A 144,179-nucleotide genomic window follows, 5' to 3' on the forward strand; every position below is an offset into this window, starting at 1 on the left:
TGCAGAGGTTGGGCTTGACAGGGAGCTGGGAGGGGCAGTGCACTGTCCCTGGAGATGGCACAGTTTGGTTCTAATTTTGGAAATGGCCATCCAGGGTTTCCAAACTGGCAGGCAGGCTGGCAGCAAAGGGCTCTGAATAGTAGAGAGAACCATCTGGAGGCACGTGGCCACTCAGTGTTATGGAGGGGTATGATGCAGAATCAGCAACACCTAGACAGTAGGGCTTAATTTCTAACGGGGGGAAGAGGCAGAAGGGAAGTAAGGACTGAGCCAGAGAACTCAGTCCTTCTAAAGGAGCAGAGAAGTGAAAATCAGTGAGTCAAGGAACACTGGGGCACAGAGGTTCCAAGGCTCCCAGGTTCACTTAGTGTGATTGGCTACTGGGCAACCCCAGGAACACTGCCAGAGCTCAACCAATGGGACCTCCAGGACTTCTAGTCTGGGAGTCTGGAGCAGAGCCCGATTCTATATGCTTTCCCCTTGAGAAGAGGGGTACCTTAGTCTAAGTGAAACAGGGGGTCATCAGAGATTACTCTGGAAGCAGGGCCCCTTAATGTACCCAGAGAAAATGGCTATAGAGCTATTGTTCCTTGAATCAGGGTCAGAGGGGAGTGAAGTGAAGTGATCTCAATTTTCAGGGAGAAAGCTAGAGACAGGAACCACCCAGCAGGCTTTGCATGGGGCAGATGTTTAAATAAACTCCTCTAGCCAGAAACTGCCCTGATAGGCAGAAGGGTGTGTCTCTCTGGGAGGGGACCAAAGACCCTGACCTGGAGACATTGTGATGACTGAGCAGAGATAAAAGAGGAGGACACTGAGCAGCTGTACCTCTACAGTCATTTGAGGCTGCTGCAGGGGCTGGTGACCTCTGGCTGGAGAGCACAGTGGAGAGCTCTAGGCTTCCCCTGGGACTATCTCCAAGGTCCAGGATCAACCACAACTTCTCAGGTTACCTGACAGCAGAGTAGGGCCAGGGCACCAGCAAAGGAAAAAGAGCTTAGCTAGCCAACCTGAAGAAGAGAGAGGTCATCAGGGACTACTAGATCCTGGCAGTAGCAATCACCTGGATCCTGGCACACTAAAAGATTTCCAGCAACTGTAAGTGACCCCGATGAGAGTGAGTTCTCAGGGCATGCCAGGAGGGATGGTGTAGGGACTTTGGATAACGTTGTCAAAGAGATCGTTTTTGTTGTTTTTGTCCTATTACATTGTAAACAGGGAATTTGTAGATTAGGGTAACCAAGATTTTTTTCCAAGACAATTTATTGCCTAGGTGAAAGTTTGCTGTTTCCCATTCATGGTGTATTAGTGATCCAAAATCTAGGGATAATTAATGTTTTAAGAGCCTCAAAAATGTTTCAAAACTGATTAAAATTAATATTTAATTGAAAGGCTATATAATTTAACAGTAAGCCAACTAGTGAACTGCAACTCAACCCTTAACTCTTCACATGGTGATAGAACAAAAATAACAAAAATCATGTTTCTTATAGTAGACCCCACAGATTACCCAAAGGACCAAAGCATTAAATACATGAATACATATTTAATTTGAAACAAGAGTATCCTGAAATATTTGACATAATGTGGCTGGGGACATGAAAATGAAGGTGCCAGAGAAGGACGTAAAGGACACAAAAATGATCCTGTTCTCAAGATTCTGGGTGGGCCCTATCTCAGTTTTCTGGGAATGACTTTTTTGAATAAAAAGTACATCAAACTTGCTGGCTCTTTCTTGCTATAGTCATCACTACACAAAGGTTGTAGGTACTTAATTCTAGAATTCTAAAATTTTTTGCATCCTTAATTAGAATCATATAATGCAAAAGTACTAGAAAACTAGGAATTCACATGCAAGGTGAAAAGCCAGAGACCCAAGAAAGAAATGGAGGTATGGGAAAAGGAAATGAAGTTACGTGTAAATAACTCACAAGTTATTAAAGAGTTTTAGTGTTTTCTTCCAAATAAAAGACCTAAAATTTATAACAGTGAAAAATAATTAGCAACCAAGTTGTTCTTTTCTTTCCACATAAATTCCAAAAAATAAATGTTATGTCAAATATTTGTCTGGTCACAAGTGTTAGTTTATGGAAGCCTGAGTTTGGCTCCCTTGAAGAAAATTTAAGACGGAAAGGGATAATGGCTAGAAAACTTATGAGGAAGCCAGCTCACCAGGAGAGAAGAGCTTGGTGGACATTGGGAAGGTTGGGTATGAGCAATATGTCCAGGGAAGCACAGAGTACTTCACTTGGGATTCATGAAATATATCATGTTTACCAAAAAGTTTAGTACCACTTTCTTGACTCTAAACAGAATAATGAATTTGGGAATTATTTGCTACTGCATGCTTTAGTTTTTGTTTTTGTTTTTTTTTTAAGATTTTATTTATTTATTTGTCAGAGAAAACAAGCAGGGGGAGCAGCAAGCAGAGGGAGAAGCAGGTTTCCCACTGAGCAAGGAGCCTGATGCAGGACTTGATCCCAGGACCTGGGGATCATGATCTGAGCCAAAGGCAGATGCTTAACCAAATGAGCTGCTCAGGTGTCCCTGCTTAGTTTTTTGATAGCTAGAACTAGAAAATAATAGTACAAAACAGGTGGTGGTATGGAAGGCAGTGGTGAGTCTATTGTGTGTACCCAGTCACGAAATGGGAGCATTTGTGATTTTAACTTAGAAAAGAAAAATAAAATGCTGTAGTCACTAAAATACCAAAGTGGGACATAGGGTTGGCTCTTCAGATGAGCCTCATAGGGTTAGGTCAAGAAGATCCAAAGTCTAGTCCTCATCTGTGCTCATGACACTCAGAGAAAAAAATCAAATTCTTCTGATTTTTACTAGCTGCCAACCTATTAATTACAATGAGTAGAACTTCCGAGTCATCCACTGAGGAGTGTGAATGGTTTTCTACAGAAAACTAGCATTGGACAGAAAAATGAGTATCAAAAGTTTCTTGGTGTCTAAGAAGTTAGAACACCTTGCATTGCCTTGAGCAATGCAAACCTGATAAATGACTAGTGGAAGTACACTATGCACAATACCAGTGATAAAGCTGTTACTTATTTATAGATTTACAAAAATCACTTATGGCAGTAATAAACCATAGCCTACAATAGTTTAGTTTTCTAGTAGATATCTAGTAAGTTCGAAATCAAATCAACAAAGGTAGTTCTTTAGGGGATTGGTATAATAGCACCAAGCTTTAATCCAAGCTTATTGACCACTGAGTCATCTTTTACTTTGCCAAACCATAACAGTTTTATTAGCATTAGTTATAAGCCATATTCACTCTTACTCTTTACTATTACTTTATCAGTGGATAAAGTCACCAAAAAAAGAATGGCATGTCCCAACACTGCAGAGAGAGCAAGCCTAGGGAAAGGACTCTATGAAAATACCCTGAGGAGCTATTTGACATTCTTGTGGTGGAACCACCTCCAACCAGAGCCCAGTTAAGTGTCAAAGGTCACCCAAGTACCACTCATTCCTTAATTCCCAGTTGAAAATCTACTTCAAAGATTTATTATAATGATTGCTTGAGTGTATTACATGTATCAGTGCCTAACAATGACTGATCATTGTTAGTGATATAATTTAAGGGGTTGAAAGAGCTAAAAGGCCTGGGCAGAAATTTTACACAATTTTCAGTGTTTCTGTCACATAACATAAAGTTAACACAGACCTACAATTAGTACGGCAAATAATTTAACTGTTCTTTGTGTTTGGAGAACACGAAATTTTGCACTAATATTTGCTTTCCCCACTCACAAGTCCCTAGCACACTAATGCTCACTTCCACTTTTGCTTTTTAACCCTTGACTAAAGTAATTTTGAACTTTATGGTTATGCTGATCTTACCTTTTTTTTTTTTTTCTGATACTCTTTGGCGCTGGTTATATCCCTCGCATGTTTTGTGTGTTACATCGTGAATAACACAAAGTAGTATTAATTTGAAGTGAAGGAGATCTGCTTTCCTGGTATTCAAACTCCATTCACCCTTGAATGAGTTACTTACTATTTCTGATCCTCAGCTCCTTTATCTGTAAGATGGTAATCATTTCTACCATGAAACTGTGAAGTTGCTGAGGATTTTAAAAGATCATCCAAGTCTGTGCTTACAGTGCTCCATACATAGTAAAATAGTATTTTTCTTCCACCTCCCCTTTTCTTGGAAAAGCAGGTAAACAGTGGATTGATGAGCAGTTTTTAAAAAGTTAAAGGAACTGGGGGGGGGGCTGTCTTTAAATGTTATTCGTGCCTGCACTGTCCCTCAAAACTCTTCAAATGAGTGCATTCTCGGCAGCTAGAGCAAGTTTTCTCTCACGAGTGCTGAAACAATGTTCTGTTCGCGGTCACCTTTCTTCGACCTCCATGAGGAAGTCTCCTCATGTCTTAAGACGTTTGCTTAGATACAGCATTATTTACCGACGTTTAGTCATGGGATGCCACCTGTTCTGCGTTTTGCAAGCAAGCCCAGTCGCCTTTAGGCGGACCCCTTCCTTCCTAGGCCTGAGACTTCCACGGCAGGCTCATCTCCAACCAAAAACCGTTCCACTGTGGCATTTCATTTGCCGACCTGGAGTTGTCTTTATTTCTCCCTGAAGACTGTATATTGCTGTTTTCGTGTTCGCACTTCACATAGTTATGAGCTCGCAACAGGAGCTCGGTAAAAGTTGCACCTTGGTTTTCCAGTCTGGTACAGCACCAAGGAAATCATACCGAGAAACGGTTGCCGCCTATGGCACCTACGTCTATCCACTTAAGAGGCGTTATCAGCAGGCTTTTAGGCAAGGAAAGTTTTACGTTGGGTCGAAGGGAGGTCCCGCAAGACGAGGGAACTCCTGGTCCCCTCCACGGTTGCCAGTGCTTCGGGCGCGCAAAGCCGAGGGCCCACAGCCTGGCGCAAGCCGCGGCGGTCGCGGCTGCGGCGGCAGCTTCCAAAACCCGGCGGTGGATCCGGGCCGGCCCGGAAGTGCCCGGCGCGTGAGGGAGGGAGGAAGAACCTTGCGAGTCCACGCCGCCGCCGCGCGCACGCGCCCTCGCTGCCTGGGGCTGGGGCTGGAGTCGCAACTCGGAAGCCGGAGCCCGGACGGGCCCGGGGCAGGGAAGTGGGGGCTGCGCGGGGGCGGGAGCAGCGGAGGCGGCCGCCCCTGGCGGCGGGTTTGTTTATCCCGGGGAAGAAGTTTAGGAGCGGGAGATAGGGAAGGAAGGCGGGCGGGGGAGGAGGGATGCGGCTCGGTGGAGGCGGCCGCCACAGGGACTCGCCGCCATCACCTCCGCCGCCGCGGCCGCCGCAGCCGCCGCCTCAGCGGGAGAGGAGTCGCTGCCGGGACTGCCCGCCGCCGCCCCGCACGCCCGGGTAGGTGCCCCTCCCCCTCCGGGGTCCCCGCTGCACCTTGGTTGCTTGCTCTTCCAACTCCCAGCCCTTCCAGCTCGCTTGCGCTGGAGCGGGGCGCCCTCCTCCTAACCCACTGCACCCCCATTCTTCCTGGCTCCGGACCCCTGTTCTTGCGGCGTGCCTTCCCTTTCTCAGGAGTGCTTCCCCCCCCGCCCCTCAGCCCCACCCTCTGCACACCGGGCAGGCCTTCCCTTCGCCAGTCTTGGCTTACCCCTGGCGACCCCCCCATCGATTTCCCAGTTTCCGCCTACCAGGATCCCTGAGACTTTCCTCCACGAACCTCGCCCCTTTTCCTTCTCCAGTCTCGCTCCTTTATACCTGTGTATCTCCACGCCCGCCCCTTTATACCTGGTCTGTTTTCTTCCCCTCTTGGAGTAGTGCCCAAAGAGGGAAGCCTCTTTGCCCCCCTTCTCCCCCCGCTCCCCAGCGTCCCCATCACCTCTCATCCCAAACGGATGAAGTTATCCCTATAAGCCCATTTTAGCGTGAATTCTCTGCTCTCCAGCTAGACCACTCCGTGTTTACTACGGTGTTCAGGCCCTCAACCTACTTCCCTTACCTCCAAGCACATCTTGCCCTCTCACAAATTCTCTGTCACGTTCGCAGGGTAACATCAAACTAGCTCTGAGGTTCAGGGTTCAAATGTTCACTTTCCCCTTTTATTCCCTTGTGCTATCTTTTCCCCTAACTCCTCTTTCTTTGGAGTCCATGTGTACTGAGTAAAGGGGAGAGGATGGTCGAGTTTTCTTCCTCAGAGCAGTGGATCCAGTAGAAATAAGATTTACCTTTTGCTTATCTCAACTTTTGACCTCTTTTTCTGTGAATTGTGTCATTCAACCATACTTTTGAGGCTGTTGATGCTTTGTCTATACTTGAATGATACTGGGCCTAGATTATTCCATTATAATACTTGTCTTCGCAGTTTTTCCTTATAGCTGAATCCACTGTTTCTTAGGAAATTTAAGTAATAAAAGGTTTATACCTTGGAAAATTACATCTCTGCTGCCATAATGGGAAAGCTGGAATATTTCAAATTATCGTCCTGTTATTCTTAGGAGAAATGGTGCCTAGTGGTTAAGAACTCCGATGTAGCTGAACTGCCAGGATCTAAACCCCTGCTTTGCCATCTACCAGCTCTGGCCTTGGGCAAGTTATTTAATCTCTATGCCTCAGTATTCTTATACCTCTAAAAGGGGATAGTGGTATTCTTGATAAGATGGTGGTGATAATTGTGTAACTTATTGCAGGTAAAATACAACAGTTCCAGGCACCTGGTAAGCATTCAGTAAATGTTCTTTATCATCATCTCTTAGCTTGACTTCTCTTGTCTATTGGTAGGTTAATTTTGAGGAGGGAAGGTGGGAATGGAAGGCTGCTTTTTGCTCTTTTTCATTTAACACCTTTTTTGATGTAGTTATGATTTATATTTTGTTACTGTATAAATTAATTCCTTCTGGTGTGAAAAGCTAAAAGAGTTTTAGCTTCCTCTTTAAGGGTCAGGTACTAGGCTACAAGCAAGTCAGTCCCAGCTTCAGGTGTCCTTAAAATGTTATATTTGTTTTGAGAATAGATGAAATACGTAGCAAATTTATCATAGTGGAAAATGACGGTTTCTGATTGTTCACACTTACCAGTGCTTTATGTTGAATTGGTACTCAAGAACTTGGCTTCAGTCAAAAGACTGGTGGCTTTTCTCTCTTAACATATTATGTTTATTTATTTATTTATTTATTTATTTATTTTCGAAAGATTTTATTTATTTACCTGACAGATCACAAGTAGGCAGAGAGGCAGGAAGGGGGTGGGGGGGGAAAGCAGGCTCCTTGCTGAGCAGAGAGCCCGATGTGGGGCTGGATCCCAGGACCCTGACATCATGACCCCAGCCGAAGGCAGAGGCTTTAACCCACTGAGCCATCCAGGTGCCCCAACATATCATGTTTATTAATACATCCATGCCTTGATGTTTCCCAGATTTTACTCACTCTTTAAAACCCTGACAGTTTTTGTCATATTTGCTTACATCCTGTGCATTATTTTCTTGATTTTTTTTATAATAACTCAGTTAAAACCCAAGTAGGTACTGTTGGTATTGTTATAAATAGTGCCATAGGCGCTATGAAAATAAAGATGTTGCCCATGTATAGCTTAAAATCATATTTTATGTCACCAGAGGAATGTACTCCAAACTTTGAGTGACAGTGACTTTGTCTATGCTATTGTCTCACCTAAAATAACCTCTGCTCTTTTCCCCACATACCCAGATTCTACCTATCTTTCACATAGTTTCTGCCAACACTGCTTTCTTTGTCTCTTGGTTTTCCTGCTGTCTGTATGCTACATTTTTTGGCTTGGAGTAATATAAGCCCTGGTTCAAGAAAAATGACTCCCTTAGAATAAGACTTCAGAAGTTTATAGGAACTTTGAAGGGATGGAATGAAATGGACACTTAGCATCTACTTTGTGCTAAGCACTCTTGCTTTGGTTTTGTACATATTCATCCTTTCTAAAAATATTTAATGAGCACTTACTTCATGCCAGGCATTGAGAATATGCAAGAGCAGTCCTTCTGAACCAAGAGTTCTAGTGAGTATCAAGCCCTAATGCACTAGGGCATCCAGGGTGTGTAATGAATTAACTCCTCTCCTATGTATCTAAAATGGTACCAGCTATGTACCTTGAGAGAGAGAACTGAGGAAATAATCACCTAACTCGGTTTCTGTAGGGCATAATTCTTACAGAACCCTGGCTGAGAAAAGCCCCATCAGAGAATAATAATGGACTCTGCTTTTTTGTAAGTTATTTTAATGTGGCACTGACAGAAAATAAGCAAGAAGGCAGATAAAATTACTTTATAAGAGACTGGTAATATTGAAGATGACAATAATCACTAACATTTATAAAACATTGTGCCAGGCACTGTTTAAAATAATTTAATATCTTCTTTAACCCTTATAACAGTTCTTTGAAGACTTTATTGTATCTCAGTTTCACAGATAAGGAAACTAAGAAATTATTTAACAGCCACAAAATCAGACAGCTTTGTAAGCAGTGGAACCAGACGATGTTGTTGTAGTCTATTACCTTTTGTTGCCTCTCAGATCTTTTAGTGCCTTGTTGGTTACTTTAGACAAAGTTCTTCACCTTTTGGGGGAAGAAAGAAAAAGTAATTTTTGACAGTGAGGTTTCCCTGTCTTTTTAGGTGGTTTAGGGAAGTAAAGGAGATGTAACTTTTGTAAAGCAAGAGGTGCATAGACTTATCCAAGTCTTATCCATGACTAGATACTGAAGGCATTTGCATTTTTGTGGTCCTGCTCACCATTATGTTTCCTGACATAGGTTTATTCACTTACCAAAAATTTACTGAATGATGGATAATGTGCCAGGCACTGTGCTAGGCTCTGGTGATGTATGTTAATGGAAGGAATGTACCTGTATTAATGGAGGCAAAAGCTATTGGAATAAAGAAGCTAAACAGCTAATTACAAAAATAATAATTACAATTATGATTACTGCCACAAAGGAAAATTATTTTAAGCGTTGAAAGCCCACTAATGTAACAGGGAATGCTTCTCTGAAGAAATGACTTTTAGGCTAAATCTGAAGGATTAACTGAAGTTACCCAAGTGTTGTTGGCAGTTTCAGCTTTCTAGAACTGAAAATCCTGTCGGTGCTGGACCTTAGCACATGAAGCTGGTTGACGCAAAATGACACCAGAGCAGATCACAATGGTCAATCATTGTTAAACATTTTGTGCTTAAATTCTGGCATTGGGAAGCCACTGGATAATGTTAAAAACCTGAATAAGTTACTTAAATTTTTACTTTAAAAATATCACTTGACTGCTCTGCAGAGGACACACTGGAGAAAGGCAAGTATAAAGGCAGGGAGACCAGTTAGGCCAGTCCTTCTCAAACTTAATGTGGAGAAGGACCAGTTTTGGTTGGTTTGGTTTGGTTTGGTTTCTGATCTGTACTGCTACTTTAGTGACACAATAAAATGGATGTTGTGGCAGTTGTCAGATTGGTGTAAAAATTTCTAAATACTTCTTTCAGTTTCTGTATTTACTTTGTCTCAGACCAATAACAGTAGTTCATGGATGACTCTTGGTCTACAGAACACACCTTTGAGTAGAACTGAGTTCAGCTATTATAGTAGGTTAGGCAGGAGATGATGGAATCCTAATCCAGGATGGCAGTAATAGAAAGTAGCTGGATTGGGGGAAAAGTTAAATTGATAGGATTTAGAGTTAGAGTAGGGGGTCTAGAGAGAGGAGAAGGCAGATTTCCAGGGTTGGTGGTTCTTGTTGGTAACACAGGGAATAATACTAGGGAGAGGAGCAGTTTTTTGCTTGTTAGTTTTTGGGAAGTGAAGAGAGTATTGATCATAATTCAGCTCAAAATCCTCAGTATATGGCTTACAGTTGATATCTTACCGTGGGAGCTTGTGAATGTGATTTCCCAGAGAGAGATGGTAAAGGGATATAATAATCCCCTGTGAATTGTCAGCATTTAAACATTGGGAAAAAGAAATGAAGCAAAGGAGACTGAGAAGGTGTAGCCAGAGTTGGGAAGAAATTTTCCTTGACATCACGGAAGCCAAGGCAATAGACTATTTGAAAAAGGAGTGGGTAATCAACTATTTCAACTATGTTGAATGAAGCTGAGAACTCAATTTAGTTGGCAACTAAAAAGTACTCTTTGGATTGAGCAACATGAAGGGAATTCACTTTTATTATTTATTTATTTATGGGGGAGGGGCAGAAGGAGACAATTTTTTTTTTTTTTTAAGATTTTATTTATTTGATAGAGACACAGTGAGAGAGGAAACACAAGCAGGGGGAGTGGGAGAGGGAGAAGCAGACGTCCCATCAAGCGGGGAGCCTGACGTGGGGCTCGATCTCAGGACTCTGAGATCATGACCTGAGCCGAAGGCAGAGGCTTAACCCACTGAGCCACCCAGGCGCCCCTCAAACAGTGTTTTTTAAGTACTGTTTATCAGGGGTTGAATACTAAACTTGTAGAAATGTGATTATACTTGAGACTAGGAGCATTGGACAGTTAAGAATTGTTACAGTGTAATTAGTGCTGTCACTGCAGCTTATTCAGGTTGCCTTGGAAGCACAGATAAGGCATTAGGGAAGACTTTTGAGTAGTGTCTGAGAGGTGGAGAGGGCAGTCCAGTGTAGTTAGTGGTAGAGGAGTTTAAAGAAATGATAAAGAAAGGCTACTAAAGAGATGATGCAAAATGCAGGTATTTTGAAAGCATGCAAAGGCAAGGAATTGGAACACTAGCATGTGCATGATAGTTTGGAGAGGTTAGTGTGCCATTCAGAAGTTTTTCTCTTCAACTTACGTACCTCTTTCTGTTTGCTGTTTTGATTAATATCACTACCCATGTAAAAGCACCAAGCTTGGAGACACCTGCTGAATATTTTCAAAAGTTAAAGATAACTTTGTTGTAGCATTTATTGTTCAAGGTGATAATTTATTTTTGTTGGTTAGCTTTATATTTCATATATTAACACCCATACTTAAAGAATCATTAAGTAATTTATAGCATAATTTAAAAATATTGGTTATGCCTTGGGTTTTTTTTTTAAGATTTTATTTTATTTATTTGCTAGAGAGAGAAAGAGCACAAGCAGGGGAGTAACAGGCAGAGGGAGAAAGAAGCAGTCTCCCCACTGGGCAAGGAACCAAATGTGGGACTCATCCCAGGTCCCTGGGATCATGACCTGAACTGAAGGCAGATGTTTAACCAACTGAGCCACCCAGGTGTCCCTGCTTTGGTGATTTTTTAACGGGAGAAATTTAATACATAAACTCTTTTCAAACTTGGAGAGTTGAAAATGAAGGCCTTGGTAAGGATTGCTAAGAGTTTACTACTAAACCTCAGGTATATGGTTAATGATGGTGTTTTTGGACAATGAAGAATAAGAACAGGCCCCTGATACCGTAAACACTATTTTAGATAGTTGTCTAAATGTCCCTAGATTTACCCTCTTGCACCGTAGTAGAACTCAGTTCATCTGCTGGGATTACTCTCTGAAGAATACTGTAGTTGGCAAAACCTTATTGGCACAATCAAAGGCTCATAGAAAATAGTGTATTAAAAGGGAAAATGAAGTTAAATGTATTTTAAACTTTTAAAACAGTAAAAGTTCTAAAATTGATCTGCTTTAAAATAAAGGAGGAATGGGTTTTACCAAAATTTGCTTCTGAGTTCAGTGAGCTACTGTGGAAATGTTATTCTGATCTGCTAAGGTAGTCTCCCTTAAATTTTGTACTAGAAAATTGTAACTCTTAATTGTTTTTTTAATATCTTTTGCTTTTGCCTTCTCCCTGGGTTTTAGTTCCTTAAATCTTGCTGAATTCTTGTGTAACAACTGTATATTTTTCATATGTTACCATGGTTCTTAGAGGCATACTTTTTCAGGCCTCTTTTTTATATACATATGTAGAGCTCTGATGTTTTCAGACTTGCCTACATGTTCTAAAGGAGGACAGAATAATTACTAGCATTATATTTTGAATTGTGCTCTATAACTACTATATATGAAACAGAACTTTACATAGATAAAAGATAGCAGACTAAAAAAAATTATCAACAAATATAAAATTGTGTTACCTCAAACCATGATTGGGATAGGTTGTTTATACACTGAGAACAAACGTATGATGGAAATAATACATTTATATAATATGAACATGCTTACAGAATACTCCTTTGAACTTGTATTTGCTTTCATTCTTTTTTTTTTTTTTTAAGATTTTATTTATTTATTTGACAGACAGAGATCACAAGTAGGCAGAGAAGCAGGCAGAGAGAGAGGAGGAAGTAGGCTCCCTGTTGAGCAGAGAACCCGATATGGGACTCGATCCCAGGACCCTGGGATCACGACCTGAGCCGAAAGCAGAGGCTTTAACCCATTGAGCCACCCAGGTTCCCTGCTTTCATTCTTAATTGGATATGAGAATAAATAAAATTAGGAATGACAATTTAAAAAGAGGTACTTTACACTCCTATTAAGTAATGCAAGATCTCAAGGGTTGTAGTATGATGCTTTTAAAATACTACTTGAGATTTATTAGCAAAGAAGAAACCATTGTTTCCTGTCTGGATATGTTTTTTGAAGCAAATTTAACAATTTTTTTATTGTGTATAAATGCATTTGTACTTCTCCCACCACCCTGTTCCCCCAAGGTAATTTAAGTGACTTTAAGGTAAAGAGTGCAGTTGATACAAGGTGTTTTTTTCCGTTGTAATTTGGATACGATTTTTGGTGTTTTAGTGGGAAATTCCCCTAAAGGTAAATAGTTTTCATCCTAGAAAATCGAAAACAAACACACCAAAAAACATTGAATATAAATTCATTCTGAAATCATCAAGGCATATGTCAACACAAGATGCTACCAAATACTTAAATTAATTGAATTTGTTTTAGTTAAAATTGTTGGTGGCAATTCTTAGGACCAGTTTAAACCTTTTTTAGTTACTCAGCATGGAGGTTGAGCTTCAAGTTTAATATGTCCAGTTTTGTTAGAGCTCGAGTGGGCACACACCTAAGCAGATTGGTCATTTCTGATTGCATTCAAAGTGTATTTTTTATTATGATGATCATTATTATTTATTTATTTATAGAGAGCAGGAGCTGGGGAGAGAGAAAGAGAGTCTTAAGCAGGCTCCATGCCCAATGTGGAGCATGTCGCAGGGCTCGCTCAATCTCATGACCCTGAGGTCATGACCTGAGCCAGAATTGAGTCAGACACTTAACCTACTGAGCCACCCAGATGCCCCTAAACTGTATTTTTAAAACTTGAAAATATTTTTTTTATGTGAGCATTTTATCTGTGGCATTTGAGAACTGGCTTGAAGCAAGTGGTATTTGGGAGTATCCTAATTTATGCTTCATTCTTGATGATTTTAATTTTCTCAAATGTCTTATTTTCACTGTTGTTTTGTCTGTCTTCTCCCCCCCATAGCATATCCCTTATCAAAGAAAATTTCCTCATCAAGTTATATAATGAAACCAGTATTTCTTTCTCACAAAGGATATAACATGGTCTTTCTACAGGTATATAACATTTGTACATGGTCTGAGAAACTGACAGTACTGTAAAGGTATTTTCATAGAATTTTCTTATAGATCATTATGGTTTAAAGGGAAGAACTGCCCTTTAAAACACTTGTACCATATTTTTTATATTTTACTGCATTAGGTATAGATAATAGAATAATTTTTTGAAATGTACTTGCCTTCAATTACTGGATGCATCATTATACATGTATCCCAAAGAGAGAAAACAATATCAGTTACAAATATAAGATGCCATCAGTTTTAACCCATTTTTTTAACCCACTGAGACACCCAGGTGCCCCTAAAATGCCATCAATTTTAGAAATGTTAAAATATGAGAGAAAATGGGCATCTTAGAATTAATGAAATGCGGCATTAATGCTACCTCATTTTATGGTTATCACCCAAATTCCTCAAAATAACTAACCTCCCAACATGAAGTGAAATTTTATCCTGCTTTACCTTAGAGCTTTCTGAAGTCTAAAATTCTGCTTTACTTCAGAGCTCTTTAAGCAGCATAGCACAGAAATTAAGAGCATGTAACCAGACTGCTATTTAATAGCTTTGTGAATTTAATCAGTTAGCATCTTTGTCTCAACATTCTCATCTGTGAAATGGAAGTGGTAATAGTACTTACCTTGAAAGAGTTTGTTTTATAAGAACGAAATGAATTATATTTACATTTAGAGTTGTGCTTTATACATAATTAAATGTTTTGTGTAAATGTTGGTTGATTAAGGACAATATTATTTCTGATTTAGGATATATAAGTAAATGATGTGTTTAAAAGGGAGGGACAAGGGGCCTTATCAAATGGGACATTGGTATTTTAGGCACCCAGTGAGGATTAAAGTATTTTGTTGATTTACCTTCTTTTTTTTTTTTCTGTGTCTTTTAAAACTAATGTTAGATTGCAGTCTTGACAACTTTGATATCAAAGTTGCGTTTTTATTTTCATGAAAATAATACTATATAAAGATTAAGCTGAAATTTGCTTTTCTTTCATCTGTATTATGATATAGTTAGAATTTGACGTGCTATGACGGATGTCTTGAAAATAACTTGTGATATACTTATGATTCCTGTTAACCTCATAAGGAATTCATTCGGATATTTTTAAAGAGTTTCAAATTAAAGAACAATGTTTTAATTTTAGTTTAAAACATCCTACTTTGACATTGTGAAATATATGTGGGAAAATAATGAGGCAGTTTTTGTTTATTTTGATGGTATATTTTATATGTTCATGATTTTGTTGGTTCATTGGAGATTTAAAATATTGTCATATGCTTTATTTATTTATTTTTAAAGATTTTATTTATTTATTTGACAGATTACAAGTAGACAGAGAGACAGGCAGAGAGAGGAAGGGAAGCAGGCTCCCTGCTGAGCAGAGAACCCGATGCGGGGCTCGATCTCAGGACCCTGGGATCATGACCTGAGCCGAAGGCAGAGTCTTTAACCCACTGAGCCACCCAGGCGCCCCTGTCATATGCTTTAATAGTAAAAGTAGATTAAGACCTTCCTTTGTACTTCCGGATTTTTTCCTCATTCTCACTTTTGCTTTGTTTTCATTTTTTCTGTTCTATTTTGAGCTCACATCATTCATTTATTCCATAAGTGGTTATTGACCCAACTACTAAAGATCAGGTTCTGTGTTTACACTGATGTATTGGAAATAGCCCTTGACCTGAAAGCCTCATTATTTGGGATATAATACTGTCTAGTCATTTGAGTGCTTAAGCACAGTGCTGCAAATTATATATGCACTCTTTGTTTTAATCCTTATAACTACCCTGCTAGGGTAGGTTATTACTTGTCAAGTGTTTCTTCTAAATGATTGGCAGAAGAGTGAACTCTTTGCTGATGGAAGGAAGGTGAAGGTCTGAATGGTCAAGGTCATGGTGGAGGGGAGAGCTTTAGTGGTAAAATTTTTTTTTCAAAGATTTTTAGTGTTTTCTTCTGGAAAGGATTTGGCTCTTGCATTCTATAACCTTAATACAGCCTTCTTTGTTTTCATATAAAAATGGTTTTAAATTAGCATGAGAGAAGATTCCAAAAAGTGTTCTGTCCCAGTTTTAGACTGGAAGGAGCATGGCACTGGGAACAGGATCTTATTACAGACATCTAGGCATCAAGCTGCTTATTTATTTATTAAATATTTTTTTAGGTAAATTTTTTATTGACATTTAATATACATTTAAAGACATGCATACTACCTCATATAGCATATACACCCTTTTGTCTGGCTTCTTACACAAAACATTTCTATTTTTTCTTATTTATTTATTTGTTTGTTTACTTATTTATTTTTGAGAGAGAGAGAAAGTGTGGGTGTATGTGCAGGGGATGGTGGGGAGAGGGAAAGAGAATCTTAAGCAGGCCTCACGCCCAGTGTGAAGCCAGATGCAGGACTCAGTCCCACTGCCCTGAGATCGTGACCTGAACCGAAATCAAGACTCAGATGCTTAACCAACTGAGCCACCCAAGTGCCCCCTAAAACATTTATTTTTATATGATCCATTCATGTTGTGTGTAGCAGCAGCTTATTCATTCTCACTGTTCTGTAGTATTGTTTCACTGTTAGCTATATACCATAAATTATCCACTCTACTGTTAATGAACATTTAGGTTGTTTCCAGTTTTGAGCTACAGCGAATAGTACTCCTGTAGAATATTCTTGTGTATGTAGTATACATTTTTGTAGTATATGTTCCTTGTAGTGCAACTGTTGGGTCATGATATGTGCTTGTATTCCGTTTTAGTATGTATTACTCAGTGTTTTCCAAAGTGGTTGTATCAGTTCATACTTTCATCAGTAGTGAATGAGAATTCCATTTGTCCCACAGACTCTGCAACATTTGCTTGATATTGTCTTGTTTATTTAGCCATTCTGGTGGGTGTAAAGTGGTACTGCATTGTGGATAGGCTAGGTTTTCAAAATAAACATGATTTCCTTCCCCACTAATACCCACCCACATACCCTCCCACATATGCACCAAGGAAAAGTGGAATAGAGACATGTTTATTTTCACAAAACCCATCAGATGATTCTGGCTGCATTATCAGTTGATAAGATGCAGGAATATAAAGCAAATTTAAGTATAATTTAGGGAAAATGAGCAAAATGAGCATGTCATGAAAATGATAGTTTCATTGTATAGTTCACTGACTTTCTGACAGATGGTGCATTTCTGCTTAACTGTTGCTAAACGTGGGAAGGTTTTAAGATTTTGCAAGCTGGTGAAAAGTTTTGTGGGCTAGTTTATTGAGTGTGTCTGCGACATTGGCTCAAAGCTTTCATTACACAATGCTGGAATGCACTTGCTCTTACTTGATTTCTTCCCAGACTGCAGGTTGTGTAGGTTCATTTCTTTTGTGAGGTTCTGCTACCTCTTAAATAAGGGAAACACTGTCTACGCAGCAGGATTTACTCAGTTTTCAGATCTTGAATGTTGAGAAAATTTTACCGTATGCCCACAGCATGTTGTGTGCTGTTTTGTATTTAATTTCTTGTTATATATGGAGTTTTTTATTGTGTCAACAGAAGGTAGTGTTGCTAATACATTTTTTGTCATCAGATTGTATAGTGAAAACCAGGGAATGCAAAAAATGTCCCTACCTGTGAATCCTTTTCAGTGTTAGGATTGTGGTTATTCCTTATTCTTCAGTGAATGTAGACCTTAGAATTGATGTAGGGAAGTGCCATTCCTGTACCTTTTATTCTTAATTAGTTGTTGACTTCTGCTATTAAAACACACATATGAATTCATAACTGCAGATAAGATAGTTTTACCTTTTTAACATTCTCATATGCCTTTTCATAGCTAATATTTTTATGTCTGACTTCATTTCTTCTGCAAAATACTGTTCCTGGGTAGAGCAGCTGTTTGATAAATACTTATACTGTACATATTCTTAAATTGTTACTGATTATTGCTAGTCATAAGAATCTTGGAATTATTAGCTCGTGAGAAGAGCTGAGATGGCATTCATGTCCTTTAAAGTGTTCCCATGAGGTATTAAAACGATTCAGTTTATTTTGCAAAGCATTTCCTTATGAGAGAGGTAGGGCTGGTAGGTAGATGGCAGTAACCTCCTTTTATTAAGTCCAGTTCGACGATGTGCTACATCCCTTCAGAAAAGACTGGCTTAAAATTTAGGATCTCCTAATTGTTCTTCATGGATCATTTTGCTTTATTTCTTTCTGTCTCCCTTTTGATTTATTTTTCTTTTCTTTTTTTCCTGTAAACTAAGCAGCTATGTGAAATGTTCTTTTTCAAGAAAATATTTTTAAGGAAAATAAAGTCATTTTAATGGTGATGTACATGCAGGGTGTAGTGATGTAGACATATGGATCCCTACTACCCTTTATCCTAAAGCATACTATTTTGCCAGTTTTTTCCCAGAGATTTTAATAACTCAAAGGTCCAGTAAGTGTAGTTTCTCTTATCTTTTTCAAGGATGATGGTTTTATCCTGCTTTTACTTAAGATAGTACTAATTTTAATTTACGTCCTGTGTCCCAGCATCCTGGTCTTATTCAGCATTTGTAATGTTTAATTTTTAATAAAATACTATTAATAATTGAATTAAAATAAGCCTGGGTTGGTTTGGCAGATTTTTACTTCCAGCTGCTGCCACAGTCTAGTGTAGTGGTATGTGAGATACATGTGTAGTAATGAGTTCTGTCTTTAACAGGTGGTAAAATCTGGAATCTATTAAGTATACCTCTTTTTCTGACCCTTATAAGATACAATGCAACCAACACCTTCCTTTAATGACAATATCAGGATGGGGATTTCATGATTAGAAGTGGGCTGGGATGCAGATGACTAGGAGCAACAAACCCCTTTTGGTCCCAGGTGATGGTAAGAGATAGGTGTGATGCCAGTGCCCTTATTGACTGCTTTACGAACCAGCTTGTTCCGTGTCGGGTGCTATAGCTTGAAGTCACAAGGAGGACAATAGATAGTGGGAAATTCCAGGTCATGTGAGCCAATATAGTGACTGAGTAGTCCTACAATAGAGTGTGTAGAGCAGCAGTATTTAATAAAGTTTTGTGCAATGGTGGCAGTGTTCTATAATCTCCACTTTCCATTGTGGTAGCCACTAGCTGCTTGTGTCTGTAGAACACTTAAAATGAGTCTAGTACAACTGGGGAGCTGAACTTCTAATTTAATTTAATTTGTTTTATTATTTGGTAAGATTTATTTTGCAACAAACCCTTTTGACAATAGTTTAAAATAGAAATATGTACTTAATGAAAGCATCCACTTAAGAAACTACTCTTCAGCTTATAAAGATTTTTTACATGCTCAGAAACCTAAATAAAGGAGCAGACCTTGGGTGGTTAGATTGACAAGGAGTAGAGGGTTTACAGAATGGTTGTAGTAGAAGAGAAAGGAAATGAAATGTGAAGCATGCTTGCTAGAGAGTGTTTGAAGTGAGGCATTGTGGGTTTTGAGTTTGATAAAGAAGGAAATGAGCCCAGAATGGGCATAATGACTTAAGAATAGAGAGGGCTCAATGAAGTATTGTGAATAAGTATTGGGGGATTAAATTGGTGACAGATGGGAATAAGTTCTCTTATGAAAATGATATACTGAGGTTTAACTTTCATAGTTGGCTTAAGCTATTTTGGGTAATAAGTTCCAAGTCAGGATCTTTGAAAAAGATTGCTAAAATTTCAAGTGGGTGAGATCATTCAGGAAGGTGAAGGAGTTCTGATGCTGGTAGATTGGAAATCAACAGGAGTGCAGCCATCCAGTGTGATGGCAGGAACTGCGAAGAAGACATGGAGACAAGTGTTGAAGTCCTCCACTGTAAAGGAGCCTAACTGGAAGAAAGGTGAGAAGATGAGAGAAGGGAGAAGAGGGTAAGAGAATATAATATTGGAGTCATGCAGTTGTCATACAGTTTTGGCAGAAGATTAGAAAAGTGGTCTGGAAGCAACTCTGGTTGGAAGCAAAAGTGGTTGGAAGAGGGGCGCCTGGGTGACTCAGTCGGGTAAGTGGCTGCCTGCCTTTGGCTCAGGCCATGATCCCAGGGTCCTGGGATCGAGCCCCGCATTGGGCTCTCTGCTCAGCAGGGACCCTGCTTCCACCTCTCTCTCTCTCTGCCTACTTGTGATCTCTGCCTGTCAAATAAATAATAAATTTTAAAAAAATCTAAAAAAAAAAAGGGAACTGAAACTGTTAGAAATAGCGATGTGAAAGCAACAGAGTTAATAGTTGATATAATGTTTATTGGAGAGCCAGGTGATAAAGGTTGAAAAAACAAAAATAGAGCCTGAAAATACACATTTAGGGAAGTTTCACTCTGCTCTTCTTAATAGTCCATGAGATTATTACTGTTTTGTAAACTACTATCTTTGAGTTTCATTTCGCTATTCATATACATTAAGCTAATTTATTGAGTGCTTTCTATGTACCAGACACTATTCTAGCTGTTTTCTATATAATCCCACTCAACACAGCAGTCATTTGAGGTAATTACCATTTATTATTCCATTTGTTGAGGTATTACCATTTATTATTACTATTATTACTACTACTATTATACAAACAAGAAAACTGAGGCTGAGAGCCCTCACACAGTTTTAGGATTTGAACTGAAGTCTAATATCAGAAACCAAATTTTTAACCCTGATGGTAGTCCCTGGATCATTCTGTAGTACTAAATTATATTTGGTACTTTGCTTTTTAGGAGGCAATAAATTATACGCTGCCTAGGAAATATATAATACTTTTCAAGTAACTAACTTCAGATCCAGTCAGTATGTCTTTGCTTACTGTCTGCTGCCTTGTATATGAGGCAATGGTTACATAAATGTGAAAGTATAGTACTTAACATATTTGATTAATTAGAAAAATTGTATTATCAACTAAAACTCTTGGATATAATTTTTGACTAATGGGAGTTTTTTGTTGTTGTTTCTTCACTATATGACCTTAGAGCACATTACTTCTGTGTTTCAATTTCCCTAACTGTAAAATAGAAGTAAATATTTCACAGGGTTGTTTAGATGGTCCCATGAGATATACATGTAAGAGTAAAGTTCTAAAGTGTGAAGTAAAATCTTACAGATAATTGTACTAATAACTACAATAAATTTGATTGATTATTTGAGAGAGAGCGTGCAAGCACAAGCAGAGGGAGAGCCAGAGGGAGAGGGAAAAACAGGCTTCCCCCTGAGCAGGGAACTTGACATGGGGCACCATCCCAGCACCCCGGGATGATGACCTGAGCTGAGGGCAGATGCTTAACCCACTGAGCCACCTACACGCCCCTAAATTTGATTAATTCTGTGCAAGAGGCATTGGTTATAAAAGTACTTGAGTGGCTAGGGAATAATTCATTTTACTGAAAAAAATGGTATAGGGTTATAGATTGGTTAGTAAAAGTTTTACGAAAGAGGTGGCACTTAAGATGGGCAGATTAAAAGGTGTTGGTGCTTAAGGGTTAATACTAAATTATCATTTGTTAATTAAGATAATTTACTACTCTGAGTTGGGTAAAAGAGTGTGGTATGGTACTGTAACTAACAAATTAAGGCTTGAAATAAATAAATTAACTTTACATTTTTTAAATTGTATCAAAAGTTTATAACATTGTATATAGTGCCATGCTGTCACACATGTTTTAAATAAATTATGCATTGGTAATTTCTGATTAATTGTCTTGTTAGGACCTTTAAGCCATTGTTAAAATTTTCAAAATTTAAGCTAATATCTAAGTAAACTTGCTTTTAGAGACTAGTGAACTCAGAGGTACTGCTTTGGTATTAAGAGTATCTGGATGATCTTGTTCCCTTAATCATGTTTGTGCGGCTCAAAAATATTACAGGGACACCTGGGTGGCTCAGTTGGTTAAGCGTCTGACTTTCGATCTCGGCTCAGGTCTTGATCTCAGGATCATGATGGGTTCAAGCTCTGTGTTGGGCTCCACACCCCTACTTTAAAAAGAAAAAAAAAAAGACACACACACATTTGGGTAACAACATTTAGTTTTAGTTTTCTGAAATTTTTACCAAAAAAGACATGATTAAGTTTTTACTTTGTTCTCTTAAGCACATTTGAAATTATTGATTTTCCCTGGGAGACCTACAAGATCTAGTTCAAATGATGAGGTCAGGGACTATCTGTCATCCTTCCTTGTTTCCACAGGCTCTAAGTGTACGTTCTCCAGTGGGTTAGTACATAAGAGAGAATGACTAAAGGAAGGAAGGAATGATTTAAAAAAAAAAAAAAGATATTTTGTAATTTGGCCATATTGAATGAGTAGTCTCCTGACTGCTGGCCTCACCCCTTTTTAGTTTACCACAGTTCATATATTATTACAATTTAAAATCTTACCTTATGAGGTTATTAACCATACTTTAAAAAACTGTCATGTTAACTGAGGCTGATTTTTGAAAACCCCACATCTTTATGAGATTTCTGGAAATAATCTCCTTTTAAAAAGTGAAATATTTATTTGTAGATAGACTTCTGTTTTTCTTATTGTGCCTTGTATATGATGTATCACATAAAAGTAATAAGAAAACAATTGAACTTGCAGCAATTAACAGGACATATAATTATAGTTGTTTGCAAATGGTGATTTTTTAAAAGTGGCTTCCAAGGAGCCAGAGTGTCCTTATTATTTAATGCTGTAGGAAAAGCAATCAGGTTCTGAAATGATCTATAGTTTATTTTTTTTAAAAGACATACATTGCAATTTGAGGAAGTTAATGTGATGATACCAAGTAAGTCTTAGTCTTAGTCTAGGGTATGATGATTCTTGATTCTTGCCTCAAACTCTTTGTGTAGCTAAAAGCACAGTGCTGTGCAAGAGGGCATGTGGCCTGAAATCTAAAATGGCTAGGAATAGAATCCAGATCTCTCAACACATGGCCCTTCAGAGGTTCCCCACCCACCCACCCATTTTTACCATTCTTTTTTTTTTTTTTTAAAGATTTTATTTATTTATTTGACAAGCAGAGATCACAAGTAGGCAGAGGCAGGCAGAGAGAGAGGGAGGAGGAAGCAGGCTCCCTGCTGAGCAGAGAGCCCGATGTGGGGTTCGATTCCAGGACCCTGGGATCATGACCTGAGCCTAAGGCAGAGGCTTTAACCCACTGAGCCACCCAGGCGCCCCCATTTTTACCATTCTTAAGGAAAATGATATACCTATCTCTAGACATGCTGTTAAATGACTTCTTACTTTTAGTCTTTTCTTTGAAATTACAATAAAGCAACAGAAATGGAGTGATTTTGGTGGAGTTACAGTGTATGTACCCAGGGGTTGTGTAGTTTGTTCTTGGTTTTTGTTTTAAGGGAGAACTTTGGTGTTGAATGACAAGGCAGCAGTAAGCAGAGGCTTTAAATCTCTGTAGAAACCTTCACCAGCATGTATTAATGGCCTTTAGGAATTACCAAATAGAAAAAGAGTTGGCATTAAATGTCTATAAGTATTTTGCCTATTCTTGTAAAGTTTCTGTGAATGTCTGCAATTAAAATTACCTGCTTACTTTCAGTGTTTGATGTTGAGGATTTCAAAAGAGATTCCATAACATTGGAATAAGACCCTGGAACAAAAAAATTGAAAGCTAGCCCAACTCCACAGGATAACGCTTAGATAAAATGGAAGATTCAGTCAGAGCTGAAAGGACACGTGGATGGTCAGGCAGTGATGATGAGATTCTTGTATTTACGGTATTAAAAGCTTTCTGGTCTAACCCTCAGACTAGATCAGTGGTTCTCAAGGTGAGATCCCTAGATCAGCAGCATCAACACCAACTGAGATTTTTGTTAGAAATGCACATGCTAGGGGCGCCTGGGTGTCTCAGTGGGTTAAGCCTCTGCCTTTGGCTCAGGTCAGGATCTCAGGGTCCTGGGATCGAGTCCTACATCGGGCTCTCTGCTCAGCAGAGAGCCTGCTTCCCCCTCTCTCTCTGCCTGCCTCTCTGCCTACTTGTGATCTCTGTCAAGTGAATAAATAAAATCTTTAAAAAAAAAAAAAAAGAAAGAAAGAAAAAAAGAAATGCACATGCTAGGGCCCAGTTCAGGCACACTAAATCATTAACTCTGGGTTTAGGGCCTTAGCGTTCTGGCTTAACGAGCCTTCCAGGTGATTCTAATGCACACTTAAATTTGAGAATCACTGCCCTAGAGAACAATAACCTGTAAGTACCATTTGTCATCCCTTAGAGACTGAGACTATTAAAGTGGACCATATAAAATATTCTGCTTTTGACTTATAAGAAGTTCAAAGTGTAAGACCCATTGTTTTACTTAGGTCTCTCAATAGTCAAAATAGGAAAGAATTAAGAGCCTAGGTAAGTAGACTATAAGGTAAACAAAGGTATTGACTCAACCCCATTCATTTTTTTTTTTTTTTCTTTTTTAAGACTAAGGCCCTGTGTAATTTCATCAGCAGCAGCCATGGCTCCTGGGTGCCGGTGTACATCTCCTACTCCCTGCAGCTCTTTTGGTTTTCCCCTTATAGTCAGGAAGGATTGATCTTCCCATCCTTAGCCAATTTATTTCTTGAGGGTTTTTCATCACCACCTGTTCCTTACCCCTAAGATTCTTCTCAGTAGCACCTGTGTCTAGAAATACTGCCACTGGGACGCCTGGGTGGCTCAGTTGGTTAAACAGCTGCCTTCAGCTCGGGTAGTGATCCCAGCTTCCTGGGATTGAGTCCCACATCGGGCTCCTTGCTCGGCAGGGAGCCTGCTTCTCCCTCTGCCTCTGCCTGCCACTCTGTCTGCCTGTGCTCACTCTCTTTGACAAATAAATAAATAAAATCTTTAAAAAAAAATAGAAATACTGCCACTGAGTCAAATTATTATACTGAGTCATAGCTGTTTCTGTTTGGAAGAAGAGACTTTCTTGCATGGTATACACATTTTAGTGAACTTTAGATTTCTAAGCAATGGCAACTACAAGATGACTTTTCTGTTTTCGTGTACATATATTATAGCTATAATTAGCTATTCCATTAATCCCTTAGACCTTGTAATTAATCCTCCTTCTTTAAACACTAAGGCTTTGCACTATAGAAATAGATAAAACACAAAAAACCTTCAAAAGAGATCATAGTAGACTAAGTAGTAAAATGCACTAAATGAAAGGGGTGATGGAGGTGATAGAGTAGTAGGAGTGTTTAATGTGAGCTCACTATGTCAGTGAGTAAACAATTTCAGTTTTCTAAATGGGCATACTAAAAAATAGTAATAAAATAAATGGGCATACTGTGTTATATACCGCTCCCCACTCCTGACTAATAATACTTTTCAAAAATAGAAGTCCTAATTGTGTTGAGGTTCATGTTATGTGAGAGTGAAAAAGATAAAGGATAAGATAGGGCTTCCCTCTTTCCCCTCCCAGTTCCACTTTTCACTATAAATGGTGCCTGCTTTTATTTCTGTTAGTGGTTTTTATTGATAATGTTATTTTTTATTTATTAGCTCTAGACAGTAGTACCTTCAGGAATGTTAGTCTTGGTCCTCTCCTTACGCTGCCCCCCCCTCCGATCTCCCAATTATTCATTGTTAATTTTATATCTACATTTTGTTTTGTAACTAAAATTCTTTTTTGCTTTACTTACAGATCAGTTCTAAAAACTTTAAACCTTGAAATATGTACAATGTGATTATATAACTTACTGTAGAACAAAGTAGAATGGTCTTAGAACAAAATGTTATTGTATGTACATTAAAACTTTACAATTGAAAATTTTCCAAATGTCAAATTCTGGTGGATTCACCTTAAGTTTTTTTCAATTTCCTTCTTTTCTTCTGAGACCTGTTCAGTTCATTTGTTTCTTCAGTTCCATGTTTTTTCCCCCTTGGATTTCTTTTTCATGTGGTTTAGAGCTGTGGTCTTCAAAATGAGGCATCCATCCACATTAAAGAGGGTACACAGAATAATTTTGGGGGGTGTTGGAATATACTTGAAGTTATGTGTTTTATCTGATGATTATTTTTTTTAAAGGTTTTATTTATTTATTTGACAGAGATCACAAGCAGGCAGAGAGGCAGGCAGAGAGAGAGAGGAGGAAGCAGGCTCCCTGCTGAGCAGAGAGCCCGATGTGGGGCTGGATCCCAAGACCCTGGGATCATGACCTGAGCTGAAGGCAGAGGCTTTAACCCACTGAGGCACCCAGGCGCCCCTATCTGATTATTTTTTAATTTTTATTTTAATGCGCTTTATAATACACAAACATACTAGTATAATGGTATGTTAATTTATAAATATAAAATATTGAAAAATATTTATAAATATTGAGAGCATATGTTCAGATGGTTTTTACTCATAAAGGTGTGTCATAAACAAAAACATTCGGATTTCTTTGGGTTCAGAATACCTCATTGAGTAATTATCAATATAGACTGGCACACTTTTCAAGTATTTGCTGCCTGAAAATATCCTGTATTTGGCTTGCATTCATGAATACATTTAAGTATGGAATTCTAAGTTTACATTTTTTCTCCTTATAAATCTTAAAAACATTAGTTCTGTGTCTTAACAGCATTTAGATTTCAATGTGACTTGTTTCTTTGTGGATAACATGGTGAAACGGAACACTTTTACTAAGATGTGTCTGTGTATAGATATAGTTTTCACTAAGCATTTTGGTACTTGGTGAGCCCTGTCTATGAACTTGTGTCTTCCTTCAGATCATGGTAATAGCTTTGCTTTTTTTTTCTTTTTATATGTCCCTATTTTTTCCTGTTTTTATCCCCTTCAGGAAGCATCTATTAGCCATGTTGTATCTCTTCAACCTGACCTTCAGGTCCCTAATTTTTCTTATTTCCAATATTCTTTGTGTTTTAGTCTGTCTCGTCAAAAATAGTCTTCAACTTTTATTTTGCACTCATGTATCCGTTATGGCCATTTACAAGAATTATAAGAATTTTTTCTGACCACTTTTTCAAAGCAGCTTATTCTTGTTTTATTCAGGTGTACTTTATGAGAAATTTCTTTGAGTGTGCCATTCTGCCCCCCTATGGTCTCCATTTCTATCAGTTGTTTTTTTTGTTTTCAGTTTTGGATCTTTTCCCAAATGTCTGTTGTCCTTGGTTTTCCATTAATATTTTGGGATGAAGAGCTAGGTTATTAAATAATGGTGTCTGGTTGGCATGGTTTTCCCTGAGGTTGCATAGGTCTCTTCCCCATCAGCCTTCTTCCCTGAATGGGAAGGCTGTGAACGAATTCAGTGTCAGTGGACATAGTGTTTCAACATTACCTGCTTCTCTGTAGATTGTGTGGGTAGGTTGGGGACTACCCCCTTCCCTGTTCCCATACATTTCAAAATAAAGAGGACTTTATTTCATGTAGTAGAGTATTTAATTTCTGTTAGGAATTATCTCTTGTCCCATTCCTAATGTCTTTTATTATATTCAGAGTTTGTCCAGTCTGTGTCCTGTTTGTCTCTTAAGCACTGATAACTCTTACAAGGAATGTATCCAGACAGGTGGCCAACTTCCCTTAGGGAGCAGTTCTTGGGCTTTGGCATGATGGTAAAACCCACAACAGCGAGCCCTGGGAAAGGGGAGGTCCCAGCTGTCTCAGCTAGCCCAAATACTGTTTCTAAAATAATTAACCTTATTATTGCCACTTGGCCTTTTCCTGCTTTTTGTATTTGGTGAAAGGTTGGTTCTTCTTTGAAAGAACTGTGGATACTTCTACTATCTTGGATTGTGATTTTTCTCCTTTAATTTTTCCATAATTTTCCCATATGATTGATGTCTTTGCTAACTTACTCCCATTTATGTGCCTTGAATTTTTCAGAATTTCTGATCCACCATTATCACCCTTATTTTCCAATCCTACTAATGTCTTTATTCTTTTGTGAAAAACTTGTCATCTCATTGATAATGTTGGAAAGTAAGAGACAGATAAATGTGCTCAGTCCTCTGCCTATAGCTATGTTCTGTTTTTGAAGTTCCATCCTAAGTGCAGTATTTGATCTAGGTATTTAGAAATTAGAAAATTGATAGAAGGCTCTATATCTTTCACATGAGTTTGGAAGAGGGTATGAATCTCCTTTGTTCTGTTTGGGTTTTTTTTTTTTTAAGTATTTTTATTTATTTTTGCAAGAGAAAGAGAGAATGAGCAGAGGAGGGGGGTAGACAGATAGAGAAGCAGGCTCTCTGATGAGCAGGGAGCCTGATGTGGAACTCTATTCCAAGACCCTGGGAACATGACCTGAGCCAAAGGCAGATGCTTAACCCACTGAGCCAGCCAGGTGCCCCATGTTCTGGGTTTTTTAAATCAGGCTTAAAATTACTTGAAAAAGCATAACTTACCAAAACTGACACACAATATGAAAGGGAAAATCATAAGCAGTCCTATTTTGATTAAAATTGAATTCATTATTACAAACACCCCCACAGTGAAAACTTACACAGATGGCTTCACTGCATAAGCTGTTCTGCAGAATAGGAGACAGAAACAAACTTCACAGTATGTTTGATGAAACCAGTGTTAACTTTTATAGCAAAACCAGTCAAGCACGGTCATAAGGAAGGAAGGTAAGGAAAATCTCTCATGAGCACATATGTAAGAACCTTGAATAAACTAACAGCAAATCAAACCTAGCACTGCATAAAAAGTATTACAATTTCATAGGGGGCGCCTGGGTGACTCAGTGGGTTAAAGCCTCTGCCTTCAGCTCTGGTCATCATCCCAGGGTCCTGGGATCGAGCCCCGCATTGGGCTCTCTGCTCCGCAGGGACCCTGCTTCCTCTTCTCTCTCTGCCTGCTTCTCTGCCTATTTGTGATCTCTGTCTGTCAAATAAATAAATAAAATCTTTAAAAAAAAAAAGTATTATAATTTCATGACCAATGGGATTTTATTTGAGGAATGCAAGGGCGATTAATATTAGAATCTATTAATGTAATAGATTCTGTTAACGAAGAAAAATAGATCACCTTGATACATCCAGAAAAAGCGTTTGATGGAATTAAGTGCCCTTTCAGAACAAAAAAATCTTTACAACTAGGAATAAAAAAAAAAAAAAACTTCCTTAATTTTACAAGTGTCTTAAAATACACACCAGCACCCCTACAGGGAGTTTCCACTGAGATGAGATAAGGGACCATTATCACTGTTTTCATTCAATACTGTACTGGAATTCTAGCCTTAAGGCAAGAAAAATAAAAGGCATAAGAATTGAAAAAGAAAAGAAAATAATCAGCACTCATAGATAACATGATTGTATACAAAATAATGAAATTAACAAGCAGTTTTGTTCATGATGTTGCACATAAGGTCAACATACAAAAATCCATTTTATTCCTATAAGTTAGCAACAAATAACCAGAAAATAAAAATGTTAAAAAGATGCCATTTATATATAGCACAGTTTAAAAACCAACTTCTAGAAATAAATCTAGTTAAGGATGCCCACAGATCTCTACACAGAAAACTACAAAATGCTGTAAGAGAGCAAAGTTAAGGGTCATACTCTGAATGATTTCAATGACCTGAAATTTGTTTGCAAGGCTTTCTTTATCATGCAAGAATATGATTAGTTTTGGTAAATGTTTTCTGTGTAGTTGAGATGACTTTATTCTTTTGCTGTTGGGTGTTGTGTTCTGTCTTTGTATATGTATGTATATATGTCATTAAGGTTGCTTTTCACTTGAGGAAATTAGTCTCCTGCTATAATTTTTAGAAGCAGTCCTATTGTATGCAGACATATTTAGAATTATGTTCTTGTGTGGCTCAATGAGTTGAGCGTTCAACTCTTAGTTTCCAGTTTAGGTTTTGATTTCAGGGTGTTAAGATTGACCTGGATAGGTTCTGTGCTTAGGGCAGAGTCTGCTTGGAATTCTTTCTCTCTTTCTCACTTCCTCTTTACCTCTTCCCCATGCACGTGCATGTTCTCTCTCTCTCTCTCTCTCAAATAAATCTTAAAAAAAAAAAAAATATGTTCTTGTGATTGACCTTTTTTCTCTTTTTTTACTTTTCTTTTTATCTTTCCTTATGTTTCTTGCTTTAAAGTCTGTTCTGTCTGATCCTAGTGTAGCTATACCTGCTTTGTTTTGCATAGGATTTGTAAAAAAGTATACATTTCCCATCCTTTTAATTAAAAACTTTCTTACCCTTATATTTGTGTCTTCTGCAAACAACAAATAGTGGCAATTTATTCTTTCCTCACATAGCTTCCTATCATGTTGACACCATATTAAGTTCCATGTTAAATAGCGATTAAATGTAAATGCTTTGTTATTATTGAATAAAACAACAACATTAAATTAAAAAAAAGAAAGAAATTACCGTTTGTATAACATACGGTTAACTAACTGTAGACTTGAATCAGATTTTTGCCAGTATTCCCACTACTGCCTTTTTACCATTCCAGGATCTGACATTGAACTTAGTAGTTATGTCTTTGGGTATATTTAATCCAGTCTGATAATTGGCATAGGTAACATATTTATATATAAATGTAGTTATTTATATCATCTACCATCTTGCTATTTCAGTTTTATATTTTTCCTCTTTTGTTGTTTATCACATATTTTTTAAAGATTTACTTATTTTGGGGGAGAGAGAGAATGAGCATATGTGCATAGGAGTTGAAGGGGCAGAAGAAGAGGGAGAGAGAATCTCAAGACTCCATGCTGAGCACAGAACCTGACCGGGTTGGGCAGGACTTGACTCTGGGCTTGATCTCACAACTCTGAGATCACAACCTGATTCGAAACCAAGTCTGAGACCTAACCCACTGCACCACCCAGGCCCCCTTGTTTATCATATTTTTAGTTAAGCTATCTCACTTCTCTTTTAGTGGTTACCCTAATGATTATAGTATGCTTCATTGACTTATTACAGCTAATACCAATATTTAAACTTACCATTTCTCCAAGAATGCTAGAACCTTAGAACACTTTTTATTCCATTTATCCTGATGTCTTTTACATTATTATCATCTTGCATTTTATTTGTACATATATTTAAGTCCTAAAATACATTAGAGTTATTGTTTTTTTTTTTTTAACCAGTTTTGGAAAATTCTGAGTTATCTTTTCAAATATTGTAGATCCAGTCACACATATGTTAGACTTTCACTGTCTCACGTTTGTCCCAGCTCTTTTTGTATTTTCCATAATTTTGTGTGTGTTTCAGTGCAACTATCTTTTATTGCTTTTTAAAGAGGTTTTCTAGTCTTATTTTGCTGTTTAATCTGCTGTTAAACTTACATATTAAATTGTTAATTTCAGTTATTTTCCAGTTCTAGGATTTCCACTTGACTGTTTCTTAAGGAATTAGATAGAAACTATTTTCATCTACTTTCTCGATTGTTCAGCCTACCTTTCCAGGCCTTCCAAATGAGAAACTGAGGTTCTTAGTCATATTGCTTTCTCTGGCAGATCCTTATGTCCTCAGCAATATGAAATATCTGAAATTTGTTATATTTTTTGGAGGCTTTTTTCTTGGCTTCCTGCATGCAAGGTCAGCATTTGGAAGGAATCTTAAAGGTCACTTTTCATCAGGGTCTTAACCCTTCAGGTATCCTATTTTTATCTCCTACTGCAGAAGAGGGGAATAAAATCTTTATTGCTGTGGCTTGGCAGCAGCCCCTGGGCTGGACAAAGCCTGGATTCTCACTCAGTGTTTTAGCTAGACTGAGCAGCAGATGCTCTTAGAGAAAAATGTAGCTAGAATCTGTCAGCTTAGATTTAGATTATTCCCTCTTCTCTGGAATTTTGGGATCCCCTGTCCTGATTGCTTGAGCAGCTCTAGATAGATGCCTATAAACAGATTTTATTTTTTATGTCAAGTTTTCTACTTAATAGCAGAATTTAAGTTGCCTTTTTATATACATTAATTACTTGTTTTGGTTACTATTCACCCTTACCACCACTGCCCTTAATCACCACTTATCCTCAAATGTCACTTGTGAGGTTTTCATTATTATATGTGTATTCTGGTATTCAGTTTGTGCAAAGTGTAAGCATGCACATACCCACCCACATTTTACAAATGAAGGAATCTAAAGAAATTTTAAAATTCCTTTAATAGAGAAAGGAAAGGCCCAGTGAGTGTAAGATTAAAGAATCCATGACAAAACAGTGATCCAAGCTGGTCTCAGCATAGAACACTTGCTATTAAAATCTGTGCTGTAGTTTGTTGTCTTCCTGTCATTTATTCGCTTCTTCCAAAATCCAGCTCAGGGACTATCTTCAGAATATCCTTCTTGTCCTGAAAGTGTTCATTATTACTGTGTACATTCCTCTGTCACATTATCATATCAGAAGTATGCTACCACGTATCTGTTTCTCCTACAGTATTACAGTCTTTTCCAGAGTAGAGACTATATGTTATTTCTTTGCAGTTAAAGGTCCATTAGAGTGCATGATATATATCTAAGCATGTAATAAATACTTATTGTTCTCTCATGAACTCATTGTATGCTTAATTTAAGAGATTTAAGAAATTTATGATACATGTATTATTATTTTATCATTTTTACAAACATTTATTAGTCTAGTTATTCTTCCTGGTAAGTCTTAGCAAAACTATTTGAACATGATATATTAAGTTACATATTAACTAATCTCCTTTATTTTGTAATCATAGTCATCATGTATATAAAATTGCTTGGGCAATTTCAGACTATTTTCAGTTATAACTTCATGATGCAGTTCAGAAAACTTTAAGCATAAATATGGTAGTATTTCACAGTTGAAGAATGATTTATAATTTTTAGTTGAAGAATTAATAAAAATGCTTCCTAAATGTGCATATATTGTTGTTTTCAGTAAATTTGAGAAGTTTTCAGTCATTATTTCTTCAAATACTTTTTCTCCTTTTTGTCTCATATCTCCTTTTTTTTAAATTTTTAAAACCTTTTATTTATTTATTTGATAGAGAGAGACAGTGAGAGAGGGAACACAAGTAAGGAGAGTGGGAGAGGGAGAAGCAGGCTCTCTGCCGAGCAGGGAGCCCAATGTGGAGCTCCATCCCAGGACCCTGGGATCATGACCTGAGCCGAAGGCAGACGCCTAATGACTGAGCCACCCAGGTGCCCCTCATATCTCCTTTTTATGTCAATGTGCTTAATAATATCCTAGATTTCTCTGTCTCTATTCCTCTTTATTTCTTCATTCTTTTATCTCTAGATTGTATAATCTCTATTGATTTCTCAGTAAGTGTAATAATTTTTCTCCAAGTTTGTATCTGCTCTATATGAACATAGCCCTTTATGTGAAATTTTAATTTTAGTTATAGTACTTTTCAACTCCAAAATTTCCTTTTTGTGTGTATAACACACACACACACACACACACACTGTTAACCTTCAGATGTTTCTGCTGAAGGGGCACAACCATGAGTTTTCCTACAGTTACTCTGGGATGACAGTAGTTTGGGCAGGGCTCTTATAGACTATCTCATCCTGACTGCATGTAATTGTTAAGGTCTCCTAATATAGTGCTAATTACACTCTTGTTTTCAACAGTGCCTCTGGCTTTAATTGCTCTGCAGATTAAACTAATCAAATTTGAGTTCCTTTGGAGGGATAGTTTCTTAAATCAGTGCTTGAAGTTTGTTCTAACTCCAGGCAGGTTACTTCTATTATCTCCCTTTTTTGTTCAGTCTGGCAAACCAGCCAACCAACCAACCTATGGTTTAGTCTTTATGTCCAGTGATTTCTCCAGTCTCCTCTCAGTTGCCTTTCCACCAGGGCCTCCACTGTTTTTCAGAGCACATTTGCCCATTCGCTTGCAAATGAAATATTTCTCAGAGAAGAGATTTGGAGCTATATGTTTTATGGCTCCCTTCATCTCACAAGTAGTGAGATGAAGCGAGTGTTCACAGGAAGTGAGTGAGTTCACAGGGGAAGTTCACAGGAAGTTCACAGGAAGTGAGGCATCTCCAGATCAGGTCTCAAGTATACAGTGGGGACAGTGATGCATTTCTCTCCCAGTTATATCTCTGCTGTAGGATCTGAGCTGTTTGTGTAATGAAGGGAATAGTATACACATACCTTCTTGGGTTGGCTCTCCTGGTGTGGAATTCTCACCTTAGAAGCTGGAATAATAGCAGTCAGTGCCCCAGCAGCGTTATGGGAAAGTTAAAGCCTACATCCCATCAGTGTAGGTTGTATGGAAAAAGAGAGCCTTCCCTCCCCCCACATACTTGGTGGCATTCAGCAATAGGTACCTGGAGCCAGGATGACGAGTGTTGATATCCTGACCTTCCCAATAAGATAGACTCCTGAGCCCACGGGGGAAAGAGGGAGCCCTGTTCTCTTGGCTGTACCAGTCTGGAGTGGAGTTGACACTTTCTGAGCTAGGGCAAAGGGGCCAGGCGAGTCTTGGTACAAACATCATAGATTCTTACTTGTCTTAAAATCCCTAGTAGATTTTCTTGAGTAAATCTTTCTTCATTTGCCCTCTGTCCCCAGGACCATTTCCAGGGACTACAACAAATGGTTGTAGTTTTGTAATTTTCACTGGAGAGCATATCTGTGGAGTTCTTTAAGCTGTCATGCTTCAAAGTTTTTTGTTTTTGTTTTGGGGTCTGCTTGTTTGTTTGTTTGTTTTTGATTAATAATTCAGTGTCTTCACTGATTATAGGTCTGTTCCAGTTTTCTGTTTTTGAGTCAGTCTTCATTTGTATTTTTTTTTTTTTTAGGAATGTGTCCATTTCCTCTAGGTTATCTAATCTGTTGGTGTACAAGTAATTAATATTATTCTCTTATGCATTTCATTTCTGTCAGGTTGGTAATAATGTCCTCACTTTTGTTTCTGATTTTAGTCATTTGAGTCCTCTTTTTTCTCTTGGTCAGGTCTAGCTAAAGGTTTGTCAGTTTTGTCGATTTTTTTCAAAGAACCAACTTTTGTTTTACTCCTTTTGTTGTTTTTCTATTCTCTATTTCATTTTTCTTCCCTCTAATTTTTGATATTTCCTCCATTCTGTAAGCTTTCAGCTTAGTGTTTTCTTCTATTTCTATCTTTTCAAGGTGTAAAATTAGATTATTGATTTCAGATTTTTCTTTTTTTTATTATAGGTGTTTAAAGCTATACATTGCCGTCTGAATGCATCCTTCATTGTATCCTATAAATCTTGGTATGTTGTATTCTCATTTTCTTTTGTCTGAAAGAAAATACTCTTTTCTAATGTTTCTTGTGCTATTTCTTTTTTGCCTGTTTGTTAAGAAATGTGTTCTTTAATTGCCAAATATTTGTGAATTTTTCAGTTTTCCTCTTACTGATTTCCAATTTCGTTCCATTGCAATTAGAAAAGATACTTTGTATGATTTTAGTCTTTTAAAATTTATTAGACACTTATTTTATGTCCTAGCGTATGGTATAAATGGAGTCTGTTCATTTGCACTCAAAAAGAATATATATTCTGCTGTTGATAGGTAGATGTCTGTTAGGTTTTTGTTTGTTTGTTTTTGTTTTTGATTTCACTTTTTTTTTTAAATTAACATATAATGTATTATTAGCTCCAGGGGTAGAGGTCTGTGAATTGTCAGGCTTACACACTTCATAGCATGCACCATGGCACATATGGTTCAGTTGTTTTAACCCACTGAGCCACCCAGGCGCCCCGGTTCAGTTGTTTTATAATGCTGTTCAAGTTCTCTGTTTTTGTGTTGATGTTCTTCCTGATGGTTCTATGCATTATTGGAAGCCAGTTATTGATATGTCCAACTATTTTTGCAGAATTGTGTATTTCTCTCATTCTATTGGTTTTTGCTTAATATAGTTTGGAGCCTATTGTTAGGTACATATATGTTTACAGTTGTTTTATCTTAATCCTTTTATCAATATGTAAGTTCTTCTATGTATTGTAACAATTTTGATGTCTGTTTTGTTTATTTATATGAAGTATGTTTTTCCATCTTTTCAATTTCAACTTATTTTTGACTTCCATAAATACATGGAAGCCACTTCTAGCCTTGTAGCCAACACTCTCTGTTAGGACATTACTTGGGCAGGCTATTTAGAACTCTTCCTTCATCTTCACTTTCTACATGGTACCCGAAGGTCAGCCAGAGTTGATAGCTTACGGTGTTCTCTCGTATTTGGCAAGCATGTGTTTGTTCCCAGATGTGCACGTGGCCTTCTAGTTTCCTCAGTTTACACAGGATCTTTTCTTTGTTTGCTTGTTTCTTTCTTCCTTTCTTTCTTTTGACTGATTTTAGAAAGCGGGAGAGAGCATGAGCAGGAGGGACAGAGGGATAAGGAGAAAAATCTCAAACAGATTCCACCCTAAGCATGGAGTCAAATATGGGTCTCAGTGTCACAACCATGAGATCACAATCTGAGGCAAAACCAAGAGTCAGGATGCTTAACAGGCTGGGTCACCCAGGTGCCCCATGTGGGAACTTTTCAAAGCCCTTTGCCCCCCACATATCTTTCTTGGTTTTTTTCTTCCCAGACTTTCCTGTCTGGGTATTGCTTATTAACTCTTAACCCTTGTTCCAGGCAGCTGCAGCTAGCTATACATTTTCCTTTAAATGCTTTGACAAAGGCTGCCACCCAGAATACTGCTTCTACCCTGTGGAAGCTCCAAGGCATGTGAAACAAAGGCAGGCTCTTGAGCAGATCCTTCAGGGAGTTACCTAGAGAAAGCACATAACCACAGTTCTTTTGGAATAAGTCTGGATAGCTCCCTCTGGTATCAGCAACCTGCACCAGAAATGTGGGCTCATGTCTTCATGGCTGCTGCTTAACTGAGGTAGGGGCCATGGTAGGTACTTACGTTAAAACGTACTCCCTGAAATTTTAGCAGCTGCATTCTTCATCAGGCATTTTCCTGATTCTAAGTTTTCATTTGATTTCAGAGTTCCAAAAAGTTTTTCCCAGCTTATTCATTGCTTTTGTGAAGGGATGGGGTTTTGGAGTTCACCACTTTGCTATTTTTGATGACATCTATGTTCATATACTTTATTATGTTATCTGTGAGCTTCTCTCTATATAGTTCAGAGAGTCACAAGTGGGTAATAAGAATGTGAAGAAATTTCATCACTGTGATGACAAATTCAGGATATAGATAACTTCTCATGGGGAGAGGAGATTTGGTGGTGGGAGGGCACACAAGGATAGTGGGAGGAAGATGGTTGACATTTTTTGAATATTTGAAATTCTTTATAATTTATGGAGTTATGTGTATGTCTATGACATATACATTTGAACACTAATTTGGCACTCAGACATTTTGTAAGGTAGAAAATTACATGTGTTTATTTCAATAACAAGAGTCTTGTTTTCCTTTAGTACGTAAAACTAGGAAACACTACTTAAAATTTTTAAAAGCCTATGTAGAATATGGAAGAAACTTTTACTTGTTTGTTAATATGTGTTGATTGATTATCTTGTATTATTCTCTAGATCTTATTTTAGTTTTGTGCTCTCTTCTGCAAGCTCTTCTGTGAGAACAAGATTAGGAAGTCCTGAATGTCCTGGATGTAGTTGATAGTTGATAGTCTACTGTGCTTTTTTTTGGAAGAGAAAAAAAAAAATAGAATGCTGGAAACAGCACTGAAATGGACTTTGGGAGTTCTTTTTCTTTCTTCTAATATTTATCTAACAGTATAAGCTTGGACAGTTTATTTCAGTACCCAGTCTCTCTCTTGGTCCTCATCTGTAAAATGAGAGTTGGACCAGTTAGGTATGGGCTGTTTCAGCTCTGTAATATCAGATGGGGCAGCTGATTCCATGGAAAGAGTATATATAGACTTTGAAACCCGTTAAATTTGTGTTCAACCATATTCTGGTTATCTGTAGTCTAAAGTAAGCTTTCTGACCTGTCTGATGATTTTCTCATGGTTAAGATGGGATTATTACCACACATCTCATAGATTTGTTGAAGAATAAACAAGTATGTAATATCTTGTAAGCACTCAGCAGCATTCTCCATACTCCCATTCCATAACTGTATCATTTGCAAAAATAGTTGGAAAAGAAACAAAAATCTTTGTAGCTTCTTACTTAGTTGGCTTTATATATGAATTATGTTGTGAGTTACACTTGAGGAGGTAATAGCTCTTGTAGAGGCATTAAAGAACTCTATTCTTTATGCTTCTGGTTTTTTAAACTTAAGTATTTTATTAATGTTAAGGTAGTTGGTATCTTATGAAAATTTAAATATTAGAAAGATTAACATTAACATTTTCTTTGAACATCTCTCAATCTCTCCTACTTAGAAAGTAATACATGCACACACACACATTACATGTTTTCTGTGTGTTCATATGGCATGCAAATAACTGTATTTTCTACTTTTAAAAATAATGACTTAAATTTATTTATTAATGTAGAGAAAAATTAGAAAATCTTACCACCCAGATACAGCCTCTATTAATATTTAGGTGTATAACTTATCAATGTTGATATTGCAGTGCCAAAGTGTAACTCAGTGATCTTTGTGCCAGTCTGGTTTTTTTTGTGCATCTATACTTGTATTGACTCTGTATGTTATTTATATAAGTGAAATCCTTTTAGGCGTACTCCTTATGTACATATGTACGTATATAAATATAAAATTATATATCATTAAATATATTACATTAATTAAAATTGTATATACCCATGCACTGCAGATTTGAATACTTTCCCTGTCATTAAGAAAATTTAATACTCTTAATGGTTGCATAATTCTACATGTATATCACAAAAACATACTGTATTTATACTTAATTTTGTTTTTCCACAGTTGTAATAGTTTTCTCAGGATAAATAATGTAGGCTGAATCTGGTAAAGAGTTTCTTTAGATACTAATCGTAAAATTGTTTTACAGAAAAGGCTAACGGGGGGCGCCTGGGTGGCTCAGTCATTGAAGCTGCTGCCTTTGGCTTAGGTCATGATCCTGGGGTCCTGGGATCAAGCCCTGCTTCTCCCTGTCCCTCTGCCCCTCCCCCTGCTTGTGTGCTCTCCTCACGTGTACTCTCTCTCTCATAAATAAAATCTTTAAAAAAGAAAAAAAGACTAAATGTCTGCCTATCTGCAGTTTTGTTGGCTGTGCAGAGATTAATGATTTAAAATAATCTTTGACCATAGTATAGGTAAAAAATTGAATGTTCTTTTTGTATTCATTGATTACAAAGGAGGTTAAATTTTTTCTTTTCACATGACTTGCTTGTATATCTAGCTATTTTTCTGAATGTTTTTTGAAATCATTCTAAGTTGCCAGAAATTATACAGATTATTCTCAGGGCCACCAAATAATGCCATAGGTGTTCTCATACTTAAAATAAAATTTGTAGCTTTTTTATTAGCATTATTTTCCTTCTCTTTTGCCAGGAATTTCACCATAAAAAAAATGAGAAGGGTGATTATTAAAACAGCTTTATAATTTATATTCCCACTAGAAATGTCTGAGTCTTTTGGATTGTTGTTGCCAGTCTGACAGGTTAAAAAGTAAATTCTTAATTTTCTTTTAAGTTGTATTTCTCCAATAATGAGTAAAGTTCTTTTTCTGTGAATTATTTGTATTCTTTTTCTAATTTTCAGGAATTTCTTACATACTGGGGAAATTAACCCCTCGTGATGTAACGCAGTGCAAATATTTTTCCTGTTTTGTGTTTTTGAAATTGTTCATGATGGTTTATTAGCTTGCTTTAGAGCAGCTGGCAAAGTATTAACTAGGATAGGGCCCTTTCACATATTTCTAACAGGTAACTCTGATAATCATTACTCTTTTTAGTACGTTTATTAATTGAATTTAGTTAAGAGAAATATCCAATTCATATTTCTGCTCATATTTCCACTCCCAGCCCAGTAAACAACAGTGGTAGTTTTATCAGTTTGGGCCTAGCCAGGAAGACAGCAGTTTTGCTGCCAGATCAGGTGGATTTGATTTGGGGCCAGAGGATGGGGAACCTGTAGTTCAGTCAACTAAAAGTAGCAGACTCAGTAGAAGGAAGGGGAACAGTCTGCAGTTTTGCTAAGTAACTAGACCAAAAAAAAAAAGTAATAAAAAGCCAGGAGGGACATCAGCAGCCACACAGTATGGTGGCAACAGATACTAGTGTTAATTCCAGGCAAGTTACTAAAAAGAAGACAACAATCCATAGAAAAACAAATCAGAATTCAGAGTTACTACAATATATTAATCATTGTCCAGCTTTCAGCCAAAAATTATGAGACATGCAAAGAAACAGGAAACTATAACACACATTCAGGAAAAAGAGTAGAAGCCAGACTTAAAACTATATATGATACAGTTGTATTTAAATGGAACATCTAGGTAAGGTATAACTACGGAAAGCAGATTAGTGGTTGCCTAAATGTGGGGGTACAAAGGACCTTTGGGGATCATAGGAGAATTATAATACTGTATTGTATTGATGAGTGCACAACTGTATAAATTCACTAAAAATCATTCACCTATAATGAGTGAATTTTGTGATATGTAAATTATACCTTAATAGAGCTGTTAAATATGTAGGGAGAACTAATATCTTTAAAGTGACTGTTAGTGATCTTAACTTACTGTTGTGAGTGCTTGTCTAATTGTTCTGCTTTCAGATAAAAGTAAATAACCATATGTGTTTTATAAAAGCAGTTGAAGGTGACAACTTGGAGGTATTTAAGACCAGTATCTAATTTTTATGCATAAATGAGAAATTCTTGTTAAAGTAACAATGGGCAATGCTCTTAAATTACATATTCACTTTTCTTTTGAGGTATGCTGTTTGCCATCATTCATCGCTATTTTGGCTTTTTTTTTTTTTTTTTTTAAGATTTTATTTGACAGAGAGCACACAAGCAGGGGGAACAGTGGAGGGAGAGGGACTCAGAGCTCTATCCCAGGACCCTGGGATCATGACCTGATCCCAAGGCAGATGCTTAACCCGGCTGAGCCACCCAGGCACCCCTATTTTTGCTTGTTTTGTTAAGGAACATCCACTTTTTTTTTTCTAACCTCTCCTTTAATGCTGTTGTGATTTTTAAGTACTCCTGATAGAATATTCCCAGTGTTATTATTCTGACTTTCTTGCTGGATATTTTGGTGATTCTCACATTTTGCTGTGCTTCAGATAAATCACATGACAGGAACTCTTATATGTGAGGAACTTACACAAATATAAGTACATTTGTGTGAGTGTATTAGTTTAGTTGTCATACTTTAAAGGAGAAATGACACAAACAGTCTACTCTTAAAGGGTTAATTTTAAAGTTGTTTCATTTGAAATATTTTCATCATTGCACATATCACTTTAATGAAGTTGCATCCCCCATCCATCCCAAAATTACTCTTTTGTCTTAGTCTTTCCCATCTGAGTATATGGCACTGCCATCCTCCCGGTTCCACCAGTCCCAAGCTAGAACCTATCTTTGATTTCTCCTCCCTTTAGTTTTATTCCATCACAAATTGTGTTGATTTTTGTGTTTTTAATTTTTTAAAAATTCTTTTTATTTTTAATACTTAATTCAATTGATAGGACCACATTCCTCACCTCCACTGTTATGCTGTATTAGTCTGTTGTCATTGTCTCTTGCCATACAGTTCTTAATACCTCTCCAGTTTGTTTTCTTGCTTTTATTCAGTTTATTTCCTGAAAAGTTGTAATTCTGATCTTACTACTATCTAAATTACATTGTTAATCTGCTAAAAAATCCATCAGTGACATGACTCCCTTCTTTTCCTTAAATTTTCTCAGATTCTTTCTTGCCGTAGGGCATTGACAATGGCTGCTCTTTCTCCTCTTACACACACCTTTTCCTCGACTTGTCTTTGCTGTTTTTCTTACCTTTTAGTTCTCAACTCAAATATCAACTCTCAGAGCATAAGACATAACAGATTTCCCCCATATCTAGTTGAAGAATTTTCAGCTATTGCATAAAAATTACTTTCCTTCTTTCTCTCTTTTATTTTAGTTTCATTTACTGTAGTTTATTGTCTTACTTAGTAATTTATTTAGTTTATTTTTTTCCATGTTTTCTGTTTTTGAATGAATTAGTTTTCAGTGGTTCAGTGAATTATAATTAATTTGTCAGGTTTTTTTCCTTTAAACTAAACCTTAAATTATTTAAGTTAGTGGGTTTTTTCCCCACAAACCTGGCTTTTGATTTGAAGTAGCTATTTCTTGATCTAAGGATCAGATGAATAGCACCCCTTTCTTTATAGATTTCTACTGATTTTGTGCCTTAAGAATAACTTATTTCATAATTTTACTTAATATTTTATTCATTTGACTTATTTTGTCACAGTGCTCTAAGAACTTTTTTTTTTGATGTCTGTAAAGTTTTAAAACAGATTTGTTTTACATGTTCAGAGGTATAAAAATGAAAACTTAACATCATGGTGGAAGTTTTTGTCTTTGTTCTTGCTTTTGATTCATCTGACTTTGGCTGGAAAATAATTTGCATAAATTAATCCCTTTACCAAATAGCTCTGGCGGTGGTTTACATATTTTTACACATCTGGAAATGAATTTCTGCTGCTTTAAACATGTATAAAAACATGATAGAGTGTAGAATCCTTGTGCTACAGCTCTTTTTCCCTTAGAACTCTATAGTAATTATCCTGTTACCCTCAGGCGTTTCACAATGAGGGGAAAAATAGGACCATCTTGATTTTTGTTCCTTTAAAGGAACACATGAATACTTGTAACATTTTCTTTCTCATTTTGAATTTCACAGAAATATATCTCAGTGATAGTTTTGTATTTTTATTATTTCTGGTGCAGATTTTTAATGTGCTTCTTCATTTGTACTTCTAAATTTTTTTTATCTTTTATAGGTCCTTTTGTTTCTGTGCATCTTTCCGATAGCTTTCTTCCATCTATGTTTTCTTGTTTCATACTACGGTTTCATTGTAGACACAGAGCAAATATTTTCTTACGAATTTTGGATGATGTGCCTATGTTTGAATGTAATCTTCAAACACCCCCACCCACACACCTACAAACTACACTTATATCCTCTTGAGTTTCGCTTTTCTTTTATAGACTTTACACATTGCAAAGAATCATCCTTTAGTCACTAATATCCTGGCAAGATTATGCTGAATTAATTATGTGTCTAAATGAATGTAGTAAGACAGCAGCTAACTAGGAGGAAATTTTATGATAAGTACATATTATCCGGTAGGGGACACTCTGATAGGGACAAAATCTTCAACAGAAACCTGTTTATCCGAGATAGAGGTAGACTTCTGTGGAAACCTATGTTATTCTTCACATAAAATATTGCTTGTTAGTTTCTACTCCTGTGTTTTGACCAAAACTTAGACAGATGAGTGACTAATATTTGTAGTTTTCAGGACTGCTCTAACTTCGCAATCCTTTCGATATATCAGAAGATAAAGGTGAATCAAATTGACACTTGAATAACATGGGTTTGAACCGTGCAGGTCAACTTATATAAAGATTTTTTTTAATAAATATTGTACAGCAAATGCATTTTCTTTATGATTTTCTTAATAACTTTTTTCTCTAGCTTTATTGTAAAGATGCAGTATATAACATATGTAAAATATGTGTTACTCAACTGTTATGTTATCAATAAGACTTCTGGTCAACAGTAGGCTATTAGTAGTTAAGTTTCTGGGGAGGCAAAAGTGATTATGTGCATTTTTGACTGCCAGGTAGGAGCACCCCTACCTTGTTCAAGGCTCAATCATAATGTTATCAGTAAGCATCCGTGTTATTTTGTGATTTTATGTTTATACTCTTACTATTAAACTATGTTATTTTTTGCTTTGTGGTATTTTGGTAAATATACATTTATAAAAAATATCTGTAAGCATTAAGTTTGTTTAGATTTTAAGGTTACATGTTACAAAATGTTTTGATTTTTTTTTTAATAATTGAAATAACGAAATCCTTGCATGTTCCCTCATAATCAAATTTGGGAAACTAATTGTCTTATGACTGTTTAAATATTCCCTTTTGATTCAGTCAGATCTTTTGATCAGTAAATGGAACTTCTTTTCTTTGTAGTGAAGTATTCATCTGTGTGGGATATTGCATAAATCTTGGAAGACTGCAGTAAAGTGGCAATGTCTCGGGAACCCAGCCCACCTCTCCCTGGAGATATGTCTACTGGTCCTATAGCAGAAAGCTGGTGTTATACACAGGTACATGCTGTTAAAAATGCCTTACTTTATATCACTTAAAAATTTTATAGTATTTTGAAAATATTGTAAAGCATTTTGTTAGAGTTACTCCAAGTGTTAAAAAAGTAGGTCACAGGATTTTAACGTGACAAGTTAAAAGCAAAAAAGTCATCATTGTAAAAGTGGTTTTCTGAATCTCTTAGGTTAAAGTAGTAAAATTTTCCTACATGTGGACCATTAATAACTTCAGTTTTTGTCGAGAGGAAATGGGTGAAGTGTTAAAAAGTTCAACATTCTCATCTAGCCCCAGTGACAAAATGAAATGGTAAGATTTTTGTTTTGAATTTTTGTTTTTTATATTATCAGCTACCTTATGGTTTTGTTACTGTTTCTTAATGGGTTATATTAGATTTATAGTAAGTCCCTAATAGTATAGAGAATTATAAAGAACTGGAGATATTTAATAGGAGTGCTATTTGTGATATTTAACAACTAATTTCAGTATTGCCTCTCTTTTGAATGTTTTAAGTTTTATATTCCTCCATGTGAGCTTGTTGTTTTATTTTAGGTGCCTGAGGGTAAATCCAAAGGGATTAGATGATGAAAGTAAAGACTACTTGTCCTTATATTTGCTTTTAGTCAGCTGCCCAAAAAGTGAAGTTCGAGCAAAATTCAAATTTTCCCTTCTAAACGCCAAAAGGGAAGAAACAAAAGCAATGGGTAAGTGGTTTGGAGTAAAGTCTCTGAGTAACTATGTGTTAACTTATGTACTTTTGCCTAGAAAAGGATATATTTTTTTTTCCCCACTGAAATCTGCTTAACCTCAAACATGCCATGTAGCCATTGTTTAATTTTAAATGCTTGTCTGGAGTTATGGTTATTTTAATGAATCTTAGACTTCATAAGACATGTAAAATTTGTTAAAAATAATATTAAAATTCTACTTTTCATATCCTAAAACAATATTTACTTGTCACTTAGAAAAATAGTTGCTTTTAGGGCATGGTGCCTGCTTCAATTCCTGGCAAATATAATTGGTGTTCAGGAAATAGTTCTCCCTTGCTGTTTTTCCAGATAATAAAACCTGAGGAACAGTGTGAAAGGAGATTGAATGTCCTGGTATTCTGTCACTAGAATTTTTTTTGAGTGATGGACTGAACACTGACCAAAAGGAAATCAGTTTTTCTTAGTCTCAGGGCCTATTAAGTTCATTTCAAAGCTTCATGTATATAGTCAGCTGAAACTATGGCCTGGAGCTTCATAATAGAAGAGCATTGTAGGAAATGTACAGTGTGCATAGTAGGAAAATATATCATGAACTGCCACATTAAATTTTTTTTTAATTTTATGTGATTTCTAGAAGTGAATCATAGAATCAAGTAATATCATTACCAAAAAATAAAAAATAAGAAAACCTTCCTCCAGATAAAATTTTAAATAATATCTTTTATTGCCAAAGTAATGCATAGTTTTATATATATTTTCCTCATGTCTGACATTTATGGTCGTGGAGTGTCTTGGTTTAGGCTGCTATAACAAAATACCATAATAAACAACAGACATTGGCTTCTCACAGATCTGAAGGCTGAAAGTTCAAGATGAGAGTGAAAGCATGGTCAAGTTCTGGTGAAGAGCATCTTCTGGGTTGTAGACTGCTGAATTCTCACTGTCTTTATATGGCTGATGGAGCTAGGGAGCTTTGTGGAGTCTTCTTAAGAGCACTAATCACATTCATGACGTCTCTACCCTCATGAACTCATCTAATTCCAATCACTGACCTCCTAATACCATCCTTCAGGGGCATGTGATCACAACATAAGGATTTTGAGGGGATACAAACATTCAGACCATAATGTGGAGTCTTTCTATTAGATTTATTACTTGTTTTTCACCTCTATTTAATACTTTGTGTAACAGATTGTAAATACTTTCTACTAAGGATCTTGTTTATTTTATAATACACAATTCTGTAATATGCTAGGCATTTGAAACATCCACCTCAGACATTATTGGTTGTCTTTTACAAGTTGTACTAAAATCATCTTTTAGACTTCATGAAAGTTGTTTTTAGGGATGAGGGGATAGATCTAAGAGTGATAAGAGACTTTGTTTTGTTTTACCAGTTGATGGATCTTTCTCTAGTTGAGTAAAACTTAAATTAGTGGGATAGATGCCCCAGGAACGTTAAAGGATGCCCTGGTGATACAGAGCATCCATTTTTAGAGGAAGAAGCAAGAAATGAGGGGTATGTGTCTATAATCAGGTTTTGATGAGGAGGAATATGGCTATGCCAGTGTATTTTGTTCCTCCTTCATTATTCAAGGGCCCGTACTGTTAGAGAGATATATTCCTTCTCCAAGAGTTTTCATATGGCTTTTCTTCCACTTAGAGATGCAGAAATCTGATTGTGAGCTGATTGATTTGAATACTGCTGTGAAACAATCTTGTCCTATGTGATATAACTCTTAAGACATTTCATTTATGAACACATACATCTATAATTCTTACAATGGATATATTGGCCAAGTTTTATTTTTGTGCATTCATTTAACTGTGTTATCAATTAGATGATTTTTTTTATTTAAACTTCTATTCTGTTTTCCACCAGAAAGCCAAAGAGCATATCGATTTGTACAAGGGAAAGACTGGGGTTTTAAAAAATTCATTCGAAGGGATTTTTTGCTTGATGAAGCTAATGGTCTTTTACCAGACGACAAGCTTACATTATTTTGTGAGGTGGGTATATTTTTTATTTCAAGGAACTCCAAAGTTATATCTCATGATAAACAAAAATACAAAGTAGAACAATATTGGGTATACTTTTTTAAATTTAAGGGTATATTTTTAAAATTAAGTAATTGGTATAATTGATAAGGTTTCATTTGTAAGTGTTTTACCAGTAAGACTAGATTGTTTCAGAAATCAGTGTAGTAAGTAGCTCATCCTGAAAAAACTACCATGTGTATAGCTATAAATTATATAAGGTAGTTATACTACCACATACTAAATACTTCTTCCTCCTAGGAAGACTATGGATGTGTATATCTTTTTATGAAAATGTGTAAGTATGTTCTTCATTCTGAATAATTCTAACATGTTCATCATTTTTTTGTCATTTTCAGGTCGATCATATTAAACATGATTAGTATTATAAACATGATTAGTAGTATATCAATTTGAATACATACTGAAATAGATACATACATACATAATGAAAGTGCCTGAAAAGATTGGGAAGCTTTTTGTTTATTCAGACAGTTGAGTTCATTTAATTAAATAGATGTTAGCATTATAAGAAATAGCGTCCCAAATTTTTAAAATTTGCCCGTGTCTGTTCACAAACTTGCGAGGTATATTTATTTGTATAAAATGTCATATTTTAACAGTTACCAGCATAGCCCCTGTAATAATTGACACCTATGATTTGTCTTAATTTGAGGCTGGAATTTGCTTTTGCCATTGTTACCATTACATGGTTTTACTCATACAAATTATTGAGATTCCTCTTTGGAGTGAATTCAAGGATTATGTTATGTTACCAATACATTTTTATAGAGAATATACATAGTTTTATCAAAATGTTTAAGGTAGTTGATAATTTTCATAGCAAAACTGATTGAAAAGTTATGATCAAGTAAACTCAATGTTAAATATATTTCAGACTAATGAATGCCTTGGAAGTATGGTAACTTACTTTAACTGCTACAAAATTAGCCTTAATCTCGTTGTAGGAATATGTAGAATTTCTTGGCAACATTATAAACTAACTGTATGATTTTATGCTGTGTCAGAAGAATAATTGAAATGTGGCTCTAGAGACTACATAATGCAAATACAGTGCATCTTATTTTCACTTAGACAAGTTAAATGAACTGTAGGATGAATTTGTTATGAATATAATTATTTGGTTGGTAAAGCGCATACCACTAGTGTCTTCAGCAGAGTTTATCATTAAATAATTTGTAAAACAAATACTAAAGCATTTGTTGCCAATAGACATATATTCAGAGTAATATTTTAAATAAATACAGGTTATATTATTTTAAAATTTTAGCATCCTTAATGTAGACTCTTCCAGAATTTTAGCAGTTATCTTAAATTCCAACATGTTAAATTTTTTAAGTCATATAATCTTTTAATTTAAAGGACCTTAAAAAGTTATGTAATCCAGTTTCAAAAATTTATTGCAGTTAAAAGTCTTTATGTAAATAAACTCTTTTAAGAAAATAATTTCTTTTTTTTTATTATTGTTAGAATTCAAATAGTGTTAACAGATATTTTCCTAAGCATATTATATTGGAACCTAGTCAACCAAGAAATTCAGAATGAAGGCTGAAATTAAGATCTTTTTTCAATATATACTTTTGAAGTATGTTTTTTATCTACCTACTAGTGAACTCCTAAAAATATAACCCACCATGACTTGTAAGTTGGCATTGGTCAGATTCAGTTTTGGATAGTTGTAATATGTACCTTTTTACTGATGTAGAGACTTATACACTGGGCACTGTATTTAACATCGGTGGGCAAAAAGTAATTTGAACAAACATTCCTCATGCCCTCCACCATTTCTTCCATACCTCTCATTGATGCCCTTCCTTCTACAGCACCTCCAGCACTGCTTGCAGAAGAGGAGGAAACGTTGCACTGCCCTACCTAAAGAACTGCCTCCTCCCCCTCCCCTGCAAGTGGTGCTGTAGACAGGTAAGGCAGTTTGGTGCTACCCTTTTTCTGCAAGACCTAACTTCATCTTGCAACTTCCATATCATGAATCAAGTAGCCAGAGGTAGATATTTCTAGCAGTGTAAAGATCTTTGCCCCTTCTCTCCCTCCCAAAATGATGCAGAAGACAGGACTTGAGGAATAACGTTTGAAAAATAGAAAACTGTTTAGATTAGTCCATCATTTTAAATCCAATAGATTTTTTTTTAAAGATTTTATTTTATTTATTTGACAGAGAGAGAGATCAGAAGTAAGCAGAGAGAGAGGGGGAAGCAGGCTCCCTGCTGAGCAGAGAGCCTGATGCGGGGCTTGATCCAGGATCCCGAGATCATGACCTGAGCCGAAGGCAGAGGCTTAACCCACTGAGCCACCCAGGCACCCAGTCCAATAGATTTTAAACCTCATAGTCTATAGACCCATAGTATTCCATGATTGCAGAAGATTATGTATATACAGATAGAATATATGTATGTATTGAGTTTTTCTTGAAGTTAATTCATTTAGAAGGATACACCGTTTTTCCCATCCTATCTTTTTGTTGCTAAATTATAACTTCTGTTTTAAAATACTTGTGATAATGGATGGAAGTTAGGTTTTATTCTTTAAAAAGCCCTTTTATGGGGGCGCCTGGGTGGCTCAGTGGGTTAAAGCCTCTGCCTTCGGCTCAGGTCATGATCCCAGGGTCCTGGGATCGAGCCCTTCATCGGGCACTCCGCTCGGCAGAAAGCCTGCTTCTCTTCCTCTCTCTCTCTCTGCCTGCCTCTCTGCCTACCTGTGTTCTCTGTCTGTCAAATAAATAAATAAAATCTTAAAAAAATTTTTTTAATTAAAAAAAAAAGCCCTTTTATGACAAAATGACAGCCTTGTTTCTGTCAACCAAATTTTTAAGAAGGATACCTATCTGGGACAGTCAGAAAGTCTAAGATCCGCTATTTTAGAAAATGTGAAATTGGGCTATCAAAAGTTTCTCACTGTGGAGCCACTGTGAGGGATGGTAAGATAGTTGATTAAGAGTTTCAAAATTTGTACTATGAGGAACCATTGTAAATTCCTAGCTTTTAAAACTAGTTTGGAGAATTGAGATTTTTTAAAACTGAAAACATAAGTCCTTCAGTTCACACTATGGGAAACCCAGATTTCTAGGGTAGTCACAGTTGATTAGAATTTGTACATGTTCATCTTGAGTCTAAATCATAATTCTCACAATTGAGCTAAAACCAAATTTGAAGAAGAGTTTTCAGATGTGTTTCATGTTTTGCTTTGCAGCGTTTGTCAGTTTTGAGTATTATATCTTTGCCTTTTTATTTTGAAAGAACAACGATTTAACCATAGGAAAGAATCTCAGACTTTTTTCTGAATTTTTTACTCTGGGTTCCATTCAGTAAGAATGTTCATTACCTGTGTTTGAATATGTGCTAGAGAAAACTAAATTTTACCAATTTCTTAATTATAGGTATCAAGAAAATAATCAGATTTTGTTCTGTTAATTCTGTTAATAGGTTGTTAATTTTTTGCTGCATTATAGTCCCTTGAATATACCTTGAAGTATGAAATCTTAATTAAGTCTTAGTTAAAATTTGTGGTCACCATGATGATACTGTGTAGATGAGTGTTAATAATACAACTTCTGAATTATGATTACATATACAAAATAAAAATAAAACATCAATATCTGTGCCTCATAAAAATGGCTTTATTTTTTCATTTTATTTTTTCTGTCACCTGATTTTTGCCAAATTTTTATATTTAATATATTATTTTGAGTTAGGATAATAGACAATAAATAAAATTTAAAAAATCCTTTCCTAAATTATGTTGTCACATTTTTATGACTTGACTGCATACTTTATGCAAGTAATTGAACTAGTCCACTTCTACTGTCTAGAAATTTTTTTTTTTTTTTTTTTTTTTTTTTAAAGATTTTATTTATTTATTTGTCAGAGAGAGAAAGAGCGAGAGAGCACAGGGAGACAGAGTGGCAGGCAGAGTCAGAGGGAGAAGCAGGCTCCCTGCCGAGCAAGGAGCCCGATGCGGGACTCGATCCCAGGACGCTGGGATCATGACCTGAGCCGAAGGCAGCTGCTTAACCAACTGAGCCACCCAGGCGTCCCCTGTCTAGAAATTTTTAAGAGCACTGCTTGATAGGAAGAAATGAATATTCTTTATGTGATAAAAAAGTGATTTCTAACTAAACCTTGAGTATCAACATCAGCATTTTTTAAGTATCATTAAGTTATAGTGGGTGGCAAAACAGGGTAATTGGGTAGAATTAGTGAAGTTCTTTTTTTCTTTTTTGTAGTCATGTTAGAAACAATTTAGAAATTTAAACAATTAACAGAATAAAGAACCTTTATTGTTGGATTTCATGTATTTATGTATGTATGTACATACACAGTGTCTTGGCTCCTATATGTAGAAAATCATCTCACAGTGTTTTTGCAATAAATCTTTTTTGAACCATAGTTGCATTAAAGTAGTACTACTGATTTTAAAAGATATCCAAGGAAGTATTTGTATAGTACAAAGAATGGTCTAAAAAAAAAAGTATCTTGAGAATTATAGTCTCTAGTCTTCCTTTGATACTGATTGCTAGTGTGATTGACACATTAGTTACCTTCTTTGGTCTTCCTTTGAAGTCTTTCTATAAAACAGGGTGATTAGATAAGATGATTTCTATGATATACAGGATTCCAAATAGTTAATAATACAAGTTGTAAAAACAAAATGGCTAATAAAAATAACCTCAGAAAAATAAAATTTTTCACTAGAAGTATCCATTTATTCCCATGTGATACATGTTTATATACATCAGGATGAAGGAGAACTTCCTGAGATTTAATATTCTTCAGACATTTTATACTGGGCCATTATTACACGTTCTGTGTTAGCTAACAAAAGACCACAAAACTTAGAAGCTTAAAACAGTAGATGACTAAACGTAGCACTAATGCACTAATGGTTCATTTACTCTGAAATATTTGCTTTACTAATTGACTGGTATTTTCTTCCACTTATTAAATGTAATATGAAATTTCTAATATGAGTAACATACTTTTTCTAAAAAGTCATGCACAAGAATCAATGGTCTTTTAAGATTTTTCGGTATACAGTCATCTTTAATGAGAGAAAATTTAATCCAATTACATTGAAATCTTTATAAAAGCAGTGTTTTAATCATACTAACTTTCATTTATTACTTCATAGATAAACAGAAGGTCTACAGATTGAACTAAATTGTATTTGTATTATTCTTACTGTTGATTATATTAAAAGATTGCCATGAATTTTAATGAGCACAATTGCTTTTGTTAGAATTCTTGTACTTTACAATTTAAATCAATATTACTAGATATTTAAATCAATTTTACAAAGAGTCAAAACATGTAGGAATTACACTTACAATACTTCAGAAATTGCATGTCATACACTATAGTTGTATAACCTTTTTTAATACTCTAAAAAATCCTTTTGAGTGTGATGCCATGTTTGTTACATGTGTAATAAACTTTAAATGTTGATAGGTCTTTGGTGTAAGTGAGAAAATAAAAATTAAAGAAATTTCGTCTTCATCTCTCAGAAATGTCTCCTGCTTGTTCAGTTCGCCCTCATCATATGACTTTTATTTTCCTGAGAAATAATTTTTGTGATTAATTTAATGACCAAGCATTCCAACCAACCAATGTCATCTATTTACATAAAATGTCACTTGAAAATGATCTAGTGTTTCTGATCTTTTTCTAGTCTCTCCTTTAAATTGTATCCTTAAATTTAGTTCACAGTATTAACATTTATGATCAGGAGTACTTTGAATTATCCAGATGATTTTAATGATAAGAAATCTAAGTACAGACTTAATTACTGATACTAATTTATAAAAGTGTTTTTCTTGCTGTCCCTTTTTTATTAGGTGAGTGTGGTCCAAGATTCAGTAAATATATCAGGACATACTAATACAAATACTTTGAAGGTGCCTGAATGTCGACTAGCAGAAGATTTAGGTAATCTCTGGGAAAACACAAGATTTACAGATTGCAGTTTTTTTGTGAGAGGACAAGAATTTAAAGCTCATAAATCTGTACTTGCAGGTACTTTCAACTTTTGGGCAATATTGTATATTTTTTTCCATAAATCTGTGCATTAAATAATGATGCTTAATCTTGTTACAGCTCGATCCCCAGTTTTTAATGCAATGTTTGAACATGAAATGGAAGAAAGCAAAAAGGTAAACATGGTTTAAAGGCTAATATTTAATTTGTGCTAATGTAGAATAGTGAAATGTATGTTTTGAAAGTAACGGTTCATGTTCTCATTGTTACATTATGATTTTAGAAATGGAGGGATGGTGAAAAAATTGTTCTGTAGTAGAACAATAGATGGAGCCTAATGTGGGTGAATATTCCAAATAATAGCTATTTTGATGTTCATCTGGTGGCAAAATAAGTGGGTAGTTCTTATCCAAAAGAGTGGTTCTGGTCCATAGCTATTGGAGAATTCTCTGGTTAAGATGTTTATTCTTCTTTTCTAAACTATCCGTTGATTTTAGAATTCTGCATTCTTTTTACCACTAAAATATTTATTAGATTTTTTTAAAAATGACATAAATCACATCAGTGTTACTGTATATTTACTGTAACCAGTATCTCTTTGCTTTTCCTAAATGTTTGTCCTTCACTGTTGTCTTAAAATGTAGTCAGATTAAAGATCAGAAATTGATTCTTTGCTGGTTACATTACATAGCAGCCTTCATGGTCTAACTAGATAACTCCAAAATTTATTTATATGGCTCTCCTTCATTCTTTCTGTAGAACTAAAGGCTGCAGCAAATAGCTGCTTTCTTTCCCTGGATTGTTGTTCTGCCAGATACTATGATTAGCTTTCTGATGACTTTCACACAAGGAAACATGAATAATGTCAAATATTATTGTCAGCAAAGGGTCAGAAAAGTCTGGTATGGTTTAGTGTTGGATGTTTAGCTTCACTGATCCCTTGAGAGAAACCAGATACAAAGATGTAGGAATAAAAAAGGGATTACTGCTCCAAAAAAAAAAAAAAAAAAGGTATTACTGCTCATTGGATTTGAGTATGTTTTGAGCAAAGAGGTGATGTGCTCATAGATAGTATGACATGTCATTTTTGCAAAAGGGAGAGTTCCAAGGTAGTGGCTCTGGAATTATATGAAATACCTGACCCTGCTTTTGCTTAGTGCTAGGAATAACACCATTGGTTTTGGGGTCATAGGCATTGTGCTATGACCTTGGAATTCAACAAAGAAAAAAATAATAGCTGTCTTCTTCTAAGAGAAAGGTTAAAAACTGAACACACATATTTTGTTTGGCCTAAAGGCTTTTGTTTGTTTTTGTTTTACTCTTTTTTAATTGAGAAATTGAGGTTTTATGTACCTACATGGTAGTACTTGTCTGGGTATACTTCTGTTAGACCTGCTTGCTTCACTTTGCCTGCTTAGCTTACTGAAGATTTACTTATCTCCATTTTATAAAGTAGAGTTTAAAATAGAGCACTTGGGTGCAGATTTAGTTAAAGTATTATCAAAGTTTTGCTTTGGTTCATTTGTGCGTGTGTATGTTCTTTGAGTATAACTTTTTTATGTTGTTTTCAATATCAGAATCGAGTGGAAATAAATGATGTAGACCCTGAGGTTTTTAAAGAAATGATGAGATTCATTTACACAGGGAAAGCACCAAACCTTGACAAAATGGCTGACAACTTGTTGGCAGCTGCAGACAAAGTAAGTAATTAGGTCTTAAAAAGCTGAAAAATCTCCTCAAGCTTGTTGTATCTAGAAAGCTATCATCAAAGAAAAACTCCAAAGAACTTAAAATATTGAAGAATTAATTTATACTATTTATAGATGGCTCTTGAGCATATTATGAAATAGCAGACACTGAAGGTAATATGGAAATTAGATTTTTTTAAATCAATAAGGCATAAAAAATCTTGAACTAGTTAGAATATATAAATAAAATAATAAGATAAAAAAGAAGAAAATATTGGATTTTTTTTCTAACTTAATTCCCTGTATTCAGACATTTATTTTTTAACGATAGCACAGAAAGAGAAAAAAAATGTTATGTTGTAATGTTCTTTTATAATGGTGATTTTTTTTTAATAAAATTTATGTATTTATTAGAAAGAGAGAATGTGCCCATGAGTGGGGTGGGGAAGGGACAGAGAGAGGGGGAGAGGCAGACTCTGAGCAGGAGCCCAACATGAGACTTGATCCCAGGACCCCAAGATCATGACCCGAGCCGAAGTCAGATGCCCAAACAATTGAGCCACCCAGGTGCCCCTGTAATGGTGATTTCTTAAAGTTTGAGAATCAATGCAAAAATACCAGAAAATCTCAAATCCAGTAGTTCTCAATCCTGAAGGACATTGGGAGGTTTTTCTGAAAAGTGTTGATGTTCATGCCACTTATATCTGTGTATAGAATATGTAAGTTTATGCATACGCCAATGTGTGTGAATATGTGCATGTATATATACGTACATATATACACATATACAAAAGAGGGAAAGAGAGAGTATGTGCTACTGTCCTTTTTTTTTCTTTTTAAGATTTTATTTATTTATCTGACAGCACAAACTGGGGGAATGGCAAAGAGAGAGGGAGAAGCAGGCTCCTCGCTGAGCAGGGAGCCCAACTTGGGGCTCAATCCCTGGACCCTGGGATCATGATCCAAGCTGAAGGCAGACGTTTAACCAACTGAGCCACCCAGGCACCCCAATACTGTACTTGTTATATAAAATATTACCAGTGGGGCCATTACTAGGCCAAGTATATATAGAATCTGTTATTTCTTTTATTCCCCTAAGTTGTTATTTAAATTCCTGTTAGTTAGCATACAGTGTAATAGTAGTTTCAGGTGTACAATATGATGATTCAGAAATTCCATATATCACCTGGTGCTCGACACAAGTGCCCTCCTTTATTCCCATCACCTATTTAACCCATCCCCCCATCCACTTCCCTTCTGGTAGCCAGTTTATTCTCTATAGTTAAGATTGTTTCTTGATTTGCCTCTCTCTGTTGTTTTTTTTTTCTCTCTTTGCTCATTTGTTTTGTTTCTTAAATTCCACATATAAGTGAAATCATACGGTATTTGTTTTTTTCACTTAGCATTGTACTCTCTGGCCCCATTCATGTCACTGCAAATGGCAGGATTTTTTTTTTTGGCTGAGTAATATTCCATTCTATATATATCACAACTTTATTACCCATTCATCTGTTGATGGACACTTGGGCTATTTTCTTAAATTGACTATTCTAGATAATGCTGCCATAAACATCAGGGTGCATGTATTCCTTTGAGTCAGTATTTTTGTATTTTCTATTTTTAACTTTTTGAGGAACTTCGATACTGTTTTCCAAAGTGGTTCTACCAGTTGGTATTCCCACCAACAGTACAAGAGAGTTCCCGTTTCTCCACATCCTCACCAACACCTCTTGTTTATTATGTTGTTGATTTTAGCCATTCTGACAAATGTGAGGTGATACCTCATTTCAGTTTTGATTTGAATTTCCCTGATGATGAGTGATGTTGAGCATCTTTTAATTGGTCTGTTGGCCATCTGGTTGTCTTTAGAAAAATGTCTGTCTTCTGTGCATTTTTAAATTTATAAGTTCTTAAATTTATAAGCTCTTCATATATTTTGGATATTAACCTCTTCCTGGATATATCATCATTTGCAGATATCTTCTCCCATTCTGTAGGTTGCCTTTTAGTTCTGTGGATTGTTTCATTTGCTTTCAGAAGCTTTTTATTTTGATGAAGACCGAATACTTTACTTTTGCTTTTGTTTCCCTTGTGTTAGGAGACATATGCAGAAGGAAGTTGCTACAGCCAATGTCAAAGAGGTTACTGCCTGTGTTCTCTTCTAGGATTTTTGTGGTTTCAGGTCTCACATTTAGGTCTTTCATTTTGAATTTATTTTTGTGTATGGTATAAGCTAGTGGTCCGGTTTCATTCTTTTGCATGTTGCTGTCCAGTTTTCCCAACACAGTTTGTTGAAGAGGCAGTCTTTTTCCCATTGGATGTTGTATGATGATTTTGTATCCTGAGACTTTACTGAATTCATGCATCAGTTCTAGCAGTTTCTTGGTGGAGTCCCGTCTTCTGCAAATAGGGAAAGTTTTACTACTTCCTTGCTGATTTGGATGCCTTTTATTTTTTGTGGTTGTCGTCTCCTTGCCATGGCTGAAACTTCCAGTACTATGTTAGTGAGAGTAAACATCCTTGTCTTCTTGTTCCTTAACATAGGGAAAGTCTCTCGATTTTTCCCCCAGTGAGGATGATATTAGCTGTGGGATTTTCATATATGGTCATTGTATGTTGAGATGTGTTCCCTTTAAACTTAATTTGTTAAGGGTTTTTATCATGAATGGATTTTGTACTTTGTCAAATATCTTTTCTGCACCTATTAAAATGATCATATGGTTCTTATCCTTTCTTTTATTAATGTGATCTGTCATGTTGATAGATTTATGAATACTGAACCAAACTTGTGGCTCAGGAATAAATTCCACTTGATTGTGGTGAATGCTTTTTTTTAATGTATTGTTGGATTCAGTTTGCTAGGATTTTCATATCTGTGTTCATCAGGGATATTGACCTGTAGTACTCCTTTTTAGTGGTGTCTTCATCTGGTTTTGGTATCGGTAATATTGGCCTCATAGAATGAAAGTGAAAGTTTTCCTTCCTTTTCTGTTTTTTAGAATAGTTTGAGAAGAATAGGTATTAACTCTTCTTTGAATGGTTGGTAGAATTTGCCTGTGAAGCCATCTATCTGATCCTGGACTTTTGTTGAGGAGTTTTTTGATTACTGATTCAGTTTCTTTGCTGGTTATCAGTCTCTTCAACTTTTCTATTTATTCATGTTTTAGTTTTGGCGATTTATATGTTTCTGGGAATTTATCCATTTTTTCTAGGTTGTCCAATTTGTTGGGCATATAGTTTTTCATAATACTCTCATAATCGTTTGTATTTCTGTGGTGTTGGTTGTTATTTCTTCTCTCTTTGTGATTTTATTTATTTGGGTCCTTTCTCTTTTCTTTTTTGATAAGTCTAGCTGGAGGTTTATCAATCCTATTAATTTTCCCCAACTCCTGGTTTCATTGATCTGTTCTGTTGGGTTTTTTTGTTTTTTTGTGTGTGTGTTTGGTTTCGTTTTTAGTTTCTGTATCATTTATTTCTGCTTTAACCTTTATTATTTCCTTCCTTCTGCTTGCTTTAGCCTTTGTTCTTTAGCTCCTTCGGGTGAAAAGTTAAAGCTTGAGATTTTTCTTGCTTCCTAAGGTATGCCTGTTCCATCTTAGGACTGCTTTTGCTGCATCCCAAAGGTTTTAAACCATAGTGTTTTCACTTTTATTTGTTTCCATGTATTTTTTTTTTAATTTCGTTTTTGATTTCTTGCTTGACCCATTATTGTTTAATAGCGTGTTATTTAACATCCTGTATTTGTGGTCTTTCCAGATTTTTTTCTTGTGGTTGACTTGTAGTTTCATAGCATTGTGGTCAAAAAAGGTGCATTGGATGATTTTAGTTTTCTTGTATTTGTTAATGGCTCTTTGTGGGCTAATTTGTGATTATTCAATAGTTATTCTTGTTGGATTATCCCCTTTATTATAGTACAGTGTCCTTCTTCGTCTCTTGTTACAGTCTTTGTTTTAAAGTCTAGTTTGTTTGATATAAGTATCACTACTCTAGCTTTCTTTTGACATTCATTTGCATGTTAATTTTCTCCATCCCCTCATTTTCAATCTGCAGGGTATCTTTAGATCTCAAATGAATCTTTTATAGGCAGCATATATGGGTCTTGTTTTTTTAATCCATTCTGACACTCTGTGTCTTTTGATTAGGGTATTTAGTCCATTTACATTCAAAGCAGTTATTAATAGCAATGTATTTATTGCCATTTTATTACTTGTTCTGCCATTGTTTGGAGATTTTTTCTGATCCTTTTTTATTTTTGTTACTTTTGGACTCTCCTTTGCAATCAAAGTACCCTTTAATATTTCTTACAAGGGCCAGTCTAGTGATTAAGAACTCCTTTAGTTTTGTTTTTCTGGAAACTCTTACTCTCTCCTTCTATTCTGAGTGAAAGCCTTGCTGGATAGATTGTTCATGGCTACGGATTTTTCCCACTCAGCACTTTGAATATATCATGCCACCCCCATCCGGCTTGCCAAGTTTCTGTTGAGGAATCCCTGGCTAGCCTTATATAGGTCATCCCTTTTAAGGACTTCATTTGATTTTCTGCTTTTAAGAGTTTTTCTTTATCACTATATTTTGCAAACATAGTTATAATATGTCTTGGTATGGGCTTGCTTTAGTTGATTTTCATGGGAATTCTCTATGCCTCCTGGATTTGCAGGTCTGTTTCCTTTCCCAGATTAAGGAAATTTTTAGCTATTATTTCCTCAAGTAAATTTGCTGCCCGCTTTGCTCCCTATTCTTCTTCTGGACTCTTAAAATAGGAGAGTTACACATTTGATGGAGACAACTTGAGTTCCTAAGTCTTCTCATGTTGTGTAATTCTTTCTCTTTCATTCAGTTTCATTATTTTCCATTATTTCTAGCTCACTAATCTGTTCCTCTGCTTTTTTCAGCTTTCTGTTCATTGCATCAAGCCTGTTTCTGATCCTGTTTATTGTATTCTTCATCTCTGATTGATTCTTTTTTAATTCCTTTATCTCTGTGCTAGGGGTCTCACTGATCTTCCAGTCTTTTCTCAAGTCCAGTGAGTATCCTTATGATCATTGCTTTAAATTCTCCATCAGGCATGTTACTTATATCGGTTTCACTTTGATCTCTGGCCATGACTTTATCTTGTTCCTTCACTTTGGGTAATTTTCTCTATCTTCTCATTTTGTCTCCTGCTTCTCTGTGTTAGAAAAGCCAGTTATATCTCCTGTTCCTGAAAGTAATGGCCTAATGAAGAAGAAGTTATGTAGTGCCCAGGTCCTGGCACTTCCAGGGCACATCTCGAGTGTGTTCTGCATTCCACTGTTGTATTCTGGTTACTCTGTCCTTTAAGCCAGTTGTCCACAAGACTCTCCTCCTTTGCTGGAGGCCATGTTTCATCCCTAATGTAGATGTGGCAAATTTTAACTAGCTATGCTCTGGGCTGTTTGTGAAATGTGACCTGACACTGCTTCGTCTGGAACTGAGGCCCTGCAGAACTATGGGCTGGGTTTGTGCTGATTTTCTGGGGGAAGGGCCTGCTATGCTGGGACTGACAGAAGCTTGACTGAGAAAGGTGGTCCTCCTGGAGTGCAACGGAGTGGGGCTTGGTGTTAGCAAGTAAGGCAGCCAATGTGGATGCAGTGCTGGGTCTGTATTTATGCTGAGGGGTGGGGGAGTTAACTGGCACTGACTAGCTCCTTTGTTCTAGGAGAAGTGTCGCTGTGAATGCTGCCTCTCAGGGATATCCTCAGAGAAGAGCAAATAATGTGACCCTGATGTGTCCCAAACATTCTTCAGTTAGCTGTTTCCACATAACCTACCCCTGGGTTTTTTGTCTGCCTTCTGTCCAGGAGCAGGGCATTACCCTCCAAACTCTATCCTATCCAAGCCCACAGAACTCTAGCCCCACTTATTGCAAGAAGTCATGAAACTCAAGTCCTCTCATTTTACAAGCCATCATTTTTGGAGAAACATTCCCTTTTGAATTCCTCTGTGCGCTCCTCTCTTCCTCATCCTTCTCCATGACTGCAACTCCCTCCCCTCTACAGCACTTACAATCCATTCTCCGCTAAACCAGGTCTCCACACTTCCTACCTTTATCATTGTGGCCTCTTCTCTCCCTTTAGCTGTGGAGTTTGTTCTTTCAGTCTTCTAGTCTATTCCTGGGGTATTTAGGATAATCTGATAGTTACCTAGTTGTGTTTGTGGGACAAGAGGAGCCTAGAGTCCTCCTACTCTGTTGCCGTATTTCTCTCAAGCTGGAATCTATTAATTTCTTAAAACTACACATGAACCTATAGCTATCTCAATAAAAATTTAAATTAAAAATGACATTTGCAGTAGCATCAGAAATATTAAATATATCGGCATATATCTGGCAAAAGATGTCAAAAGACTGAACTGATAATTACAAGATATTGATAAGTGAAATTCAGGGACTACCTGAATAAATAGAAAGAGAAATTTTGGGGGTGCCTGGGTGGCTCAGTCATTAAGCGACTGCCTTTGGCTCAGGTCATGATCCCAGGGTCCTGGGATCAAGCCCCATATTGGACTCCCTGCTCAGCGGGAAGCCTCCTTCTCCCTGTCCCACTCCCCCTGCTTGTGTTCCCTCTCTCAGTGTGTCTGTCAAATAAATAAATAAAATCTTTAAAAAAATTTTCTTTTGTTCATGGATTAGTATTCTCAATATTAAAATTTCAGTTCTTAAAATTCACTAGTAGAACCAACATGTCCTTAGCAGGTTTTTTTGTTTTGTTTTGTTTTTTGACAAGTGGATATAAAATTTACATGCAAGTGCAAGAGCCTAGAACAGTCAGATAACTTTGAAAAAGAAGATCAAAGTGAAAGGCTAAAACTGCGTGATAACAAGTCTTCCTATAAAGCTTCAGGATTTAAGGGGCACCTGGGTGTCTCAGTCGGTTAAGCGTCTGCCTTTGGCTCAGGTCGTGATCCTGGGGTCCTGGGATCAAGCTCTGGCATCAGGTTCCCTGCTCAGTAGGGAGCCTGCTTCTCTCTCTCCTGCTGCTCCGCCTGCTTATGCTCTTTCCCTCTCCCTCTCTCTCAGATAAATAAATAAAATATTTTTAAAAAATAAGTAAAGCTTCAGGATTTAAGAAGTGTATTGGTTACAAGATAGACAACTTATTGGAACAGAATGGAAAGTACAGAAATAGACTGTTACATATATTGTTACCTAATTTTTGGTAAAGGTGAAAAGACAATTCAGTGAAGAAGGGATAGTCTTTTCAACAAGTGATACTAGAACAATTGGATATCTATATGCCTGAAAGAAAAAAAAATAGAATTTCTTATATGAACTTTAAGCCAAATACAAAAAGTAATGCAAAATGGATTATAAATCTAAAACTTAAAACTTTGAAGAGAAAACATAGGGTAAAGTCTTCATAGTCTTGTGTTAGGCAAAGACTTTTGAGCTATCACATCAAAAAACATAATACATAAAAGAAAAATTGATAAATTAGGCTTAAGTAAAGTTCTAAAACTTCAGAAAACACATAATGAAAAGACTAGACACAAACTAGGAGAAAATACTTTGCAAAGCATCTATACAGTTAGCAGCTTTTATTCAGAATATAGCTGCTAAAAGGCTTTATTTTTTTTTAAGATTTATTTATTTATTTTAAAGAGAGAAAGGGCACATAAGCAGAGGGAGGGGCAGAGGAAGAGCGAGAGGATCTCAAGCAGACTCCTTGCTGAGCATGGGGCCTGATGTGGAGCTTGATCTCACAACCCTAACATCAGGATGTGAGCCAAAATCAAGAGTTGGCTGCCTAATTGACTGAGGCACCCCAGCTAAAGGACTTTTGCATTCAAACTATATTAAGAACTGCCAAAACTCAATTATAAGAAAACAATATTTTTTTAAAGAAAATATGTATTTCCTTTTTTTTTTTTTTTTTTTAAGATTTTATTTGAGAGAGAGCACAAGCCGGGGGAGGGGGGAGCAGTTAGAGGGAGAAGCAGATTCCCCTCTGAGCAGGGAGCCTGATTCAGGATTCAATCCTAGGGCCCTGGGATCATGACCTGAGCTGAAGGCTGATGCTTAACTGACTGAGCCACCCAGGTGCCCAACAATGTTATTTCTAAAAATAGAGAACATATTTGAACAGACATTTTCTCAATTAATGTCAGTTAACTATATCAAAAGATACTCAACATCACTAGTTATTAGGGGAAGGTAAATTAAAACCATATGTGTTGTTTCTACACATGTATTGTAATAACTGAGATTACAAAGACCACATTAAGTATGGTCAAGGATGTGTAAGTTAGAACTCTTATACACTGCTGATGGAAATGTAACATGTTACAACCACTTTGAAAGATTGGTGACTTCTTAAAAGTTTCACACCATGTGATCTAGTGAGTCTACTATTTTATCTAAGAGAAAAAAAGGCATATTCCCATACAGTGACTTGTATGTGAATATTTATAGAAGCTTTATTTGTAATAGCTAAAAATTGGAAACACCCAAATGTTTATCAACAGAGGAATGCAGAAACAAATATGGTATGTCTCTATGCAATGGAATTGTTTTTTAGCAATAAAAAACATTGAACTGTTGATAAAATAGCAGACATGCATGAATCTCAGAATAAATATTCTGAGTAGAAGCAGCCAGTCAAAAATGAGTACAAATTATATGATTCCATTTTTGGAAGACTCAAGAAAATGCAAACTATAGCAGTAGAGAGCACATCAGAGTTTTAGCCTGGGGTGGGGTGAAAGGGGAGGATTACCAAGAGGTGGGAAGAAACTTTTAGGGATGATGAATATGTTCAATGTCATGCTTTAATAATGGTTATATGTTATAAACTTACCAAAGTATAAACTTTAAATATGTGCAGTTTGCCATATATCACTTATACTTCAGTAAAGCTGCTAAAGTCGTAATAATAACTAAAGAAGTTATCAAAATGATTTTTTCAGGGGCGCCTGGGTGGCTCAGTGGGTTAAGCCTCTGCCTTCGGCTCGGGTCATGATCCCAGGGTCCTGGGATCGAGCCCCGCATCTGGCTCTCCGCTCAGCGGGGAGCCTGCTTCCCCCTCTCTCTCTGCCTGCCTCTGTGCCTACTTGTGATCTCTGTCAAATAAATAAATAAAATCTTTTAAAAAAAAAATGATTTTTTCAGCTTTATAATTCGTTCTTCAAGATTGAGCAGTGGCAACATACAGGTACTGCCTGGTACACTTCGGCGTTTAAAATAGAGAAGAGAAATTCACTCATTAAGAGTATTGAGCAAGAAAGATTTTTTTAAAAGAATAAAACTGTTTTAAAAATTGACAGTATGTAGGGGGGCACCTGGGTGGCTCAGTGGGTTAAAGCCTCTGCCTTCAGCTCAGGTCATGATCTCAGGGTCCTGGGATCAAGCCCCGCATCGGGCTCTCTGCTCAGCAGGGAGCCTGCTTCCCCCTCTCTCTGCCTGCCTCTCTGCCTATTTGTGATCTCTCTCTCTGTCAAATAAATAAATAAAATCTTTTAAAAAAAAAAAATTGACAGTATGTATTTTGCATAAATTGAAATTTCCTAAAGAAAATTAGTCTTTCTCTTGAATTCATTCAAGAGAATCTTCTTAATATTAATCTTCTTAATATTCATTCAAGAGCATCTTCTTAATATTAGGTTAAAATAACTTTGAGGGTTTTTTTAATTCTCAGTCATAGGGGCATCTGCGTGGCTCAGTCCGTTAAGCATCGGCCTTAGGCTCAGGTCATGATCCCACAGTCCTAGGATCCAGTCCCATATCAGGCTCTCTGCCCGGTGGGGAGTCTTCTTCTCCCTCTGTCCCCACCCCCCATTCATGCGCGCTCACGCGTGCACGCACACTCTGCGCGCACGCTCTGCGCGCACGCTCTCTCTCTTTCTCTCTCTCTCTGTCTCAAAAATAAATAAATCTTGGGCGCCTGGGTGGCTCAGTGGGTTAAGCCTCTGCCTTCAGCTCAGGTCGTGATCTCAGGGTCCTGTGATCGAGTCCCGCATCAGGCTCTCTGCCTCTCTGTCTACTTGTGTTCTCTCTATGTCAAATAAATAAATAAAATCTTAAAAAAAAATAAAAAATTTAAAAAAAAAAAATAAATAAATCTTTTTAAAAATAAAAGTCTTTTTCTTAATTCTCAGTTCAGAGTATAATGTACTTTAACTTTTTTTTCTAGTTTACAGATACCAAGTGTTTTCTAAATTACAAATACCAAGTATTTAAAACTTGGTAGTTTGAGTAAATGTTTAATTGTTATGTTTTCCTTTTGGATAGTACGCACTGGAACGGCTGAAGGTCATGTGTGAAGAAGCTTTGTGTAGTAACCTCTCAGTAGAAAATGTTGCTGATACCCTTGTCCTTGCAGATTTGCACAGCGCAGAACAGTTGAAAGCACAAGCCATAGACTTTATTAATAGGTAAGCTATGCCTGTATTTCAGTGGGTGTGACACCTTCAACATTTTTTCACCGGACTTTTTTTTAAGTGTGTTTAAATCTTCAATGCAGGTGCAGTGTACTTCGACAGCTTGGGTGTAAAGATGGGAAAAACTGGAACAGCAAGTAAGATGACATCAGTTTCTGACTTAAAGTTGATCTGCATACATGAAATTAAGTGTTTGCATAGCCTTTTGCTCATCTACATAAGTATGAATCCAGATATTAGTTATATGAAGTAAACTGCCAGTTATTTTAAAAATTAATAATTTTACTTAGTGGATTCTTGAGGCTATGCTTTCTTGTAGATCAGCTTCTAATGTGAACTGGGATCGACATTTTAATTTCTTATGCACATATGCTTATAGTATATAACTGAGTCCAGGTATTTCAATGGCTATTGAAGATCTTTTCCCTAGGGCCCCTTCAGAAAGCATTTCTAAAAATGTGGGAAATACTCATTTTATCCTCTGAGGCGTGTTCCTCCAGATTTGCTTAGAAAGTCTTTACATTTGAATGTTCATCCACTGCTTCTTAGGTTAGCCAAGTAACTTGAATCATACAGTATTTTAGACTAGCTGCTGGTTCAATTTGGTCTTTCCTTTCTCTGGTAAAACTGTAAGAGGTGTGATAGTTGTTACATGTTTCTAAGCCGGGCCTTCTGAGTATGAACTACTAGAAATTATTATTCCCTTCTTATGTTTTCTTCTCTCATTTTTAGAATGATTTGTCTACGTTTTATAATTTTTTAAATCAAAGAAGAGTTGATAGTGTAAAGAATTTGTTCCTGCTTTTGATTAGGTTTTACCTGTAAACTATTCAGTTCCATTTTCACATATTATCAAAAGTTGATAAGTGAAAAAAGACAGTGTTAGAGACGATAAAATGAGTGTTGACCATTTAATTACTTCCCATTGTTTTCATGTATGACCACTTTTAAGTTATTGGCTGTTCTGTATATTGACTGTTGTGTGGTAATACATTATCATCATGGCATTTGATCCTAAAAAATCCATTTGAATCAAAAATATAATGTATTAGCAGTAAATGATAATTTTGTGATCCTTTGTACTTAGCCACTTTCAAGTTCTAATTGTATTCTGTTAAGAAAATATTACATTGAACAACTTTTCTCCACTGTCAACAAATGCCGGTTTATTTCACATCCCCTGGAGAAGCTGTTGTAGATGCACATCTTCAATAGATATTTGTTGAATTAAATAAATGAAAATGCCAGGTATATTGATAGGTATCTTTGTGATTCTGAACAATTAGTTAAAATTATAAACACAATGACATAGAGGTAGTATGATGTCAGGCAAATTAAAAAAGTTGTTTTATTGTTATTAGCTACTGTTTAGTTCCACAAACATTTACCTAGTACTCTTGTGTCTCAAACACCATGCTAAGGAGTTTCATATAAAAATGATTAGGAAAAATCCTCTCTTGAGAAATTTATCTATTGATAAAAACTAAGTACATGAATATGTTATTATAATGTGGTAAGTAATATGATAAAGGAAGATATGTACAGGGCACTGGATAAAGATTGGACGGTTTAGGTATGGCTTTCTGTAGATGACTTCTGAGCCTTTAAACACGAATAGGAATTAATAAAACTGAGAAGGAAATAACAGGCATTGTGAACAGAAAGGATAGCTCCGTCCAAAGTATAGAAGCATGAAGCAGTAGGTAATCATTCATTTGACAGGTATTTATATTTACTATCCAGTAAATACCCTAGGTACTATGCTTATACAAAGAATATAGTGGTGAACATGATGAACGTTCCCCTGCCTTCATGGGGTTTATAGCTTAGCAGGAGGCAAATTGGAATTAGATAAGTAATTGAAATAAAGTGTAACAATAGATACTATATAACATACCCATCCAAGCATATAGCAAAAGAACCTTACCTAAGCTAGGGGAAGAAAGCCTTTTTGAGGAATTATTGAAAAAACACCTGAAGTATTAGTAGGAGTTGATAGTATTGAAGTAGAAGGAGAAGAGCAGAGGGCAAAAGTTGGAACTCTAGAGAAAACCTGTGTGTAACAGCCCGGGAAAAGAGCTATTGAAAGAGCTGATACACAAATGGTAACAATGGGAGTTAGGACTATGTAGAAAAGTGTAACATAATTCCAGAGTATAGAACTTCCAGAAGAATTTAAGAGTTTCTGTTGCAACATAAAATACCAGTAAGGTGAAGATGGTATTTTCATGAATTCATGGGGCCTGATGACATAGAGAAATGAAGTGTTTAAAACATTTTGAAATTTGTAAGTTTTAAAAATAATAATGTGTTTTGAAAAGTACTCTTTAATAAACATAACATAACTTTATTTTTCAGCCAAGCAGCGGACATAATGGAAACATCAGGGTGGAAGTCCATGATTCAGTCTCACCCTCATTTAGTAGCAGAAGCCTTCCGAGCACTAGCGTCTGCACAGTGTCCACAGTTTGGCATTCCACGCAAACGGCTAAAACAGTCCTGAAATCTTCCATGAACTGTAGAAAAATGGAATTGACTTTTACTCCTCCAGGTCCAGAAGGATTCTAATATACAAACCATAAGCAAGAGTTGTTTCTGTTGTCTTGTCCACAGAACAGAAGCTGAAAAAGCATATTGCTTGCATTTCAGGTGGATAATTTATGGTTTATTCTTCAGCTTTAAATTAGACTGATTATACTCTAATTCACTTCAAGGCCTTAAATTATCTTCAGTGACTTCTCTTGTTCATATAATACTTTAATTTTTTTATTGTGCCTTGTCATTTTGACTAAGGCTATGCAGGATTGCACTAGGTCCATAATGCAGTAATATTGATAACTGAAGATATTAAGTTTCAAAAGGATCTTCCATTAGTTTGAGAAAAAAGCAAAATGAATTTTATAGGGTTTGTCCTGTGCTGTCTCAAAGTTTAAAACTAGGTTCTTCTTAAAAGCACTTGAATTGGAGATTACTGATAATGTCTCCAGTCTAAGTTCTATACATATAGGAGAACCTGCTTACCTTCAAGGTAAGTTACGGCAATACACTGCTTCAATTCTAATTTATTTTTCATTTCAGGGGGCAAATATGCAATGAGTTGGCCCAAATTTTTAGTAAAATTTGTGATGTTTGTCTGTGTGTTGACTGTCCAACAAACTAAGAAAAGCATAACAAACTTTCGCTTGTGTTTTTTGTGGATTTATTCAAGTTTACAATGATTGAGAACTGATTGAGGTTAAGATTTCAATAAAAAGAAAGCATGTTTTATGCTGAATTAATTTTTTTAATTTATAGTGACATACATTTATATGAAGAATTCTGTCCATGTTGAAAGTAAGGATGACCAAATGTAAATTTAAGGAGTGGGCCAATTAAGAAAGATATATATGCACTTTTAATGTGTAACTTTTGTATGCTAAATGGTACATATATTTTTTTTGTTTTTGATGGTATTAATAAGGTATAATTAATTGTGTCTTAACTTTTGAAAGAATTTTTTAAGACCAATGGAGGCAATTGGGATGTTTATGATAATAGATAAGAACGATATCCTTGATTATAGTTAAATTGGTTTAAATTTCAGATATTTATTATTGAATTTATTCCTGTCTTATCACACTTTGGAGAAGGCAACTGAATAAACAAATCCTGGATACTCTACTCTCCTCCTGAAAACAGTGAACTTATATTATTTGCAGGCTAAAGGAGAGAGCCCTTAGAAATATGTCAGGCCACACTCTGAACCTTTTTTCCCCCCTAGCTTTCTCCTTTCTGTTTCAGTTACTGTACTAACATTGTGGATGATATTGAAATTCTGCATAATGTGAACAGGATAAACTATTTATAAACTGCTTTTCATGGGCCAGTTCTTTATTATAAATGAATTTAGCTTTAAACACATACACATGTTCAGTGTTTGGATAGCTCTGTTCATAGTGGAGGTCTGTTCTGGTGCATTATCCCAGAGAAGTAGGAGTGATCAGTGGCAAGTCACTGCATTTGATTTTCTATGATAGTGACAGTATGCTTCTTAGGCAAGATTTATACTTGACCACAAGGGAAAAAGTGTCACTAGAAAAAAAACACATATACCTATATATTCACGTACATACTTTATTCCCCAGATTAAAATTTGTATGATGTGTTTGTTTAATTTTTGAATTTAGGACAAAAGGAGAAAAATGAAGCCTGAGGTTTTAAAATAGATTTCGTTTTTGTTATCTCTTTGTTAGGTAGTCACTGAAGCAATCTTAATATATAAAGAGTGATTCATACTTACATTAAGCAAGCACTGTCAAATAAGCATTTGTTAATCCACAACAAACTATAGTTTGAAAAGATCATATTTTCAGATAGCTTCATTTCTTTCTGTGTAGTTTAATGGGAATCTTTCTTATGTTAACTTATATTTGAAACTGGAAAAATCCCTTGGGATAGAAGGATTCTTACATGTTATTGGACTCCATCCTATGTAAGAATACTGTAGGGAGTAGAACCTCCCTTCCTTAACTAGATTGAATCCATTAAATTTATAATGTACAAATTTTATACACACACATACATATACATGTTAAGATTTTAATATTTTTCCAAGGTCTTAAAACAAAATTCCTCAGGCTAGAACCTGAGAACCTTGTTTTCAAAAAAGTACTGGTGTATCCATTTATATCAAATATACACAGGCTCATTGTGAATTAATTCAATGCTTATATCTACATTTCTAACGATAGTGACTTCAGTAATAACACCCATATAATGAACACTGCAGCTTGCTCCTACCTACTTACTTTAGTGTTTATTGCAGATCTTAAGGTTTTTATTATAAAATTGTTTTTTGGTTTTGTTCTAAGTTTGGTAGCACATTTTGTACCAAAAACGTCAAACACTGTGCTGTGAGGAGATACACATTCGTAGAAATGTCCACTTTTCAGATTATATAATGCCTACCATTATACTAACAGAATCATATCATAGTTGATTTATTTTTTTTTTTAATTTATTATGGGGTTTTGTTTTTTTTGGTATTGTGGGTTCTTGAGGCAGTGAAAAAAAAATGTATTCTGATGTGAGTGCTCTAATAGCCTTTTTTTCATTTTGAAACTACACACATTGTTTTCAGTAGGGACAGGATCTGTCTGTCCTGAACAATTTTGCCTTTTATTAGCCTGCTCTTGTTTCCCTTTTGTCACCTAAACAGAGCTTTTCCTTAGAAAAGTAGTGATTGGTTTTAAATGTTACATGTTATCAAAGTAACCATTGGAGAGCTGTTCATTAGCTTGAGATACAGAAATACTGTATTTGTGCCTTTTTCGTTTTTAAATTTTAACATACATTGGTATTTAGAGCACAAATATGAAGGTGCCATAATGTTATGGCTTGCCATTGTTACCTCCTTGAATATTCGTGTGTCATTGTCTTGAAATAGTAATTGGAGAACCATGCATGTATTATGTCATCTGGGTCTGTGTGTGTGTGTGTGTGTGTGTACACGTACTTGTGTTTGCTTGGACTTGCGTGTGGTATGTTCAGAAGAGTGAATTTCTGAAAATAGGACTCAGTTAAATGTTGAAAATTCAGGTTAGTTGAAATATTTCATTAAATGAGCTTTATTTTGGGGGGCAGTTGATAGGAAATTATAATTTTCAAAAATGTGACCATTTACTGCATGATGAAATGTGAAAACAGTGCCTTTTTAGGACATCAAGTTTAAAGTTAAGTTTTTAAATATTCACAAAGATATCTTAAAAACTTGTCGTGAACATTATTAGCTTATTTTTAAACTAGACCTAAGTTAGAATTTAAATTGCCAAAAGCATAATTACTGATTTATTTACCCATTTAAGTTTTGTGCATAAATGTAAAACCTAAGTAAAAGTTTTTATAAAAATGTGGCTCATACATGCTACCCAGTGTTACTAAATTAGAACACTAGAGACTTCAGTAAATTGTTTTGTTAAAATCCAACTCAACAAGCTTTCTTCCTAGCAAGGTATTTGAAAGATGAATTATTCTGACTTGTACATTCTTGCTCTTTGATGCATAAAATAAAAATATTCAATGTATTCTTGCGAAAGGAGGTGGATGAGTGGGCTTTACTGTTTTCAGATTATAAAAACAGCACTTTCAACACATAAGAGTATTTTTTTTTTTTTGTAAGCCTCCTTTATACAAATTATGAGCTCTACTTTAAGTGTTCATGGGATGATGTCAATTTTAGGTCTAGTTGAACAAATATTGAGTGCCTATCATATGCAAGACTCCTCTTCACTAGGAATGAAATCACCACACCGTGTCTTCTGTTTGCAGTATGTGGACTTCATGTTTAAAAAGGAATTCTTATATTTAAATCTTTTTCTGTTTGTTAGAGTTTATCGTTGTATACTGTAACCCAGTTAATTTCACATCCAGTTTTTTAGAATGAAGATATAACTTCAGTGAGTCCCATTTTTGAAAATAAAATTCTGCTAAAATTATTTAAAAATTAGTTCTGGGGGCACTTGATTTTCAAGATTCAAATGTGTAAAGACTTATATGAACTTTTCAGCCTCATTTTTAATCAGCTGATGTTAATGATGAGATACATACTTTTTGTATCTTGTTGCTGAAAATATTTTTTGCATTTCAGCACGTTGAGTTAAAATAAAGTTGTTACTACTTATTCAGAATTAATTGGTTTATTTTGTGTTTATTTGAAAATAAGAACTCTTTCATTTTCAGTTCCTATGAATGTTTTGCAAAAGAGCCATGTGTTTGATGTAGTAACTTTAAATTATGCGTAGTAGTTAATTCTCCTACATTGGAAAACTAGTATTTTTTGGAACCTACTAAAGACTTATTCCTTAACTGTGAGATATACCTATATTTGCTTTTATGTATGCATTAGTATTGAAAGATTTATGCTAATGTCCTGTAGCTTTAATGTAGTACTTAAAGATCACCTCTCCCTGGTCCTTCTGTTCCTTCTTCGTTATTAACAGACCACTTAATTATTTGCTGCCATCAAAAAGGGCAAAATTGGGGCAATGCATTCCTGGCCTCGTTTAATAACAGTAACACAATTAGTGCATAAAAATTGTGGCCAAAGTGGCAGTATGAATGCATAGTGGAAAAACCTTCCATACACCCAACACACATATACACATGTGCACACACACTACATTACCCTTAGAAGAATAAAGGAACGCCTAAAAACTTAAGAACATTGTCTATTCAATTAAAGTAATATAGGACAGGTAGTGGTTATATTCTAAACTTTAAATGAATTATGTATAACCATTCCCTTTCTACTCTGCAACAGTAAGCATTCTGAATATATATTTTTTAGAACATTGGAATGTAGTGTTTCCTTAGTTCTACCACCCAAGAATCATTTATTTCTAAGAGAATACCAAAAGTAGTATTTGTTTTGATCACTACTTTTTTTTTTTTTTTTCAATATCCATTCAATTTTAATTTGGTCACACTTTTAAATAGAAGACACACTGGTAGAAATCTTGCGTGTGATACGTTGTTGCTACTTTTTTGGTATCAGAAAGGTTTGCTTGTATCTGCAAGGGATAGTGGCAAAAAAGGTTTGTCCTTTCTGTTATGAATGCTGCCTTTTCACCTCTTCTTCTGTTGCCTTACATCCATAATTTTTTTATGAAGGATTCAGATATAGCCAGACAATTGTAGGATTTAGGAATAACAGTACAGCATACTCACATGTGCATGCTTGTGCGCATGCACGCACACACCCCCCCCCCAAAACCAAACAAAAAAAACAGTGTCCTGACAATTCTGATACTTAACTTTGCTCTAAAATAAATTTATTGCTATGGCAGGTTGTTAGAATGTGCTTGAGTTTTTAGCTAAAAAGTTGTGCAATTCATGAAAATGGAATGGGCAGAAATGAGAAAAAATAAAAATGACGTGCAGCTGAAAAAGAGGAACAAAATTAGATGCATCAAACTTGATAAATACCAGAGATGCAAAGCAGGAATTTGAATCAATAGAAGACAAAGCTCATAAGTGCTCCCAGATTACAAAGACAAGAATAGATGAAAATAAAGATGATTCAGTTTAATTTCTATATCCAGATAATTAAATAGAGTGCCAGGCATTATACCAAACTTGGTAATACAAACAAAATATAAATAGCTCATATCCTCATAAGTGTATTCTTGAAGAAAGCACAGTTATATAATATGTATGTGAATTGTGATAGGAGTACAAGAGTACCACCTAATCTGGGAGGGTGATGGAGATCCCGGATACCCTCTGAGGAAATGATATCTAAATTGAAATTAAGTGGAAGTTAGGCAGCTTAGTGGGAGTATCATCCACCCCATTATGTGAAATCCCAGAGGTTGAACCAAAGTTCATGTAGAATGTGTATGGGAATGAAGATGAACATGGCTATATCCTTACATGTAAGAGAAGGAAAGAATAAACCAGAAGATGATGGTCATGATTTTTTTGAAGAAATCAGAGGAGTCAAGTTTTAACTTGAGGGATTTTAAGTGTGGTTATGTCATGATCAATAATCTATCAATCTTCAAATGAACTGCAGGGGCCTAGAGGAGAAGGTAAGGAAAGTTCTGAAGAGATGAGGAATGCTCGTGCTCTGCTAGGCCAGGAGCTCTGAAATGGAAAAAAAGGGAGAAATCTGTGAGAAAATACTGTGAGGGCTTGGAAATAAATTACATATGGTAGAAGGAACAGACAGGATTCAGGAGTGACCCCTGGGTGTTGTATTTGAGCAACAGGATGGAGGGTAGTACCATTCACTGATAAAGTAATCACAAGGGTAACAGCAGCTTTGAGAGAAAAGCAATTATTTTGATTTGGAGCCTGTTAGGCTTAAGATTCCTATTGGACATTCTGATTGGGTATGTGAATCTTAGACATGAGAGTGATCTGGGTTATCAAGTCAGGAATCCTCAACATAAAGAAGATAATCGGTGCATGCAGGTTAGTAAAAAGCATAGGGAAGAAACAAGAATAGAGAAAGTAGCTTTTACAAAAGACAATGAATGGTCACAAAGATAAAACCAGAAGAGTGACCCATCCCAGAAGTTAGAAAAAACAATGCTTCACGAGAAGAAATGGCTAACAGCGTCAAATGCTGACCCATCAAGTAGGAAGTTAGAAAATGAATTCAGTATTTGAAAGAGGATCTGACAAGAGTCTGAAGTGGGGAAAGAAGTAGGTGGGATTGGAGTGAGAAAATGGATGCTCCAAGTACAGAACGGCGTAGGATGTTCGGCGAAAACAGCAGGGAAGAAACTAGCTATGGGTTAGGGTTTAGGATCAGTTTCTTACTTTGATCTCTTCTATGCTAGGAGAAGTTGTGTATATTAAGGTAACGGCAAGGAGTCAGAAAGTAGAAAACAGATGGGATTACTGAGGTTTTTAGTCAGAAGAGAAGAGAAATGGAATTAGATACCAGACAGGAAGATTGCTCCTAACGTGCAAGGGAGAAATGATGGATGCAGAGTCAGACTTATACATTGTTTTGTTTTGGTCTGAAAGTTGATATTTTATGTCTCATTCCTTGTGAAGTCAACTATTCAGAATAAAGGGGGCAGGTGATGGGTTTAGAGCAGGGATCAGAAAACTTACTTCATAAAGGATTTAGATAGTAAATATTTTACCTATTCAATTATGCCATTGTAGCATGAAAGCTGCCATAGACAGTATGTAAACAAACTGGGTGTGTCCCGTTAGAACTATTTACAAAAGCAGGTATTCGGCTGGATTTGACTATTGTGCCATAGTTCGCTGAGTTCAAAAGTTCGAGAAGACCAGAGTAGTTTTGGAATAACAGATATGAAAATACATGGATGGCCCAGTTGAGATTGGAGACCATGACTTTACAGAGGATGAGTTAAGGGTAACAAATCTTTACATAATTGATAATATCAAAGACATAATTGGAAAACAGTGACTAAAGCTATTAATCACTTTTCTTTAAAAAAGATGAAATTCTGGAGTGCCTGGATGATTCCATTGGTAGAGGATGTGACTTGATCTCAGGGTTGTAAGTTCAAGCTACACTTTGAGTGTAAAGATTACTTTAAAATATTTTAAATGAATTTTGGAAATGAGAAAATATATAGTAAAGTTCATCAACAGTTATACAAACCCAGACACAATGGGTGACTTGTAAATTGGAAAGATAGATAGTGTGAGCATCCAAGAAGTAAGTATTTTAAAAGTCCTATTTCTCTGACCAGACTTCAGTGAGAGAAATTCTTGCTCAAAAACTCTTAGCTGTGTAATAATTCACTTCTAATGTTAGCATTTAAATTATATAGAAGTGGTGTATTAACACAGTCCCTAAAGTGTAGGCAATGATGAATATTGACAAAAATTAATCTGAGCGTAGGAAGTTGAGGCTTATAAGGACTGGCAATGAGTATTAAACTGTTAGAAGGAAGTCTAACTTATTGTAACATACGTAAATATAAATGTAAAACTTGACCACAACTCCCTGACCCCAACCTGGTGCGTTCCCAACCCTGCCTGCCCTCCGCCCCCACTTTCAGGATGACCTACGGAGACAGCTATTAGCCTCCCTGCAGAGGGGTCTTCTTGCCTTGCTGATGAACCTTGACTAGTTTAGAAGTATAAACCAGGGGCACCTGGGTGGCTCAGTGGGTTAAAGCCTCTGCCTTCGGCTCAGGTCATGATCCCAGGGTCCTGAGATCGAGCCCCGCATTGGGCTCTCTGCTCAGCAGGGAGCCTGCTTCCCCCTCTCTCTCTGCCTGCCTCTCTGCCTACTTGTGATCTCTGTCTGTCAAATAAATAAATAAAATCTTAAAAAAAAGGAAGTATAAACCATATAAAATGTAAAAATATAAATGTTATAAATGTTAGAGTGGTCATCTATTGTAAATATAAAGGAAACCAGACAGGAGGAAGATGGGGAACTGGAATTGGGAAATAAAAATACAAAATTCTTCCTCTTGCATAAATGGGAATTAAAAATTTTTTTTACTGATTTTTAAACATTGAGTTATAAACACTTAAGAACTTTTTAAAATTAAGAAGCTTAAACTATCCACTGGTAGAATTTAAAATAGACTACATACATATCCTCTAAAACATATGTGTGTGTCACAGTGGGGGAGAACCCAATTAGGACACCAAAAAGAGAAGGCAAAGAAAATTACAAAGATCTAGCAGAAGTAGTATGACAATTGGAATAGGTTAAAGTTATTCAGCAATGATCTCATTCAGCAGGTTGTGCGAGCTCGAAATGTAATAATGAGAGAGAAATGCCCTATTCTGATAGAGTTTACTATAAAACCAATAATAAAATATAAGCCTTGTGAAAGGGAAGTAAAGGATTTTGTGAAGCACATCTCACAGTCCACAAATGTTAGCCGCATAGAAGAAGAAGAGCATTTTTTATAAAGGGATAAGTGTGACAGCCCAGGGGAAAACCTACTGAAATACAGTAGAGCTGAAGGGTAGTGCTTTTTGTTGTTGTGTAGTGTCTCTGTGTTTCTGTGTCTTTTCTTGAGGATAGAAATCCAAGTGAGAGAATCCCAGTAGGACTAAGTCAGGGAAAACCCTTTTAAGTTCTAAATTGCCCAAATTGACTAGACCAAGGAAAAAAAGTGGAAAAAATTATCAAATAATTACCTCCACAAAAGGCTTGGAATTGGGTTGACTTTATGTGGAAATGATTTCAAACTTTCTAGGAACTGATCATTCCCATGATACATGAATTGAAGTAAACGCTGAAAAGTATTTTCTTTTAAGCTACTATAAACCAGGTAACCTTAGGAAATTGCAGAAAGTAAAGGAAATCATACGTTTAAGACCGATGCAGGGTCCTAGTGGTAGCGGTAGCCTAGTAAATATTCTCACCAACTGTAATTGTGGATTTGTTCATTTCTCCTTTGAGTCCTGGCAGTGTTTGAATATGAAGCTCTTTTTATTAGATACACACATAGTTAGGATTTTTACATTTTTCTAATGACTTGATCTTTAATCATAATAAAACAGTCCTTTTTATCGCTCAGAATGCTGTCTTGAAGTCTAAAGTTCACACATTAGCATGGTGCATATAATGGCACTCTCAATTGCAACCTATTTGTGTTTTTATATCTAAAGTGAGTCTTTTGTAGACACTGTATAGTTGTGTCTTATTTTTTTATCCAGTCTAATACGTTCTGCTTTTTAACTGGTGTGTGTAAACTATAAAATATATTTTATAAATTACATTATATAATTACTGATATGTTAGAATTTACGTGTTGTCTTAATATTGCTTTTCTTTATTTCCTTTGTCTTTTGTTCCTTTGTTGCTCCTTTCCTGCTTTTTGTATTTTTTTTTTTTAAGATTTTATTTATTTATTTGACAGACAGAGATCACAAGTAGGCAGAGTCAGGCAGAGAGAGAGTGTGGAGGGAGCAGGCTTCCCGCTGAGCAGAGAACCCAATGTGGGACTCAGTCTCAGGACCCTGAGATCATGACCTGAGCTGAAGGCAGAGGCTTACTCCACTGAGCCACCCAGGCGCTTTTTGTTTGTTTGTTTGTTTTTAAGTTTTTAATATTCTATTTCTTCTTTTTTATTACATATTCTGTGTTATTTCTTCTTTTTACTTTTGAATCTATACTTTTTTGCATTTTTGGTCATTGTTCTAGACTTTACAATATGTATCCTTATCACAGTCTACTTGCAGTGTTGCATCATTTCATGTAAACTATAAAACATGCACAACTGTTTCATTTATCACAGTCTTTTGCACCACTCTTGTCACATGCTTTACTTCAACATATATTATAAACCCTAAAATATCATGTTATATCATGTTATAGTTATTGTTATCATGTTATAGTTATTCTTCTATCATGTTATAGTTATTGTTCTAAATACAATGTCATGTTATGGTTATTGTTCTAAACAGTGAATAGCACTTTTAAAGAAATTAAAGAGAGGAAAATTAATGAAAAATATTTTCTATTTACCCATATTTACTATTTCAATGCTCTTATTCCCATAAATCTGACTTTCCATCTATTTATTGCATTTATTTAGAGAGCTACGGAGACAGTTTTGGATAAGTTAGTGATTGATAATCTGAAAAGTAAACAAATGTACAAATAAAAACATTAACTCCTGGAACCAAAATAGTCCTACAGAGAGGGAATGAAATCAGCATACTATGTGCCCCACCCGAGAACGATGTTTTTGTACCAGCATCATGTTGTATACACTGAATAGTATCATAACCACAAATTGTGATTTTATGCTTTGATCTTTCTTTTTTTTTTTTAAGATTTTATTTATTTATTTGACAGATCACAAGTAGGCAGAGAGGCAGGCAGAGAGAGAGAGGAGGAAGCAGGCTCCTTGCTGAGCAGAGAGCCCGATGCGGGGCTCGATCCCAGGACCCTGAGATCATGATCTGAGCAAAAGGCAGAGGCTTAACCCACTGAGCCACCCAGGCGCCCCGCTCTGATCTTTCTTAGTGGGAAATTAATAATATCTGAAAATAAAAAGTAAAAAATTAGGTTAAGAATTTAATAGTCATAACAGCAAGCTTGGACTTTGGAAAGAGGAAAGTAAGTTCCAGAGGGAAGATTGGACAGTTGGCGAGTTTGCCTCTAGGAAGCAGGAGTGGCAGTAGGGGAGGGACCGCTCTTTCTCCTAACAGGTTTAATTTTACTGTTTGACTTTTTATGTTATATACGTGTACTAATCTGATAACTAAAACAATTGTGAAGCTAATGGGACTATTCCAGTGAGAGGGAAAACACAAGTATAGAAGAAACAGACAAATGGACCAGGTAAGATTTCTGACTACACACATTGGTATGATAATCCAAAAAGTAAATGGCCTTAAATGCAAGAAAAGATAGTTCTTCTGGTCTTTTGAACAAGAGGAAAGGATGATAGGATCAGAGCAAATGATGGTAGCTCTCTGTGTCTGGTGGTAGGAAACTGAAGAGTGTCTTGATTTTATTATCTCTATGACCACAGCATGAGAGTAAAATGTAAGCAAAGTGCTACTGCTTTTCCCTGAGGCCCAGCTGTGATGACAATGAGAGGATTTTTTTTAATGATTTAAAAAATGTTCATTCTTTTTTTTGGATTATTTTTGTTATTATGTTCCTCCTTATAGCCTGATACATTACTACTTAATTTATTTTGTATGCTTCCTTTCATAATTTCTTTTTTCCTTCCACTTAGTCTCAGGTTTACTCCCCTCAAGTGACTTCAGTCTTTTGAAGATGTGTTCTTTTCTGTTCTCTGAATAACCAAAGTAAGGTTTGTTTACAGATACCTGAGGGCTGTTAGCATCTGCAGAAAAATTACAACTGTCTACATCATCCCTATAATTTCTGAACTCCTGTGCTTTGGATAGTATATTGTCAAAATGTTAAACAAGTTTGAAATCGAATGGGAATACAAAACAAAGTCTACTGTGCATAACTTTCTGTCTTGTAGAGCCTGTGGATGTGCTCTGGGCCTAAGAAAGAATTTGGTATGCCTGATGATAGTGACGAGAGAAAGCTGCATAGACATTGAAGGATGCTCATTCTAAGTCTGACGGTTAGAACTGGGTCCACCAACCACCAATGTTTCCTGCTCTCAGCCCACATAGATGATAGTTATTAAGCAACTGGGTGTTGGTATCACTGCAGTTGAATCCTCTATTGCTTACTAGCTGTGTGTTCTTGGGCAAGTTACTGAAACTCTGAGTTCATTGCCCCATTTCTTAAAATGTTGATAATAACTTTGTTACCTTATAGGAATGTTGTGACAATCGAATGACAGAGTAGATATGAATGCACCTGTTACACCTGACATACATACAAGCATAAATTGGCTACAGGAGGCAGTAGCTCCTGTATAAATGTGGGTTTATCATGAAACTAATAAAGCTTCAGCTTCAAAGCTCCCTTACTTGCACAGATGAGCTCCTTCCAGGGATCTGGGAGAAAATCTGGTAATGTGATTGCATATTCAAGTGTTTTCATAAAAACTGCAAAATGTTTTAACTGCAATTGTAAGACCATTGCCTTTCACATCAACTTTCTGTCACTCTTCCTTCCCCTTGTACTAGGGGGTGTTGTAGTGGCCACAGGAATTTTGAGGCTCCTACCAAGGAAAGATGAGTTGGGAATACATTTAGTTTGAGTTTTGTGGGCTGTATGTATGTGGGTTACAAATGTTCACATACAGTTAAGCTGCTGCTAGCTGTTCTGGTAGGAATGGCTTCTAGGAATAATCCTACTGCCCACCATGCCAGTTCCCTAAAACCTGTAAAACAAACAAACAAGTACAGGATCATATGTTGTATCATGATATAAACATGTCCTATTACACTCGAGTAATGGAGTAATGGATAATGGATAATGAAGGAGTAATGGATAATGGAGTAATGGATAATGAAGGAGAAACAATGTTTGAAAAGTATGGAGCCAAATGTCTTTTGGGAAAGTCCTCTATAAGATGTGTAAATTTTCCAGAGGTGAATTTAGTTCTCATTAATACCTAGAAAAAAACAGAAGTTGTGTTAAAAATATACTCAATAATTCACCATATATAATTATCAATGCATGATCATTTTTTCTCTCTTGATGAAATTTGTGTGAAATTTATCCCAATATCTATATTTACAGCACAAAACCTGTAGAGGTATTGAAGATGTGGTACACCTGGGTGCAAAGCCATGTTTTATGCATCCCAACATACTGCATCTCATTATCAATAGCAAGTTGTAAGGCTTACTTAAAAAAAAAAAAAACTAGCAGTACTATAACGAATTTCATCAGCCATGTTTCAGGCTGAGTTATATTTCTGTTACCTCTTTAGAGACAATATACCACAAAATTTCCAATATGAAGAAGTATTCAAAGGTTATGCAATCTAAGAAAAAGAATTATAGCATATGTCAGGCAATTAGTAAAAATATGGTGTTTATATTGATTTTGTGATGTCTATCAGCTTTGATAAGTTTGTAGTTTATTGTAATTGTTTTACCCATTCAAAATAAATATTCACTTTTCTAACAAGTTTTGTAGTAATATTTTAGTTTTTTTCTCTTAAAGAGCCCCCTCCCCAAATTGTATGAATCTCAAACCTCAGGAAACTTGACACTGTCTATACTGTGAGATAATGCATGATAGAACAGTTTTTCCAGAAAGGGACATTAGTTCACTCCTAACACTGCTGAGAGCTTCCAGTTAAGCACTAAACTCAAATGAATCATACCACAGACTGGGCTCCTCTCAGAAATTGACTTCTTTTCTTTTAGTACCTAACTGCAGTCTCTTAATTCTCCATAATGGATCAGCTGCATCCTAGAGCAGATGCTGGCCAAAGCCTATGGGCATCCTTGCACTTAATGACTTTCTCTTTCAAATTAACATGAGACCTCTCAAGTCTTGTTTCCTCCCAACAAAATGGGGCAGCCAGGACATGGGATCTAGAGATACCAAAGGAAAATCTGTGATGTTGTTTTTGTTACTGCTCTAAGAATTTCTTAATTTCTCTCTTCCCACCCCATTTTTTTAAAATGAAGGATAAATCTAGGAAATTGTCTTTATGTCTTACAAATCCAAAATGGGGCTTGAATTGTTTCTGAGATAAAAGCAGGTGCCCTTTGTTGTGGGGATTAGAAATAAAATATTAATATTGTGGATCTAAATTTAAGTTTCATCTTTATCAAGGTTGAAACCTTTTTTTAAATAAGATCTATGCCCTGGTTTCTCAACTCCCAAAACAAGCTTGTTGAACCAACTTCTTGAGCTAGAAACCATGGGAAAGAAAAGACAGCAGAGCAAACATGAAGCTGCAGCATTTTGTTAATCTGTAAATTAAACCATCCTCACATGGTCTGTCTTCCTTCTGCCTGGATCAGACATCTGCTTGTTTGTCTTTTCCAATCAGGCAGTGTTTCATTCCTTCCCTTCCTCTCTGAAATGTTTCTTTATTTTCAGATTTGTAGAAAGGGCTTTACATAATGGCTATATTTATTCCTTTTGTAGCTCTTGGAATAAAATGTATCTCTGTAGCTCATATACATTTAAGTTTAGTGATTTCCTGTCTTCTTGGTCAATGTTTGTGTCTCTTAGGGTATTGAGTTTGTTTTGTGAAAAAGATGCTGAGAACCTCTTTCCAAAATTGTCTCAGATTAAGTGACCTTCTACTTAGAGTCTTTATTTCTTTATTTCTTAGCTGATGCTTTCCTCCTTTTCCCCTCCAATTCCCTATTCTTTATTCCTTCCCCTGGCCACTTTATCATTCAAGGAAGGGTGGGGAGAGCGAGAAGTTATTTGCTGATTCCCATACTCTCTCCTGGGACTTGAAGGTGACTTGGTGTACCCTGACAAGATGACTGCTGATGACATCAGGCAAGAGAGCAGTTTCCTCCCAGAGACCATTTGGATCTGAGACTGGGTTGCAACCATTGATGAAATCAGAACATCACGTAAGGAAAGGACATTCTGAGCCACAGATAGAAGTAACGGATTGTGCGTTTAGGACAGTGCTTCTTAGAATTGCGAAATGAAGTTTTATCTTTCTGCTTCTGGGAGAGCTGCAGCCCCAATCCTGCTTATGATGATCATTTTGAGAAAATACTCACTCAGAGTACAAAAAAAACTTTAAAAACTTTGGATTAGAGCTTATGTCTCTCCAGCCCTCTGAACTCAAGGTCCAACCTGCATTTTTATTTATGTTTAATCCACATTCTTCACTTAGTCCCCAGTGTTCTTCTTAATAATTTGTCTCTTACATCTTCGGTCCTTATTCCAGCCACAAGGGAAACATCTTCAGAGATCCAAGCGGCAACAAAAAATGTTGTGTATATCTTGACTCTTTGATTAGTGTATCCTCACAGACCTTCAGTACCTCTTGTGTGACTATCTGAAATCAAGGCTTAATTTATCTATGTACCACGACTATTACATGTTCCATTTCCACTGGATAGGGATGGTCACCAGCTATTTAACAATTATTTTTGTGCTACACCTTTTATAATTAAACTTAATAGTACAGAAAAAAAATTTAAGTATGCACAAATTAAGAAGAAAAGAGCAAGAGAAAACAGGACAACCATTAAATGTCAATATTTGAGATTCTTGTTAGCCAAGGCAAAAAGCAAAAACTGATGAATTAATATTATCCCATAAAAGGAAATGTACCAATTCCTCAGATGATACCTTTTTAAATGTTGACTTGTTAATGTAATTGGTTATATTACAACATCCCAATAAGATCAGTATCTCCTCTGTTCAAGACTCTCACATACATTCAAAATCTGTAAAATGGCAGCAGCAATAGTAACTATTAGAAATCACCATTTTTATAGGTCAGAATACTTACCTATTGCCAATTTCATATGGCATAACCCCACTTCTCATTAGCTTAAGATTAGTAATATGGGGAAAATTTATTCCTATCCCTATATCCATTCAAACCCATTGCTCCTTTTAGTGGTAATTTTTATCTTCATCCAGAATATCTTTACATCAATAAAGCAAAAAACAAAAAAATAAAACCCAACATATTCTTTATTTTTCCTTTTCTTTGCAAAAAAAAAAATTAAAAAAATAGACCATGCTCGGTTATATGCTTTGCTTTTTAAAAAAACAACATCATGATTTTTTATCAGTAGCTTCTTGTCCTCCTCACCTCTCCTCTTTTTAAAAACAAGTATATAAATATTCCATTGTAAGAATGTAATATGACTCATTTTGTCACCCCCAATTAATGGATTTTTCAGGTTGGTGGTATTTTTAAGATGACTATCGATATCACCAGGCAAATCTTTGTTATTACAAACAATATTGTAGTAAATAACACAGACGTTACATCCTATGTGTGCAGATGTGGGATTAAAATACATTCTCAGAAATGGAGTTGGTGGGTCCAATGGTAAACATATTTGCACTTTGGATAAACACCATCATATTGTTTCTATAGGGGTAGCTTATGTTCCATCAAGCAATGAATAAAAAAATTTTCCCTGAAGCTCTGCTAACATATTATGTCATTAAATGGTTAGAATTTTTGCCTACATGATAGGAGGAAAGTAACATTTGTTTGGTTTTAATTTATATTTCCATTACTATGAATAAAGCTTAAGGGAGTGTGTGTGTGTGTGTGTGTGTATGTGTGTGTGTGTGTGTTTCATTCAAGGAATTCTCCCCATCCCCTGCCTGGAAGGAAGCTATTCATCACCTTTCTCCTTTACTGTTAAGTTATGAGTCTTATTCTTTTTGTTTTCTAGAAGCTCTTTATTCTTTATTAAGAAGATTGGCACTATACTTCTAATACAAACTGTAAATACTTTTTTCAGTTAGTAATATTCTGACTTTGCTTTTGGTCTTGTTTTTTAGTTGAGTAGAAGTTTTTATTTTTATAGAAGTGAGTGTGTCTATTTATTTATCTTTTCTTTAATAGCTTCTAGATTTTGAATCCTAGAAAGGCTCCAAGTTTGTAAAGGAATTTGCTCAAGAAGACTTGAAAACTTTTTTTAGACAATTATTTGATTGATGTGGAATTTATCATATTATAAAATGGAAGATTTGAAATAACGTTAATTATTAGATGGCTATTAAGCTCTTTTGACATTATTTATTGAAAAGTCCATCTTGTCCCCTGTCATTTCAAATGCACTTGTATATAGGTCTATCTCTGGATCTTTTTTTGTTCCATATTTATCTTGTTACATTGTCTATTCTTGCACCTATACCACACTGGTTTCATTATGCAAAATTTATTATCTGTTTTAACATCTGGTAGTTTTAGTTCCTTTTCAGTGTTCCTCTTTTTCAGAATTGTCCTGGGTTTTTTGTTTGTTTGTTTGTTTTTCCATACAGTCTTCAGAATAACTTTTTTTTAGTTCTTAAAAGTGTCCTGTTGATACTTTCGAGATTACAGTACATTTTAAAATTAATTTAGGGAGAACCAACATCTTGTTATGTTTTCCCCCTACAAAGCTATACATTTTCTTTGTTGCAATTAGAAATGGGATTTTTTTTTCTATTACACTTTGTAACTTGTTTCCCTTATATGTGAAATCTATTGATTTGTGAATACTAATTTTCTACTCTACTACCTTATTGAATTCTCTTGTTGCTTCTAGTAGTTTTCAAGTTAATTTTATTTTCCAAGTATATAATCATATCACCTGCAAATAGTGACAGTTTTATGTCCTCCTTCCCATTTTATATAAGCAATATATGAGTACATTATTCATTGTATTAAAAAATCAAGCAATACAGAAATATTTTGAATCACAAATAAGAATCCTTTTTAAGTTCCCCAACCAATCATTTTTTTCAAATGCAGCCCACTTCATCTAAAGTTTTTCCTGCATATTTTCACAGGTTTTTATGTAAAACTACGCACAGTTTTGTTTTTTATTTTCATATTTATAATGTACTTTATATACTATTTTACATAGTTGTCTTTAAGAATTTTTAAAAATAATCACAAATGTAGAAATTTGCAGGTGCAAAACAAAGACTTGCTTTCCTGAATCATTTGAGAGGAAGTTACTGACCTGATAATCCATAATCCTGAATACTTTAGTGCAAACTTCCTACATTCAAGGATGTTATCCAAGAAAATCATCAAAGTCAGATAATCAACATCAGTACATTAAAACCATCTAGTCTGATGGGGTGCCTGGGTGGCTCAGTGGGTTAAAGCCTCTGCCTTCAGCTCAGGTCATGATCCCAGGGTCCTGGGATCGAGCCCCACATCAGGCTCCCTGCTCAGCAGGGAGCTTGCTTCCCTTCCTCTCTTTCTGCCTGCCTCTCTGCCTACTTGTGATCTCTGTCTGTCGAATAAATAAATAAAATCTTAAAAAAAATAAACACACATCTAATGTGAGACTCCATGGACATTTCAGTTGTCTCAGCAATGTTCTTTACGACAAAAGAATCCAACTCAGCCTCACTTGTTATATTTAGTTGTAATGTCTTTAGTCTCCTTCAGTTTTTCCTTGACTTCCATGATCTTGACTCCTATAAAGATTACTGGCCAATCATTTGGTAGAATGTCCTTCAATTTGGGTTAGTTTGATTTTTTTCTTCTGATTAAATTCGGGTTACACACAGGAATACACTAGCAGGAATATCACAGAAGTAAATCTGTGTTGTTCTCATTGTGTCTTATCTGGTGATAGGTCGCTCTCCTTTGTCCCATTATTGATTATAGTCATTTTGATCATTTAATTAAGATGCTCTCTGCCAGGCTTTTCCACTGTGATGTTAGTCTTTTATATTTTGAAATTAGTTAAGTCTTTTGTGATGAGTTACTTTGAAACCAAGTACATATTCCACTCCATGTTTTTTTTTTTTTACTTCTTTATGTATTTATTTATATCCATATGAACATGCATACTTTTCTGTTTTTTTTTTTTTTTCAGTGGGTTATAACCCATTACTATCATTATTTCTTTTGATGGTCAAATTGTCCCTGATCTAGCTAGGGTAACTTCTGTGGTTTTTTGGCCATGTCTCCTGATATTCTTTAAGCATTTTCTTGCTTCCTAATACAGCAAGATATTTCAGACTTATATTTTTGCCCCAACCCTAGAATCAGCCATTTCTTCAAGTAACCCCAGTTCCTTTAGTGGAGAATGGTATTTGGATCCAGGCACTTTGTATGCTTATTGCTACTAGAATATCTGTTCCCAGATCCTTTTCATGGACAGAGCTGGAGAATATATGTATATGTATATTTATATGTGTATACATTTATATATTTATATCTTTATACTTATCTCACACCTCCTCTCTATATTGAAAACCACAGGTTGACATCAATACTTCCAAGTCCAATACCAAACCACACGATTCCTTTTAATGTTCTCTCTTTTGTAGCTATATACTTCTTCTTTGCCAGTGATGAAACTGTCTTACATTATCCTTAATAGTTTTAATTGTTTTGTCAGTTATCCAGAGTGCAAACAATCTCTTATCTGTACCACCACCCCACCCCACAAGCTTACATGGGTATCCTTTTCACCCTGTTCAGTCTCTTACATCCCACTCTGGGACACTGCTCTTCTCCTTTCTCTGGAGATTTATTAATATGTTGTATGTATCAGTATTTTTTTTAATTTCTAAGCTATTATAAGTCTATTATATTATCTATTATATGTATATATCTATTATATATAAGACTATTATATGTCTATTATATGTTTATGTAAGAATTTGTTTATTAATTCTTCTGTTGATGCACATTTGAATTGTTTCCATTTAAGAACCATTATGAATGACACTACTGTGAACACTGCTGTACAAGTTTTTGTTTTGTAAGTCTGAGATATTTTCATTTCTTTGGGATAAATACCAGTGAGTGAAATTAATGGATTATAGGATGTGTGTATGTTTAACTTTATAAGACACTAGTTCACAGTTTTCCAAAGTGGTTGTACTTTTTTACATCCCTACAGTAAAGTATGAGAGTTATGGTTATTCCACATTTTTGCCCACACTTTTAAATTATTGCTATTCCATTGTGTGTGAAGTGATATCTTTGTGATTTAATTGTTAAAAGAATGACATTGAACCGTAACTCTTGTTGGTCATCCATATATCTTCTTTTGTGAAGTGTTCAAGAGTTTTGCCCACTTTAAGATGTTTTTATCATTTATTTTATTTTATTTATTTCTAATACAATTTAATTACTGTATTATTTACTTATCATTAACTTTATTATTGATTTATTGTTCTTTGTGTATTCCAGATACAAATCCTTTGTCAAATATATCTATTTTTTTTTATCCTAGTTTGTGGTTTGTTTCTTCATTTTCTTTTGAAGGTTTTTTTTTTTTTAAGATTTTATTCATTTATTTGACAGAGAGAAAGAGAGCACAAGCAGGGGGAGCAGGAGGCAGAGAGAGAGAGAGAAGCTAAATCCTTACTGAGCAAGGAGCCCCATGTGGGGCTGGATCCCAGGACCCCGGGATCATGACCTGAGCCCAAGGCAGACGTTTAACCGACTGAGCCACCTAGGTGCCCCTCTTTTAAAGGTTGTTGTTTTTTTTTTTTAATCGGTTTATATGACACAGAGAGAGAGAGAGTACAAGTAGGGGAGCTGCAGAGGGAGGAGAAGCAGGCTTCCCCCACTGACGTGGTGCTTGATTCCAGGACCCTGGTATCATGACCTGAGCCTAAGGCAGATACTTAACCTACTGAGCCACCCAGGTACCTATGTTTCTTCATTTTCTTAATGGGGATTCTCAGTGAGCAAAAAATTTTACATTTTGGTGAAATACCATTTTTCTATCTTTTAAAATGGTTACTGCTTTTTGTTTCCCATCAAAATTTTTTTTTACCTGTCCCAAAGTTCATAGAGACATTTTTTTTTGTATTCCTCTAAAACATTTGGAATTTAACTTACACAGACAGATCTTTGATTCATTTTGAATTGATTTTTGTGGATGGCATGAGGTAAATGTCAAGATTCTTTTTTTTTTCTAAATTTCAATTGAATATCCTGTTGTTCAAGTGCTATCATGTTGAAAAGACTTTCCATTACCTCAATGAATTCACTTGATCTTTTGTTGCTGTTGTTAAAATGAAATTTGCATAACATGAAATTAACCATTTTAAGTGTAAAATTGAGGGGCATTTAGTACATGCACAATGTTGTGCAACCATCATTTCCATCTGGTTTCAAACATTTCATCACTCCCAAAGGAGACTCATTACCATGGTTGCCCTCCCGCCATTCCTTAAATACTTTCCCTAAAAATCAAATCATCAACAAACTGACCAATATGTTCAGGTCTTGATTCTGTTCTGATGAAGTATGTACCTACCTGTATTCCAATACCCCATTTTTTTTTATTATTATTGTACCTTTATAGCAAATCTTTGCAATCATGTTGTGAAAGTTTTCCAGCTTTGTTCAGTTTGAAGATTGTCTTGACTACTCTAAGTCTTTTGTTTCAGTATAAATCTTAGAATTAGTTGTCATTTTGCATTAAAATAAAGCCAGGTAATATTTTGAGTGAGATTTCATTGAATCTATAAATAAATTTGAGGAGCACTGACATCTTAACAATCTATTGAGCCTACAAATTCCATGCATATCATATATTTATTCACTTTTTTTAAAAAAGATTTTATTTATTTGTGTGACTGAAAGAGAGATCAGAAGTAGGCAGAGAGGCAGGCAGAGAGAGAGAGAGAGAGAGAAGGAAACAGGCTCCCTGCTGAGCAGAGAGCCCGATGCGGGACTCGATCCCAGGACCCTAAGATCATGACCTGAGCTGAAGGCAGAGGCTTTAACCCACTGAGACACCCAGGTGCCCCTGTCTATTCACTTTTTAAGGCTTCTTTTTCTCAATAGTGTTTTCTATTTTCAGTGTAGTGTTCTCTTATTATCTTTATTCCTAGTTCTTTGATTTTTTTTTGATGCTAAGATAAATGACATTTAAAAAAATTAATTTAGAATAGTTTGTTGTTGTATTTAGAAATGCAAAAGACCTTGTCAAATAAACTTACTATGACCTTGCCAAATAAACTTACTAATTCAAATAGGTTTCTGTAACTCCATTAGGGTTTTCTATCTGTATAATCATATCATCTCCAAATAACAACTTTTCTTCTTCCTTTTCAATTTTAATATAATTATTGCACTTCTCTTGCTCAAATGCCCTGGCAGAAACCTCCAATACAACATAGAATAGCAGTTCCTGATCTGAGAGGAAAAACATTATATATTCATCATTAAGTTTGATATTAGCAGACTTTTCACAAATAGCATTTATCAGATGGAAGAAGTTCATGTGTGTTCCTGGTTTTCAATCATTATTATTATTGGTAATTTATTTTGTTAAATACATTTTTTAGGTAATCCAAATTTTCTCTTTATTCTCTTCATGTAGAATTATTTTTTTGAAGTTAAAACTAAATTTTATTCCTGAGGTAAACCATTTGCTATTTTCTCTTATAATTAGATTTGATTTCCAAGTATTAAAGATATTTATATATGCTTAAGAGGAATATTGGTTTGTAATTTGCTCATCTTGTAATATCTTTGTCATATTTTGGAATTAGGGCTATATGACCTCAAAAAATAGATTAGGAAATCCTCTGTTTTCTGAGTGTTTGCATATCATTGTTTTCTTCCTTTCTTAAATGTTTGGTAAAGTCATTTAGGCCTAAAATTTTCTTTGTGGGATTATTTTTAATGATACACCATTTAAAAAATAAATATAAAGCTATAAAATTTTTTTATTCCTTTAGTACATTTTGGTAAGTTGTGTTTTTTAGGGTATTTGTCCATTTCACCTAATTTATTCAATTTAGTGGTATTATGTTGTTTATAATATGCTTTTTAAAAAATCTCTGTAATGTCTGTAAGCTCACCTCCCCTTTGGTAATTGGTAGTTTGTATTTTATCTCATTTCATCTCAATCTGGTTTTGCTGTGTTTATCCATTTTATTAAACTTTTCTAAGAATGAACTTCTGGTTTTATTGTTTTTTAATTTTTTTCTATTGCACCGATTTTGATTTTATCCATATTATTTTCTTTCCTCTACTTACTTTAGGTTTGATTTCCTCTACTTTTCATAACTTCTTAAGGTGGAAGTTTACATCATTTATTTTATGTCTATGTCATTTTCAGATATAAGCATTCAATTAACACTATAAATTTCTCTCCAAGCACTATTTTAGTTTCCTCGTAAGATTTGATCATGTTTTTATCATTTAACTTGAAATGTTTTCTAATTTCTTTTATCATTTATCATTTGAATCAAGGATTATTTAGAAATGGGCTGTTGAATTATCAAGTACTTAGGAATTTTCTAGACATTTTATTGTTATTGATTTCTGACTTAATTCCATTGACACCAATGAACATAGTCTGTGTAATTTCATTTGGAATTTATCCAGACTTGTTTTATGGTGTAGCATGTGTTCTATCTTGGTGAGTTTTCCATGTGTACTTTGGAGTTGTTAAGTGTAGTGTTCTATGCTGGGTGTCGCATTCAGGAAAACAAAATGTCAATTCTTGTGAAAGGAAAATTTTCCACAGACAATTTACTAGTAGACTTTTATTCAGTTCTGTGTGAATCAGACAGTACCCAATCTTAGCCGATAGGAAGGAGCTCTAAAGAGCTGCACAAGGCAAGAGATATCTATAGAACAAAGTGAGGAGGAACAAAGAAGTTATACTGGACATCTACTGATTGGTTAAAGCAGAATTGCTTTCCCAATGTGGAGCAAAGGGAAGTCAAGAAGCAGGTCAGATAGCTTGTGCAAGGAAACAAGCTGTGATTGGTTGACTTGAGCCTCCCTATTCTGGGTGAGCTGAGCATAGAAACTTAGTATTTGCTTTGCTGACATGGGCCTTGGCTCAAGCAACCCAATCTTGGGCCTGCTTTAGGTATCTTAACAGTCTAGTCCTGATATACATATAAATTTTATTTTTGAATGTGTGAAGAAATAGGGATCTAATTTTTTTCTTGATAATTGTTTCAATACCTATCATAGTTGATTTTAAAATGCTGCCTTTTACATGTCAGTAACTATTCTTGGCTGCTAGATTAATTCCTGGGATCAGGTACACAATTACCTAATATGAGACCTGACATAAGCAATTAATTCCACCAATTATTGGCTGGAGGAAATATTTTTTGCATAGATGTAATTCATGAACACAATTATAGTTCTTCTTTGTCTCTCTCTCTAGCATCCTAGCCTATTTTTCAAAGGAGATTTTATTTATTTATTTGTCAGAGAGAGAGAGAGAGCACAGCAGGCAGAGGGAGAAGCATGCTCCTGGCTAAACAAGGAGCCCAACGTGGGACTCGATTCCCGGACCCTGGGTACATGACCTGAGCCAAAGACAGACGCTTAACTGACTGAGCCACACAGGGTTCCCTAGCCTATTTTTTTTTTTAATATTTATTTATTTATTTATTTGACAGACAGAGATTACAAGTAGGCAGAGAGGCAGGCAGAGAGAGAGAGGAGGAAGCAGGCTCCCTGCTGAGCAGAGAGCCCAGGGAGCCTGACGCGGGGCTCGATCCCAAGACCCTGGAATCACGACCTGAGCCGAAGGCAGAGGCCTTATTAACCCACTGAGCCACCCAGGCGCCCCCCCCCCGCCTATTTTTATATATATTCTACTTTATATATATTCTAAATATAAGATGACTACATATGTTTAGGGTGCTATTTAAAATCCTTTCACAGCAACCTGACTATGCAACGAATCACCAAGAGACAGCTGTCAGAGACTGTGCACTCTTCGAGAACTTACGACTTGTACTAAATAAATGCTCAACCTATATCACATAATTTGAATTGGCTTAACTTCCTGATATTTTTTCTTAACTCCTGCAAATAATACTATTTGGGGTGTTAGAATCTTCCTATAATTTAACTGTTGAGTTGTGACATGGAAGACTGTCTCAAGAGAGAAGTGGTATGAGTAGTGGTGTTAGCTGGTCAGGGAAGGATGTGAGGGATACGGTAGTGGCTGACAAGTGTTTACTCTGGCTTCTTCTCCTTCCCCTTCCCCTTCTTCCTCCTCTTCTTCTTCCCCTCCTCCTCCTCCTCTTTCTTCTTCTTCTTCTATTACTTTTCCTGTGCCGCCTTGGCTAGAATTAATTTTTCACTCTTAGAATGCTTAGTGCTTTTCTCTTAGGATGTTGGTCATATACTGATTGGCACTATTATTCAGAGATATGGCCTACTTGGTCTATGAAAATGTTTCTCCTGAATATACTCGCACACATACAACAATGGAATTCTTTATCCATTCATCTGTTGACAGACATTGGGTTGTTCCATATCTTAGGTATTATGAAAAATGCTGCAACATACATGGGAGTACAGATAGCCCTTTGAGATCATTGATTTTGTTTCCTTTGGATATCTACCCAGATGTTGGATTGCTGGATTATATGGCAATTCTATTTTTAATTTTTTTACAGTGGCTGTAACAGTTTATATTCTCACAAAAAGCATACAGGGGATCTCTTTTTCCATACCTTCAGGAACCTAAAAACATTGAGCTTGTAGAACCGGAGAATAGAAAGGTGATTGACAGGAGCTGGGGGGCTAATGGGAATATGTTTGTCAAAGGGTACACACTTTCAGTTAAAAGATGAGTTCTGAAGTTCTAATGTACAGAATTGTGATTATAGTTAATAATCCTGCATTGAATCCTGTATTGAATACTTGCAATTTGTTAAGAGAAAAGATCTTAAGAGTTTTTAACACCATTTCCCCCCACCACACACAAACAGTAACTATGTGAACTGATGGATGTGTTAATTAACTTGATTGTGGTAATCATTTCACAGTATATATATATATAAATTATCATCTTGTACACCTGAAAAAAAATCACATTATACAACCTAAATACATACAATTTTTATTTGTCAATCATACCTCAATAAATCTGGAAGAAAAAAAATTAAAAACCACAATACTAATGCAAGTTTTATCATTATCATTCTAAGCCTGAAAGAACTAAAATTCAAATTTAATTTGCAATTAATTGAAAGTTTTGTTTTTGTGGAAGAAAAAGTTACAGGATTATGTCATAGTAAAGACTTGTGCAGAGATAAGTATTTATGGAAAAATGATTTTTTATTTGTTTAACTGCCAATAGCTAGCTACCTTAAGCAGATTTATATAAACTCTAAGCACCATTTGAATATGGGTAGAAATGGTTTAGCTACAGAGTTCCAAATATACTCCTTTAAATACAATCATCTCTCATGGCAGAAAAAGTCATGTATGATCTTGGTATGAGTATGAATTAGTAATGTTGGAAGGTAACTTGGAAATTTCCATCAAAATACTAAAAAAGAAGTATACTTGCAAACTAGCCATCCAAATCCTATTCACTAATTCTTCAAAATCAGTGTACATACTAGTTTGTATATATAAAGCTATTCAATGAGGCATTTCCAAAATTGCAAAAAATACAAATGTCGTAAACTCTAGTTGATAGAGGGACAGTGAAAATGCTAGTCGTTGAAAATAATATGATAGATCTAGTGATAGAGATGTAAAAATATTTCAAGACATATTTCTATGTTAAAAAAAGGCTAGTCACAAATAATACATAGTTTTTTACTTAATTGATGTGAAAGGAGACCATATATGTGTCTAGGTACACTAAGCTACATCCTGTGATTACCTGGGAAGAAGAAAAGGATCCTGGTGGAACATAAAAAAATGACCTTAGGTTTTTGTTACATATAATTTGGTGTTTCTTGAATATTTTAACATGAGAATGTTGTCTTTTGTGTAATTATTTTCATTTTAAGAATTAAAACATAGAGAAAAAGTAGAGTAATGATCAATGTTGTCTTGCCCTGTCAAATTGAAGTCATGTACTGTAGAGGATAAGAACATGAACTTTATAGTCAGGCCAATCTGTGATCTGAATCTGATTCTAATACTTAACAGCTGTGACTTTCTATAAGTTATAACTTCTCCGGGTCTTTTTTTTTTTTATCTGTAAAATAACAATATCTAAATGAGATAATATGTATACAGCATAGACCACAATGTTTGGTGCATAATAATTCTATGATAGTAGCTTCCTTTTCCCCCACTTTCCCTCCTTTTTATTATTATTGGTATTATATCATTAAAAATGATTTCATTTTAAGTTATCCACATTCATGGACTATTTAAAGTCAGTATATAGTGTGTATGTGTGTTTGTGCACATATACTGTTTAGATGTCCTAGTTTATGAATGTGATTACCATGGCCACTTTCGTCTGTTAGGTCCCTATGATAATGAGACAGTGAGCCAGCAAACTAAGCTAAGTGGAGTCCCAGGACACTAATGACTGCAGTATTGCCCTTATACCTGGGCAAGAGGGCTCTTTGGCTCTGAGCCTTCTATATTATAGTACCCATACATCAGGTTCCCGGGACACCAAATTGCTTATACTCTATCTCTGAAAGAATAGTTGATTGTGAAAATTTGGTGTTTGAGTTGCTGCCAGCTTTAGAGACAGACACCAGTTTGGAGTTTGAGGAAGTCTTGGATTTGAAGAACATTTAGAGGGTGCCTGGGTGGCTCAGTGGGTTAAAGCCTCTGCCTTCAGCTCAGATCATGATCTCAGGGTCCTGGGATCAAGACCCACGTCGGGCTCTCTGCTCAGCAGGGAGCCTGCTTCCCTCTCTCTCTCTGCCTGCTTCTCTGCCTACTTGTGACCTCTCTCTCTGTCAAATAATAAATAAAAAATCTTAAAAAAAAATGAAGAACATTTAGATAAAAGAAAAGGTGAATAAATTCATTTGTCCAGTCTTCCCTCTCTGATAGCATAAATGTCGTAGATTTTGCCTACCAAAATGTCTTTGCCTAGTAGTGCCCAGCATTCATTTTCTTTTCCTTTTTTAAAGATTATTTATTTATTTACTTGACAGAGAGAGAGAGAAGATGCTGGGATTATGACCCGAGCTGAAGGCAGATGCTTAACTGACTGAGCCACCCAGGCACACCTATTTTCTTGTTTCTCTTTCTGTGCCAATCCATGAATTAGCACTGAATCAACCTCAATTTACATAGTGACAAATAAATATTTTGTTATATAAAATAATCCCAATATTTTATACATATACACATGCATATTCATGTGTGTGTAAACTATAAAATATATTTTTATAGTCAAAAGAAACCACATGTGAGTTACACAATAAAAATACTTGTCAATAAAATATAAGAAAATTAATTAGAAGTTAGAAACAAAAATAACTTCAAGAGAAGCAAATAATATATGCAAATAATCCTGAAACTAATGTTTAAGAGGGCACCTGGGGGCACCTGGCTGGCTCAGTGGTAGAGCATGTGACTTGATCTCAGGGTTGTGAGTTTGAGCCCCATATTGGGTGCAGAGATTACTTAAAAATAAAATCTTAAAAAAAAATTGTTCTTTGCTATTATAGATTAAGATAGAGCCCTGTTTGAAGAGAGATCTGAACAAATCTTACAAGATAATACAACTATTTTCAGGTTTCTTTGTAAACATCCCAATATTGAAATATTTGAAATAAAAACTAAAGAAATGTGAAATGGCTCTAGATATTGCTTTAAATAATAACCAAAACTATCATATATAAGTGATAACAATTTTAATAATAAAACTAAATGTAACTTTTTTCTATGATAATTTTTCGTATGTAAATGAATTATGTTTGAAAATAATCTATAAAATTCATGACTCATGTCTCAATCTAGGCATTGTTTTATGCATTTTGTTGAAAATATGAGTTGTTCTTGCCTCAGCAGAGCAGTTTCTCAAGATTAAAATTCATAGAAGTTACCTAAGAACAATAATCACTCAAGAAATTTGGTCTAATTTGGCAATCCTGTCAATAAAACACAAATTATGTGAAAAGCTTGATAACAACAACATAATTAGTACATTTTCTGAAATTAAGGCACAAAAAATAAATTCTATGAGATAAATATATGATAATTTATGGATTATGTATATCTTTATTTTATTGCTCATCTTAACATCACAAGTCCTTCAACAGAACACCCAGGTGGATCACCATTGACATTTTTCCAACTTTCAGTTAAATCAAAACCATAGCTTTCCAATTTATTTTAAAATTTTGTAGTAATGTTAGTATATTTGTCAAAACAAGAGAACAGAACATATTTTATTTAACAATATGTGGCATGAAACATAACTTTGAGATAATTAGACATATGTGATGCGGGTCTCTGTATTCTTATCCTGAGCCCTACAAATGTTAGGGGCGAGCTAGTATGTTGTGATTACATTAGTGAGCTCTCTACACATGCAAGTGAACAAGTAACCCTATGTGCCAGAGGTCTTAGCGCAGAGGATCAGGTCTGCTAAGAGTGAAGAGTGAGGGAGGGAAGCCCTGACTATGGCACTGCTTGTTTTTCTGTATAAGTATCATGGTGTTTCAAGCCTGACTCATGATATTATTTCTACCAGAAATACCCTCTCCTCTCTATTCACTTAGATGTTTCCTATTTGTTCATCATGTGCCAATGTTATGGGTTGAATTGGGTCCCCTGAAAACCTATGTAGAGGTCCCAACACCTAGCACATTTGAGTGTGACCTTATTTGGCAATAAGGTAATTGCAGATATAATCCAGGTAAGAGGAGGAGATCATACTGAGTTAGGGCAGGCCCTAAATCCAATAATTGGAGTCCTTCTAAGAAAACCATGAGAGAAACAGTGAAGACGACCATGTGATAACAGAGGCAGAGAGAAGCTAAGGAATACCAAGAACCACCAGAAGCTGGAAGAGGCAAGGAAGGGTATAGTGTTTTCAAGCCTGTAGGCTGAACTCACAAGGTTCTTTCTTAGAGAAATACCCTGTCCTCTTTGTTCAGTTGGACACTTCTTATTCATCCTTCATGTACCACTCACTGATTCCAACTTTGTTGGACTTTGTTGACAGTTCCAGGGCAGGTTTATTTTTTTTTTTAAAGATTTTTTTTTTATTTGACAGAGAGAGATCACAAGTAAGCAGAGAGAGAGAGAGAGAGAGGGAAGCAGGCTCCCCGCTGAGCAGAGAGCCACATGCGGGACTCGATCCCAGAACCCTGAGATCATGACCTGAGCCAAAGGCAGCAGCTTAACCCACTGAGCCACCCAGGTGCCCAGCAGGTTTGGTTTTATGTCAGAGTAGAATGTGGCCAAGTATAGGGTGATGCTGTTTCTTCTAACCTTGCATCATATTATTGTTTCCCCTGCAACTGGGAAGAACCATGCACAGTCTTAAGGCAGCCGCCAGTCTTTCAAGTATCTCTTGGTATCAGCTGTCTAACAAATCGGACTGACACAGCCTTGGATGATTCTTTCCAACTCCACCTTTTGGACAGAGGCAACCTTGGCCAGTAGCTGCTCATGCTCTAGGAAGGACAGCTATCTTAGCACTCATTCATCTGGGCAAAAAACAGCCTTTTGCTCTGCAGAAAATTCCGCCAGATACAATGTCTGAGCTTCTATGTCTGATCCTCTGTGTCTGAAATCTTCATTGCCACCTCCCTGGCATTTAAGTCAGGAGCAGCATTTTCCAAAGGACCCTGGTGTCAGCAGCTGCTTGCTTGGGTAACACTAGGTGTAATCATCCACTTATGCTCTCAGATTAAGAGTTGATTAGGCCAATTGTATCCAGATCATTTTTCCCTGTGAACAATGGCAGCTGCAGAGCATGTTTTCAAGAAACCTAGTCCAAAATATGAGGAAAAAATGTTTCTTTTTTCTTAGAAGTAAAATAGATTGTACTTAGCTCCTGAATTTTATTTTATCTCTCTGTGGGTTTTTATAGCAATCCTAACATAGCTGTATTAGAAAAGAGCATTTTAATCTGGAGGGAAGAGTTTGCTCTCTCAACAAATCAACATTCTCTTCTCTGCAAAACATGGAGCTTGAATATGCAAATGATCCCCTAGTAGGAATTATCATTAGTCATGCTTTCACAAAGAAATAATTGAAGAAAAAAAAAGAAATAATTGAAGAACATTGTAATATATGACAGACAGCATTAAGATTCATCAAGTTTCAATTCTTGGGATCTGTCAGCTTGTCAAAAAGCAGATGTCTGATTTTGTGGCCCTGCTGGTATAACATTGGACTCTTTCTCTTAGTGCACAATTGTCACCTCCTGTAATTTACTTTGAAATGAACAAGATCTGGCATGGTACATCTTCTGTCTAATGGGCAATATTACAAACAAGATTAAAAGAAATGGCTATAAAGTTGTCTCTGCCAATTGAATTTGGCAAGATTCTACCGCAGGCAGCTAATAAGCTTACTAGATATATTACCTGGACTGATCACCCAACTCAGGAATGGCATAGTTTATTTCACAGGCCTTAGGAAATATATGGGGGAGTTTGTCATTCAAACACTACCAGTTACAAGAATCTAGGATGGATTCCAGCAAGAAAACCCGTAATTCAATTATAGATGCAAAGGAAGGAAAAAGAGATCATTATTCAGCATAACTTCTACTGTTCACTTTGATCTTTGAGATAGAGTTGAGGAATCTGTAAATTTGAAAAGTTTTATGATTAATGTTGATAAGAGTTACCATTTACTGAACAGTTAGTATACAGCACCCATTGTATTAGTGCTTTCCATCTAATCTTCATCATGATAAAGGGAGGTAAGCAACACTCATTCTCATTACCTAATGAGTAACATGAAGGTTTTAAACATTAACTTGCCCTAAATCAACAGCTAGAAAAGGGCAGGGTCAGAATTCCATCTATGACCATTTGACTCTAGAGCCTGCACTTTTTAGTCACTGGGTTAAATATCTCTGAGCCAGAGAAGACAATACTATTCTTGAGAACTTCTATTTATGAAGCCGACTGAGCCACCTGATTGCTTTGGGTGTGTAACCTAGATCTACAGGAAACACGCCTGAGGAAGTGGCACAATGTGCACTTGGCTCTTAGGACAGATGTGACTTCTTCCTAGTTTTTGCTCGCTCTGAGCAAACAGACATTCTGTACCTATGGAAGCACTTTGGCTTCTCAAATGAGAGGTTTTAGGAGTGTGGTATTATGATTTGTAATAAGAAATAGATATTTGGTCTTTGTCCCTCTTCCTGGTGGAGCTCTTAAAACCCTTGGAATCTCCTAAGTGATAAGAGTGATGAAGGTGTCTTCATACTCATAACGAACTCCTTTCAACCACACCTGAGTTTATGTGAATAAGTTGACTTTTGCGAAGCACAGAAGGATGGGGACTGGTTGCCAGAGGAGCCAACCATGTGACTGGCAGGTTGGAACTTTCCAGTCCCACCCTGCTGACCTCCAGGGAAGGGGAAGGAGCATGAGACTGAATCAGCTGCTGATGGCTGATGATTTAATCAATCAAGTCTATGTAATGAAGCCTCATAAAGCCCCAGAAGGATGGGGTTTGGAGAGATTCTGGGTTGGTGAATACGTGGAGGTTTGAGGAGAGTGTGCTCTTAGAGAGAGCATGGCACCCCCGTGCACCTTCCACATCCCTTACCCTACACAGCTATTCCATCTGGCTGTACCTTAGTTACATCCTTTTATGATAAGTAATCTCATAAGTAAAATGTTTCTGAATTCTGTGAGTCACTCTAGCAAATTAATCAAACCCAAAGAAGGGGGCCAATCCATAGCCACTTGGTTAGAAATACAGGTAATAACCTGGATTTGTGATTAACATCTGAAATGGGGGGGGGGTGATCAGGCTTGTGGGACTGAACCCCTAACCTGTGGGATCTTATGCTATCTCCAGGTAGATGGCATCGGAATTGTGTTATAGGAAACCCAGCGGGTGTCAGAGAATTGTTTGATATGGGGGAAAAAAACCACATATTAGATTTGATACCAGATTATAGGGGTATTGATTAATGTGACTTTAATTCAAAGCTTTCTGTGGCAGATAATTTTAAATGACCTTCAACCTCAAATACTTCCAACTCTTTTCTTGACACTTGCCGACCTCCAAACACTGTTTTCCAGTCTCTCTTGAGCTAAGTGAGGCTATACGACCTACTTCTAGCCCACAAGAAATAAGTGCAAGTCAGTTGGGAAGACATTCTAGGAAAGTTTGTGCTCTCCTGATAAAGGGGGATGATGAGACTATTGATCCTTGAACCAAGTTTACCCTAGACTGTTCTATGAGAAAAATAAACCCAACTCCTAAAATTACTGTGAGTTGAGCTGTTTCTTTTGCTCAGTTACACTCACAACAGCTACAGCTCCCAATATTTAACCATATTAAATTTTTTTTCTTATTTAGTTTAATTAGGTCAATAGTCATACACAATAAATAATATGATATTATCTCCATTTTGAAGATAAGGACAACACAATCTATGGTCATAAAGCTCCTGGTGCAAGAGCTGGATGTGCAAGCCAGGCCTGCAACACCTGGCTGGTGCCCTTCAAACCCTCAGTGAAGAAGTTGTGAATGCCATGGCGTCTTTCCTGATCTGTGCATTAGTAGCACTGAGGGGCTCCAACACCGCACTGTTCTCTTGCCTAGACATCCTCTTGCTCATGTGTTTTGTCTATTTAACTTTGATTCAGCCTTCATATCTCCCCTCAAACATCACCTCCTCAGAAAAGCTTCCTCTGACCATTAATATTACAACAGAGTTCTCATTATAAATTTTCTAGGTACAACATACTTTTCTTTTTTGGCACTCATCACAGTTTTTATTATTATGTGATTCCCTGAGAAGGAAACACAAGTTAGAGGAAAACGAATGAAGGGAACTAGTTATAAAGATGGTGGACTTGTGGGAAGCAACTGTTGATGAAAACCACTGCCATCCCTAGGCTGTAGGTATGATGGGGAGAGAGTATATTATCAGAGCCCAAAAGCTGGGGATACCTGGTGGATGCTGGGGGAGAAGCCACAGAGCGGGAGTTAGAGTCACAGCCAGGGCTGTCCAAAAGAGATATAGGGAGAGAGGAGAAACATCTCATGGCTTTCCCCCTCCAATAACTCTCCAATCCTGACCGTGTCTTCTGTTGGCTGAACTTCTCAAGAAGTCAGAAAGCAAAGGAAATGCAACAGATCAGGGGAAGAACAGAAAACAGCTCTGAGAGCAAACATCATACTGGCAAGTTATATATTTATTTATGTGATTTTTTAAAAAAGATTTTCTGTATTTTTTTGACAGAAAGAGAGGTCCGGAGAGGGAACACAAGCAGGGGGAGAGGGAGAGGGAGAAAGAGGCTCCCCACTGAGCAGGGAGACTGATACAGGGCTCCATCCCAGGACTCTGGGATCATGACCTGAGCCCAAGGCAGATACCGAACCATTGAGCCACCCAGGTGCCCCATGTTTATGTGATTATTTGTTATGTGATAACTTATCTCCCATCTAGACTGAGCTTCTTGAGCAAGGGCTGTGTTAACACTACTGACCATTGATTTGTTAGTGTTTTTTCATTCCTCAGTTAAGGACTAACACCTGTCCTTAATATTTGTTACGTGAATGAATGAACGAATGAATGACAACCAAGAGCACCTAAGAATGGAAAAAAAATGATCTACCATATCTTGATAGACATTAACTTGAGAATGGATGTGCTTTTTTCCATCTCTTCCATTAACGCCAATCTACTTCCCTTTCTAGAAGTTTTCAGTGAAGTCTTAGTACTCTAATCTGGTGGTATGTTGCTGGGAGAATTGACAAAAGGGAAGAGACTTTGATGCGAATTGCTCACATTTACACACACATGCACGAATGCACGCATAAACACACACACACACACACACACACACACACAGAGGCACATGCCTGCGTGCACAGTTTCTTTCCCTTCCCCCAGCCACAGGAATAGATAGGCCCCTGAGGAGGGTATTTCATGGCTTGCAGAGCCTATCACAGCAGAATCTGTGAAAAACTGGGCAGATACCAGGCTTCCGTTTTCCAAGGAGAATTAAATAATGGAGTCCAGTCCCTCTGAATTTGAGCAACATATAAAATCTGATAAAAATTAAAGTGCTTACATTCATAACTATATTACAAACTGAGTGAAATAGATTATTTGAAAACATGTTTTTGGTCCTATTTCCAAAACCTGTCATGAAAGTTATTTGAACTGTTTTTGGGAAACACTGATATTTTGGGTGAGCTGTCTTAGAAATTATAACTTCCAGGAGAGGTTACTGTAACCATAGCCACAGATAGCAGGTGGTAGTGGCAAAATTGGGAGGAAAGTGAGATACATTTCCAGATGTCCTTTCTAATTAATTCTATGTGTTGTGTAAAATTGTATCTGAACCTCCCTTTATTGGCATTGGTAGTAATGTAAGGCAGGCAAAGACCAGGCTCCCTGGACCCATGAACGCCCCTTTCATTCTGTGTTTTTTCCTTGATACCCTTCATGACCAGTGTGGGAAAGACAGAGGTGTTTCACAAACATTCCAGTTGCCATCCCACATCTTTCAGCATCCTCACAGGTAGGCAGAGTTATGTGATTGGTTCTGGCTAATGGGTTATGGTTGGGAATGATGTGTGTCATTTCCAGGCCAAGGTATAGATAAGCTGCCACAGCACCTGATCTGGACCCATGTTGAGATGTCCAGCTTGGGTCACTGAGTCACACATGGAGGCAGGTTGCTCTCAAGAGTTATATGGACCCACAGGAGACTTTTTGTGAGCAAGAAAGAAAACTGTTATGTTAAACTACTGAGATTCTCAGATTATTTTTTACTACAACATAGGCTAGCCTGTCCTGACCAATAATGTGTGAATATAATAAAAGCAGAAAGCCTTTAAAACCTTGCTTTGCTTATATTGTTTGGCCTTCTCTGTCTTTTCTCTTTCCTTCAAGAGTGTAAGGAGTACATTGGGGTGAAAAATAACAGTCTAAAAATTGAGCTAATGTGGAATTTGGTTGTGACAGTCTTTATTTCAAGTATGTTACTCTAGAGTTAATGATAAAAGAAGGAATTCCTGGTGAAAGTGGACAGGCCAAATTCTTTCAAAGCCACTGAACTTTCATTACAGGACACCTCCCAGGGAGCATTCCTGGGCACAACCTCTGGGCATCATGTTACCTGGGGAGGGGGTGTTGGAAGAAGTCTTCTTGTAGCTCAAGTGATCATCTACCCTTCCTCAAGAACACATATCTGTTGGACTAAGATTTTGTCTCTCATTAGTGTTTGGAGATTAATGGGCACTTCAAGAGACACCAAAGATGTGAAGATAAGAGCCTCTAAATGCCTAAAGGCGTTCACAGGGCAATACTCTCCGACTTGTAACAAGACATTAGAACGGTGGCCAGTCATGAATAAATTAGGCCACGGTTACGCTTCAGAGCCTACAAGTCTGTTTCATGGCCCTGTTTTATTTCTCTTATATACTTATTGCTATCTGAAATTATTATTTATTAGTTTCCCTGCTTATTAACTGCTTCCTTCATTAGTATGCTGTCCCACAAGAGCTAGGGAGTTGTCTGTGTTCATCAGTGGATCTCCAGAGCCTAAAGAATTCCTGGTACAGAGTAGATGCTTGATAGTGGATTTGTTAAATGAATGATAAGAGAGAAGTGCTCTGTCCACGTTCATGGCTGAATGGGAATTGAGTTCTGCCTGGAGCAGCATGAGAACTAGGGGAGTCTGGAGGCCTGGCTGATGGGGAAGGTGGGAGCATTGTTCTCGAAGAAAACAGGTAGAAGTGGAAAAGGAAAGCCTACCTTCACAGTGTGCCTTAGAGTCACCGCTAGAAGTCTGACACCGGTTAAGTGGCTAAGAAAACCCTGGAATTTTCCGGTCAGCACTCTCTAGCAGGTCACCTTTCCTGACCAAGGGCACACAAAACCTGTGGTTGCAGAGTATGACACAGGGAAAACTCAGTTTTCAAAAGTGGCTTCCAAAAAGGCATTTCCTGAGGCTTTGCAATATTTCTAAATATTTCAGAAGCTGTATGGTATTTTGGGTGTTCTGTCCATAGGACCTACAAGAATTCATAAGTGCACCATTTTGATGGATTGCCTGTTGACTATATTGTTATGGGAAGTGACAGAAAATATATACAAATGAATTACATTTTTGCAAATAAAATAATCCCTAAAGTAAATATTAAGTCTGAGCTGCCACTGCTTAGGCAGCATTTAAGAATCTTGCAGCCTTCCACTGGGGCTTTGGGTGCTTGCTTGGCCCCAGGGTCTGCTGTAGTTCACCCTGAGTTCGCACAGGTGCAGCCTGACAGAGCTCAGCCCCGGGGCTGTGGGGGAAGGGTGGAAACCCTGGTTGAAGTGGGAGGTGCTTGGACTACTCGGGTCGGCACAACCTGCAGGTGAGGGGCAGCAAACCTGGGAGGCAAGCCTTTGGCCAATGAGAAATGGAAGTGGAGAACCAATACAGGCTTCCCCCTTTTTCCCCCAGACAGCAAGCCACCCAGTCTCAGTCATTCACAAGGCTTTATAAAAGAGTGTCCCTTGAGACCCAGCCTCTGGAGGCCAGCTTGGTGACCCTTGCCTGTCTCATTCCCTTCTCCCTATTCCCACCTGGGAATTATAGTTTCTGATAAATATTAGCATACACATTTTGCCTCAGGCTCAGTCTCCTGGGAATGCAGGACAAAACACTATCTAAATATTGTCTCCCAAGAATTTTCATAAACATCCAAAGAAAGATAGGACTGGAAGGTTAAATATTTATTGTGTGCACATTTGTTTTTCACATTTATACCAAATAACATAAAGAAAGGCCAAATGCTCTGAGAAGCCTATGGAAACTCAGTTGAAATAAAATAAAAGTCCAACTTCCTGCCAGCACAAGTGTTCTTTCCCATGGACTAGAGTAGGTAGACCATATGAATTAATACTTTCATTAGCAAGCTCTTTATAATTTCAAGAATTTTCCAGATTACTATCTCTTTAGGTCTTTGTACTCATACTACTTTTACATAAGGGAAAAGGGAGAGTAGGAGATTTAATTGACATGTTCAAAGACAGACAGTAAGAAGGCCCCCAAACAGGGTGTAAATGATCCAAGCCTTCTCCTGTTCAACCAAGGGTTCTCCCTTTATACTTCCCTGTTTCCTTCTCCGGACCTAAGTCTGTAGAAAAGCATGCAGACAGATGTACATGAGTACCTGGAGGCAAAAAGCAAGCACACTGGCTGACATGGGTAGAAAAATTCAAATACTCTTTCACTTAGTAACTTTAATGCAAATAAACCTCAAATTTCAAATACGATCCTGCTCCCTGGAAGCTAACGGGGTGTTCCCTTTGAGCTGTTTCTGCTCAGGAGGCTTTGTCCTGCGACATAACATTAAGAGCTTGGCTTGAAATGCATGGGGGTAATGAAAGAGTCCAGGTAACCTGTGCCAAATTATTGCATGCAAAATCGAGAACCAAGAAAAAGGAAAATATTGATTTAGAATATAAAGAGAAAGAAGAACCAGTAAAGACGTCAACAGTTATTTCAAGAGCAGGAGTCGTGAGTCCAGAATTTTATTTTGCCATTTAAAGTGTTTTTCAAAAGGTAACACTTTCAGGTATATTCCTTGTGGTGGTGTTTGGTTGGCATTCACACTGGAAGCAGGAGAGTGATTTAGGGGTCACGGGCTACAATAGAGAGGCTGTGCCAGAGGGTATGCCTGGGGGACTTAGTATCTGAGCCCAGAGTCCTTCTGGCATTCTTGGATAGAAAAGACAAGTTGGAGGCATAGACAGCTATAGGTCCCCTAGCTCACACTAAGGAGCAGCTTGGCATGAATTAAAAAAAAACACACACACAATCCCTCCCAGGGGGCTCTGTTGCTGTTACCCTCATGTGATGGCTATTGTGCTGGTCATAGCTCTCCTCTGATGGAGACCACTGCTGAAACCCCGCTGGCCTTAGGAGAACCCACCGTGCTCTTGGTAACCCTCCCAGCACAACTGAGACACACCATGATGGGACTTCTAGAGAGACTTGGCTGTAAACTAGGGGGGAAGAGAAGCACAACACGGACTGAACTTAGCAACTACAACGGTAACGGCAAAGACTAATCTCAGCTTCCAGCGAGTCAGTCTAACTGAAATGCACTTTGAATGGGTCCTTGTCACTTAGCTCCTGACCTGCAGCCCTGTGGCAGAGACCACTCAAAGTGCCCCCTCCCCAGAATACACCCAAACTCCCACTTCCCTTGGGACTATGGCCTAACCATCTTTCCCAATTTCGAAGTACTTGCAATCCAAGGGAGAGAGAGGACTAACCCCACCTTGTTCAGGCTCTGGGACTAGCCTTGCAGAAGGATACTTAATAGTAAGATAATTTACTCCACCTAGAGAAGGTGGATCATTCCCTTACTCTCAGGACGGGATCTGGCCCACAATTCCTTTCCTAGTCTTGTTCACTGAGCCATGCAGCACACCTGTGGAGACCACCCGTCCTGTCCCAGGAGCAAGGGGTCAAGGGCAGCCTCCATCAGCACCAGTTTTCTCCAACAAGAAGAACAAAAAGCAAGTCTGTGTTCATCTCCTGAAGCAGCCCGGTCTTGGTGCTCATTACTTATAAATAACTGTTGAGTTGAGAATTCACATGCCTCTCTCAGGAAAGCCACACGTTTCAACCACAGGACAATCTACTCCTGTTTTAGTGTGAAGAATTTAACAATTTAGGGATACACTTTGCTAAAACATCTAATTTACATTGCTATACAGTTTACTTGGTATTTCAATCTTGAGTATTTATATTTGCTACACACAAGGCTTCCCTCAGGGCAGTATCTGGGTGCTTATCTTACATGTGCAAGACTAAAAGAGTTTTTTCCAGAACAAAAAGGTAGGCCACAAAGATACATTATGGTTTCTGGAGCAGAACACCAGAAACTCTAAAGAACGACATTATGACAGCTTTTCAGCTTTAAACCACTGTATCCTGAGTTCCTTCTGGAATAACTAACATTTATCCAAGGAGAGCACTGGGGAAAACCTTGTTCAGGCGTCCCCGAAGAATCATTCCCTATCCTTCCTGTCAGACTCTCAGTCTCGCTTGATGTTTGGTGATTATTTTTGGCATACACCCTGGTCCATATTTCACACTTTTAAGGACCCAATTACTGACTTGTTCTATTGCAGGTGTAGGGAATTTTCTGTCTGACATGAAGTGCAGGGTATATGCCAACTCTTTATACCTCCCTCCTTATTTCCCCGCTCTGGTATCAGGAATGTCTGTGCGAGCTGCTTTGCTAATGAAATGGGGTGGGAATGTCCTGTGACATCTCCAGGCAAGGGCTGTAAGCACCTGTGTGCAGTTTTCTTTCTCTTTAGCTACCATTGTCTGCGTGTGTATAGTGAGAACACTTGAGATTTACACCGTTGGCAACTTTAAAGCATATAATGCAGTATTAGTCATAGTCAGATCCCCAGAATTTATTCATTTTGTAACTGAAAATTTGTATCCTTAACCAACATCTCTCCTTTTCTCTACCTCCTCGCTCTACCTCCTCTCTACTCTCCTAGCTAACAATTGTTCTACTCTCTGTTGCTAGGAGTCCCACTGTTATAGATTCCACATATAAGGGGGATCAGACAATATTTTTCTTTCTCTGTTTGGCTTTATTCTCACTTGGCATCATGACTTTCAGGTTCATTTATGTTGCAAACCACACATGCTTTTCTCACTTGTCTTTCCCTTTGTCGAAAGACCTGCGGTGTGCCAGGTAGAAAGAAGGTGTACTATTAGTGGGTCCTAGAGTGAAGTCAAGTGAAACTGAGCTGAAGTCTAATTGTATCAGACAGGTAGAAAGAAGAAGCGACAAGTAAGTATTCCCTGTTGTAAGCCCTTGCAATTCTGGATTGTTTGCAATCCTTCTTTACCCTGGCTGATCATGCAGAAACACACTCATGAATATGTTACTTTCCATTAGCTGCAGAATAAAACCATATTGTCCTTAGCATGACATACAAGGACCTTCAAAATTGGTCCAATGATCTGTTCCTCAGTCTACTTCTCCCGCCAGCCTGTACTGAGATTCTATTTAATGCACACAGAAAATGATAATATCAGAACATCACTCTGAACCCCTATTTCCACCTCTCTGAGATCCTGTGTGTCCCTAGCACCTGACCTACGGAGAAACAAAAATCTCTTCTGACTCTAGTCAGTTTAAGGTGGGACTTACAGCTTACTATTAAATGGTTTACAGAATCACTGGAAGGACTAAGGGAACCAATGAGCAGAAGGAAGCCTGTCATAGCCCAGAACCGGCTGACAAAGGAGCCACTGCTTCTAACACATTCACCAAACTGCCTTTTCTGTGTGGAGGCCGCCCCTCCAGCTGCCTGCCCCTAAGCTATGCCACTTCTGTGACAGCTGACACCAGCGTCCCAGGACCCTTTGCTCCACCCCATTCCATCCTCAAGCCTCTCATACACGCCTGTGGTGGGCAAAGTCCAAATCACACCCACAACCACCAGCTGCAAGGTCGTCTGACAAATGTTCATAACTTCCAGGCCTGCGATCCAGACGGGCATCTTGGAAAGAGGTTGAAATAAATGCTGATAGGATCGTTCCTCCATGATGGGATTAATGTTTTTATAAGAAGAGGAAAAGACCAGAACGTGCTCTGTCTGTCTCTCTCTGTCTCTGTCTCTCGCCCTGCTCTGAGGATACGATGAGAAGGTGGACATCTGCAGTTGGGAGGAGATCTCTTACCAGGAACTGAATTGGCTGGCACCTTGATTTTGGACTTTCCCGCTTGCAGAACTGTGAGAAGTAGATGCACGTTGTTTAAGATCCCAACCCTGTCCCAGCAAGGTATTTTGTTACAGTAGCTCAAGCGGCCCAAGGCAACCCTCCATAAAGAAGCTTCAGGCATCTTGTTTCCTAAAGACGCCCCCAGAGGTGTAGAATGTGGATCATCATTCCCATCTCTGAGATGAGAAATCTGAGACTTGGGCATGTCACGTGATGAAGCCAAGACCAAAACACAGGTGTGCTAGATACTTGTCCAGCGCCCCTCTCCCTAAGCCCAGGAATCTAAATTTTTCTAAGTGCCAGGCCCTGAGACTTTGAAAATCTAGGCTGACAACGGCTGTTTCGAGGCATAAGGGCATTATCAGCGGTGCGGGAGAGCTCCCCCAGGAACAGCCCGCCCTCCCACAGGGCGGGAGAGTCAGCTGCCGGGAAAATAATTAATCCTCAGTCCTCTGATTCCTATTAGGATAGTGTCTCTCTCATTTGTTATCTTTAAATGAAGTGAAGTGGGCGCTATCAGCAAAGTGGTGCTTCCTCCTTGGCTTGTTGGGAAGTTGGGGGGAAGCAAAAATATTTTCCACATTTTGATATTCACTGGAAATTTTCACTAGAAGAGATAAATCTTTGTGGGCCATTCATAGGCCTAGAAAATCCTATTTGCTGTTATACAAATCTAAGCAGAAAGGAGAATTGCTGATTTCCCTAAGAAATAATGAAAAGTCATTAATGCATTGATGCCTATGTGCATTTAGGGTTTCAGAGTGAGAACACTACTATAATGTTTTCAGTGGCATTTTTGAGAAAATGATTCATTCCCAGGCCAAAGAAGAAATAAATTTTAAAATTTGAAAGTCTGAAATATTAATTTCATAGCCTCTAAATCTAGAAATTATTAAATCCTGGAATGTTTGAGCCAGAGGAAATCTCAGAAATCATCAGTCTGGTGGAATTTAACCAAATTCAAAGCAAGAAACTCTTTGTTCAAATAAGATTTTATGGAGAATTCCCAACCGGATAAGATCAACACTGTTCTGAAAGAAGTGGGGCTAGATGGTCAAGTCTGATGCATGTGACCACTTTCTCACAATGCTCCCACCCACACCATTATCTCCAAGGAAACCCACGCTTCAAAAATTCCAATTCCAAAGGCACAGAGATTGTCCAGCTCAAGGCCATGTAGGTAGCACTGGCTCTGGAACTTGGACCCATACCATCTGGTTTTAGTTCTTTCATTGAAAAACCCCTGGGACTTTTCTTTGGTGACTTTTGCCGATCTCCCTTTGCCCCATGTCCAGACACTCACAGGCACTTCTCACTGTAGCTCCAGAGTCATCCCTTTTTGCTAGTTGATCTGCTGGGATTCCTCTGACCTTGTGGGTCTTACCTTCTAGGCCCAGCCATTGTGCAAAGCACTCAGGATGCATGGGTGACAAGATATTGTTCCTGACCTTAAGGGGTGGGAGGTGGGGTACAGAGTTGTTGAAAGGGGAAACCCAGAGACAGCCAGAAGAATGAAAAGATAAAGACATGGTGTTTAGAGCTAATTCTAATTAATCTTGGACAACTCCTGGGACATGCTTTCCGTGCCCAGCTCAACATCTTCTAGGACTTGGAGAGTTAAAGAGCTGGAGCACGATAAACCCTCCTTTCTCTACCCAAGCACTGCTCCAAATCCTTCAAGGCAATGGCAGTGGCATCGATTTGCATAAAAATTAAGTTAACGGATAGAATTTTGTCAAACTAAGGTTTATCTCCCAAAGTATTTCTTAACCTTTGGTGTCTACTACTGCTTCTCTGTCACTGGAGTTAACAGATGGCAAAATTAATGAACAAATAGCAAAAGAATATTTATGCAAGACGTAGAAGCAAGTGATCCCACCCAGGTTAGCAGCTCGTTTCTTCGCGACCCAAGGGATCAAGGCTTTATGCTACATCCATCCGTACAGTATAGGCTGTCCTATGTTTGGTGAGGATAATTGTTAATTCATATGATAATGACAATATCAATTTTTATCCTCATATATGCTTAGGATATCTCTGCATCATTTTTATCCTCATACATGCTTAGGATATCTCTGCATCATTGCCCACTATAATAATAGTGGTAGTGTCTGAAAAGATAATAGGTGTTGGAATAGGAGGTGGGAGAGGGACTTCATTGCATATACTTGTTTATATGTAGAAATTTTTACCACGTGTGACTTTTTAGTTTTCAAAGAAATTATAATTGAAATACATGTGTTTTGAACATACTGATGCTGGGGTCTCACCTCACAGGTTCTGAGTATGACCTGGGCACTGGGGTTTTTAAAGGCTCCCCAGGTAATTAGAACATGCAGTCAAGACCAAGAACAACTGCTCTCAGCTTTTATCAGAACTCTTTTACTATTATGTACTGATAATTGTAATTATTTAAGGCAGGTGTTCCTAGCTTTTTTGAGCAAGGAAAGGCTCCTTGAATGTCTAAAACTTTCACGGCTTTTCACATAATATATTTTTGGCATGTGTTGATTGCAAAAAGATCAAATATCCAAAGTTACTAACAATTAATTTTATTAAAACTGAACATATATTTGAAAAACAGTAGTAAGTATATAAATATGGGTGAGAAGCAATGCCAAGGCTCTTTACGGGTGATTCCACATTTTTATATCTTCTCATCTAAGACTTGTGTACGTATAGGTACAAGGTCTCCTCGCAAAATTCCTGGTTCCTTAGAAGTCCACAGCCCACAAAGTAGAAGTCACTGAATTTAGGAATTGCTTTTCCTGGACAAGACTGTCGGGAAACATTTTGACCTCTTGGGTGGTAAACAGCAAACAGCAGGTGTTTCCATAGCATTGACTTGAGATCTACTTGTTTTTCGTTATTGTTTTATTTAAATTTCTTCCCACGTTCCAATATTCTCTAGAATACAAATTCTGCCTTGCAATCCTATTTACAAGATTTGCCTGAATATGCACCAGGCTTTTCTCTCTTGGTAAGTTTGCTGGGGTCATTTGCCTCGCTTGGAATGAGAGCAGAGCACAAACCCTCGTACGCCTCCTCCATCATGATGATGCCCCTGCTTAAGCTAGGTTTTCATGAAAATCCCTCTTTCCACCCTTCCTTAGCACTGTGAGGCGACCAGCCCTTTTCCTGTTCGGAGCCAGTCTGGCTTTTCTCTTTGAAGATGTCCTGGTTCTCTTGAATTGGATGTCAATGGAAAGGCACTGTGAGGATTTTTCAGAGCTACTGGCTGCTTTACGGAGCCCAGGGAATCTTTGGACCTCCTCCGTAGAATGACAGTGTGAATATGAGAGGTTCATCAGAAGCTCATTAAAAGTAGAAAAATTGCCAATCCTTAATGCTCCATGCCGTTACCCCCAATTTTACAGTTATGAATTACATTTACTCTTTTTCACTTCCAATCAACCATCAAGTTTCATTTGAGCAAAATTAACAGATGCTAATCTAAGAACTATTCAATATATTGGATTTTCTTAGATATATTACCACACCATGGTACTGGGTATGATTTTTACTAAGCCTTACACATTTTCCTGTCAGTTCTGAAAACTATGGATTTTTTCTCCTCTCTTGTGCATATCTGACTCTACCTTAAAGTTAAAAATCATTAAAGAAATGGAAAAGCGTTTCACCCCTTGAACGTGCAATATATGCATAGCTCAACTTGTACCCAATTTGCAAGCAAGCAAGATTCCAGCCATCCATCAACCTGTAGTAACTTTTATTTAATTGTATTTTAAAGGCGTATGAGGTGGCAGTAGTAGCTGAAAAAGAGCCAAAATAGCCACATCACAGTTAACTAATAGTGCCAAAGGGTTCACCAGAATTTGCTTTTAAGCCCTCGAGAAGAATGGCTTGTTCTTTTATAGATTTTCCTCTTCAGCTGTTCCTCAGCCATCCCTGTGAAATTGTTTTATAATAAAGTTTTCCCCTCTTTCCTCTTTTATATTTTTTTATATAATCATGAAAGTAATACATGTCTATTATGGAGTATTTTGGAAGAAAAAATATGCATTTAAAAAAATCCTTAAAATCCCCATTATAATTTATTATTCAGAGATAAACATTAACATTTGGTTGCATTTCCTTTTCTCCTTTTTCTGTGTAAGTGTGTGTGTGTGTTTATATATATATATATATATACTCACAAATGTATAAACAAAATAGAATATAGTATGCTTATGCATTTTTGTGTTCTGAATTTTGTTCTTAAAATCTATTATTAGCATTTGTTTCCCCATGTCCTCTGTTCTCACATTCATTCCCCCAATTCCCGATCTCATTTCCTTCCTGCCCCCCTTACTTAGAGCTTTCTCCATCCTCACCTTGCTGCCTCCTAGTCTATCCCCAATGCTGCAGTCAAAGGCATTTTTCTCCACTATGGTATCAATCACTTCACTCCCCTATTTTAAAGCCTTTGACATGTTGCCTTTTTGGTCACAGGATAAATGCAAATTCCCTTTATGTCCTGTCTGACCTTCACCTCCCAACTCAGGCTTCTCTTTCTGTCATAGCCAGATGTTCCCTCTCTCCATATATTTTGTACTGTTGTAGCATTTCTCAAAGTGTGACTCACAGGCTACCTGCTTTAGCGTACGTGGGAAACTTTTAAACAATGTGGAGTTTGAGGTGACATTCTAGGTGCCCTGAATCAGAAACTCTAGATGTCACTCTATTTTCAATTAGGTCTTTAAGTGATTTTTTTTTCTTATGTTCTTTAATTTTTATTTATTTATTTATTTATTAACATGTAATGTATTATTTGGTTCAGGGGTACAGGTCTGTGAATCATCAGTCTTACACGATTCACAGCATTCACCAGAGCATATACCCTCTCCAAAGGGGATTTTTGAATACTCTACAACATGGAAAATTCTTTGCTAAGACCACCTAATAGAAAAATTAAAATCAATTATTTAGGCATTTCTCATCCACTTCCATACCCCATTGGATCCTCATTGCATTGCTTTGAAGTTGTTTTTTTTGTGGGGTTTTTTTTTTAAGATTTTATTTATTTATTCGGCACACAGAGAGATCACAAGTAGGCAGAGAGGCAGGCAGAGGGAGAGAGGGAAGCAGGCTCCCCACTGTGCAGAGAGCCCAATGTGGGACTCGATCTCAGGACCCTGAGATCATGACCTGGGCCGAAGCCAGAGGCTTAACCCACTCAGCCACACAGGCGCCCCGCTTTGAAGACATTTTTATCATCATTCTACTCATTCCACAGATGAAGAAACTATTCAGATCAATTGAAAACTTAAAAGAGATTTTTCCAATCCGCACTACCAATAAGATCTAGAGATAATATAACATTTAGTCTGCTCTTTCCTGAGCTTTCTACTGTATATTACCAGATTCCCACTTTGATCTGTAAAGGGAGAGACTTTGTAAAGGAGACTTTGTCCTCCTTCAAGACTGTGGTGTCTACAGATGCTCTCACTATAGCCCCAAACACCCACCTTTCCAGTACACATGGTTGGTTGGCCTTCTACCACAAACACCTACGATTCTCTGTTTAATATCTTTCTTTTGATCTGAGCAAGAGGCAGGCTCGAAATGCCAGAGTCAGAGCCCCCAGGAGCCAGTGACAGACGGGAGCTAGAGATAAATGTTATAGCCTTGTCACCTGGAATAGGTGAGGGGACTTTGAGGTGTGTTCTACAAAGACATCCCAGAGATGTTCAAGTGGTGCACTGCTTCTCAAAGCTTCCTTTTATCCCCTCCCTTCCCTCTCCCATTTCACATTCTTATTCTGCCCTGGTAATTTCTGGGGATTACATGCTAAGGAAACTACTTGAACTCACATCTTGTCTCTCGGTCTGCTTCAGGAACTCAACTTAAGGCAAAGACCCAGCTTTTAAACATGGCTTTTGAATTTCGAGTGACAGAAACACAAATCATGCAGTGATAACAACAACAGAAACTAATGCACGTAGCTGAGAAGTCCAGGTACAGACCTGGCCTCTGACATGGTCAGCTGCTCACATGCAAAGGACGTTAACCTTTCTGTGGCTCCCTCTCTGGCTCTTCACCTCTCTCCCTGCCCTGACTTCTCTCTGTTTTGTTTTTCTTCGTATCGTTTTATTCTCAGTAGGTCATGTTGGTACCTGAGGCAAAAGGAAAAGTGTGCCCCCATTAATCCATATTTGTATACATTTTTAATGTCTAAATTTTTTTCCAGAATTAGATTTTTATTTTTACTTTTTTTATTGTTGTTGTTTAGTTTTTTTTTTTTTTTATAATCATAAATTTAACTCTGCAATCCAGCTAGAAGACTTGGAAGGGAATAAGGAAAATATGGCAGCCAAAGAACGGTAGCAAGAGCACAAAGATTATAGGTTGTTTTGAGCAGATGGGGCTAAAGGGGTACTTTCCTGAGCCTCCGAAGGAATGGTTTTGTAGTTAAGATAAAACACAAGTCAAATTTGTGAGATTTGTCCACGGTCAGCAATGGTGATCTTCTTGCTGATCTTCTTGCTGTTCCTGGACCCAAACTGCTCCATGGCTTCGGTAATATTCATGTTGTCTTTCACTTTGCCAAAGACTACATGCTTTCCATCCAGCCACTCAGTCTTAGCAGGGCAGATGAAAAACTGGAAACTGTCTGTGTGGGGTTCAACATTTGCCACAGACAAGATGCCAGGACCCATGTGCTTCAGGATGAAATTCTAATCATCAAACTTCTCCCCATTGATGGACTTGCCACCAGTGCCATGATGGCCTATGAAATCACCACCCTGGCACACAAATCCCAGAATATTCCTGTGAAAGTAGGAACCTTTAAAACCAAATTCTCTTCCCAATGCTCAGAGCATGAAAGTTCTCTGCTGTCTCTGGAACTTTATCCCAGGGGCTCACTGTCCACAATGATGTTGAAGAACACGGTGGGTTGACCATGGCTGGGAGGCACAGGTGACTCTGGGTTGGTGGTGTTTGCAAGGTCTGGAATTAGATGTTTAAAATATTGATGATGAGTTTGCTTTCACTAGAGTTAAATTGTAATAAATTATCTTCAGAGCAAATAAAATATACTTAAAATATTATTCTGAGTTTTAATACATACGCTTTTCAATTATTTCAAGATTTTTTCCAACTACTCTAATATTCTGGGGAAAAAATGGCCATTAAAAATATATATAGGGGCATCTGGGTGGCTCAGTGAGTTAAGCCTCTGCCTTTGGCTCAGGTCATGATCCCAGGGTCCTGGGATCGAGCCCCACACTGGGCTCTCTGCTCAGCAGGGAGCCTGCTTTTCCCTCTCTCTCTGCCTGCCTCTCTGCCTACTTGTGATCTCTGTCTGTCAAATAAATAAATAAAATCTTTTAAAAATATATATATATATAGAGAGAGAGAGGCACTTAGGTGGCTCAGTCGGTTAAGCGTCTGCCTTTGGCTCAGGTCATGATTCCAGGGTTCTGGGATCGAGTCCCACATTGGGCTCTTTGCTCAGCAGGGAGCCTGCTTCTCCCTCTGCCTACCTCTCTCTCTCTGACAAATAAATGAATAAAATATTTGAAAAATATATATCAAGGGAGGACATTTTTCCTTTTACCTGAAGCTCCAATAGAGCTCAATATGATATTCTCTTCATTTAAAATTTTAATATTTTGTCCTGTTATTTTAATTAATTTTTATTTTTAAAATGTAAATTCAAATTATAATCTATCTTTATTTCTGAATCTTTTTGGCACATCCTCAAATTTTGCAAATGGGTGTAGCCACTGTGGAAAACATCTGAAATTTCCTCAAAAACCTAAAAAGAGAACTATCCTATGATCCAGTAATCACATTACTGGATATTTACCCAAAAATTACAAAACACTATTCAAAGGGATACATGCACCCCTATGTTTATTGCAGCATTATTTACAATAGCCAAATTATGGAAGCAGCCCAAGTGTCTGTTGATAAATGAATATATAAGAAGATATGAAAAAAAGAATGAAACCTTGTACTCCTGGGGCTAATAATACATTATATGTTAATAAAAAAAGAAAAGAATGAAACCTTGCCATTGCAACAACATGGAGTGAGTTAAGAAATAAGCTAAATGAAAGAAGTCAATTAGAGAAAGACAAATACCCTATGACTTCACTCACATACAGAATTTTAGAAACAAAACAAATAAGCAAAGGGAAAAAAACAAGAGAGACAGAAAGAGCAAACTAAGAAATAGACTCTTAATTATAGAGAATCGACTGATGGTTACCAGGGGGAAAGTGGGAGGGGGGAGGAGGGAAATAGGTGATGGGGATTATGAGTACACTTATTGTGATGAGCACTGAGTAATGTATAAAATTTTTGAATCATATATTGTACACCTGAAATGAACAAAACACTATATGCTAAGTATTTGGAGATTAAAAGATTAATATAAATTAAATTAAAGTAAATAAATAGGTGCTCCCTTCTTATGACCACTTCAAGAGAATCAACCACATCTCTCCGATGGCATGATCTGTCCAGTGGTTGATCTTGCTGCTAATTTGGCCACATGGTTAGCAGCCCAGTCCTCTGCTGATGGGGACTGTTGTACCCTACCTGTAAAAGGCTTGCTCATAGCCTCCTCTGTACTATCCAGGCACTCACAACTTGAGTATATTTGGGAACAGGGAACCTGGGGTCTCTTCTAATCAGGATGGTAGCTGAAGCTGTTCTCACTGAGCAGCTTATTTCAGCAAAAAGATTTCAACCTAGGACTCCCTCCTCTTGAGTTGTAGAATTCTCCACATGAGGGCCAGAATTGCTCAAATTGTCTCATCCCCTCAAGACCTCACTGCCCATCTTCTTCCTGCTTTTGAACTTAGTGTGTAGCCCAGGGCTCCTCAGAAAACTCTGCACTGGTTCCTTTGAGAGGGTTAATAACTGACACTTTGCATTAAGCTGATCTCTCCAGTGGAAGTAACCATCTCTTACCCATGGGATCACTTCTTACACATCCAGGGCCACCAGGCACCCCAGTGCCCTAGCCCACTCTCCTGAGCACAGGAAGAAGACTGTCAGTTACTAGGGCTCTCCATAACAAGTCCTACTAACCATCTCCTTTCTCAAGGACTACTGCATTTCCTAGAATCTAACATCTTTTCAGAACTCCATTTAGTTTTCTTGGACACATGGTGAGTGAGAATATTTTTTAAAAATTAATTGTATTTTTATATCCTAGTAGACAACAGTCAAATTAAATTTAAGAAAATAATGCCATTTACAAAGAAGAATATGAAATCCTTAGGGATGACTGTGACAAAAGCTGGACAAGACCAATACCCTAAAATCTAAACATTCCTGAGACAAAGTAAAGACCTAAAAACATGGAGATGCAGAGCACACTTATCGATCAGAAGACTCACTGTTGAGGAGTCCATTCTCATATCTATAGATTCAACACAGTCCTTTTCAAAACTCCAACAGGGTTTGTTTTTTTTTTTTTTTTTTTTCAGAAATTTAAAAGCTGATTCTAGGGCATCTGGGTGGCTCAGTTGGTTAAGTGTCTACCTTCAGCTCAGGTCATGATCCCAGGGTCCTGGGATCAAGTCCTGCATCAGGCTCCCTGCTCAGCTGGGAGTCTGCTTCTCCATCAGTCCTTCCGCCTGCTTGTTCTTGCTCTCTCTCTCTTTCTCAAATAAATAAATAAAATCTAAACAACAAAAAAGAAATTTAAAAGCCCATTCTAAAATTCGTACTGAAATGTAAATGACCTCGAATGGCCGAAAGAACTTTGCAAAAGAGAACCAAGTTAGAGAATTCAAACTTTTTGACTGTGAGTTATTATAAAGCTGCAGTAATGGGGGCAGTGTGTGGTATTAGCAAATTGATATATGGTATATGTGGTATATAGGCAAATTGATCAATGGAACAAAACAGAGGGTAAAGAAATAGACCTACACACAACAATCAATTGATTGTTAGTGAAAGTGCAAAGACAATTCAGCAGAAAAAAGATACTCTAACAAGTGGTGCTGGGACAATTAGATATCTATATGCAAAAAAATAAAACACGAAGTTCCATCCATGCCTCACACTATATAAGAATTAACTTAAAATGAATCATAAGCCAAAATGTAAAATCCAAAACTATAAAATTTATAAAAGAATACATAGGGGATGATCTTTGTGGCTCTGAATTAAAGATTCCTTAGCTATACCACTAAAAGCATGATCCATAAAGTGAAAAATAAGCTGGTCTTCATAAAAATTAAAAACATCTAGGAGGAGTCAAGATGGTGGAGATGTAGCAGGCTGAGACGACATTACGTAGCAGGAGATCAGTTAGATAGCTTATCTAACCACTGCGAACACCTACAAATCCAACAGGAAATCGAAGAGAAGAAGAGCAACAATTCTAGAAACTGAAAATCAACCACTTTCTGAAAGGTAGGACCTGCGGAGAAGTGAATCCAAAGCGACGGGAAGATAGACCACGGGGGGAGGGGCCGGCTCCCAGCAAGCGGCGGAGCAACGGAGCACAAAATCAGGAATTTTAAAAGTCTGCTCCACGGAGGGACATTGCTCCAGAGGCTAAACCGGGGGGAAGCCCGCTCGGGGTCAGCGTAACCCCAGGTTCCACGGGGTCACAGAAGGACCGGGGATGTCTGAATGTCACAGAGCTCCTAGGTATTAGAGTGGGGAAGCCGGCTACAGTGACAAAGCCGAGGAGTGATCTCTCAGCTTGGGGTTACCTTGAACCGGTCACAGGCTGGGTGAGCTTGGAGCATGGCTGGAGGCCAGGGAGACAGAGTGACTGAGCACTTTTCTCCAAGCGTGCGGCTGGAGGCCAGGGAGACGGAAGCGACCGGGAGCTTTTCTCCAAGCGTGACCAGAGGCCAGGGAGACGTGGGCGGTTGGGCGCTTTTCTCTGAGGGCGCACCGAGGAGCGGGACCCCGAGCTCTCGGCTCCTCTGGGCCGGAGATCGGGAGGCCGCCATCTTCATTCCTGTCCTCCGGAACTCTAGGGAAAGGGCTCAGGGAACAAAAGCTCCCGAAAGCAAACCCAAGCAGATTACTTAGCCTGGCTCCTGATAAGGGTGGGGCAATTCCGCCTTGGGCAAAGACACTTGAGAATTACTACAACAGGCCCCTCCCCCAGAAAATTAATGAGAAACCCAGCCAACACCAACGTCACTCACCAAGAACAATGGAATTCCAGAGGAGGAGAAAGCAAATCTTATCTGGACAAAATGACAAGGCGGAAAAACTCACCACAAAAAAGAGAACAAGAGGCAGTACCGAAGGCTGGGGACCTAATCAATACGGACATTGGTAATATGACAGATCTAGAGTTCAGAATGATGATTCTCAAGGTTCTAGCTGGGCTCGAAAAAGGCATAGAAGATATTAGAGAAACACTCTCCGGAGAGATAAAAGCCCTTTCTGGAGAAATAAAACAACTAGAATCTAGTTTTATTGAAACTAGTTGAAATTAAAAAAGCTATTAATGAGGTGCAATAAAAAGTGGAAGCTCTCACTGCTAGGATACATGAGGCAGAAGAAAGAATTAGTGACATAGAAGACCAAATGACAGAGAATAAAAAAGCTGAGCAAGAGAGAGACAAACAAATACTGGACCACGAGGAGAGAATTCGAGAGATAAGCGACACCATAAGACGACACAACATTAGAATAATTGGGATTCCAGAAGAAGAAGAAAGAGAGAGGGGAGCAGAAGGTATATTGGAGACAATTATTGTAGAGAATTTCCCTAATATGGCAAAGGGAACAAACATCAAAACCCAGGAGATGCAAAGAACGCCACCCAAAATCAATTAAAAAAGGTCCACACCCCGTCACCTGATAGTAAAATTTACAAGTCTTAGCGACAAAGAGAAAATCCTGAAAGCAGCACGAGAAAAGAAGTCTGTAACATACAAGGGTAAAAACATTAGAATGGCAGCAGACTTATCCACAGAGACCTGGCAGGCCAGAAAGAACTGGCATGATATATTCAGAGCACTAAACGAGAAAAACATGCAGCCAAGAATACTATATCCAGCTAGGCTATCATTGAAAATAGAAGGAGAGATAAAAAGCTACCAGGACAAACAAAAACTGAAAGAATTTGTAAACACGAAACCAGCTCTACAGGAAATATTGAAAGGGTCCCTCTAAGCAATGAGAGACCCTAAAAGTAGTAGATCCGAAAGAAACAGAGACAATATACAGAAACAGTCACCTTACAGGCAATACAATGGCACTAAATTCGTATCTCTCAACAGTTACCCTGAATGTTAATGGGCTAAATGCCCCAATCAAAAGACACAGGGTATCGGGATGGATTAAAAAACAAAACTCATCAATATGCTGCCTACAAGAAACTCATTTTAGACCCGAAGACACCTCCAGATTTAAAGTGAGGGGGTGGAAAACAATGTACCATGCTAATGGACATCAGAAGAAAGCTGGGGTGGCAATCCTTATATCAGATCAATTAGATTTTAAGCCAAAGACTATAATAAGAGATGAGGAAGGACACTATATCATACTCAAAGGGTCTGTCCAACAAGAAGATCTAACAATTTTAAATATCTATGCCCCTAACATGGAAGAAGTCAACTATATAAACCAATTAATAACAAAATCAAAGAAATACATCGATAATAATACAATAATAGTAGGGGACTTTAACACTCCCCTCACTGAAATGGACAGATCATCTAAGCAAAAGGTCAACAAGGAAATAAAGGCCTTAAATGACACACTGGACCAGATGGACATCACAGATATACTCAGAACATTCCATTCCAAAATAACAGAATACACATTCTTCTCTAGTGCACATGGAACATTCTCCAGAATAGACCACATCCTGGGTCATAAATCAGGTCTCAACTGGTATCAAAATATTGGAATCATTCCCTGCATATTTTCAGACCACAATGCTCTGAAGCTAGAACTCAGTCACAAGAGGAAATTTGGAAAGAACACAAATACATGGAGACAAAACACATCCTTCTAAAAAATGAATGGGTCAACCAGGAAATTCAAGAAGAATTGAAAAAATTCATGGAAACAAATGATAATGAAAACACAACAGTTCAAAATCTGTGGGACACAACAAAGGCAGTCCTGAGAGGAAAATATATAGCGGTACAAGCCTTTCTCAAGAAACAAGGGATGTCTCAAATACACAACCTAACCCTACACCTAAAGGAGCTGGAGAGAGAACAACAAAGAAAGCCTAAACCCAGCAGGAGAAGAGAAATAGTAAAGATCACAGCAGAAATCAATGAAATAGAAACCAAAAAAACGATAGAACAAATCAATGAAACTAGGAGCTGGTTCTTTGAAAGAATTAATAAGATTGACAAACCCCTGGCCAGATTTATCAAAAAGAAAAGAGAAAGGACCCAAATAAATAAAATCACGAATGAAGCAGGAGACATCACAATCAACACCAAAGAAATACAAACAATTATAAGAACATACTATGAGCAACTCTATGCCAACAAATTCGACAATCTGGAAGAAATGGATACATTTCTAGAGACATATAAAGTACCACAACTGAACCAGGAAGAAATAGAAAACCTGAACAGACCCATAACCAGTAAGGAGATTGAAACAGTCATCAAAAATCTCCAAACAAACAAAAGTCCAGGACCAGACGGCTTCCCAGGGGAATTCTACCAAACATTTAAAGAAGAATTAATTCCTATTCTCCTGAAACTGTTCCAAAAAATAGAAATGGAAGGTAAACTTCCAAACTCATTCTATGAGGCCAGCATCACCTTGATCCCAAAACCAGACAAGGATCCCATCAAAAAAGAGAATTACAGATCAATATCATTGATGAACACAGATGCGAAAATTCTCACCAAAATACTGGCCAATAGGATCCAACAGTACATTAAAAGGATTATTCACCACAACCAAGTGGGATTTATTCCAGGGCTGCAAGTTTGGCTCAACATCCGCAAATCAATCAGTGTGATATAATACATTAATAAAAGAAAGAACAAGGACCATATGATACTCTCAATAGATGCTGAAAAAGCATTTGACAAAGTGCAGCATCCCTTCCTGATTAAAACTCTTCAAAGTGTAGGGATAGAGGGCACATACCTCAATATTATCAAAGCCATCTATGAAAAACCCACTACAAATATCATTCTCAATGGAGAAAAACTGAAAGCTTTTCTGCTAAGGTCAGGAACATGGCAGGGATGTCACCACTGCTATTCAACATAGTACTAGAAGTCCTAGCCTCAGCAATCAGACAACAAAAAGAAATTAAAGGCATCCAAATTGGGCAAAGAAGAAGGCAAACTATCACTCTTTGCAGATGATATGATACTTTATGTGGAAAAACCAAAAGGCTCCACTCCAAAACTCAGCAAAGTGTCAGGATATAAAGTCAATGCATAGAAATCAGTTGCATTTCTTTACACTAACAACAAGACAGAAGAAAGAGAAATTGAGGAGTCAGTCCCATTTACAATTGCACCCAAAACCATAAGATACCTAGGAATAAATCTAACCAAAGAGGCAAAGAATCTATACTCAGAAAACTATAAAGTACTCATGAAAGAAATGGGGAAAGACACAAAGAAATGGAAAAACGTTCCATGCTCATGGATTGGAAGAACAAATATTGTGAAAATGTCTATGCTACCTAAAACAATCTACACATTTAATGCAATCCCTATCAAAATCCCATCCATTTTTTTCAAAGAAATTGAACAAATAATCTTAAAATTTATATGGAACCAGAAAAGACCTCGAATAGCCAAAGGAATATTGAAAAAGAAAGCCAAAGTTGGTGGCATCACAATTCCGGACTTCAAGCTCTATTACAAAGCTGTCATCATCAAGACAGTATGGTACTGGCACAAAAACAGACACATAGACCAATGGAACAGAATAGAGAGCCCAGAAATAGACTCTCAACTCTTTGGTCAACTAATCTTCGATAAAGAAGGAAGGAATGTCCAATGGAAAAAAGACAGCCTCTTCAACAAATGGTGCTGGGAAAATTAGACAGCCACATGCAGAAAAATGAAATTGGACTATTTCCTTACACCACACATGAAAATAGACTCAAAATGGATGAAGAACGTCAATGTGAGAAAGGAATCCATCAAAATCCTTGAGGAGAACACTGGCAGCAACCTCTTTGACCTCAACCGCAGCAACTTCTTCCTAGGAACATCGCCAAAGACAACAGAAGCAAGGGCAAAAATGAACTATTGGGATTTCATCACGATCAAAAGCTTTTGCACAGCAAAGGAAACAGTTAACAAAACCAAAAGACAACTGACAGAATGGGAGAAGATATTTGCAAATGACATATCAGATAAAGGGCTAGTATCCAAAATCTATAAAGAGCTTAGCAAACTCAACTCTCAAAGAACAAAGAATCCAATCAAGTGATGGGCAGAGGACATGAACAGACATTTCTGCAAAGAGGACATCCAGATGGCCAACAGACACATGAAAAAATGCTCCACATCACTCAGCCTCAGAGAAATACAAATCAAAACCGCAATGAGATACCACCTCATACCAGTCAGAATGGCTAAAATTAACAAGTCAAGAAATGACAGATGCTGGCGAGGATGCGGAGAGAGGGGAACCCTCCTACACTGTTGGTGGGAATGCAAGCTGGTGCAACCACTCAGGAAAACAGTGTGGAGGTTCCTCAAAAAACTGAAAATAGAGCTACCATATGACCCAGCGATTGCACTACTGGGTATATATCCTAAAGATACAAACGTGGTGCTCCGAAGGTGCACGTGCACCCGAATGTTTATAGCAGCAATGTCCACAATAGCCAAACTATGGAAAGAACCTAGATGTCCATCAACAGATGAATGGATAAAGAAGAAGTGGTATATATATACACAATGGAATACTATGCAGCCATCAAAAGAAATGAAATCTTGCCATTTGCGACGACGTGGATGGAACTAGAGGGTATTATGCTTAGCGAAATAAGTTAATTGGAGAAAGACAACTATGATATGATCTCCCTGATATGAGGAAGTGGAGATGCAATGTGGGGGGATTGGGAGGTAGGCAAAGAAAAAATGAAAGAAGATGGGATTGGGAGGGAGACAAACCATAAAGACCCAATCTCAAAAAACAGACTGAGGGTTTCTGGGGGGAGGGGGGACGGGAGAGGGTGGTGGGGATATGGACATTGGGGACGGTGTGTGCTATGATGAGTGCTGTGAAATGTGTAAACCTGGCGATTCACAGACCTGCACCCCTGGGGAAAAAAATACATTATATGTATATTAAAATATTAAAAAAAATTTAAAACATCAAGTCTTTGGAGTCTATCATTAGAAGAATGAAAAGTCACACCTTTGTGGGAGAAAATATTTGCATTTGAAAGGCATATATCTAATAAAGGACTTGAATTTATATACATGTATGAATTATTATATATAATACACTAAATATAATAACATGGATAAACCTCAACATATTATGAAAAGTAAAAGTAGTCAGATTAAAAAAGGTGTATACTTTTGATTCCAATTATATACATTTCTAAAAAATGAATGCTTACATATATAATTTTTTTAAAGATTTTATTTATTTATTTGACAGACAGATCACAAGTAGTCAGAGAGGCAGGCAGAGAGAGAGAAGGGAGGAAGCAGGCTCCCTGCTGAGCAGAGAGCCCGATGTGGGGCTCGATCCCAGGGCCCTGGGATCATGACCTGAGCTGAAGGCAGAGGCTTTAACCCACTGAGCCACCCAGGCGCCCCAGAATGCTTACATATATTATTGAAAGCAGAGCCATGGTTATCTGGGGTTGGGGGATGGGATAGAGGGCAAGGAATGGAGGTCAGGAGGGAGGGATCAAAGTGGCATGAGGAAACTTTGGAGGTGATGGGTATGTTCATGTCAAAAGTTACTTTAAACTGTGCACTAAACGTGTGCGGTTTAGGGGTGCTTGGATGGCTCAGTCAGATAAGCCTCCAACTCTTTCAGCTCACGTCATGATCTTAGGGTTATGAGATTGAGCCCCGGGTTGGGCTCCCTGCTCAGCGGGGATTCTGCTGGAAGATTCTCTCTCTCCCTCTCCATCTTCCTTGTCTCCCACTTGTTCTCACTTTCTTGATCTGTCTGAAGGAAATAAATAAGTCTTTAGAAGAAAATAAACATGGGGCACCTGAGTGGCTCAGTTGGTTAAGCATCTCATTTCAGCTCAGGTCATGTTCTCAGGGTCCTGTGCAGGGAGCCTGCTTCTCCTTTTCCCTCTGCCTTGCCGCCCTCCCACCCCGCCAAACTTGCTCTCTCTGTCTCTCTTTCAAATAAGTAAATAAAATCTTTAAAAAAAATAGGCATGGGCAGTTGATTTTTTGTCAGTTTAACTTCAACAAAACTGTTTAAAACAAAACACACACACATAGCACCCATCTTAGGATATTATAAAGCAGACTCCTCTCTGCTTTTCCACGGTTTTGATATAACATACGTACCATTATTAGCATCCTAGTTTGTCCAGTTAGTTTATTCCCCTTCTGTTTACAGCAGAACTCAATGTAAAGTAAGTGTGTTATTCTTGAACATGTCACCCAGGAAGCCTCACGGGGTGGCTGACTCAAGAACAGGGAAGACTGTTGTTTCTCCCTTAAATCCTAAGAAAAGCCACAGTCTCCTCCCTATTTGTGCTCCTCCTCTCAGAAGTAGCCTCTTATAGTTTGAGTGCTTCTCATTTTTTCTTCCTATTGTTTTAAAACCTCTTCAATTCCTTAATTCTTCCTAAGAGGAATCTAAAGCAGTGTCCCTCAAGTACGGTCCACAAGTGCTCACTGATCCACAACAGATAAGTACACAGATTGAAGAATATAACAATGATTATACAATTTCAAAGAATAATTGTACGTCTACTAGGCCTAATAATTAAAAATTGGGGCTTTATTTTATATGTCTTTTTATTGTTTTTTCCTATTCCTTTTAAAATTATTAGTTATTTTAATGAAGAATATACGACTTTCCATTTGCAAAATAATTGAACCATATATTAGCATGGAAAAATATTTATAACTACAAAATAAAAAGAGCCTTTTTAAAAAAACATATTGACCAGGAGGCCTAGGTGACTGAGTCGGTTAAACATCTTCCTTTCGGCTCAGGTCATGATCTTGGAGTCCTAGAACAGGGTTCCACGTCAGGCTCCCTGCCAAGAACAGTGCTGGGAACATATCTTCTGGTTTTTTTGTTTTTTTTTTTAAGATTTTATTTATTTATTTGTCAGAGAGAGAGAGAGCAAGAGAGCACAAGCGGGGGGAATGGCACGCAGAGGAAGGGAACAAGCAGACTCCCAGCTGAGCAGGGAGCCCAATGAGGGACCCCATCCCATGATCTGGGATCATGACCTGAGCTAAAGGCAGACGCTCAACCGACTGTGCCACCTAGCCCTCCCTTCTGTTCATTTTTTAAAAATTGTATTTTAAGGATGTATCAGTTCACAAGCACTTGAAAATTAGAAAAACAAAAAGTGTAAGACAAAAAACTGGACCTTTGCCACAGATAGTTTGAGGGACACTGACATAATGGGTCTTGTTTATCATTTCCACACATGTATAAACTGAGCCATAGGAAAGTTCAGGGACTTGCCCAAAAGCTAAGAAGTGGCTAGATCATAGGACTGGCAAATTCCTGGATCCCCTCCTTGTGTTCTCAGGCCCCTTCTGCTGTGCAATCTCTTGCTGTTAGCTTAATAATACATTGAGCTTAGGTCGTTCAAGTGTGTGAGGTGTTAAACTCTGGCTCACAGGGGACCAACAGTGTGCCCTTACTCTGAATGTTTCCCCAGACCACTGTGACAGGTGACATCCCAGAAGTTGTGCAGCGGGGTTCTCGCCCTGACTGGCTGGCAAGCAAGGCCTGGAGTTTCATTAGTACTGGATTCGCCTTGCTAAGTAAACATGCTTATTTGGTTTTAATATATTAGGCTTTGCTATTCAGAGCTAGATTAAACTGTCAATCATCTACCCCATATTTCATATTGTTTCCTCTGGGCAGGGGCATGCGTGATGTTACACATGTCTCGCCAATAAAACAGCCCTCTGGATTGAAATCTGTTCGGGACTTAGAGCAAGATGTCAAATTAATTGTACTGAAATAATGAGTTAGCACCAAATGCTAATTAAATATTGATGAAAGTCATACTTTCAATTATCTTCATTATGGCCCCATGTTTTATGTAGGCATTAAATGCTTGCAGAATGGCTACGTCTGGTAATTAGCTCGGCACTATTAAAAAAAAAGAAGAAGAAGAAGCCTGTGTTATTGCCCTCCATATTAAAAGCACTTAGAAACCACTTGGAAAATGGAAACTCTGAAAAGAGGCAGTACTTTTTTTCTGAAAATGTTTGAAATTCTATGAATTCTGTACTTCCTGTTCGTAGTAATGGATACTCTCTCTCTCTTTCATTTTTTCAGCTGGGCGGATTAGAAGTCAGAAGACCCCTCGGAGGCCCCGCTGAGCTCTGCTGAATCATGGCTTTTTCCACTCTGGTTAACTTCCGGCAGCCTCTCCTTTTAAACACCTACCCGGCCTTTTACCCTTTTCCTGCCTGGAGGTACGATGGCTGCTTATGGCAAATATGACCACTGCTTGCATTTATGGAATTGTGTTCAGATGTTCCTCAGAGCACAGTCCTGGCGCTATGGGCTTCAGAATCACCTGGGTTACTATTTAGCATGTAGACTCTCCAGCCACCCCCAAGGTGACCCGGCACAGGAGGAGGAGGCCAGGCCTGTGGATGGTACAGTTTGACAACTGATACGTCATGGCATTTTCCACCCTGGCTGCATAGTAGAACAGACCTGGGATTTTTTAATAGAGACTTCCCCGATCTTACTAAGGGCCACAGTAAACATGGGTACCTGTGAACACACGAGCACATGCACAAACACGTGTTATGTGATTCTAATGTGTCATTAGGGCGGGGAACCAGTATAATGGGGCCTTAAACAGTATGTATGCTCTGCTGTCCTTTCTGCTTGGAAGGTTCTTCCCACTTCTATGCTTGAAGATTTCCCTTTCCATTCATTGTTAATGATGCACCTTTTTTAGAAATGTGAACATACTCTGTGCTGGTTGGTCATTTGTCTGTCTGTTTTCAGATCCACTCCTTTCAATATAAAACACCTTCAGGGGAAGAATTAAGTGCCACAGCGACATCTTATCACGGAGCCATGGAAGCAAGTCTTGGGCACAGGTGGGGAATCCTGACTCTACCATTTATTGTCTGTGTGACTTTACATAAGATATTTAACTGCTCTGACCCTCAGTTTCCTCATCTGGGAAAGGGAGGTAATAAAATCCACTTCCTTGGTTGACATGAACAGCAAATGAGATACTGTTAAAGCAGGTGAGCCCAGTGGTTGGTCTCCAGGCAAAGGTATAACACAAAGAGACTGCTATCTGAACCGCTTGACATGTGGGAAAGGACCTGGAAGAGACTCACAGTAAATACTGCATAAATGTCATTTTAAAAAAATAATTGGATTCTACAGCTGTTCTATATTCATTCACTGAATTGGGGTAGAAATGGGAAAAAGAAAAAGGAGCATTAGAGAGAGCTGGTTCTGTTGATGAAAGTTCTTGCTTCAGGCACAGGCTAAAATATTCTGTCCCGTAGAGTGTGGCTCTTTTCATCCCCAGCTCACAATCCTCCAGTAGCTTCCATGTGAAAGTCCAAGTCCTTACTTTGTATGGTCCGGTCCTGGCCACTTGTTTAAATCAGCTGCACCAGGATCCCCTCGCTCACTGGTTTCAAGCCACACAGGTCTTTGTGCTACTCCTAGAACAAGCCAAGCAATGGCCTTTCAGGGTGTTCATGATTTCCGTCCCCTTCTGCCTGGCCCTCTTCACCATCATTGCACTCATGGCTTCCTCATTTCGCTCCAGTCTATGCTTAACTGTCACCGCCCCAGAGAGACTTCCCTGGCATCTCTCCTCCTCACCCTGCCTTGTTCATCTTCGCAGCATTTCCCTAGAGTACTGTCTGCTTTTATCATTATCAGTCTATCTTTCTAGAATATAAGCCCCATAACAACAGGGACTTTATGGGTTCACACATGGATCTGGAAGCTTGCTTGACAGGGATAGAATGAATTAATGACCGAAGACTGGAAGCGAGAAGGGAAAGAGAAGTACTGTTGCCGAGCATTTGCAGGCTTTCTGGTCACTCTTCAGGATAGTCATGTTCTCACTATTCTACACTCGGGCTCAATACTCACAGGCGGGAAGTGGCTGCCTCTGCAAAGTCACAATGTCCAAAATCACAATTATGATCTTTCCCTTCAGTAGGCCCCGTTCACTTTGAGTGGTGGACCTGCTGGGATCAGAACTTGGCTTTGAACCTAAGGCTGTCCAACTCTTAACGACAGTAATTTCCTTCAACCAAGGGGCCAGAGAGGAGTAGGGGATAGAGAGTTCTGCCTGGAAGCAAGAACTGGGAAGCATCTCCTGCAGGGGCCTGTCTCGGCCCAGGTGCTTGGAGGCTGCTGCGCTCCCGTTCGTCCCCATCAGACTCCCAGACCGCTTAGATTCTCGCTCTTAGAGTTTACATTTGTTTTTCTGCTTCTCTCAACTTTTAAAGCCATGACAGTATATCACCTTTCAGGAGGCACGCTGCCTCATTTGGAGCTGTTAAGATAAGGCAAGCGAAAGCTTAATTGTTGGAGAGTGACGAGGTAAGTGCTGCTGTGGATCTGAAAATGAGGTGTGCGAGCCAAAATTGGATTTGTGGGCATAGTCGCAGCTGAAACAGGGCCACGCTGCTAAAGGGCAGCTAAGATTCGCTCATTCACTCACTCATGCATTCATTCACTCCTTCAGGTAGTGATAGAGCTCCTATTATGTGTGAGGCACTAATCTGGCATGAAATATATAACAATGAAGAAAAAAGAAAAAAACGGCTGGCACTGTCCTCACATATCTGATATTGTAGTGTGAGAGGGACAACAAACACATAAAAATTAAATATCTAACAATATTAGGTGATGATAAGCACTTTGAAAAAAATTAGTTAAAGGTAAGAAGCTAATAGGGAAATGGGACTAGGTTAATTTATGTTTGTTTGTTCATTTGTTTTAGGTTAGTTTAAATGAGTAGTCAGAGAAGGCCTTTTGGAGGAGGTGACATTTAAACAAAGATCTAATGAAATAGGCCACATGGATGCAAAAAGAAATTTCCAAGCAAAGGAAGTAACATAGGAAGAAGTTTGGTCCACTGTTCAGTCGGTGGAGGCTAAATGTTTCAACAAATGTTGGAGGAGGTCACTGAGAGTTTTTGAACACTAACTAACCTTGGAACTGGACCCCAGCAGTCAGAGATTCCTCACTCCCTTCCCTATCCTTGAAATGTGCATTCTATTTGCCTTCTCCAGTCCCAGAAATCGTCCAAGGACACAGCCTTAAGACAGCGATATGGTGCTAAGACTATCTGGATGGTATACATGACTAAACTCAGTTACTGCTATATAAACTTCCAAGATTTGACAAGTGGAGGCAGAGATCTACTTGTGATGTGGGTACCCAAGACAAACCTCGTTAAGTAAGTTCCCTCGCTTGTTAAACCTACCACCTACCAATCTGGAGTGGCCTGCCTCTCTTTGACCTCTCCCTGTCCTACATATGAGCTAGTTTTAGATTATAACGGGGAAGTTCCTGAGGAGACCGGGAACCCATACCCATACCACCTGTGCTCATCATGAAAACTCAGTGGTTTCACATAAAAGATGCTTATATCTTGCTCACTGCGGAGGTCAGTGTGGATGTGCTTTCCCATACTGTTTCCAGGACCCAGAACCCTTCCCCTGGTGGCTCTACCGCCCTCTAGCATCCTGGCTCCTCTCTATCCTAATGGCAAGTGATGGAGATGTGTAATATGGGAGGTTTTTATTGGCCAGGTCCTGAAAATGGCACATATCACTTATTTTCTTGTTTCATCAGCAAGAGTCCAGTCACATGCCCATCCTACCAGCACAGGAGGCTGGAAAATGCAACTTAGCTGTGTGTTTGGGAAGAAGAGAATCCAGGTTTGGGAAGCAGCTCCCCATCTCTTTCCAGCATACATAAAGAACATAGAGGAGGAGCCAGAGTGACTGTTCCTGAGGGAAGGTGACATTTGAGAGGTGGGCATGTGCCAGGGCAGGTAAGGCTTCAGGTCATAGAATGGACTTTGTGTTATTTTCCTGAGTATATTGGCATGCTACCGGAGGATTTTAAACAAGGGAATGATATGCTTGGATTTCAATTTTCAAAAAGAACTTGAAAGCTCTTTGGAGACTATAAAGTAGGGACAAGAAAGGCTATGATAATAATTCATGGGAGAGGTGATGAGAGCAGGGACTAAGTCGTGGCTATGGTGAAGTGCTGAAATGTGGTCTGACTGAACATAGTTTTGAAGGAAAAGCAAAGAGGAGTTGCTGTTAAAATGGATGTGGAGCTTGACAGAAAGAGAGGAATCAATTATATTTGCTCAATGTTTTGTCTGAGAAACTAGGCAAATGGTTTTGCCCTTTACCGAGATGGCAGAGACTTGAGAAGGACAAAGGGTTAGAAATGGAGAGTTCTCTTCCAGGCGTTGTGTGTATAATGCCTGTTGAACAGCCAAGTGAGGCTATCAACCAGGCAATTGTAGTTAGGAAGCTCATGATGGGAGGGAAGGAAGGAGGGATGAGGACTGGAGGTATAAAATTTGGGGTTATCAGGGAGTTGGTATATGAAGCCAAGAGATTTTCAGGAAGTCACTGATGTCAGTAAAGAAGAAAGAATTTTTAGGACCACGCTCACGAGCATTTAAATATCTAAAGTTCTAATCACAGAGTCATGCACTCAGAAATAGAAAAGCTGTAAGAAGTTATTAGGTCAAACCTCTCATTTTTCAGGGAAGACACTAAGCTTGAATGATTCCATTGTTTACCTAAGATCACATCATTTGTGTTCACTGAATTCGGCTACAATCCAGATGCTAAAGGCGACTCACCCACAACTTCCTCGTCTGTCTTATAATCAAAATACTAATTCCTGTGGTGAAAGATAAGCGAGGGGACTCAGTGAAAATCAAGAAAAAAGGAGGGAAATAAACTGTGCTGGAGAATATGTTTGCCCCGCCCCTCCCCCATCCTGTTCTTCATTGTTCTAATCACCACAGAACACATTCTATGGAAGGAATAAAGTATTAGGTCACTTTCATATTCTTTCAACTCTGAAGAGACTGAAGAGTAGCCAATCCTGAAACACACTTCAGATGAAAGGGGGGAAAATATGATGAACTACTGGAAGAAAAAAAAAGGGGGGAAACTGCATCCATTGTCCTTATATCAGAAAGCAGAAGTTAATCAGTTTTGCCTTTTTTCTGGGAGCTCTGGATTTGGGCTGTGGCTGGGGATTTGGGCTGAAGGAAGGGAAAGCAGGCCAGACACATGGTGGAAGTAATGAGGGAGCCCAAAGGACTAGCACAGACTCAAGGGGCAGGCCCCATTCAACCACACCGGGAAGGAGTCAAATTGGGGGACTGAAAAATAATACAATGGTGGAAGTATAGATGATCTGAGAAGATGATATCCAGAATGATAAAGAAACTACATATAGTGAAGAAAAAGATGAACCTTGCCAAGAGAGTGTCCCTTTACCTTAGTGGTTGAAACACACAATGTTGAATGGTGGTTTTCTGACTCCATCATCCCTTCTAGATTTACTAATTGGCAATCTACTGTAAGGTAAAACTTTCCCTTCTTCCTTTGTTTATTCATTTTTATCAGCATATACTCATGGCCTTCTATTTTACTTAAGGGGTTGCAGTATGTTAAAATGATTATTTTAATATTCAAACTGTCCTGAGTTATACCAATGGGAGCCCCTTTAAACTGATTTGGGTGGCCTTCTGATATCTCCTCTCCATCATTCTTGAGTGTTTCAGTACTTTCTGGCACAAAAAACTTTAGCTTTATTTTGTATTTTTCTTGTCTTAGTCCTGGAGAAAGCCATTTCTTCAAGAACCCTTGCTTCCTTTTAATGGAGAATGATAATAAGAAATAAAGATCTAACCTTCAGAGTGTTCTTGCTTCTAGAGCCTCTCATAGGACCTCACGAGGAAATCTATGTACATATGTAGACATATACATTTGCATCTCTTTATCTCTTTGTCTATCTATCTATCTATCTGTCTGTCTATCACAAGATGGTTCAGTCCAGCACTATTAACATTTATTAGCATTCCCCTCTCCTTAATTGTAACTCCCTTCTCTGGCAATAAAATACCTGGCTTCCATTACTCTCAATGTATTTATTTATTTGACCCTGGACACATTGGTCCCTCCTATTCTATCTCAAGCCCCACTAAGAACTCTAGCCCAAAACTTGGACTCAAAGAAGGGGAAGAAGGAAATCCCTTATGTCTTCCAGGAAAGGAGTCATTGAAGGGGTTTCTCAGATTTGTTGTCAGCTATAGTGACAACATATAGTGAGATATGTCCTAGTTACCATCTGTGGTTCCTCCTCTATCATCTACTTTTGTCGGCTGCAGAGCCACTTGCCAAGGCCTCACTGTTTACAATGACCACAAGGTGCATAAGAGCTTGTCTGTCAGCAGCCAGTGTTGCTCAGTGAGCCCCCTGCAGCCATGGGGCACAATGCCCACCAGCACTTCTCTGCCTTTGTCCATGACTTAACCCCAAGGTCACTCAGTTTAAGCTCAGAGGTGCAGGGTTCCATCAGTTTCTGGTTATCACCAATGCCCTGATGACTTTTCAAAACTCTCATTAAATAACAAACACTAACAAAGACGGTTCTGTCTTTCCTGCCTTTATATTTTTATCATAGAGATGCAAGTATAGTTTATTGGCTGAATGGGGAGTGATGCCTTTCTGCTCCTTGTTTTCTGACTTCCCCCTCAGGTTTCCCCATCTACTCCCCACTTTTATAACGTTCAAACTCTCCTGTTTTTCTGAATAACAAGATATGTGCCAAGTATATTGATGAATGTGAACAGGTCCTGAAAGAAAGAGGTTGGAAAGACATCTATCTGGTCTAGAGCTCGATCAATCCCCACACAGGTCCCCATCTCCTTAATCTGATGATCTCTTCTACTATTATTTTTTTAAGATCTTATTTATTTATTTGTCAGAAAGAGAGAGAGAAAGGGGACAAGCAGGGGGTGCTGCAAGCAGAGGGAGAACCAGGCTCCCCGCTGAGCAGGGAGCCCAATTCAAGACTCAATCCCAGGATCATGACCTGAGCCGAAGGCAGACGCTTAACTGAGTGAGCCACCCAGGTGTCCTTGATCTCTTTTACTTGTAATACTTAAAGAACAGACCAACAACACCTCCTAAAGAATGGGTTGGGTGGCTTCTTATAACTGGCTGGGCTCTGAGGAACTCTCAAGAGAAATGTTCTTCTCCAGAGCTGTGCCGGCCATACAGGACTCACACTAGAACCAGGCTAAGTGGTACAACAGCGGTGTGGGGATTGATGGATCATCCTTGGATCATATGACAATGGTGGTCAGCTTCCATATCTTTTTCATTTAAAGCATAGCTCTGTGTATGTCTTACCTTTCAGATAGTGCTAAGTAGTGAGGTTACAGAGTTGAATATTTTTACTACCACTATTAATAAATCATCCTTTTCCTCAATAATAATTCACTGCCTAGTTTAAGAGACAAACAAGTGAACAAATGATTGCAACACATTATGCTTGGTCAGGTGCCAGGAGGATGATAGAAATGTAGAACAAACAGGAACTGGCGGAGATGGGTGAGGAAGACGAGGTCATGAGTATTAGGAGGACAGCAGAGTTAGCCAGCATACTAAAGAAATAAATAGAATACATACATACAATATAATAGAATATAAAGAATATAATAGAATATTATAATATAAGGAATATAAAGAAAATAATATAAAGAATATAATAGAAATAAAGGCATTGAGGTGATAACTTAACACCTGGAGGTAGGGGTGTTAATTAGCAAGAATGTCAAGAAATAGTACTGTCATACACCAAGGTTCTGTTGTACACTATAAATTGGTACACTTTTCCTGGACGGCTAGTCATATTTCAACACTCTTGGTCTGTGACCCAGCAATTCTACCATTATGAATATATCCTAGGAAAATAATCAGAGAGGTAGAAAAATATGCACAAGATGTTTATCTCATTATTATTTTCAATAGCTATTTATAATAGATAAATAAAGTGCATAAATTGAAGAGAGTTGTTGGGGTATTTCTTTCCCTGTCTCCTTCTGCTCCAGGCTAAGTCTCTCGTGTGTCTTCAACCCAGTAGGGCTCCAGCTCTTATTCAACATCTCTTCTTCTGTAGTTCCAACTCACTGGGTTTGTGTAACACTGTTCCCTTTCCTTCCCCTTCAGGTTGAGAAATAGTAGGAATTTCCCACTGATGCCTTCCCTGGGTGCTTCAATATCCCTTGGTAGCTCCTCTCCTCTTGCAACACCTCCAAAAACAGCCCACTTATTAAATTTTCTTCAAAATACCTCTTTAGGGTATCTTCTGTTTCCTGCTAGAATACTGACTAATAGATACATCTCTTTAGCTTTTAAAGGACCATTTGAAAGCTAGGGTTTTAATAGTTCTACAATTATGGCCCTAAATGGATGGACCCAAAAGGTAGTCTCTCTTATTCTCAGTTGACTATACCACAAGTAAGTGAGCACACTGGGGTTTGGGAGGTTTGCTAAGCGATAGGGAAGATCAACGAACAAGAACAGCTAAGAAGAGGTCCGTGGTCCGAACAAGCTGACGGTCTAGTCACAAGGACAGTGCTTTGCTTATACAAATTATTTATCCCTTCTTTATCATTGCATCCATAGTGTACCCTGGCCAGATATTGTGTAACTAAGGTTGCATCTCAAGACAACATCTATTAACAAGCACATGGTCTCTAGACACAGCTATTGTGCTATAGACTATTATATTCATTATCACCTCATAGAAAATCAAGTAAAACATATTTGATGATTTGTAGTTTCATGGGCCTGTCCTTGGACTAAGGTGCTCATATTCAGCATGGGGTTTTCTATGTTGATACTCAGACAGGTTCTATGTATGAGTCAGTTGAGAAGGTCTGGGGATGAGAGAGTTAAAAATTTTCAGTTGGATAACACCAGGATGTTTTGAAGTGTTTTCTCCTTCACTTGTTTATTACACTCATATTATTTGTGAGTGAGTTAATTGCGTTTTGCCTGTTTTCTCCCCACGTCTCACTACAATGAACAGAAAGGTGACCATTCTTTTTTTTTTTTTTTTTTTTTAAGATTCCATTCATTCATTTGACAGACAGAGATCACAAGTAGGCAGAGAAGGAGGCAGAGAGAGAGGAAGGGAAGCAGGCTCCCCACTGAGCAGAGAGCCCGATGCGGGGCTCGATCCCAGGACCCTGAGATCAGGACCTGAGCTGAAGGCTGAGGCTTTAACCCACTGAGCCACCCAGTGCCCCTCTTTTTTTTTTTTTTTTTTATGAGAGAGTAGGGGGAGGGGGAGCAAATCTATTGTATAGATGTGCTTCATTTTTCTTAACCAGTCTCCTATCTGAAAATCTCAGTTGTTCAAGTATTTCATATTAGTAATGACGCTTCAGTGAATATCCTTGTTGCTCAGTGTTCACTCTTATCTGTGACTTGCTCCTAAGCAGTCCACTAGCAGGGTCAAAGAATAAGCAAAACCATAAAGCTTTGAAGACATTGTCAAATTGTCTTCAAGAAGGGCAGACCATGCATACTTTTCTTTCTCGTACACCTTTTAATTTGAATATCAAAATATTTTTTGAATTTCCAATTTGCTATGTGAAAAAAATACCTTAGTTTGTATTAACTTGATTGATGGTGAGAAAGTTAGCTGTTTCACATAGTTACTTGTCATTTTTCTTCCTAAGCTTCCTCCTGCCATCCCCCTTGAACTAAGTTTTTTTCCCTCCTTCTTCCATCCATCACTTCCTTCCCTCCTATAATTTGCTGGTCCCTGTTGGCAAGGTTACATCATGATGCTTCCGTAATAGCCCCAGATCACTTACCTTTACATTTGTATTACATGAGAAAAATAAAACCTCTATTTCCTTAAGCCATTATAAGTTGGGTTTTCTATTAGGTATAGGTGATAATATTCTCTGTCCATATTTAATTGTAAAGACCATAAATTGGTTATTGATCCAGAAGAGGTCTTTAGACTTAAAAGGTATGAATGCCTGTTTACTAAGTATTGTCAATCAATGATACTGTAATAGAGCTGTAATGGGACAGATGGTGACCCTGTTTGTGGTGAACATAGCATGATGTATAAACTTGTCAAGTCACTAAGGTGTGTACACTTGAAACTAAGGTAACATTGTGTGTCAACTACACTTATATTTAAAAAAGGTATTGTCAAATATTTTCCAGTTTCTAACTTATTTTTATCTTTTCTGGGGTGGTCTGTTTCAATATTAATATTATCAATATTAGCAGTCTTTTTTTAATGGTTTCTGTCTTGGTGTCGTATTTGGGAGGACCTTTAGCACCTGATCATTTACTTATATTTTTATTTGAAGCTTGGCTTCATTTTCTGCATTAAAAAAAACTAGAATGGCATATCCATATTTTCCCCTCCCACACTCATGGCAGAAATTCCTAACTGAATGTGCCACTCATTCTTTATTAGCCATTTTATTAGCCATTAGACCTAGCTGGGCCTCTTCTACCAAACAATAAAGTTTCACGTAGCATAAAACTCATTTGCTATTCTTGATTTATAGTAGTTTATATTTTTAAAAAAATCCATTCCTATAAGCCACCTTACATAGTGTCTTGGACAAAATGGAGCATCAGTAAATTGAGAGATAGACTGATCTACTAGTATATTAACAACACTGGTCAGGCACCACTAAGAGCAGATGATTGCTATTAATATTACATAGACCAGAAAAGAAATTGAAAGGAACATTTTTTTTTCCCTTGGGTAGCTTCCAGTTTAATAGGAAAGTCAGTACAATTCAAATGACGATATCCCTGAAATGACAAAATCACCCTTCCATCTAAAGGAATCGAAAGCAATTATTTAGACAGATAATATTTTCTTTTGGCCTCTTGCTTCTACTCTATAGGCTAGTGTTTGGGTATTCTAAGTGTTTGTGGAGGAGTCTGAACACCTGGGTATTCAGAACCATGCCAAACTCATGGGAGGATCTAAAGGGGAGATGAGTCCCTCTACATTATAGTTCAGAAATAGGAAACAGTGATTCATGAATTTGTACAGTAAGTACAAGTCTTCAGGAAGCAAAATGTTCTTCAGCAGAATTCGAGAAATTAAAGTAAAGGGAACATGGTCCATGGACCCTAGAAGTAAATTATCAGGATTATGGCCTTTGTGAGTTACAGAGATTTTTCTTCGACCTTCGGTTTTGATCATTCTCTTCCTTCCTCTTGTAACCTACCAGCCTCCTATTTAACATACGATATGCTGATGCCTATTACAATTTTCCTTCTTACTTTTCTTAGAATGGCAAACAAAGGGGCAAGGCAGATGTAGATACACATAAAATGTAAAGGAAGTACTTTTTAAAAATATACATTTTGTAGTTATTTTCAAGATTTAATTTATATTATTGGGCCCTGAAAGGAAATGCCTAGACAACCGCTAAAAGCTTCTCTCTAGCTAGTATCTGCCACTGTGCTGCTCCCCAAAGATGAGTGGCTGGCTGCTCTGATGTTATCGATGGTGATACCACAGCATAAAGTAGGAAGAAATAAATGGGACTGGGCCTCATTGGTTTAACCTCTAGAAGAATCATGGAGCTAAGAAGAGAGGTTGTGGGAGGGGATCAATAGTTGACAAATGAAAAGAGTCTCGGTCAGTTGGAAAGGACATTTATTTTCCCATGACGTAGTAGAATAAATCACTAGTAGAATTCCACATCTCAGGATTGTCTTTTGCAAAAGAATGCTCTCTGTTTTTCTTTACCTAAAATCTTTGAGTATTACTGTACAAAGTTTTTTCTATGTTGAGTAATCGGGGAAAATAGAAAGATACCACCTAAACTGACGCTAGAAGGGAAGCACATTAGTCATCGAAGTCATTGTCCTGATCAAGTACTTACGTAACACATAAAGTATGTGGAACAATGGTAGCTATCATGGAATCTGCTTAATACAATGTGATTCCTGTTCCCATCAAGTTGCTTTCCCCCAGGAAGGTAGCTGATAGCTCAGTAGTAACCTGTGGTCTCTATGTTCTTTTTTATTGAGAGATTTATCTGAAATCATTGTTTCTCTCACTTACTCTTTATGTAAGTCAAATTTATCTTTCACATTAAGAGAGCTCTTGGTTGCATATAGAATAATTTATTTGAGCTATTTCTTTATTTATTCTGTGCTTGCCATTCCCATTCTCTATCAATCCAAAATCATTTTGGTTAGCGGCTATTGTCTGCTACTGTGTTGTTCTATGTTCTGGGATGCTGAGCCCTGGGGACTCATTCTCTTGGACTATCTTGTCGATTGACTTCTGGTTGGGTTTGGCAATGGGAGGCACTGTCAGATATGAATGAGGGCAAGAAGAGAGCGAGAGCTGGTTTTCCGTTTATTCCCTCTGTTCTTTGAGTGGTGGCTGCATTCTTTTGACCACTGCTCCCACCAGGCTACACAGCCCTTTCTTTACTATTCCAGCTCCCCCTGGCTGTCAGCATACTCTTTCTTTCCTTATTTCTTCAGCCTAATGATGGTGATGGCTTCTAGCTGTTGTGCATCTATGGGTGCATCACAGTCTTTGTCAGCTTAATGTGGCAACGGACAACTGCAAAGTCTCAGCAGCTTAATAGACTTCTGCTTTTTGCTCATGTAACATGAGGGCTCTAGATCAGCTGTGGCTTAGATGCTGGGTGTCTTTGCATTCTAAATCCTTGGCTTGAAAGAATATGATCTTTTCATGATAGAGGGCAGAAACTCAAGGAAAAGCCCAACCCAAACTCCAGAATTACATGTAAAGCTTCTGCTTGGATAGGGCAAATGTCAAGTCCATTCACATCTGAGTGGCCAAAGCATATAACTTGACCATGCCTAAAGTCAAACAAGTCACGCTTTTCCCACAGGATTCTTGCACTGAGTGATTTCTGTTTTCTGCTGGGACTCTGACTAATACAGTTATCTCTAGGGGGAAAAAAAAGACATTTATTAAAATGATATATAGAGTAGACTTACTGAACCCAAAGGCAGAGATTGCAGCCTTCTCTGGTAATAAACCAGAATGAGACCTAAGTATTCTCAGGACTTGCCTTCTCTCTTCTCTGTTCCCTTGTGTTTGCTTTTCTCTTTCTCTTTCTGTAGGATAGTTTCATTTGCTTCTTTCCTGTATGTTGGAAAACATCATGGCCAACAGTCTTTAAGTGTAGTATTACACAATGAACTGTCCCTTTGTCCTAACTCTAAATTCCTAGAGAAGTTTTCTGACTGATCCAGTGTGCAAGAGATGCTCATTCCCAGTGCTACTGAAACAATCCAACAGTCAAGGTCATATCATACAAAATAGTTGCTGGGATCCAGTGATGTCACTAGGTAGATTATGCCAAAATAAGATTATTAGGAAAAGAAGGTATTGGCAAGATCACCCACCAGGTGCCCACAACATCTGGACATCATTTCAGTTAAAAATTTTCTTTTGTGATGATAATTTTGTTAAATAGCTTTTATTCATTAAGTAAAATTACTTCTGTTAAGGGCAATATCGATTCTCTACTTAAAAGAAATCTGGGCTTTATATTATGAATATTGTGAAGACAATTATCTCCTGTTCTTAAAATCTTTGATTTTCTTTATGCAAGACACTATGTCTACATTTAATTTTTTGCTCAAATACAGAAAGAAAGAATACACCTTAAGCAGACATTGCTCTGAAGACACCTGAGAAGTCCAACTACCAGTCTACCTGCATATACAGTTTCAAGCCTCAAAGTAAGGAGGTTCTTACTGATATACCAGGTAAGTTTGGAAATAGATTTTGAGAAAAAAGAAAACAGTGAAGTCTAATTATTTGCACTGACTTTGATATATCCACAATGTATAAAAGTATTGGTAGCAAATAAAAAATCATAAAAAGTGTTGTCCTTTCTTGTCATCCCTTACTGTTCACAATCTGTGAGATATTTACATTCACCTCAACACCACTATGAGCCAGGCGTGTAACTTCATTTTGCAGATAAAAAACCTCAAGCTCAGGGAGGTAGAGTAATTGGTTCAAGTTCACACAGCTGTGTGTAAATTTGCTAGTGGCAAATTCAAGTCATAAATCCAGGTTACACTAACTCAAAACTCTGTGCTTATTTGTAAATTATGTCAGAGGGTACTGGACCCATAGCAGACATCGGTGGACATTAACTCTGGTTCTCTGTAAAGACTCTTTCACTTCCTTAATACTACGATTTGCATGGTTCTTTCAGAAAGGGAGTGGGGTGGAACTATGCTAATGACAGGCTCCACTTGCCACGTTAGATGCCACAGGGGCTCTGAGAGTGAGTTGGCTTCCTAGATTCTACTGTGAGTGGGATCCTCTTAATTAAGTTTTGTAATATAATCTTTGACATAGCAAGTTCTACAAAACTGTTCTATGGTTCAGGGACTAGAATCACTCTATGCTCTATATGTCACGGGGTAGATGACAAAAAGAGAGAAGGTGGAGGGCATCTCCTTACTCACATAGTCCCAGGGTATCCTATTTTTGAGTTCATATCAAGCCATACATTAAATCCTAGATGATTTGCTCAGGAAATGTTCTAGGTGTCTTTTTATTCCAGCCAAGAGTTATGATTATACATAAGATATAATGCTTTATTTATTAATTAATATGCTGGCCATAATTACAACTACATAAAAGCTATTCTTATATATACACACATACTTATATATGTGGATAAAGATGAGAAGGAAAATAGAAGAATAAATAGATTTATCAGTGATGGAATTATGGATAGCATTTTTAATTTTAAAAATTTGGGTATTTGAAAGTGAGTTATTAAATTAAAAAAGGAAACGATAACAAAGAAATGCATCATAACGCTTTAGCTAATCAAAATACACACCAAAGGGAGCATCATGAAAAACTGAAGAAAACATTTGTAATCACTTAAAACACTCCAACACATATTAATATATCTCTGCCAGGATACACAGGATACACAAGAAGTTATGATTTTCCTTTTGAGATGGGAAAGGCTGGGTATAGAAGAGGGGCAGGAGAGAGATCTTGCACTGTCTACTGTGTCGGTAGATTGGGAATTATAAATTCATGTAAGTGGATTACTAACAAAAAAATAAATAGAAAAGAAAACCGATAGACTTCTTCCCTGTCTCGGCAGGTGAAGTAGAATTAGCATGACTCTTAAATTGTTGTTTCATTCTCTTTTAAGACTTTTCCATCACTATTTTATATGGGTCATTCTTAAAACCAATTTTTCAAGTAAATAACTTCCTATGTTATCTTCCAATGCAACTTATCATGTGTATACCACTTAAAAGGCAATGGCTTTATCTGGGCATTGTGGGACATTCAAATTAAGTACAAAATGTAATCTCTGGCTTTCCCAGAAAGATTTTCTTTCTAGGACACATGAAGAAGTATAAATAATAAGACACTCTAAAAATGTATGTATGGAATTATTACTGCAATGCCTAGCATAGACTGAAGACACAATTTAAACAGACGGAGATCAGAGCGGGCTCAAATCCACAGAGAAGATTTTATGCAACATTTGTATTCGTTAGGTCAAGCAGTAATAAATCATTAATCATTCAGTTATCACTAAGAATTCAGTTACTTCAAGAGGGATCTATTGGTTTCTTTCTTTTTTTTTCTTTAAAGATTTTAGTTATTTCTTTATTTGAGAGAGAGAACGTGTGAGAGAGAGAGAGTGAGCAAGCACACAAGAAGGGCAGAGGGAGAGGAAGAAGCAGGCTCCCCGCTGAGCAGGGAGCTGACACAGGGCTGGATGCCAGGGCCCTGGGATCATGACTCAAGCCAAAGACAGACGCTTAACCGACTGAGCCACCCAGGCACCCGTATGTTGGTTTATTTCTTATGTAGCCCTCCAGGGTGGGCTTTCTGTTGTCAGGGTGGCTCTGCCATGTGGTCGGAAAGGCACTCGGACTGGCAGTTGCTTTGCCTCCTTCATTGTCCAGTATCTCAGGACCCTCAGGTCATCTCTCTGAGACAGCCAAAGGGCAGAGAATGCAGAGATGCCCGAGTGCACTTTTATTTGAGTCTACTCCTGGAATGAACACATTCCTTCCTCCCGTATTTCATTAACTGTAGCTCACTACACGAGAGGCAGGGTCATGCAATCTAGTTGTCCAGCCACAGATTGATCTTCTAGCGCAATGGGAGAAGGAAGAAGGTCCATTCTGGTGGGCAGCTGACAGTCTCTGTAACAGACGTGGGTAACATCAATGATTGGGAAGAATCAAAGAGAATGAATGCCTTTGCCCAGGCAGGAAGGACAATAACACCCATGTTGTTAAACTTCATCAGGCCTCCATTTCTTTATCTAAGAAACAAAACTTATTCCAGATGATTTCTTTTTTTTTTTTTTTAATTTCTTGCCTCAGTTTTTTTTTTTTTTAAGATTTTATTTATTTATTTGAAGAGAGAGAGACAGAGAGCACAAGCAGGCAGAGAGGCAGGCAGAGAGAGAGGAGGAAGCAGGCTCCCCGCTGAGCAAGGAGCCCGA

At 37.5% G+C, this 144,179-nt stretch overlaps 1 protein-coding gene and 1 pseudogene across 2 annotated transcripts; one reads left to right on the forward strand and one right to left on the reverse strand.

The window, feature by feature from the left end:
- Positions 1-5,030: 5,030 nt before the first annotated feature.
- Positions 5,031-68,193, forward strand: SPOPL (speckle type BTB/POZ protein like). The gene is made up of 11 exons (XM_080798272.1): positions 5,031-5,356; positions 43,378-43,514; positions 43,697-43,818; positions 44,062-44,213; positions 46,102-46,229; positions 52,123-52,300; positions 52,382-52,437; positions 53,839-53,961; positions 64,193-64,335; positions 64,425-64,478; positions 66,700-68,193. The coding sequence occupies exons 2-11, from the start codon at positions 43,437-43,439 to the stop codon at positions 66,842-66,844; spliced, it is 1,179 nt and encodes a 392-aa protein (XP_080654398.1). The 5' UTR covers positions 5,031-5,356; positions 43,378-43,436; the 3' UTR covers positions 66,845-68,193.
- Positions 68,194-114,924: 46,731 nt separating this feature from the next.
- Positions 114,925-128,645, reverse strand: LOC308340254 (peptidyl-prolyl cis-trans isomerase A-like; annotated as a pseudogene). Its single transcript has 3 exons — positions 128,552-128,645; positions 115,364-115,447; positions 114,925-115,283 (listed from the first exon to the last, which is right to left on the reverse strand). The product of its transcript is annotated as a peptidyl-prolyl cis-trans isomerase A-like (transcript).
- Between the last annotated feature and the right edge of the window lie 15,534 nt (positions 128,646-144,179).

Source organism: Martes martes (assembly GCF_963455335.1).
Source record: "Martes martes genome assembly, chromosome: 3".
NCBI lineage: Eukaryota > Metazoa > Chordata > Mammalia > Carnivora > Mustelidae > Martes > Martes martes.

Excerpts from the sequence above, each read along its gene's own strand:
- SPOPL (XM_080798272.1), top strand. The coding sequence starts at position 43,437 with ATGTCTCGGGAACCCAGCCCACCTCTCCCTGGAGATATGTCTACTGGT. Across the intron at positions 44,214-46,101 it reads GGAAGAAACAAAAGCAATGG|AAAGCCAAAGAGCATATCGA; the intron begins GTAAGTGGTTTG and ends GTTTTCCACCAG. Across the intron at positions 64,336-64,424 it reads GCCATAGACTTTATTAATAG|GTGCAGTGTACTTCGACAGC; the intron begins GTAAGCTATGCC and ends TCTTCAATGCAG.